The sequence below is a fragment of the Bombus affinis genome, chromosome 8 (genome assembly GCF_024516045.1).
Source record: "Bombus affinis isolate iyBomAffi1 chromosome 8, iyBomAffi1.2, whole genome shotgun sequence".
Taxonomy (NCBI): Eukaryota; Metazoa; Arthropoda; class Insecta; order Hymenoptera; family Apidae; genus Bombus; species Bombus affinis.
In genome coordinates, this window is record NC_066351.1 from 16209821 (window position 1) to 16349936 (window position 140116).

At 42.5% G+C, this 140116-nt stretch overlaps 12 protein-coding genes and 5 long non-coding RNA genes across 45 annotated transcripts in view; 7 read left to right on the plus strand and 10 right to left on the minus strand.

The window, feature by feature from the left end:
• Nucleotides 1-2468: 2468 nt before the first annotated feature.
• LOC126919728 (actin-binding LIM protein 2) lies at nucleotides 2469-33752 on the plus strand. Of its 13 annotated transcripts, XM_050729279.1 has the most exons (16): nucleotides 9132-9611; nucleotides 19691-19851; nucleotides 20246-20411; nucleotides 21193-21430; nucleotides 21814-22132; nucleotides 23306-23377; nucleotides 24010-24196; nucleotides 24362-24621; nucleotides 24701-24962; nucleotides 25043-25129; nucleotides 26425-26529; nucleotides 27605-27702; nucleotides 27925-27994; nucleotides 28814-28854; nucleotides 30171-30374; nucleotides 30614-33752. In XM_050729279.1, the coding sequence occupies exons 1-16, from the start codon at nucleotides 9521-9523 to the stop codon at nucleotides 30725-30727; spliced, it is 2475 nt and encodes an 824-aa protein (XP_050585236.1). In that variant the 5' UTR covers nucleotides 9132-9520; the 3' UTR covers nucleotides 30728-33752. The 13 variants fall into 13 exon arrangements, 12 of the variants coding, with proteins under 12 accessions (XP_050585229.1, XP_050585236.1, XP_050585223.1 ...); XM_050729272.1 differs by lacking the exons at nucleotides 9132-9611; nucleotides 27605-27702 and adding an exon at nucleotides 2469-2678 and having other exon boundaries at nucleotides 26425-26525; nucleotides 28814-28896; XM_050729266.1 differs by lacking the exon at nucleotides 27605-27702 and having other exon boundaries at nucleotides 26425-26525; nucleotides 28814-28896.
• On the minus strand, nucleotides 11368-15907 carry LOC126919797 (uncharacterized). Of its 2 annotated transcripts, XR_007711760.1 has the most exons (3): nucleotides 14516-15899; nucleotides 12127-13346; nucleotides 11368-12052 (listed from the first exon to the last, which is right to left on the minus strand). It is a non-coding gene; the product is annotated as an uncharacterized LOC126919797 (long non-coding RNA). The 2 variants fall into 2 exon arrangements; XR_007711759.1 differs by having other exon boundaries at nucleotides 12046-13346; nucleotides 14516-15907.
• LOC126919799 (uncharacterized) lies at nucleotides 19318-19693 on the minus strand. The gene is made up of 2 exons (XR_007711762.1): nucleotides 19549-19693; nucleotides 19318-19476 (listed from the first exon to the last, which is right to left on the minus strand). It is a non-coding gene; the product is annotated as an uncharacterized LOC126919799 (long non-coding RNA).
• Nucleotides 32757-37827, minus strand: LOC126919791 (26S proteasome non-ATPase regulatory subunit 2-like). Its single transcript, XM_050729395.1, has 13 exons — nucleotides 36970-37827; nucleotides 36677-36853; nucleotides 36418-36604; nucleotides 36046-36345; nucleotides 35887-35969; nucleotides 35573-35808; nucleotides 35376-35514; nucleotides 35180-35300; nucleotides 34885-35087; nucleotides 34726-34816; nucleotides 34372-34659; nucleotides 34099-34293; nucleotides 32757-34013 (listed from the first exon to the last, which is right to left on the minus strand). Exons 1-13 carry the CDS (start codon nucleotides 37308-37310, stop codon nucleotides 33804-33806), a joined length of 2571 nt encoding a protein of 856 aa, XP_050585352.1. The 5' UTR covers nucleotides 37311-37827; the 3' UTR covers nucleotides 32757-33803.
• On the plus strand, nucleotides 34485-35116 carry LOC126919801 (uncharacterized). Its single transcript, XR_007711764.1, has 2 exons — nucleotides 34485-34851; nucleotides 34934-35116. It is a non-coding gene; the product is annotated as an uncharacterized LOC126919801 (long non-coding RNA).
• A 2280-nt stretch (nucleotides 37828-40107) lies between the features above and the next one.
• LOC126919741 (facilitated trehalose transporter Tret1-like) lies at nucleotides 40108-62755 on the minus strand. Its single transcript, XM_050729304.1, has 7 exons — nucleotides 62571-62755; nucleotides 56589-57048; nucleotides 46057-46246; nucleotides 45625-45796; nucleotides 45267-45539; nucleotides 43804-44112; nucleotides 40108-41482 (listed from the first exon to the last, which is right to left on the minus strand). The coding sequence occupies exons 2-7, from the start codon at nucleotides 56824-56826 to the stop codon at nucleotides 41057-41059; spliced, it is 1608 nt and encodes a 535-aa protein (XP_050585261.1). The 5' UTR covers nucleotides 56827-57048; nucleotides 62571-62755; the 3' UTR covers nucleotides 40108-41056.
• A 5684-nt stretch (nucleotides 62756-68439) lies between these two features.
• On the minus strand, nucleotides 68440-73010 carry LOC126919751 (facilitated trehalose transporter Tret1-like). The gene is made up of 6 exons (XM_050729330.1): nucleotides 72563-73010; nucleotides 72317-72483; nucleotides 70897-71426; nucleotides 70504-70809; nucleotides 70053-70255; nucleotides 68440-69936 (listed from the first exon to the last, which is right to left on the minus strand). The coding sequence occupies exons 2-6, from the start codon at nucleotides 72396-72398 to the stop codon at nucleotides 69624-69626; spliced, it is 1434 nt and encodes a 477-aa protein (XP_050585287.1). The 5' UTR covers nucleotides 72399-72483; nucleotides 72563-73010; the 3' UTR covers nucleotides 68440-69623.
• Nucleotides 73011-77532: 4522 nt separating this feature from the next.
• On the minus strand, nucleotides 77533-89153 carry LOC126919764 (protein Star-like). Of its 2 annotated transcripts, none has more exons than XM_050729351.1 (6): nucleotides 88108-89153; nucleotides 82930-83121; nucleotides 81020-81233; nucleotides 80185-80349; nucleotides 79882-80073; nucleotides 77533-79736 (listed from the first exon to the last, which is right to left on the minus strand). In XM_050729351.1, the coding sequence occupies exons 1-6, from the start codon at nucleotides 88179-88181 to the stop codon at nucleotides 79551-79553; spliced, it is 1023 nt and encodes a 340-aa protein (XP_050585308.1). In that variant the 5' UTR covers nucleotides 88182-89153; the 3' UTR covers nucleotides 77533-79550. The 2 variants fall into 2 exon arrangements, with proteins under 2 accessions (XP_050585308.1, XP_050585309.1); XM_050729352.1 differs by lacking the exon at nucleotides 88108-89153 and adding an exon at nucleotides 83972-84095.
• Nucleotides 89154-92206: 3053 nt separating this feature from the next.
• Nucleotides 92207-114604, plus strand: LOC126919754 (serine/threonine-protein kinase 32A). 3 transcript variants are annotated; one of them, XM_050729335.1, is made up of 11 exons: nucleotides 92207-95228; nucleotides 99928-100372; nucleotides 100437-101019; nucleotides 102157-102212; nucleotides 103241-103409; nucleotides 103837-104034; nucleotides 109804-109893; nucleotides 110078-110244; nucleotides 110595-110875; nucleotides 112340-112552; nucleotides 113370-114604. In XM_050729335.1, exons 3-11 carry the CDS (start codon nucleotides 100971-100973, stop codon nucleotides 113533-113535), a joined length of 1389 nt encoding a protein of 462 aa, XP_050585292.1. In that variant the 5' UTR covers nucleotides 92207-95228; nucleotides 99928-100372; nucleotides 100437-100970; the 3' UTR covers nucleotides 113536-114604. The 3 variants fall into 3 exon arrangements, with proteins under 3 accessions (XP_050585292.1, XP_050585291.1, XP_050585293.1); XM_050729334.1 differs by having other exon boundaries at nucleotides 99928-101019; XM_050729336.1 differs by lacking the exon at nucleotides 99928-100372.
• A 1128-nt stretch (nucleotides 114605-115732) lies between these two features.
• LOC126919755 (methenyltetrahydrofolate synthase domain-containing protein) lies at nucleotides 115733-119150 on the minus strand. Its single transcript, XM_050729337.1, has 5 exons — nucleotides 118512-119150; nucleotides 117881-118266; nucleotides 117449-117795; nucleotides 117141-117372; nucleotides 115733-117054 (listed from the first exon to the last, which is right to left on the minus strand). The coding sequence occupies exons 1-5, from the start codon at nucleotides 118528-118530 to the stop codon at nucleotides 116665-116667; spliced, it is 1374 nt and encodes a 457-aa protein (XP_050585294.1). The 5' UTR covers nucleotides 118531-119150; the 3' UTR covers nucleotides 115733-116664.
• Nucleotides 119151-119340: 190 nt separating this feature from the next.
• On the plus strand, nucleotides 119341-121716 carry LOC126919761 (isocitrate dehydrogenase [NAD] subunit beta, mitochondrial). Its single transcript, XM_050729348.1, has 6 exons — nucleotides 119341-119499; nucleotides 119979-120038; nucleotides 120107-120316; nucleotides 120403-120794; nucleotides 120880-121069; nucleotides 121151-121716. The coding sequence occupies exons 1-6, from the start codon at nucleotides 119458-119460 to the stop codon at nucleotides 121379-121381; spliced, it is 1125 nt and encodes a 374-aa protein (XP_050585305.1). The 5' UTR covers nucleotides 119341-119457; the 3' UTR covers nucleotides 121382-121716.
• Nucleotides 121717-122015: 299 nt separating this feature from the next.
• LOC126919774 (vesicle transport protein SEC20) lies at nucleotides 122016-123509 on the plus strand. Of its 2 annotated transcripts, XM_050729370.1 has the most exons (4): nucleotides 122016-122137; nucleotides 122446-122601; nucleotides 122719-122890; nucleotides 122969-123509. In XM_050729370.1, the coding sequence occupies exons 1-4, from the start codon at nucleotides 122057-122059 to the stop codon at nucleotides 123154-123156; spliced, it is 597 nt and encodes a 198-aa protein (XP_050585327.1). In that variant the 5' UTR covers nucleotides 122016-122056; the 3' UTR covers nucleotides 123157-123509. The 2 variants fall into 2 exon arrangements, with proteins under 2 accessions (XP_050585327.1, XP_050585326.1); XM_050729369.1 differs by having other exon boundaries at nucleotides 122446-122890.
• Nucleotides 122383-126093, minus strand: LOC126919771 (hippocalcin-like protein 4). 9 transcript variants are annotated; one of them, XM_050729360.1, is made up of 6 exons: nucleotides 125912-126090; nucleotides 124416-124568; nucleotides 123837-124206; nucleotides 123567-123765; nucleotides 123372-123473; nucleotides 122383-122790 (listed from the first exon to the last, which is right to left on the minus strand). In XM_050729360.1, exons 1-5 carry the CDS (start codon nucleotides 125964-125966, stop codon nucleotides 123426-123428), a joined length of 825 nt encoding a protein of 274 aa, XP_050585317.1. In that variant the 5' UTR covers nucleotides 125967-126090; the 3' UTR covers nucleotides 122383-122790; nucleotides 123372-123425. The 9 variants fall into 9 exon arrangements, with proteins under 9 accessions (XP_050585317.1, XP_050585316.1, XP_050585324.1 ...); XM_050729359.1 differs by having other exon boundaries at nucleotides 122383-122530; nucleotides 122614-123473; nucleotides 125912-126089; XM_050729367.1 differs by lacking the exon at nucleotides 122383-122790 and having other exon boundaries at nucleotides 122874-123473; nucleotides 124002-124206; nucleotides 125912-126093.
• A 9-nt stretch (nucleotides 126094-126102) lies between these two features.
• LOC126919795 (uncharacterized) lies at nucleotides 126103-127795 on the plus strand. The gene is made up of 3 exons (XR_007711757.1): nucleotides 126103-126313; nucleotides 126668-126963; nucleotides 127072-127795. It is a non-coding gene; the product is annotated as an uncharacterized LOC126919795 (long non-coding RNA).
• On the minus strand, nucleotides 126770-134108 carry LOC126919718 (phosphoinositide 3-kinase regulatory subunit 4). 4 transcript variants are annotated; one of them, XM_050729238.1, is made up of 18 exons: nucleotides 133940-134108; nucleotides 133504-133684; nucleotides 133277-133420; nucleotides 132871-133025; nucleotides 132601-132791; nucleotides 131767-132506; nucleotides 131387-131695; nucleotides 130912-131295; nucleotides 130506-130829; nucleotides 130112-130441; nucleotides 129887-130037; nucleotides 129656-129769; nucleotides 129391-129583; nucleotides 129160-129325; nucleotides 128810-129080; nucleotides 128391-128721; nucleotides 128136-128298; nucleotides 126770-127364 (listed from the first exon to the last, which is right to left on the minus strand). In XM_050729238.1, the coding sequence occupies exons 1-18, from the start codon at nucleotides 134029-134031 to the stop codon at nucleotides 127134-127136; spliced, it is 4470 nt and encodes a 1489-aa protein (XP_050585195.1). In that variant the 5' UTR covers nucleotides 134032-134108; the 3' UTR covers nucleotides 126770-127133. The 4 variants fall into 4 exon arrangements, with proteins under 4 accessions (XP_050585195.1, XP_050585191.1, XP_050585194.1 ...); XM_050729234.1 differs by lacking the exon at nucleotides 126770-127364 and having other exon boundaries at nucleotides 127431-128298; nucleotides 133940-134107; XM_050729237.1 differs by lacking the exons at nucleotides 126770-127364; nucleotides 133277-133420; nucleotides 133504-133684 and having other exon boundaries at nucleotides 127431-128298; nucleotides 133940-134087.
• A 4189-nt stretch (nucleotides 134109-138297) lies between these two features.
• LOC126919804 (uncharacterized) lies at nucleotides 138298-139602 on the plus strand. Its single transcript, XR_007711767.1, has 2 exons — nucleotides 138298-138656; nucleotides 139121-139602. It is a non-coding gene; the product is annotated as an uncharacterized LOC126919804 (long non-coding RNA).
• LOC126919763 (E3 ubiquitin-protein ligase BRE1A-like) overlaps nucleotides 139396-140116 on the minus strand; it is a 2913-nt gene continuing 2192 nt past the window's right edge. The window contains exons 3-6 of the mRNA XM_050729350.1: nucleotide 140116; nucleotides 139870-140039; nucleotides 139647-139781; nucleotides 139396-139577 (exon numbers count right to left, since the gene is read on the minus strand). The exon at nucleotide 140116 is cut by the window's right edge and continues 237 nt beyond it. Coding sequence (XP_050585307.1) covers nucleotides 139529-139577; nucleotides 139647-139781; nucleotides 139870-140039; nucleotide 140116 — 355 coding nt within the window. The 3' untranslated portion in view covers nucleotides 139396-139528. The remainder of the gene's footprint in view (nucleotides 139578-139646; nucleotides 139782-139869; nucleotides 140040-140115) is intronic.

The window sequence follows — 140116 nt, forward strand, 5'->3', positions numbered from 1 at the left end:
ATCGTTTGCGAAGCATAGTAAATGTGGCATCCATTTCGTATCAGTTCGAATTATCGATTATTAATCGCCTATGGCGTCTGTGATGTGAACCCCTATTCTTTCAGTCCCGTGACCGGCCAATAATTTATACAAAAGGAAACCAAAGCGATCTCAAATAAATGTATTAAAAAACCATTAATTTACAATAACAGAACAAATTATAGTAAGATAAAGCAATAATAGAGTCCAAAGTCTGTCTCAAAGGACGCTAATGTGAATTATCGATAATTTTAACTACAGAAATATAGTCAAGAATAAATGTATAATAAACCAATAAGACCCAAATTCTGGCTCAAAGACCGGTAATATAAGCTATCGTTGATCGTAACCTGTCAAATACGCAATCAACGATGAAAGTAAAAGAAGATTTCGGATACTACTTAATTTTACAAAAATTATAATCAATAAACGGTTAAATACGAACGTACTATTTGTATGAAGCAGATAGAAGTGTAGAAATGTTGATAAAGTCGAAATGAAAGTAGTAATAAGGACAGGGTAACGCTCGACGAGACGAATTTTCGCTCCAGTACGTCACCCCGCGGCACGTTTCTCCTCGAATCTATGACTTTCCAATATTTCGCACCAATAGGAACGCTCGATTCGACGTGACGATATATTGCGCCAATAGAAACGCACAATTTCATTTGACAATATTCTGCACCAATAGGCACGCCAAATTTGACTTTGACAATATTCTGCGCCAATAGGTACGCTCGATTTGACTTCGCTATACATTGCGCAAATAGGAGCGCACAATTTTCGTATATACAAGCGCACGCAAACTTAGTTTGTTCAAACAGTGAAATTGATGAAATTGAGAAATAGGAAACATATTTAAGACAATGTTCAGTAACGATTAGGAATAAGATTATGTTCTTAATGAAAAGCTTTTATGTGTTACACGAGTAAAGTTGTTATTATTACATAAAATATGGTATTTGGAAAATCTGGAGAATTGTTCTATCCTGCTTTATAAGTGCCTTTAAGACATTAATGATTAAAGACAAATGTAATCCTTAAAAATTGTTAATAATTAATAGTTTAGAATAGTCCTGGAGAATCGATAGCGAAACTGTCATAAAAAGAGAAATTTTTTAAATTGAAAATAATTTATCATTGTTTACTTTGCTGTTAATTGATGTTTAGGTCATAAAATTTGTATTTTATAATACCAGAGAGGAATTTCTACTATTGCCTTATACGTGTAATCGTTTAAAAATATAGTAAACGATTAGTTTCTGTTTCTTAGGCAACTTATAACTAGCTTCATTATTGCATGATTTCGTCATTCTTATGCTTGTCTATCTTGGATAGAATAGTAGATCTGAACTTTTCCATAGAATTGTACAATTAAATAGGTTCTCGTAGCATGAAACTCAATACGTTCTTGTCTATATCAACGTGTAACCAAACAGGGCAGATCACTGATTTTATAGGTTCTTGTACATACTAATGTCAATTGAACTCAGCACTTGACCGCATGGTGCAGCACCTGTACCGTGAAACAACTAGATCTACGGGCGTAAGCATTCTCATTTCCTTTCTGATGGAAGCATTAGAAAGAGAAAAATCGAAAATCAATAATTTTTTATTGTTGACGATATCGTCATTATCGACAACGGTAATGTTTAACATCTATATAAATTTCTACGGTTTTTAAAGCTTACGTTATTACATGCCGATATCGAATATTCCACGGGAGTTACAAAATATTAAGCTATATTTTCAAATAAAGATATAGACCACAGTCGAATAATATCAATCTATATTTAAATAAATAATTGTATCCTATAGCATATTACAAAATTGTAGTCTAACCGTATATCCCATTCAAATTCATTTGAAATTCAATCACCGACATTATCCCATTATATTTGCAAAAATGCAAATGGTATTCGTGTATTAATGAATTATTTATCCCGCGTAATACGTAACAATAAATTTATAACGTCGTTCGAACATTATGATGTCAATTAAGAACACGTTAAATATATGTACTTACTACATCGAAATTGTGAACTGTAGCGAAATAGATCGAGATTATGCAGGAAATCGTTCGACTTGACCATTTACTGGCGATGAAATACGATCCAATAAGCTGCTAATTCATAATTTCACAAATACAGAAAGCACGATATAAACAGAAACGTTGCTCTTGTTTGGCGCCATTTTGCAAAAACATACGAATAAAATTTCCATCTACGATAGCATAATATAGGCTTGCTTTATTTTGTTGTTCCACCTCAATTTATTAACGACTTTCTTAGAAATACATCGAATAGGATAACTACGACCAAAGGGACAATAAAATATCGCTGAATTTATCAGTAGACGAAACGTTAGAAAAATTTTCCCAAAATTTGTCCGACACGTATAGCTAGGAGATTGGAATCGTAGATACGGTAGTGAAGACGATGGACGCGCCTGCGCATTGTCGCGCTCGCTTGCCACTACAATGTCGGACGTCGAGCGTTCGGTAGTAAGACGGTCTCTTGCGTTTTTCGCGATTTCCTAAGTGAAATTTCGCGGCCGTGTCGTTTTTATTCGTAACCGATATTATAATATGATCGTGTAACCGATCGTTTACGACGAACCGCCGTTAAAAGCATCGTAGCTTGTGCCAGTCGGAAAGATGGGTGAGTAAAAGGCGGAAACCAAGTGGTGAATGCCGGCTAGCTTTTCTCTCTCTCCGCGGCTTCGCTATTCTCGGCGAACGTGTGTGCGTGGCTCGTGTGCTTCCCATTGCCAAAGAGTTGGAAACCGTGTGTGTGCGGGGTACGCCCCTGTATCGTGCGGTTTCCTTTTGATTTTCACGGTCTTTTCCTCGTGATGAAGACGTCGAATGTTTTCTGAAAGGATCGTACTCTAAACTTACTCGGGGGGCTATAAATAGGTGGATCCATCGGTTTGACGTTTCCTAGGGTGAGCCCCCCCCTCCGACATTTGTACCTCCACCGACTGTTTCTCCTGTTCATTTTGTTTTCCCGCTATTTGAGAGTGACCTGCATTCTCGAGTGATGCTGGTTCGTATCCGATCTTCACCTAGGGTTGCCACCTTTACAACGATTTTCACGGGACAGCCCATTTCTCTTTTCTCCTAGTCACACTTTTTTCCACGAGCTTCATTGATTTAACAGAGGCAGAAAAACAAAGTAACGCATCGCGTGCCATTCAGCCTTTTCAACGTGCCATAACTGTTGCGTAATCCCGCGCGTTTAGAATACAAATGTTAATTTCTGCAATTCCCGGTCTCTTCAACGTCAAATATACATGAGAGTTTCTCGCAAAATACATAGGAATTATTTCAAGGAAATAGTCTACAACGTCGTTGGTTCGCATAAGACTTTTCAAGCTGTCCTCGCGAACCTAGTATATATATATAATAGGCAAATCGAGATTGTTTCTTTCCAAACGACATAAAAGCATTCTTTTCGTTGATCGCCTGAAGCGTAAAATATGGACTCGAGTCGAATTCTGTCCGTAGTCCGTGTGCGTGTAGCAGCTATTGCAGGACAGAATCTGAGGACGCCACGCTCGTAAATTTGCTCACGCAATTATGCGTTCTACCCACGCAACCGTACCTCGCACGATGTGCCGTGTGTGCGCTTCAATGCCTATGCAACGTCGAGAGGAGTAGCGACGTACTGCAACGCGAATTTCACCAGCTACGGTACCGCATTCTGCGACAAAGGCTACGCTACTGCCCATTATTTTTTCTCGTCTTTCATTTTATTTCGATGCTACTCTATTCAGTTTCGCTTTCTCGATATATTTAAATACACCGATTTCAATTTATTCCATCGTCTACTACGTAAACGGGTCAACGAGGAGGGAGGCTTATCGTTCGTTAAACATCGAATTGAATATCAATCCTGTACATACGAGGCAAATATAGCGGCGCGCTTAATGAATCGTCCCGCTTTTTCTAAAGTAATATGTAGCGTGGCGTCGTGCGCGTCCATTGCCTTTAAATATTGACTTCCCTCGAGTATAATCGCCATATTATCTATGCCGCAGGAAATTACACTCGCCATTAACGTGCTTAAATTTTGTCACATACTTGGGATATTTGGACGTCGTTACATAGCTATCTTTATCGCTTACTATATATCCTACGTATAGCACATCGTCGAGAATATAATTAGAGCGTATAATTAGAAATAATTCACGTTCAGATCGATCTTCGTATAGAACGACTTAGGTCGATCACCCTGAATTAGTTGGCCCTTTCCGCAGAAATCGAGCTACGTTTCGTCTCGCGCAAGCCCCCTTTTCGCGCCTATTCCAACCAAGTTTTAAATAATACGCCGATCGGCGAGTAGTATTGATTTTTCTTCTCTTTCGCGTCCCTTGTATATTGACATACATTTGGTACAAGGGTCCTATCCGTGGAGAATGTCGTTAACTCCGTTGCCGGCTTTCAGTGAAACTGCAAGCGCTGCAGATCGATACCACCCGCCCCCTCGTGCCCGATTCACGCTGCGCCACTAACCGGAAGGGACAATCCCGTCGAGTGAAATGCATCGAAATTGGCGTGGTCGTGCGCCCTTTTTAACGCAAGCAGTACACGCTGTGCATACGGCGGATCTTGCACGAACGACGACTGAAAATTCAGATGAATGCGTCAGAACCGTGCCACGTGGAATCTTATCGCGGGGCCGTAATAAACGGTAAATAATCGACGAGGAAGTGGTTAAACGCGAACAAGTTGATCGAAACTACGGAATAAAGCCGTTCTTATACCGAGATTACGTTCTTGTTGAGAAACCTGATTCGAAAATAGAGCAAGTATGGCTGCAACAATGTTTCTATCCGAAGAAAGAGACAGATGTTTGCTGCTGCGGTTACGCGAGTTACGTGTCTGGTGCGTTCGACGGAATCTAATTTATACAGGCTGACCCAATTTTAGCGATTCCTATAAATCCTGCAGATAGTTTAGGAATTGCGAATAAAAGGAAAGCAACGTTTTAGGAAATGCCAGTATTTCGCCAGGCTTTGTTCTCAGCTTCTAACAGAAAGTCGGAGATTCAAAAAGATTTCATCTACCTCGGATAAAGGTCATTCACCCAAACTCTCGGTCCTTTTTCTCCAATACCTACGAATCGATATTCTACCTCTACCTCTAGTCGTATTCTGGAAAGGTTACTGCTAGATGGAGGTCCTTCGAGGAAGTCACCGGAGTGGATGTAACGTAACTCCTTGATTACACAAGCTGTGGATTGCGACGAAATATTGTTTATTATCCCATAAGCAGATATGGTTACGTCTGAATATTAATTCGTCACGTTCGTCTGCGATTCTCTCTGTTGCCCACGGGCAAGTGGTAGGAAAAAATACGTCCTCTTTTTCTACAAGCATCTCTAGATGCTATATTAAAATTTCGGGCTAATTTCCTAGAGTATATATTTCCGCTTTATCGAGAAGTCGCTAATAACCGTTGCAAGCTACTGGAATCTCCGACACGAGCAAAATCGATGTTAAATGTCAGGGCACACGGCCGAGACTCGCTGGAAGCAACCGTTGAAAAAGCAGGAGAAAGCAGGAGTGTATACGTCGAAGCGAGAACAAACGAAAGTTGTCTTCCGAAGCTCGATTCTCTACTCTCGCCGCATCGATCGATTAAAGTATATCGATTAAAATATATAATCGATCGATTAAAATATATAAATTCGAGATACGTGTATTCCGATAGAAACGTATTTTTAAGCTTACTGCTTGATCAACCGGTCGATTACAAAATTACGAGAATGACACGCAGATTGCGAACGAATCGAGAAAAATAGTTTATCGCGTGTGAACGAGTACGAACCAGTTGGCACGAGATGCGAATGCTGTTCGGTTTGCGGAGGGTTAACGCGTATCAAATTCGCGAAACACAGAAAGAAAATCACACGAGTCTCTGACTCGCTCGCTACTTAATTGTCTTATCATGGAAACAAGTTGAGCGTGACAAAATGGTAACGCACGAAGGACTTAAGTCTTCTTAAACGGATTGACGTTTTCTGTGTACGTAAGTACACTCTTCTATACGATCTTCTCACGCGTTGTTTAGCGTTATAGCATTATAAAGTCGATGAGATAACGGAGACGTTATTGAGTAGAGATTTCCGACGTCTCGCATTTTCGCAAAGATAAGTGCACGCGCGATAACGTATCGAACGACGATCAGAGTTACGAGTGGAAAAAATGATGGCGGAGTAAGGACGGACCGGTCGTCGGAAGCGCGGCCTTTCGATAACGACTGCGCACCAGGTAAGAAAGGAGGTTTAAAAAGCCGCTACGCGACTCGGTCACGCAGGTATCGACACTCGACGCGCATCACGCTCTGCCGTCTTATTTTTCTCTCTCGTTTCGCGTTTCTTCGATTCGTTGCACGATACCAGCCGTCACGCATTCCTGATCCGCGCCCTGATCGATCACGCCCCGCTCATCTTTCATCCATGCGCTTCGTTCTTTCTCTCTCTTTTTACTCTATTAACAGAATCGTTGTACATTCAAATCTTTTCTCTCCTCGCGAAAATTCCTTAGATTTGTCTTTACATTATAGTTATATGTATATTGTTACACATATTACAGATTCATAGACGATTCGGAAGACGATAGAGAGAATTTTCTAAGCGTAGTTTGAAATTCACGGTATATGAATATAGACAGGTAGTCTCTTCCCACTTTTCATAATGGTCCTTGTTACGTCCGGTGACTCTTTGCATAAACCAGAATCCATCCCTTGGTCAAGACTGCAACTAGCTTTGCAAATAGAATTAATCCACAATAATCCTAAGGAACCGTCATAAAATTAACCACTTTTACTTTATCAATGCCTCTAAGTGCTATAAAACATCTTCGAGTCGAGACGTTCCTTAGGGTTATTGTTCAATCGGATAAAAAATGGGAAAAGCAGGTTTTTGGGCTAACCAACACCCTTCGATAGTTTTCCTCCGCGACAGCATCGTCATCGAACTTTATTGGATTTTCATCTTTTGGCCAGTCACTATCTCGATTGGTTTTCCGTTCATCGATCAGTCATCATCTTAACTTGTTACTTACGCTTCGCTGAGAATACATCTAGACGCACCACGCGTAACGACTTATATCTACGAGGTTGTTAGAATAAACCGTATATTTTAATCCGTTAACTAAGCGTTATCATCAGCTCAACCACCGCTATTATCCTAACCGAAATAGGAGATCGACCGAATCGTGGCGTCGATTATCGCTTCTTCGCGATCGCGTTTCCCCGCGAAACGATCGAACAGTCTCGTTGCATCGAGACACCCTGTATTTATGTATCGCTCTATAAATGAATGTACAGTGTACACACGTGGCGCGTGCGGGAACGTACACAGGTGTTCGATGACTATAATCAAGCATCGAAAGCTGTTTCAGTTTACAAGCGAAACGTACTTTATCGTCAAAGTACCGAACCTTTTCTTTCATGACTAATCCCTTAATTTTAATCGTTTGAACGATCGACGAACGTAGTGCGTCGATCGTCGTCGAATATAGAAAAATCGAAAAAGACATTTAACAGGTATATGTACATCTAAATCCTATATATTTCCAATTGCCATTGCGTAAATTTTATATTTGATCGCAAGGTATTTATTAATAACGTGTATACGTGCCTGTAACGCATACCAGTACTATCTGAAAGCAGATAAGCCCTGGTCGGTATAGAATTTCCTCTTGTTGCATATATATCTGGTAATGTAATAACACGGTCGCGTAATTGATTTCGAGATAAAACACGGTCGTATCGTGCGCGAGCTATGGCCAACTATTCGGATCTCGTTTTCATCCTTGATCGAGTTTCTTCTCCAAAATGGAGATCCATCGACCGAAAGATTAAAAATTGGGCCTATCAAAGCGACCGAACTTCGTTGATCTTAACGAACTATCGAGAATCTTGAGACAAATTTATCGTCTGACAATGAATATTTGTCGTGTATGGCAGTTGATTGCCGATGGTTGTAATTGCACGTACAAGTTTCTGCTTGTTTCTCGGTAAAGAAGGGTAAATAGAAATTTATGCAAGCTCTCTTGCGTGTTCGTTCGTTGGTCCTCGACCTAATGACACCGCTCTCCGCGCCGCCTGTATAGTTACCATACGTGACTCGATGCTGCAAATAGTACCGAGAAACGTGAATGAGAACTGCAAAGTAAGATTATCATATTTTCCAGTCCTACCGTTAATTATTTCAAGAGGACGCGACGCTGGTTATTATTCCGCTGCTATTCCAGCACGTAAGATTTCTTTTCCGTGATACGCCGCGTACCTTGATGACCCTCGCTTGTAGACATCGCGTAGACTCGTTGCTTCTTCGGCGGTCGAAAAGCCGATTAGGATTGTCACGCTCTTTTTAAGCATTTGATCACAATGTCGTCGTAATCGTATCCGTTATCCTCGTTTACCCCTTAAACGCGATAATTGCCCACCCGTACAAAGAGCTATGGCAAGTTATTTTAAGGAAAAAATGAAATAGAGACGCGCGATGCAAGATACTGCGGTTTTGAAATAACCCGGGAGGTATCGCCCGATTAAATATACCTGCACGCTGACTGGAAACAGCTCGCGTTCCATTAATAAGCCTTCCATTGCAAATAATCTGCGCTTTGGAGCTCGCGGATGATTTTACATTTCGTACCTCCGCCGCTATGCGATATCGAAAGCTATTTCGTAGCATCTACGAAGATATGTATACGTAGATGTTTAAAATTTAAGGCAATACGAACAGAGGCATCCGATCGTCCGTTAAAAGCGATCTTTGCTTTTAAATCATTTTCTTAGAAACGCATCGACAGGCGAGGAAGACAAGAAATATGGAAACACCACTGAATTACATAACAGTCGCCGAGTTTCGTCGGTCTCCGAGCAAAGACTTCCATTTACGGCTGGACGCACGAATTAATCGGTGAGATCGACGCGTCGATACACAGGTATTTTCGGCGTGGATCGAGGAGCCGAGATCGTCGATGTGCACGCGTGCAATCACGGCGGAGGGACGGCCGTGAAAAGTAAACGTCAGTGTTGCCGCAGTCGGTTGACGATCGGAACTCGACGCACGAATCTCAGCGCCTCCGGTCTCGATCGCTCTCCGCCGCAGCCGCTCTCGTCAGTCAGTCGGCGATCGGCGCTCGTGCTGTTGGTTTCGTACGCTTCGGTGACTGCGAATCTGCTACATCGATCGCGATCGCTACCCGTCGTACGCGCGTTCGTGCGAATCTTTCAAAGTGTCGCCGAGTGTCTCGAAATTGTAAATTTTTCGTTCGAAGGTTCTGTCCCGCCTTGTACTCGTTACTTCCTTTTCCCCCTCGGGGTGATCGTATCGAGGAGTTTGATAGATTCTTCGTTGCTTCCAATCGTGATACGGATCGATTATCTTATCGCAGCCCGACCAGAGACGAGAAGAGGAGAAGGTGTAGATCGCCTTGTGGGATTATCGCGAATATTACGCGATCATCGCGAGCAACCGATATAATGAAGTCGAAGACGAGCGAGAATTTTATTGCGAGTGAAAGTAACGGGGTCAAGAGGGAGCAGCAATTGAAGCAGAAACAACTCAAGAGTGGTAAGAGGTTGTTTTCGCATCGAATAAAACCTGCAACCCGAGACAATCACGCTTGAAAATGACGCCGAGTTATATTTAACGGTACGAAAAACCGCGTACTGTGGGTGTTTGGAATCAAGCCGTTTTGCCTTCGCGATCCTCCGGTTGTATCGAGCAGCGGTGTTCTTCCGCTCTGATTAAATTGAAAAGATCGAAAACGTTACTCACTCCCACTCCCTATCCCGATATTATTCCGCATATATTTACGTTGGTACAAGCAAATATAATGTTCTCGCAAGAAAACTTTCGTGAGCGTTGACTCGGTTTCTGCCTTACGGTCTAACTCCAGAGTTGAGCAAAGGGACTTTGAATTTCTCGTTAATCGATCAATCACGATAGGCAGATGTAATTGCGTCGATTCGCAAAATCGCACGTAACGCTCGACCACCGTGTGACATCATCCGCGACTCTTAGATAACGCCGAGGAGGTTTTGTTTTTGATGGAAAATGTTCAAATTTGAAATCAGCGACGACTGGATACTAGACCCGATAGCGACTGCACGATTAGATAAGGCGACGAATAGCCAAGTGGAACAGTCGCCGATGTTGGAAAAGAATGGAAAGCGATAATGGCCACTCGTATAATCGACGTTTTCCTTCGAGTTTGCTCGCTGACACGCGAAAAGTTCATCGGTACGGTCCCTTTCTTTCCGCCGTTTCCTCGAACGGCTCGTCACGATTTTCTCCCCCCGATGTTCGTGACGTGACCAGCAAAAAGAACGTGACTGTTCAGACACGATCGATGCATCTTTAAGCAGAGAACGCCGATGAAAAGCCCCGAGAAAGGAGTAACAACTTTCTCGCTACTCGCACGAAGATGAATAATCCCATGTTTCGAGATTTTTTCCTTCCTTCGAAATTCATCTAGCGAATTTTAATATTCCTTCGCGTTAGTTTTGCATCGACTCGTCAAACGTTCTCTCGTTAAAAATGTTAACCTAAGATAGGTTCCCATGTGCACGGTGTTTCCCACGTGTGAAGCGCGGTTCGATATCATCTAGCGCGTAATTGTTTCTCATTGATTAGAAATTAATGGAAATCAGAGAAAGACGAGAAAGCTGCACCACGTGACTCCTTCGCATCGTGGCTAGTAATTATCGCGATATCGTTTCGCTAATCGCTCGGCAACGCCTCGATGAAAGTTAAGTGGCCGTTGTATACAGGCCACTTTGTAATTCAATTCTTCGTGCATTTGTTTCTCGTGGGCTACCGCCCGATCATGTTCGATACATTATTAAATAGTTGTAACACACAGCCACGATGCGGTTAATTGCACACAAAAGATGCATCGCATCCTGTTGCATAAGCAACGAATGATTACGGTGTTTCGCTTCGCGATGCGTTCTTTTAATTACTTCAGGTTACAGCGAACGTGCTTCGACGTCGGTATGCTGCTACTACGTTTCTTTGTCCTTTTGGTAGCGTGATTTTCAAAAAGCGTTTAATCCTCTGCTTGTATCTGTCGGATATTTCAAAACTGGATATTGATGATAACGCTTTGGACTATTATCGAATCGTAACGAATGATTTAGTGGCGCATGCTTGGTTCTGTTTGATAGGCTGTGCAAAAATACCGATAACCGTAGAACGAGCATTTAAAAGGCTTTGATAAGGTGGAATCGCCGCGACCGAATCTTAGTCTGTACGTAATCGTAGTAACGGTTGGAAAATACCGCAGTTATACGGACCAAGAAATTCGTAAGTCGAATCTTTCTAATAACTCTTCGATGTTTTGGTATGGAACGCCAACGGTGTGGTGCTACGTTCGTCTATAACTCGTGCCGTTTGATAGCTTCGACGAGCTGAATGTTCGACGAAAATTTGCAAGTTCGTTTCTGTTACTCGAAAACGATGCGTAATTATCCATTAGATACGTTCGATCGTTGGTCGATTCGTGTGTGACCCAGAGTGCATTAGGAGAAAGAGCCGGCCACTTAGGGGTCGTCGTGTTTGACCCCACTTTACGACATCCTATTTAGACCACTTATGAATCATATTAACATACCGAAGTGGAGAGGAACGTACGTGGAACGGGTTACGCTCTGGATGATGGATTGCCATTACGAGCTGAATCGTGCGACATCGTGGAGCGAGCGAAACCGGTTTCCTCCTGCGTCAAGGGAAAAAAATCCGCACGGTTTTCAGCGGTTTCGTCGATCACAGTAACGTTATCTAACATCGTAGAACTGGCAGTAGAATTGGCAGCGTGAAACGAATCGAACGTAGAACGGACGCTGCTGAGTTCAAAGTTCCTTTTTCTCCGGACGCGTACATCCGTGGCCTTAGGGGATCGATCGATTTCCTCGAGACCAGAGAACAACCAGGGCACTCGTCTTACTTCGTTTCATTATTGCTGCGACCCGCTTTAAGGGACGAATCAAGGGGTGAAAGGCGGTAAAGTCCTGCGGTTTGTTTAAAGTAACCCTCGTTACAAAAATGGATACAAGAGAATTGATCGGCTGCCATTTATACGAACCTTCCTGTAGCCTTTATGTCGTCGTGCATCCCTTACAAGTACACGAACACCACCAACGCGCTCGCGCGTCTTAATGAGATTAAATAGATTCTAAACCAGTCCGTGTATTTATACCTCAACGGAGCAAGATTCGTTAAGGAGAACCGAGTATCACGTTGAACGACTAACGTAACGGAAATATAGCACACGAGCAGGTCTTTGACCCGCGGAATTAATAAACAAGGAATTTAGGATCGGGTTTTCGGTAACCTGGAAACACGGTTTCGCCCGACATCCCATTTAAACGAACTTATGAATCGTATTAACGCGATGAGGTGTACGTGGGACGACGCGCGTGTGGGTGAACCGCGCAATTGCGTAACTTTTCCTTTTTTCCAGATACGTGTTCCGTCGTTTCGAACACGTAATTATTTACGTCAATGAATTCCCATCGTACTAGAACGTTTAACGAACGAGTGTCCGAAAGAGTTCGGCGGTGAAGAACGAAGAAAAAGTCCGAGGCACGAGCGGTGTTTCGTAGGTGTCGTAGATCGTAGTTCCGCTCGATCGTCGTTCGTTAGAAATTCCGGCCTCCTCCTACGAACTCTTACCGGATTGCGCGCCACTAACGCGCTGGATTCCACGTCAGAAATGTCTGCGGGGACTATCGAGCATTGTTTCTACACGGCGCGTACAAATGGCACGCGCGTTCGCCATTGCAGAACGTCACGCGCGAAAAATAGTGACGGATCGAGGAAATGGATAAACGTGCTCCATTTTTGCCAAAGCGATCGTCGCTTTCGACCATTTCTCCTCCATCTTATCGTTGCTTATCGCCGCTTTGGCTTAGAATCGGAACGAGGTCGTCTGAGATTACTCGTAGACGGGATTTCTTGCTCGTGCGCTGGTATGCGTAGCTTGCGGTAGCTGGTCTATCCAATTATTCCAATCAATTGTTCTAATATTATAGCGTTTTGAAATATTTCTGCAAAGTATAAATGTATCGAGGTGGTCTTTTACGCGTATCTGACAGAGCATCGGCCTCGTTACTAACAGTCGATGCGAATGGTAAATAAGACCAAAGGCCTTCCATGATTCTCACGACGATATCACAATGATACCGTACAGTTTGTATTCGTCGTTCTTCCCGTCATTTCATTCTTCACGACCATCGTCGTGACTAACCGTAATCAGCCACTAATAGCTTCACGGCTACGATTGAGCGGACCTCCGTAGAAGTTCTGTAAAAATTACGAACAGAGTGTTAGTAAAAAATATTTTAGGATCGTTCTAAACCTGCTACGATTCAACGAGTAACAGCTATCGCGTGCTATAAGGTTAAATCAATGGATTCTACGGGGTTGCTATTCGCGCGATCTTGTGTCGGACTTCCTCCGACGAGTAGCTGTTAATTCTACACGAGCAGTCGATCGAAAGCTAGCGTAAATTTAAGGCGGCAGTGACGCGTGGTCGTGGAGGGTGTGCCGTTTCGACGGAGCAAACTCTGTTTATTCCATACAGAACACGCCTCGTATCGAAGTTTCTCGCTAACAATGAGTTTCATAGCGGACTCGCGGTATCGTATCGTATCGTATCGTATCGATGTGGAAATTGCAGCTTTGTTGCCAAATGGAACCAAACAGAGAATCTTCGTCTGTGAAACCGCGAATAATTTCTGGCGAAATTGTTCCTTGATTCTGTACACCGCCGCGTTTTAGCTATCAACGAGCAGAGCAGGTAGATGGAAATTGCTCGTCATCGAGCCCTCCTATAGACGGTTAAAATCGCTCGCGGAAAATACAGCCGCGTGAGAATTGCTTTTAACTCACGTGACAGCACGGTGACGTCAAATATACGAACGGCGAGTCGGCGTGATGTCATCGCGTATTTTTAAATTTGTCGCCGTGTGAACGTGGTAAACACGAATTTTTGACAATCGTACGTATTTTTGGATTTGCTTTATCGCGATCGATAAAAAGAGTGGAAAGAATTTTGGACAGGTGCGTTTGCAATTTCAATTATATTATATTAATGGCAGGAGTTACGTCCGAACGCTTATCTTATCTCGATTTTTCGATAAATGCTTCGATAAATACTTCGATAAATAAACGGTTCTGTCTGACTCGCGATTCGACCATATCGTTCCGTTCGAGTGTATCCATGATTTGGCGATTCAGCTCGGTGTCACCATGGCTAAACGAGGCTAAACGAGACGAGCGAGAAAGCTTGATTTATACATCCGGAAAACGAGACTGATCGTCTCGCCGCAGCGAAAAAACGTCACGTATCTCCTGACAAATCGACGCGTCTTCGATACACTCGGTACGATGTAATTATTTGGTTCGCGTATACGTACAGGCAGGTTCGGAAGTTTCTAAATTTAACTTGAAAAGCTATTTTGTACATTTACCACAAACACGCTCGTTAGCTTCCTAACGTTCCAAACTTTCCAAGTTTGCAAAATGTTACACGTTGCATTGCACGAGGTAACGGCAATAAACTATTCTTATCTTCGTACGTTCTACGTATTTCTACGCACGAAAATATAATTTCCTCGAGTCGTTATATCGTGTGAAAGCTCGCACCGACGCGACCAATTAAAATTGGACCTTCTATTCGTCTCCGATGGCCACCGAAATTCGGCGATCTCATCTTTGAATCATCTCGTATTTTCGTTCGGATGATGACATCGCCTTCGCCGTCGGTAGACACAGGAGTTTCGTACGTGAAATTTGCACACGAATCGCAGCCGCATTTTTTTCACGAAAGAAAAGAAACGCAAAAGTATCCATCGATCCATCGAGAAAGCGAATTACGAGTTGGTCCTGCCACGACCGCCAACTGTTCCACCATACTCGACGGAAATAAGATTGTTTGCATAACGATCGATCGACTCTGAACGACGAGATAAACCAGTCTTCCTTCTTTTCCGGTCGATGAATCTTAAGTTTTGTCGCAGTCTCGTTTCTTTTTCCTACGTAACAATATTCCAATTCGTAGATAGATGGAGATAATTGATGAACGCCGTGTACACGAAGAAAGACTGAATCATTGAATTAGTAGAACCGGATTCTCTCGTACACATGGGAAAGTTCTTCCATCGGTTCATCATCGAGGCTGTCACGCAAACCTCGAAGCTCTATATCCAGTCTAACCAAGATTAATCCTAGATTGGCATCCTTGCATCATAGAGTCGATTCCCCGTAATTTGAATCAAGTTATATACTCGATTGTCCTTGCCTTTGGTTTACTTAGCTATGATTTATAATTTATCGTATAAACTATAAAATACGAATCAAAAGTAAATAAAGTCAAACATAAAGTATCGTGATTTAACAATAGGACCAATAGGAGAGCATTTCCAAGGTAAACCTTAGAGATCGCTCGGATTTACTGGATGTACGTTAATTGAATGGTCGTTGCGTTTCCCGAGGCGAGAAAGGAACGTTTCATTTCACCGCGAGGAAGCCGTGAACGACGGAGAAAAAGTTGCGGCGTGAGTCAGCCCGCCGCTCGGACTGGTCGTGTGACGATCGTACTGTTATTTCCTTTAACGCGTTTGCCGGTTCTACTAGCCGAGCAAAGAGGTACTTACTTACGTTCGTGGTTGTCTTCTCGCTAGTCATCGTCGTATACGGGGCTAGCAGCCGGACATTAAAAAGGAAAAAGGAAAGAGTCGATTGTTGCGTAACCAAGTATATCTCAAGTTGTACGTATATCTGTTATTCCAACCTTTGTCTTCCTCGATGACAACGCAGACACGGGGGATAGATCGCGTCGTTACACGAAGGGTGGCTAGTTTTAGCTTGTCCAAACATCGAGTCGGAGGGTCACGCCTTAGGAGAAACGTGGCGCTACGTTGAAATAAACTCGAGCAATTGGCACCACACGCAGGATGTTGGAAGGTGTAGCGTTATAAAGAAATTTATTTTTAGCTTGCTAGGAAACTTGGTATATATATTATTACTTTAAGAATACCGTAGGAAGCGCAGGAAAGATATCGCGGTACAGATAAAATAAAGTAATTAGAATTATACGAACGATAAAGCAGAGATACTACGATAATAGTTTATTCGTGATTCGTTCAACGTGGCACGTTTCTTTCAGACTCTATTCTCTTTGAACTTTGACTCTCGCTCCCAACTTGGACGATTCCCGCTGACACACGACGCGCGTGCGACTAGAAACACATTTAGCACTTGCTTTATGCGCGTTTCTTAAATCGCTCGTCGATCGTTTCCGATAGTCCGTCACAAGCGTTCTCTCAGTCTTGCTTCGTCCGTTCGAATTCCCATTCCTACGATACCGAGAACTGGAACAAACTGCTACTTATACCGAAGTCTCAAAACTCGACCCTGGACTCTGGAGAACGTGGTAATATACCGAAAACCTGGAAGTTTATATCGTCGAGGACGCGATACCACGTTAGAAACTGCTCGATCCAAACCACAAGGGAATGTAATAATACCTGAGAAACAGTAAGACTTGATTTACGGAGAACACTGTGTCCAAGGATGTCCTAGATTCGGTTTACAGCGGCAGATCGTAACATCTCGACACCTTACGACCTTGGCAAATTACTGGCGTCGATGGCGTCTAACTTTTTCCGGTTAATCTGCTCCGTGAGACCGCTTATAAGCTTTACGTAATCGAACCGTGCACATCCGAGTATTTACTCTCTAGGTCAGCACAGGTCATACCGAAATAAAAAATCTTGTCGAGTGGTACGAACGTAAGCGTATCGTTGCGCGATCAGCGATCCCCGTTCCCTTTTCTCCTTCCTTCCTTCCTTCCTTCCAAGAAAACTTTCTTCTTAATCGTTTTATCGAGAGGTTTCATCGGTCGAACGTTGTCTTGACGCACGGCCAAGTATCTGCCACGTCATTTAAACGTTAATTACGATCGACGCGAGGTACACAGTGATTGGTACGATCGCCGTTAAACAGCGTATCGAGCGAGCGTCCAATTAACGTAAAAACCGGGCGGCCGTGCGGTTTTTGCGTTACCAAGCACGTGGATAATTGAAAAGTAGACGCGAAACACACCGAAATGTCGATTAACCCAATGGAAAGCGGCAGACGTTGAAAATTATTGCGAAAGATCTTTGCATCGTGCTGGTTTTATCGTACGCAACGCAACGATTCGATCGCGAGACGACGGAATCGTTCTTTCGAACCGACAGAGTCTCGACGACCACAAATTCACGACCACGTTCGAGACTACACCTGGCCCGACCGCTTCCAACGCTGGCAAAAGAGTCAGACCTTCACCCGGATTCGATACGCGGCTCGCGTGTAAGCGTAAGCACTCTGACAAGTGCTCGAGCCGCCTTTTTCTTCGTCCCCCTCCATCTTTTTCGCTCTTTTTATTTTCGTTGTTCTCTCGCTTTTTTCTCCATTTTTTTCTCTTGCTCGTCGTGTCGCTTCGCAGACGGCACATTGACGCACGCGGTAAGCAGGCTTTGAGTCACGCTTTAGAAGTTGGACGACGAACGGATTACGCGTGTAACGCGCCATATTCGAGCGATACGTGCGTCGCGTGCCGATTGGGCCCAACTCCATCGAATAAGCCGACCCGTCAGGAACACGATCATCTTACGAGTTTCGTGAATCGATTATGCGCCAGTGTGCGCACGGGTGAAACAGCCGGTTAGCTTGACCGATCCGACTGAAAATTCACGAGAAACGCGGCAACTTACCTTTACAGATTACGACAGATCTATCCGCTAGTTTTTGAAATAATTAGAGGAGAAAGAGGCGGTAATCGTCCGTGTGGAGTTAGGCCGGTAGAAAGGTAAAAGAGAAATCGAGCTCGATCGCGGGAGATAAATGGAATTTCGAGATGCGCAAGATTTCGTTTGAAATTTTCATCGTTCTCACAGCTGTTCTCCATCGTTTGATTATTTGATCGTTGCGAATTGGCGATGCTCTGGCATAAATGTTGAAAAGACTGGTATCTAGAACGTTTGTATCGCGCAAGAATATCACTGCTATTACCATGATCCAATTAGAGAGCTGCCGTTCACAAACGATAAGAATCAAAAGCTGTTTTTAAAGAAACAGTCGATGCAACGAGAACGTTTCCGTTTCCTAGAAACAAGTTACGGTAGAGGATGTAAAACCCACGAGCAGTTCCACTCCATTTGCTATTAATTGGCGTGACGGGTAAATTTCAGAGCTATCCGTTCGAGTCTGGACAAAGTGGTCGGACAAATTTCTTCGTAAAGAACGCGACTATTATCCGAACAGAAATGGATAAAACGAAGGAGTACTCGTTTGTGCGCGACTTTTCTCCCCGACGAGTGAAAGACCGACAGTCGTAGATAAAAGTTCGGGCTGGGAAGAGATTTCCTTTCTCCTCGCGAAAACAATGCGTTGAAGAAATTAACGGTCGACGATAACGAGACCAGTTCGCTCGAGATCGGTTGGGAGGACGATCGTTGCACGTGGCGCGAGCTCGTTATCTATGGTTATGGTGTTCATCGAACTAAGATCGATAAATTAAGTTGGCGGCTCAACGTTAACCCTAATAAACGCGGTCACAGAACAACACCCGTATCACCCTTCGCGGCATTTCGCGATCGCGATAAAAATACCAGGCAATCGGCCTGTCAGACATCAACCCGTTAGTCATTTCGCGCGATTAATCATCCGACGTTGAATGCAGAAACGAACGAACGTAGAAATAGTTTGTTTTTAATTTGCTGGATTTATAGCGTACACCCTGATTATCGCGGAAAATAGTTCTACTATCGTTCCAGCATACAACGAGTTACGTACTGTTTGAGTTCCTAGAACTCGGTTGTTTTGTACACGCAATACGGGCCTTTTTCTCTTTCACCGTCGTCGATCGAGTCTTAAAGTATTGGTTGCGAATAAAGAGCGATTCTAGAAATGCAAGTGGAGATTCGAATGCGCGATGCTACGTACAAAGATCGAATCTCGTACGTGAGAATTCTTTAAGAGTGCTGCAGCATGATGGGAAAGAGTCGGAGTTGTTGGAGAATTGTCAGAACGTCGTCGAACGGGCGTCGTGCGAACAGGAACTTCGTAGTCGCATAGTGAACGCTAGCAAAGAAAATTTCATTTGGTCCATCTGTTGCGAATTCTCGACTAACTGGCGGTCAGTGAGGTTGCGACTGATCGGTTGACATCGCGAACCTTGAACGAGATTTAAGGCTCAAGGTGGAGGTAAATTAAAGATGCGGAGTAGTATTATGTTCAGTTAATTTATTCGCACTGTATGATATAACGCGAAGAGTATGACGATCCTTTCGATCTTACGATTGTGTAGCCTCGTGGCCGCATATCGTCTGGTATCGCTGATTGACGCGGGATGTTTACTTTAGAGCGGACCCATCGGACACTTAGGCTGTTAATTAACCTATCGATGAGGTCCTCGTCGTAAGGTTTAAAACTTGACAGATAGGAAATTCGCACTTACTCAAGAGAGGCAGGTGTGCTGTCCGAGTTCAAACGGACGTCCACTCGAAATCGCGAACACTATCCACCGATGCTGCTACACCTTAAACGATTCGTTGTATCCTGTATCTCGTATAAAATCGCGCCGTTCTTTTTCATTACAGGTAAAACGTTCTGTCAGTCCTGCAAGAAGAAGTGCAGCGGGGAGGTGCTACGAGTGCAGGACAAGTATTTCCACATAGGGTGTTTCAAGTGTGCTCAGTGCAACGCGAGCTTGGCACAGGGTGGCTTTTTCGCGCGCGAGGGCTCTTACTACTGCACGAAGGTACTGGAACGTACGAATAAGAAACCAAGGCGACGATAAGAATGACGTAGAAAGCGAGAGGACCGCGATTATATAGAGCGCGTAACTCGAGACGCGATAAATAGACTCGTTTGCTTTTCTTCTTGTTTCTCGTAGTTTTGCCTCGAAATATTTGACAGAGAACAAAAGGACGAAACAGTCGCGGTATATCGCGTTACAGAACGTTGCAGAAATTCCCAATAAAATCTCCGCGTAAGATTCGCTAAAAGCTGTTCGTTCGTTCGGAGTATTTATCTTGGCGAATACGCAAATAAAGCATCGCGTCCGGTGCGACGACGAATTTCACGGGCTGCCTGCGCGATACGATGTCTGGTGAATAGTCGGTAACGGACTTGCGGGTTTGTTAATTTTTCAGGATTACAGAGAACGCTGGGGGACAAAGTGCGCAGGTTGCGGAGAATACGTGGAGGGCGACGTGGTTACCGCGGGGGACAAGCACGCCTTCCATCCGAATTGTTTCCATTGCCAGCGGTGTAGGCAACCGTTACTCGGCCAAGGGACCAAGGTGTCCCTCGTTCAAGGTGAGCTTCCTTCCAGGATCAGCGAAACGGTCGTACCTCGTAAGGAGTGCGAGGTTCGAGTTCGTTGCTATTCGATCGGCGCAATTGGAGTACCGGTAAACCTGTTAAAGCAAATTACCACTTAGGTGTATATCGTCATCGAACGAGGCTACGCTCGCGTGGCCTTGTAACGATTACGCGGCGAACGCTTAAAAATATGCGTGCGTCGAAACGAGCGTATCGCGAGTTAAACTTGCCCCGTTTCGCTTCTCCCCATTGTTTTCCCGTGCAAATATTTATGCGCATCTTTTACCATTGCTTTATCGATCTGGCTGGACGAGGATGCCGATAAAGCTGCGTATTTTTAGAGCGCTAGTTCCACAAATACACGCACGAAGCTTCGATTCTCTGTTTCTCTTTCCGACCTTTCAACTCCGCCGATTAGAAGCACATAGAGCGCGTTCAGAGAAAATTGGCCCTCGAAAGGACACGAAGAAACGCCTTGATCGATCGTAACGATGAACGGCGACCAAGTACGGTCGGTTATTTATACGCGAAAATACGTAAATCGAACGACCAAACGGGCCACGAATGCTTCTTCTCCGCGAGTTGACGTTACGCCGCGTTGTTTGTACGCGTACAAACGATGAATCAGCCGCGAAGATACGGCGTGCGTGATCGTTGATTCGTGTTCGTTTCTCGAATAAAAGACAATAGAGCGTATGCGTCAGCGAGTCGGTCGTTCGCGGTCAGATCGTCGACCGGATCTGTCCAATCTCGACTAACCGAGCGTTATCTATAGGTCAAGCTCTGTGTCATCGATGCGTCGGTATCCCGGTTCGAGAAGCCTCGACGCCGGTCGGCAATAGCTCCGCTACCAGAGGATCCGGAGACGGGCCCTCCGACCCCGGTGCCTGCGCTGGTTGCGGAAACCAATTACGAGAAGGTCAAGCTTTGGTCGCTCTCGATCGACAGTGGCACGTATGGTGCTTCAAGTGTCACACCTGTGACACCGTGCTTCACGGAGAATACATGGGAAAGTGAGTGGGAAAATTGGTTATCCGTTTCTCATCCCTCGAACATCTACTTTACATTCCATATCTCCGATTTGGTATTCTACGATGACTTTGATCGTATCGAGAGATTTCTAATCGGAGATCGTAGAGCTTGTAAACTTTTCATCGAATAAATAGGTGTAGTTTATATATATATATAAACACAACTAAGTGAAAAAGAAACTAGAGAAAGCACGATTTAGAAAAGAGCTCGAGCAGCGTTGAAATTTCGCTGGTTTTTGATAGCCAGAGCAAATTGCCGTGCATTAATATTTACCTAATGCGCGAGATTAGGATCGGAGAAAGCCAAGATCGTCCGCCAAACACAGATACCGGTACCAACGAAACTCCTCCACTTTGATTAACAGAGATGGAGTGCCTTACTGCGAGAAGGATTATCAGAAGCAGTTCGGCGTGAAATGCGCCTACTGCAACCGTTACATCAGCGGAAAGGTGTTACAGGCCGGAGACAATCACCACTTTCATCCGACCTGTGCTCGTTGCACCAAGTGCGGCGATCCTTTCGGCGATGGAGAGGAAATGTATTTGCAGGGTGCAGCCATATGGCATCCCCGTTGCGGTCCGGGTCCTAGCGGTCCGAACGGTATCGTGAATGGTCACGGCGAAGCTCACACGCCACAGCATCGAGAGTCAGAACGGATTTCCAGCAGCGCTTCGGAGATGCAGGTAAGACCGCGAGAATCCAAGGGATCGAAGAAGTGAAAAGTTGAAGACCGTCGGCCGTATCGCTATTTTCATCGAGATGACGATCGCTTTCGATCGATCGTTAAGAAAATAGGATCGAGGTTTCCGAAATTTTTACTTTATCGTAACCGCGAACCGTTAAATTGGAACTGGCGAGAACTGTATATTGTTTCTGTAAAATATTGTATCATACGTGTATATTCGTTGTTACTGCGTATTCGTTTGTGTATAGATGGTGGTCGGTCCGTTTGTTTCGTCATTTTATCGTTGTTCGTCTTGATCACTGAGCAGCGATTGTTTTGCCATTCATTTTTCATGGAATCATTCACGCGTCATTGAACTTGGTAGAAGAAGCGCACACCATTAGCATTTTCCGTGCGGATGTAATATCTAACGCCGCCCGCTTCTATACGTTACGTTATAACGCCGTGATCAATCGCCGCATATAACATTCATTTCGAACGTCGACATTCGTAATTGCACGTCGCTGTCTACGTTCGCCAATTGCATTTTTTTCTCCTTCAGTTGCATCGTACACCGTTGAACGACCTAAATCGTGTCCGTGCGCATACTTGAATTTTGAAGTTCGCTATATCCGATTGTAGAAGAGACAAAAAAGTAACCAAAAGAGAGGAGGAAGTATGTTGCCTTCGAGCCGGTTCTGGCCCGAAAAAACATGAAACACGAAGTTCAGCTTGCATCGTGCTTATATTTGGACTGTTGTACAACACGTATTTCATGCGAAACGCTCTTTGCTGCTCGGTTAATTTTTCTGTTCGATATACACAGCCACTTAGAGTAGATCATTCTAGTACCTAAAGTAATCTACCTTTTTTTACTCGTAACCAGCTTTGTGTATAGCTTCGTTTCCATTTTATTCGACGATATATATACGTATTACGTGGCTTTTAACATGCATTTGTTTCTTAACATGTCGTAATTTTGCCGCACGCTTCGATGTCCCAACTTTTATATACACACATATGTGTGTGTGTGTATATATATATATATATATATATACACACACACACATATATATATACGTACATACATCACAGTTTACCACATGATTTTTTATCTTTTTTATTATTTTTCATTTTTATTATTGCTTTCTTAATTGTTGTTTCCTTTTTTTGGCACGGTCATTGTGTATAGTTTTCATTGCGGTCACGCACGCCAAGCCTGAACGGATCACTCTGCAGCCCTTACAGCAGCCTCAGTCGCAAGGTATGCCATGTATCTCCTAGCCTAGCACACAAGTACTCTCTCAAGAGACACCTTCGATTACTTAATAAATACTACTTTAAAACGGTTCGTAGATGTCCGCGATTTTATTCTGTAACGGTTAGTTTCGTTAAGGGTTTGAAACCTTTCTTCGCTGGTGGTGGATGGTGTGTAGCGCCCTCCAAAATGTTCCATTACTCGGTCATCTTTTTTACTTTAAAACGATCTTGAGTAACTACGATACAACATTGGATGAACCTTCGAACGGCAATGCATAATTTCCAACTAACCTTGTATCGCTCCTCTGCCCAGCCTTCGAACGATATTAGAGTGTCTTGAATATAACGGGGCTTCTAGTCAACAGAGATACTACGTTTCATCATAAACCTTTCAAGATGACGTCATTATGTCAATTTATTCGCAAATCCTCGACGAAGCTGGCGTATGCGATCGTACAAGGTTTTTTAGTGGTATTCCTAGCAGCGGGTTATCTTGAGAGAGAATCGAAGCGCGGTTGAGTTTTTATCTTCATTTGCCGAGTAAATAGCTAAAAATTAGCCGTATGAGAGACGCTTTACGATCCATCGAACAGAGAGAACGAGTTTAGCCGTGATAATATACGTTAATTGCCTCAGTATTACCCTGCGCGAACTGGCAGTCCTGGACTGATATTGCGAGAGTACGGACGTGGTCCATCCGAAGACGTGTCTAGGATTTATACTTATTCGTACTTGACCGAAACGCCGAGCCAAGGATACTTGAGACGTCCGATACAGCCGTACGACAAACCACCGACTAGCCCACACTTTCATAGACCTAGCTGTAAGTACCTACGTTTCTTTCTCTTAAGATCGAATGTAACGAAATTCTACCGCGAACGAGAAAAAGAAAGGACAATCGATTCTCTGGCGCAGCGTAGCGAAATATAGAAATTGGATCGTGGACGATATACACGCGTCGCTAAAACGTGTCATCGTTTTATTTCAGCGTCACGTTCGATAAGAAGCAGTGGCGGACGCAGCAGCCGATCTGGAATGCGTGCTCTGGTCGATGCTCTCAGCGAGACCAGGCCCAAGTCACCGGCCAGTCAAGTAGATAATGACGAGCCAATAGAGCTAGCGCATTATCCGGACGCCATGAAACCTCCTCCTGGAACCAAGCCGCCGATCGAAAGAGACGATTTCCCTGCCCCGCCTTATCCCTATACAGATCCTGAGAGACGTAGACGATGGTCTGACACTTACAAGGTATTACCGCGAATGCCGCTTACTTTGTGAGCTTTCTACGTATTTTATTCTCGATTCGACGTTTCATCCACGATTTCAGGGTGTACCTGCATCGGATGACGAGGACGAGGTGGACAACAAGACGTATATAAAAGAGGTGGAGGAGAAGCTAAAGAAAGAACAGGACGAGCTAAGCAAAATCGACACTGGAATAGCCAAGGTGTTCTTGCAAGATCGTGAAAAGGATCGGGAAAATTTGAGACACAAGGCCGCGAACGTCGATCCAAGAAACGCATCGAGAACTCCATCGGCTGCCAGAGAACCGACATACAGATTGCGATACGAGAGTCCGGTTGGCGCTTGTAAGTTATCGCGATTCACTTTTTAGCCTCTCTGTCTATCCCGGTGCTCGTACTTAAATTGTATAAATGTTTTCGCGTAGCGCCATCGAGAAATATAGATCACGCTCGACCGTGGGAAGACGACGATGGTTTCAGTTACAGATCGAGCGTAGGACCCAGCTATAACGGTAAGCTTCTCTCAGATTCATATCGAATCTGGTCGTCGTTAAATATTTATATATATATATACATATATATCTCATGATCGTTTCATTAACATTAAGTGATAATCTCATCTCATACATGTCCACACGTTCGCACATAACACTAACATTTACCACTCTACCGTTTGATGCAACATCGGCTCGTTAGATTTCGAGGCGATAGCGGGGGTGGGGCCAGCGAAAAAAGATCGTTCCTTTGGTATCACTAAAAAAGAAAGAAGGATAGAAAGATATAGAATAAAATAAAAAAAATAAAAAAAATAAAAAATTTTCTCTATCGTTGATCGCAACGTAGCAACGTGCGAATCTTGCAGTGGGAAGGGATAATGATGTTCGATTAACGAACGATAACACGCAGTACGTGTAAACTACTTGAGCAGGAGTTTATAAGTTAAGTGGCATAGCACCAAATACCACAGCACACACTGGGCGTCCATTAACGTGACAGGTGATGTATTTATTCCGCTTCTGCATGTGGTCGGCATATTACCTTCGATGTGCTTGCCTCTTCTTATCTCTCTCGATTATCTCTGCATACGCCAATTCGAGTAACGGAAATAGTGTGCGTGGAAAGTTCATCCTCTTTCAAGTAGCGTAATATCGATTCCCATTATTTCATACGTGATCATTCACCGATGTTTACATCTACGTATACCATAACCTAGTCAATATTTTTGCTATTCCTCCCATCCCCCTTCTGGCATGGTAATATCTATTACAGATTCCACTCTTGGCAACTTCATTCATTCATACACAAACACATATCGCTCCAAACTTCATTCTCTCTCTCTCTCTCTCTCTTTCTCATACCTTTTTGGAATGTTTTTTCTTTTTTTTCTTTTTTTTTTTTTAATTACTACACAATGTTGGAAGATAATCGTAATATACGCTCAGTACGCTATTGTACATTTTTAATATCGTGCTATATATATATATATATATATGTACGTATATTTGCGTGTACATATTTTCGTTTGGTCGCATGAAAGTTGTATCTCTTCAGCATTGCATTACTTTGTATCGCTTTGCGTACAGGAAAAGGAATATTATCGTTACAGTACGTATACTTTTCGATAGTAGGCTGACGTATTTTTGCGAGATATTTTAGCCCGGTCGAACTGGCAATATCTTCCAATGTTGGGACATACAAAGAAAAGTCGATAGGATTTATCGCTATCTATGTTAGCCAACACCGCTACCTGTATCATCGTGTCTCTATTTGTGTTTTTGTGTTTGTGTTGTGTTTGCGTGGGCGGCAGTTGGGAGGTCATCGGCACGTTCCCCGGCTCCCAGAAACTATCCACCCCTTGGTACTCAACGCGCCTTCACTCTTCCAAACGCCGCTAGGCACTATCATTCGGTGAGTCCGAGAACTTTCCAATTTACCTACCGTTGATCTCAAGTCAAGTCCAAAATTAGCGTACACCGTAAAGAAAGGAACGGAGATTCTCTTTCTCTCGTCTGACAACGTGGCAGTGTACTGCGAGCGAATTTCATTGGTCTGAGAATCGTTTTTTCAGCGAATCGTGAAAAGGGAAAAAGAAAAAAAAAGAAAAACGTACGAGACTTCTTAAGAGCAGCCGTCGTGTAAGAAAGATCGAGAGAAAAACGCTTTCGACCGACGCGATGATTCGTTGACTTGTCTTCACGGGAGGCATGCTTTTTGTTCTCTTAAGCTTATTTGGAGAAGCATACGTTGATCGTACTTAAACACATAGGTGCTGGCTTCTTCGTACATACGTATTATATATTTTGTGTGCGTATGTGTGTATATATATATATATATGTATACACACGTACGTACATATATATTTATATATACATATTCTTTTTAATCTTTTTTCGTTGTACACACACGTACGTGATACCTTGCACAGTATTGAACGAGAAATAACGCTTGTGCACTTTGAACATCGGGTACGTTCCCCACCATCTTGCCGTGGAGATACGATATAAACAGGTCGACAAAACTTGAAATTAAAACTCGAACGAAGAGGGTACTACTTATCTTTACACAGTAGTAAGATTTCTTTACTTTTTTCTCTCTCTCTCTCTCTCTCTCTTTTTTCTCTTTCACCTTCGACGATTTTCTTTTCTATGCCTCCCCTTAAAAGGAAGATCGTCAAAGATAAACTTCGATCCTCTTGTTCGTGAAGCGAGATAAAACGTATATAAGATAACAGAGTAGAGTGAAATCCCTCGATGATTCAATCTTGTACACGAGCGGAACAGCGAGACAACCTTTGTAATTATTTTAATTATACACAGGATGTGTGTTTTTCTCACTTTCTTCTCCATTTTTTTTTCTTTTTATTTTTCTTCCCCCCTTAATGAAACGTATTTTTTGGCGAACGTTGGGCATTCGTATGGGAATGAACGATTCCATTATTCCCGTTGACACTAATCAGTAATACTGTCGATTGACTGATTTGAAACCAGTTGTGAGCTCCCTTCGGCACATCCCGAAGCCAGGGTACGGTCTGGCACCGCGAAGTCACACCTTCTCCTCGACCGGCGGTTCTGTATCTGCTCTCCCTGTAAGTCTTGCACCGCGTCACAATCGACGACCAAACAAAAAATCTTCTTGCACCGTTGTTGCTGATATTTACAAAATAATAAAGAATGAAAAAAAAAAATAAAAATATATATATATATGCTGTAGAGATAATGATACACGTTTTAATTATCGTATCCGTTGATTAAATCACGGATCCCTGCGCCTCGGTTGTTTCTAAGATTTACGCTTTTCTGTCGTCTAGGGTGATTATTCGTTCAGTGGGATGGGAGACAAGACGCACAGCACTGATTTCTCGTCTGGCAAATCAGATAGTGAGTAAACCCAGAAAGGAAACCAATCACACATAACACATACGCAAACACACGCGCGCACACACACACGCGCGCACACACACACACACACGGTTATCTTGCAGTTCTCTTTTTCGAAAGTACAATCAAACTTTTCAGTTTGTACATGCTTTTTTTTAAATTTTTCATTTTTACTTCTTCTTTCTTTTAATTCACGAGTAGGAAAAGCTCGTGAGAATGACTATTTTGTTCTCGATTATTCTACCTGATTATACGGCTTTAATATCTGAGCATGCTTTACTAATGCATCATTGCTCTATCATAGACACTATCTCTTCTTTTTTCTATCTTGATTTAATCATTACGCCTGAGTATCACGATTCGAACGGTACGATTCCGTGTTAGATTAAAGATTGCATAATAAGATTTGTTTGATCCATTAACCAGAGGAGTTTATAGTGTGCCCAAATGACAGTACCTCCTATTCGCCAATAACGTGACTTAACGACACGATAACTCTTTGATCATTGACAGCTGGTATATCGTGTAGCTTAGAGACTGAATTCAAATCATATGTATAATATAATCATCGAACATTCGCTTATAGTTATTTGATCGAATCGATCGTATTCCCGATCGCATTCCTTGAAAGTTCAACTGGTTTCGTTAACCCGTTGACGTAACGTTATCTCTTACGTTTTCCAGTTTTCTTTTTCCATCCATATGGAATACGATCGATCGTTCGATCGATAGAAAGAAAAGATTGTACTTAACATATCGAAATGGTTTGTGCAATATGGTTTGACATGGTTTTCTTTCCCATTTTTCCCCCAATTTTAGTATCGACAGGCAGCATCACGGATGTGGATCGACGGGCATTGGTATGTACCACAGCCCCATACTACTCCCGGCGAATTAGCATGGTTTGTAGCTTGTTTTGCATATGAATTATATTTAACAGCATATTGCCACAGCCGCGCATTAATCGTAACATTAAACACTTTCGTGAGTTCTCGAGACACGGATGGTTTGCGTAGAACTGAGAAATCGAGCGTCGGCAAAATCGTTCGACTAGACCGATCGGATTAGACGTATTTGTACATAACGAGCACTGCCGGTTTGTTGATAATATATGTATAATATAACGTTTGTACATACTAGATTGTACATTGATCGACGCATGCACATGCTGTATATTTGCTGCGATATTCTTTTTTTAATCGATCCTTTTTTTTTGCATCTTTTTGTACAAGTTTTTTTTCTCGCCTTGGCATATTTGAAGTTTGCATTTGATTTCGTATCTTGCGAAAGAATCGGACACGATCGCGAGATTTTAGCTGAACGTTCGCAATGTCTTAGTATAGACCGAAGGTTGAATCGGCTTGCTCATTCTTTAGACCGATAGATTCATGACATATACGTAGTTCGTTATTTTCTTTTATTATTTCCTTACGATAACACGATGTGAGTTTCGTGTGCGATGATCGTGATCCTCGAACGCGTGTACGAGTTTCGAAAATAGATGAAATCTCGAATAACGCTAACGAGACTGACGCGTAGTTGCGCTGTTCTCGCGATTTGACTGCATATTCTGCATCCATGGCATAATTTGTGCGTACGTGACGGAAAACGGAACTATACGCCTAAACTGAAATTAACGTGCACGAGTTTGTGCGTGTGTGGCGCGTGACCCTATTGCTTTCTTGTCTTTCTGGTTTGTCGAAAGTATTTAAAAAAGTAAAAGAATAAATCGTGCAACAATTGTATCGACTAGTTTAATGTACATGCACGCAACGATTTCCTATCGAAAAGCAACGAATCGAAGGATTAATCCGTAAAATGCCAGTTCCTATCGTTCGTTTCAGTCTAACTATGTGGTCATAGTTCTGTGGTCTGTCCCGTGTTAAGTTGTGTCGAATCAGTCATTAACAAACGCGGTGTTTCGCCAACTTTTTTCTTGCTGCGATATATCGACTCTTGTAAGAAGAGATGAAAGATTCTCGCAAATTTTTCAGAACGTGTACATTTCTCTCTCTCTTTTTTCTTTCTTTTTTTTTTTTACCGTATCGATTCAAGCAGAAAATCAAAATTGAAATTTCATGCGAGAAGCTTTTGAACGGCTGCACCGCTATTAACGCTCATCACACGTCATAATGAATCGCGTTACAACGAAATTAACGATCGAATGGTGCTTCAGAATGATGGTGGAATGCTGCCATCGTCTACCACGTATACAGGTGGCCTAGGTTCAGTAGTCGGAAGTCACGGGGGCCATCACGTAAGGAGATCACTGCCAGATATGGGAACAGCGCCGTCCGAACCGCCGAAACTCTACCCTTACCACTTGCTTGTCATCACCAACTACAGGCTGCCCGCTGACGTGGATCGTTGCAATCTCGAAGTGAGTTATTAAAACGTTTGATTATAACGAGTCTAGAACACGTAGAATTCATTTAGGACGCTAGAATAACGTTTGAATTTTTATTTTGTAAAAGACTAAAGTAATAGGACCTAGAGAAATTGGTCGATGAATGGATGAAATGATCGAAACTGACGAAGCAATTATCGAGTAAATAAAAAATTTCTCATCCGGCACGAACAGAGATGATTATCTTACTGATGTTTAATTGTGTTTTCCAGCGGCACCTTTCCGACGCGGAATTCGAGGCAGTTCTTCAATTTACTCGTGCCGAGTTCTATAGACTACCGCAATGGCGTCGTAACGAAATCAAAAGACGAGCCCGGCTGTTTTAACCGGCAACAACCACGCTACGTGTTCTACTTATTACCTTCATCGTGTCACGACTGTGTTATCGTGTTATAGAGTGTACATTCCTTCAGCGTGATAGGTGTATAACGAGAGAGAAGAAAATGAGGAACACATGTTCGGGGAACCAACGATCCGTACTGGTCTTCGATCACGAACACCGATATCAAATCATCGTCATCGTCGTGGATGAAAACTGTTCGAGAGAATCTCGATCGTACGCTCGTACACTCACAAAGAAACGTATAGATGCATACACACGCGTATAAACATGCGTTCGACGTTCACACGATGGCGCAAACTCATAGACACAAAGGAGCGCACTGCAATTCGATGTCAATTTTGTTCTCTCAGCAACGAATCCACAGGCAGCTTGACTCTAATCATTGACAAACTACTTCATCACCCTGTGACTTCGGTGCTTCTTTCGGGACAATCTTCGCTGTTCATAAGAATAAGGGAGAAAAATATGTTTATCCGTTTCTGTGCTTAACAAAAAGGACCTCCGCCGTACATATAAAAGTCGAAGACGAAACGGAGAACGGAAACAAGTTGAAACCTTCAAACGCTTGGTCCGGCATTATTAACGAAGGAAGGTCGTACATCGACTACTGCTAATCGATGATCGTTTCAAAGGGAACGATTTGAGAAAGAGGGAGCTGTCATCCTGTATCTAACATGTACACTTTCATGACCATGAATTTCACGGTTTGAAAAGTGAAAACGGTAGATGGGTAATAATTTTAGCGAAGTAGCTGAATATAAGGGTGACAAACATCGTCCGAGGTTTTATCATTTAACAGGAACATCGTCTCGTAACTTAGAGTTTTTCCCACGAATGTCGACGTATAAAATAGCGCGGCGGGAAGATGTGCAAGATTTAAAGCGAATAAAAACCAGAGAAATGGTAACACTATGTAGCTGACATACATACGTTGTTGTAAATAAACGAATGAACCAGAAAGGATGAAAGAAGCAACGGAAGTACGAGGAAGTGTATATATATATACATACATGTATATATATGTATATATATATATATATACGTTCACATACGTATATACACCATTTTGAGAATTCGCTTGAATCACAGAACACATTTACTATTTGCAAAAGGTTATAACACAAACGCGCTGCCTGCTATCATAGGAGCTATCACTATTATTATTATTATTATTATTATTATTATTAATTTTTAACTATTATTATTATTATATTTTACTATAAGCAAGATGAAAAATTTAAGATACATGTAAGTAAATAGGAAGTTCAGCTTGCCGGATGACGTAATTATCAACGTATTTAAATATTACCGTCAATTTTGCATGTTGTTTCGCTATTTCAACACATGCGTGCAGACGACGTATCTGTTGGCAAACTACTATACATAGGTATAAGATTTTCCTTAACTCGATTTCCCTTGACTCGTATCGACGATACACGAAAAAGTGTTCTGCAGTGCGGGCGATTAAAGATATATATCGCGAACGTATCTATGTGTATTTGGATAAACGAAAATTATGGAGGAACAGGAAGATAAAAAAAGGGGGGGGGAAATAACATTTATCACAGCCAGTTGTTCTACCTTATGCGAGTACGTCAAGCGGCAAGCTGAAGACGCGAAAGAAAAGGTGTGCGTACGTTGAAATGCAACTGTTAAATTTGATCCAACGGGATACAAATTTTTGTACGATTTCGTGGAGCGTAAAGTATATCAGAACCGATCGCAACTTTACGACGTAATGAAAAACGTAAGAAAAAAAAAGAAAAAAGAAATAACGATGAGGGGGTGCGTTTTCGATCTGGCGGGAAAAACATACACGCGGGAATGTGCGTCCTTTGAACGAGCTGAAAATTACATTTTATTCTACATTTCGCCTCGTCCTAAGTCATACGTGCCTATATATATATAAAAATCGGTGGAGATTTCTGAACACGCGAAGTCGTGAGAGAGCGCTTTCGATAAAGTACGCGTCGCGTACGTTCGTGAAATTTCTTGCAGTTTTTTTCTCACGGCTTCGTTACGAGAAGATGGGAACGTGCTCCATGATCTTGTGCAATACGACTTTGCGAACTCACCGGACGAAGAGGAAAAAAAAAAACAAAAAATTTAAGGGGAAAAGTAACCATGTACTCTGCGTGAAAGAATCATTTGTGTGTATATTTAGCAGAGCAAACGAAAAGGGACAGGAACAGAGAGTTCTCTTATCCGCGTGATATCGTTTCTCGTTTTCTAGTTGTCCGCTTTTGTACACACTTTCAGAACCAATAAACTGCAATATTCCTCTTTCATTTGCAATATTTTATCAAAAGAAGCCAAATTTCGATCGTTACTCGAGGTTACTTTCGTTTCTTTCGTCGATCGTGCATCGTTTTTTACGTTTTTTCATCTCGTTTTCTTTCCTACGTCTCGCTTCTCTTTAATTTCATTCTGTTTTTTCGTCCTATTGCGTTTTTCCGGCTCGTTTTTAATCGAACAAGAGTCATACGTTAATGATATATTTTAATTTAGTGACCGCTGTCAGATCATGGTGCACCGTGTCGTATATTACCGTGCAATGCGAACCAATGTATATTTCTGTTGTATAGAGCACATTGCTTCCGCTAGTCCCTCAAATTAAATGAACGCAAACCTACACCTAGTATTCACGCGTCTCTTCGCATTCTTATCGATGCATTCAACGACGCGATCGAACCTTTGCTCGTATCACTTGCGTACTTTCCACGTCTCGTCGTTGTCAAAGTGATGCGTTACAAACATGCGTGGTATCGATCCGTTATTGTACAAGATTTTCTTCGAACGATTCTTTTTTCTCGAAAATTTTACTCCTACTTTTTATTAAAAACAGCATGGAAAATTATACGTTACGATATATCATATAAACGATTCGTCGTTCGCACTTTGGTTCCTAGTAATTTCTTCGCCTTACATAATACACTTCTGTCGATCGTATTTCTTATTACTATCTCATGAAATAAATAAATCACTTGTCCCAGCGTTGCCTTTCGCAATCTGCCGTGTTCTTTTATTATCCACTATCTTCTATTATTGCAGCGGAAAATCTAAGAAACGTTCGATTTCTCTCGAAGAATAACGAAGCCCTCCAAAACGCTGGACAACGCCTCGTACTCGTCTAGAGCAAGTTCTGCTCTTTCTCCGGAGGAAAGCAACGTTGGTGTCGTGTGAACGTATCCACCAGAGATGGATTTGGGATTGCCAGCTTTGCCCACGATGTCTACAGCTTTTCCAACCCTCACAGACACCGGTAGACTCTGATCAAAATACAATCCGATCGGTCTCAAATATTCCCGTAGCGTTAAATTATCTTTGCCTACGAGAAAAATGGTCGGTACATACCTGCAAATTTTCGTCCAAGGTAACCAACCATCTAGGTTCCATTGCAAGCGCCAGACAGTACATCAAATAATGTGATTTCGATAGGATCAGATTTTGACAATCGAGAAACGCCACCAGGACTACCAGTAATCCAGCTAAGGCGACCTTGTCCAACACCTTGGAAGCGTATCGCAAAGGAGATATAGACAACGTACCCTGATAAACAATTTTTTATTTAGTAAACCAATCGTTCATCGATTAAGATCGACGCAATTTATAATCGTCGTTTTTTACTTTGCCAAGATGGACCAAGCCTTGGGAAATTCGAACGAGGAATAGGTGCGTGGGGTTCTTCGCGTGGTAACAGGCTAGTTGCCTCAGCATAGTGGCGAGACGCGCGTTATTCGTCCCAGCACCGACAAGACCGAGAGCAAAGATCGCATTGTTAGCTACGTCAGAATCGTTGTCGTGGCTGTATTTGTTCAGTACATCCAAGACTGACAAGTCTGGATTTGACAAAAAGGATAAACCTAGAGCGAGTGGCATTGCGCGTCTCGCAGCTGTGGGACCGTATCTTCCTATCTGAAGAACAATCGTTCGTGCAAACAGACTGATCACTTTTATTCGTGTTTAAGGACTTTTTATCACCTGCCCGAAGATCCTCGAGTCCTCTTTTCCCTCTCCTAATCCAACGGCAGCGACACCCAACGTAGCTATGGCCTGCGTCGATCCAATATCGCTGAAGAGTACGCAAGAAATTGTAGAAAAGTGGCGGTAGATATTAACGATAGATAAATGTGCGATTACTTTGATTCTGCGTGCTTCTCTTCTAATTTCTCTTTTGTTCTCTTCTCAGAAAATTCGACGATTTGAGACCGCTGATCGCAGCAGCAGCTCGTAGGACTGTTAACCGGGGTGACGGGAACGCCTTCACCGTTCGCCGGTTCCGAACAAATTCGTAATAGTCCTTGAACGATCAATACGTCTCCTGTACCGGCATATGCACACACCTGAGACCAATGAAATATTTTCGAATGCTGATGATTATAATATTTATTCGGTATTGTATCATAGAGCATTTTGACAAAGGAGAAAGCATTGCCTCCAGCATAGTCTGTGCAGCAAGCTTGTAAGGATCGGGTAAGACTTCAAGCGCAGCTGAAGGCGCGTCTATGATGTCGCGGCAACCCATGTAGATCATACCCAGCGCCAGCGGTAGAAATCTACAAAAACAAGGTCAAACGAACCCTCCTGCATAGTCGTGAAACGTATTTGATAGATATACTTTTGTCTTTAACCTGGAATAGGTACTAGACAGCTTTTGAGGTGTAAGCTCTATCAATCTCTGCAGAAGTGTCGACGAGGCTTCAGCGTCGGCAGAGCCAACGTTTATCAAACCTATCGCGATCGCTCCGAGAGACACAATTTCCATGGTACCTAAAAATTGTTCATTCGCAAAATATCACGTACTGGGAGCTAATCATCGTAAACGTACTTGCTTCGTCTACCAATACTCCGGTTAAAAGTTCCGTAACATCGGACCTCTGCGAGCCAGCGTAGGCCAAACCCAGTCCTAAAACTGCTCCGATTCTCAGTGTAACGTTTTCGGAATACACGTAGTCGCTGAGGAGCGCCAACGCCGGATCGCATTCGTTGCGAACACCACAGTTGACCAAACCTATCGCGAGTAAAGCGCCTGCTTTGATGTTGTGATCGTTGGTGTAGAGATATCTGCGAAATAAGCGTATCTCAGTCCGCGGGCGTTTGTCTATAAATCATAGTTGCATTACGATAAGAGACGCGATTCACTTGTCGATCGGTACCAGACCACCGTCTACGTCCCACATGTGTATCAGTCCCAAAGAAGCGGTTGCCGAGAGCATTCCGTGCTCCTGTCAAACGGTTTTCTTCGATTTAAGCTGTTTAGAAAGTTTCTATTTCAAGAATCTCTGATATTTATACGAAAACCTTATTTTTATAAACCCAGCAATCGGCGGTGTTCGCCATCAGTTTGTCCTGACCGAATCCAGCGTGAACGAAACCGGAAACGAACGTAGCTGCTAGGTTGGCCCTGGCTGAGTCGTATTCCGCTCGTCTCACGGTATTAGTTTCTAACCAGGTTTTATAAATGTCATCCGGGTGTTTGGGTTCCAGAATGTCGAGTTCCCTCGCGAGCAAATGGTAATGATTATTGACGTGACTGTTGCTTAAGATAGCTTCGATATCCTTGGCATCGCCTCCCTCGTAATCCTTCTTTAATGGATTCTCCTGAAGAGCGATAAATTATGCGAATGGAAAATAGAATCTCGCGAATAACTCGTGTAGAATCCGACGAATTACCCTTTGTCTTACGAGTATGAATGACAATTGTTTTCGCATTAAATCGTCAGGGCAGGTGGTGAGACATTTGTGCACAAGATCCGAGTCTGCCAATTGAAGGGCTACTAACATTGCTTTGCAATATTCTTGGAATCGTAGATAATGGTCGACCACGGTCTGCAATATTTGTCTTCTTTCGATATCCTCGCTGACCGTTCGAAAGACGTTAAAAAACGGGATAAAGTTGCTTAAATTTTAGTTGTCGTTTCAGAAAATTCACCTGTAGACCGCACAACTCTCCAGATACCGACAAACCCTCTCAAAATTCGTATTATCCAAACTTTCGTTTAAAAAGTTCAATTGATCGATCTCCAAACATAGATCGCATCCAGGTATTTCGGCGTTGTGCTTCATGTCGAATTTTATGATACCGTTTACCAAAGGAGTAAGCTGTGTTCTACCATAAAGAGAAGGAAACAAACAGATAAAAGATTCCATTTCATTTCTTATAATCCGTTCATTTTGTATATCGTCGCCATAAATATTATCACATTTCTTCGTATCTAAAAATACCTGATACGTTCCTCGTCCTTTACAGGAGCGTTCGTCCACTCGTCTACAATTTCAGCTTCGAGCTGTCTGACGTATTCGTGACCCCACTCGCCAGGGTTCGTCACTTCACCATCGGTGCAATATCGCAGACATTCTTTGGAACCAGGCGCGGCTCCAGCCATCGATAATACGCTCAATACTTCCGCGAATTGCCGTTTCACGTCCCTCCTTCGAATCTTTTTATGCGCGTTCTTCATATCATTGTACGAGTTTTTCAAATACTTGAGAGGTTTTGGTACGGAAGTCATCGATGTTGTCGAGGTTTGCATCAACAATCGAAGTTGACTCAGGGATATCAACATCGCATCTTCGTCTTTCCCCTCGAATTTTAATTAAAAATCGGGATCGATGTGACACCGAAGGTTTGAGTTAGGTAACGATCGGATTTGAATTTGAAATTGTTTTAGCAGCTAACGTTTTATGTAATGTAATCGCATGCGTATCTATGACAGTTATTAGGTTAAGAAAGTGAATTGCATATAGCGTTATTATTACCATCAATACGTCGACCAACTGGTACAGCTCTTCTTGCAAGCGTGCGTCTTCCTCGTTCTAACAAATGTTTCCTTGATTAGAAATGAATGAAAAACTTGGTATTTTTTTCTTTTTTTTTTTTTTTTTTTTTATTAATATGATTACCATTTCTGACTCCTTTCGCGGGCCGAGTTTAGCCATCGTTGCAGTTTGCAAGATCTCAGTGAATCGTTCTCAACGGAAAATTATTTTTTACATCGACGAGATTCGTGAAAATATTTGACGACGCTTTCTCGACTCTTCGTGTAACAGATTCGATTCTCTTTTTTTTCGCTTGTCAGTTACACGGAGCGATCAAAGCCCCGCGAACCTCTCGAATTTCAATCTTTGCGTCTGACACAAACAGACTCGTACTACTAAAACAGTGGAAAAGATGGGATACAAGGTTGAGGTACAAGAAAGAAAGGAAGGAAGAAAAAGATTTCACCTGTTACTTACTTAACGAGTAATATTTTAAAGTTATAATTTATTTAGTTGTAACAAAAGTATCGTAATTACACTATACGTTTAATGCGTAACAATACGTACATACGTACATATATGTACATATATACAGTTGCGTAGGATATTTATATATATAATGTATATATATATACATATATATACAGTATCGTCGATAAGAAGTTCCTAAACTTGATTTCCTTTGTACCCTGATTATTCGTTTGAACGTTATCACATTCTCTCGTTGCTTCGCACACGATACTCCACGTGATCATCATACTCTATTTTAAAAATCTACTTTGCTGACAATCGCGTGGAAAATCGTTATCGCTCGATCTGTCTAATCGCTTCGAAGGCCTCGCGAACAATGCGCGTACTTTAATCATTTTTTTTTTTCCTCCGTGAACAGTACAATTTCCTCTAAACATGACGTTACTTAAATTAAAAAACAAAGATAATAACACGTTCTGCGAGCGCTTCTCTTCTCGATCCAAGTGGAAATTCCATACACCGGGTAATTCGAACGTCACTTGGCCGCGGTTCTTTTTTTCCTGCCATATTCTTTTGTTTCTTAATCGAGTTTTTAAATTACTTTTTACACGCGCGTACAATCGGGTCATCTTAAGCATATCTTAGGAAAAGTCTTATTGCTCTTTGAAATAGAGGAACATTTCAGGAATGATTCTACAACGTCTAGCTCCGTTTTCACGATCGGAACGAAGAACAAACGCATCGGAAGTCATTGTTGCGTACAGATTAAAATTAGTTTCTATCAATGACGACGATTTCGCATCCTCGAGAAGTTTACCATGGACGATATGTTTCGTCCCATACTCGGACGATTCTGACCTCGATGAAATCCGATCGAGGCGCTCGATTTTTCATCGCGATGAAAATGTACGCAACGACCGACTTCGATCGTCGATCGTTGTACACGCGGTCCGTTACTCATTCTCCCTTCGTTATTTTCAGTATCTTTCTTTTCCTTTGTTTCTATAACGCGCACGCATCGACGAATAACCGCGTTTCGTCTGCGCGAATACCTTGCCCCTATTACACATCGCGTTATGATGCCAATAATTTTTCCTCTCTTTTCATTTTTCGATCTTTCCGCGCGTATCGTTCGATAGGTGCATCGTGCTAGGCTCGACGAATCGTTTTCTATCTGAAAGATGCGTCAAGCTCGATTAACCGCTACTCGTCGATATGTCTCGTTTCTCCGACCGTATATCTTAAGTGTCGCGACCTTCTTAGAACAGTATATATTTGGTAAATCTTTAAGGCTATCGCGTAAATGCAAATACAATTGTCGTTCCTGATCGTTAAGAAAAAAAAAAAAAAGAAGAGTGTTGCGCACACGCGTATCGCCGATGCGTGAAGGATATCTCATCGAGGAAAATTCTTGCAATCCGAAATGAACGATTCAACGGAACCGGTGTTAATTGGAGTGAGGTATAAGTAAGTACATCCGTTGCTAGATCGCACGAACAACAGAAAACGAACTCTATCGATACTTGAATAGAAAAAGTTGCGTTACGACTTACGATAGAAAAAATTATTAATATCGCAGAAGGAATCCTCGCGAAATGCCGTTTATAACCAAGGAGAGAAATTCGTCGAAGAAAGAAACGAAATACTAAAGGAAGAATGATCTCTGAACGCCACCGCGCGAAAAAAAAGGAAGAAACAGGAAATGTGTGCGCTAGCGTTAAAACGTGTCATCGATTTCGCTCGGTTTTGCCCGCTGCTACGCAAACACGTTGTCGGTTGGTTTCTTGGTCACAGAAATTATGCATTGGCCTTCCTAAGAACGGGACGAGAGGTGTCCAAAGTATAGCGCGATAATTTCAAGAAATAATTTTCCGTAGAATAATCTTCTCTCGAGTTTCGTCGTTGTATTTAAAAGTCTACTCTTAATTACAAGAATAAAGATGACGAGAAACAAGCGGGAACGCGGGTCTCCACGAACATTCCAACAATCGCGTACAAAATAGGAATGTGCTCTCTCCCTATCTGATCGTCCATTACAATAAGATTCGTTTCTCTAATTAATCTCCTTACATCGTCCCTAAACGCAATTAACGCGTCCCGCTCGTGGAAACTTCACGACTCAGTGGTGAGTCATTTTCTTTTCTTTTTTTTTTTTTTTTTTTTCTTTCAGTTTTACTTCGCCTGACGCGCACGAGCACACCACTCGTCTCGGATAAAGATCGATCGTATTCGCGGAATTCCCGCGTACAAAACGATCGTCCAAGACTCTTTTTCTCGTCTCTCCGCCATCTTTTTCGCGATTCTACGGAACACCTACGCGATCGAAAACGGAATACATATCGGTGCGATCGTTTGACGGTCGGTGTAGCGGATCTCGTTCTCGCGTCTATACGTATCTAGCGGGGCGTTGAGTTATTAAATATTATGATACTTGGAAGGATGGGATAAAATCTTACGTACAAAGGAAACGACGCGTACGTTAAACGGCTAAGGCTTGTCAAAAAATAAATACATTCATTAACTACTATCGCGCGTACGAGGCGAGAAACGCGCAGTAGGCGAGTACCGTTCATTAGCTGAGCTGTTCGTTTTTTTCGTTCCTCGGAACATGGAAAAAGTAGACGTTATTCGTTCTATCGTATCGTATCGACATCTCTACCTTGTTTACGTATCGTTTGAACAGATTATAGAATGAAATAGGACACTCGTTCGAATCTCTGTCGCGTTTCCCTTGTCGTTCTTTACGATCGATAACAATTATATCGCATCGAATGCGCGCCGACGTCTTATCGCATACGCGTATACCTAAGACCTAAAAATCACAAGCGTTGTCGTTCCGGTCCGTTCCTACGATTCTAACGATAAAAAAGGACAACGGTATCCAATCGTCACGCGTCGCGAGCATGCAGAATCGCGATCCATGGTCTTTGGCAGTATAAAGGCGCGCTTAACGTATATACGTAGTATATAGAAATAGGAAGAGCAAGAACCGTTCGACGGATACGATTGGTCCGATACGCGAACGAAGGTGAAATCGAACCTCGAGATCGTTCTCGAGTCACCCGATACCGCAATACTGTTTTCACTTTTTACTCGAGCTTCCGAACTCGGGTATCTCCGAATGGTTGTTGCCGCCCAACACGTCTTGAATCTCTTGCAGACTCTTTCCCTTCGTCTCCGGTAGTATCAGCACCGTGAACAGCACGCTCACCACACAGAATACGGCAAAAATCCAGAACAAGGCGAATTGGCCGAATACATCCTGTAGATTGCTAGCGAACTTGGTGATGAAGAAAGAGACCAACCAGCACACGCACACGGTGATTCCGGAAGCCTTCGATTTCACGTTCGATGCGAACATCTCACCCATCACGGTCCACGGCAGAGGACCCCAGCCTATGCAATATACCGCGATGAAGATGACCAGCGACACGATAGGAAGCCACGATATGGCGCTAACGTCCGAATGTGAAACATCTTGCAGGTACATGTACAGACCCAGGGCGATCTAGAAATCAAACACACGTGGCTGTAAATAGGAAAATAAATTTGTTGGAACGACGCGAAGGTACGACGATGTTTTCCGAGATACGCGTGTCAAATTAGGTGCCGGGATATTTGGCAAGAAAGATACTCGGCGCGGCGATGATCCGCTCGCTTCGAATAAACTTCGACTGTAATTGTTTGGACGGCACGCGTCCGACGATGCTCGCAAGGCGGGAAAAACAATCGACGATCGGCCGATCGATGTATCAAAAGACTAGCGCTGTCGGTAATTAACCGCATTCCAGACGTTTCCGGACGCGTCTCGTGTCTCGATATACCTCGATCAACTTCTCTTTCTCGTCGTTTTCTCTTACCTTCGTCGTCCGTTCACCGTTATTACGAAATTCAGAAAACAGCGTTGCGGCTGGCGAAGCAACGATCGATCCAGCGTACGCGTGCACGTAACGAGGCATTGACATTGATCGCGGCCGCGGATCGGTGCAACAATCTACGGCTATGGATAATTAACTGCTCGACCTCACGATTCCAGATGCGTGAAGTCATCGGAACAACCGACGATTTCCGTGTCGACGCGTCGCTTCTTTCTGTTTACGGAAATTTTCTTGCAGGCACGCGTTGCGAACATTACGGTAAACGAGAAGTAAGCGTAATTTTATTAATTAATCAATTCGAACGATTAATACCTATATCCGTATAGTCCAAGGTTCGGCGAGTCGTCCGACGTTGGAAACGAACGTTCGTTCCGTTAAAAAAGAAGCGATCAAGGATTCATTGGCCGTGATAAATCAATAGGATGTCGAGAACGCGTAGAAGCGTGAGAAAAGCCTCGATAAACGCGCATGAAAAACCACTTGTACCGCGTTATAAAAAATTCAGTCGTGGATTCCAAAAATCCGGCGGACATTCATCGTCGAGAGCGATTTTGTTATTGGAGCGCGTCGAATATATTTTCGATGATAGAAGATAATCGAAAAGAGCTATTGCCTTTGTTTCGTATAAAAATTGGATGGAGAATCGAGCGACGAAGGTGGATCACTGGGGCGACCGGTGAAGAAAAGAGCGAACGAAGGTCGTGCGTTCGCGTTGCACCGTTGCGATGGAATGCGACGCGCATCAGAAGTACATCTACACGCGATCGCGAGGTTACATAAATCGATTTGAATAGGCGTCGCAAGGCCGCGATCGATTCGTTGCCGCTATTTTGCAATACCTGCGAAACGTACGCGATGGACAGTGGATCAAGGCCACGGAAAGGCGCATTCTCTCTCTCTCTCGCTTTTGTTTCGACGATTCCGAATTTTTCAAATCGTGATTCAAAACGATGGAGATCCGTAGATACGTTCTGGTTGTTTATGCAGTTTGTCGATGTTACTAATTAAGCGATAATGTAATTTTAAAGGAGCTGTCAATCTATCGTGGAAACAATGGGACTTGTCGTTGAGACGAGAGATAAGACTGATTAGATATGCCGTCTCTCTCGCGCGAAGAACAATAGTTTCGACTTGCCAGAGATGTAGATGGTCCGCGTGACATTGGAACTTTTCCAAACGAATCACGATCTTTGAACGTTTCGGAGTGAAATCGCTGTCAATCGTTGTCATCGTACCGGAGAAGTCGATGAAACGCCAGCCAAATTCTAACCGCGAATCTCCGCGGCATCGCTGATATTCCAGGTGGAATAGTGGGAACCACGGCGCAGGTACTTACGAAATACCGCGAAAATTGCACGTCACGTAACTCGATTAGGTAACTGATCGAAAAACGTGGTTATGTGACCGTCGAAACGCATCGTCACCGACGAGTTGTTTTATAATCGAGGTGGCCACGGAGCGAAAGCGTTATGCTGCCTGGAATGACGATCGATCGCGTTTCGTACGTTTTGAACGATCGCGGAATAATTTGTTCGCCATTAACCGATGCTTCCAAGCGTAAAAGTAGCCTTTACGAAATATCGTTACGACACCGGAGGGTACGAGACCTGGTTAGTGTCCGGAGAATCGTACGCTCTCGCTCGCAGCTGTCGTTTGATTCCACGTGCGCGCGTTATCGAGCACAATTGGTAGAAGCGTTGCAATTTTATATTTCCACGTCGCGAGGACTAACATCTCGATCGCCTTGTTTTCCGATAAACACGATTCACGCGGTAACATCATAAAGAGATACATCGATCAAGAAATTATGGCGAAAGCAATACGATAACGCGATAGCAAGGGACCGATAGTACGTTCTTCGTGCGGTAGAATCGTTACTTCCGTAGAGTAACTAGAACGTAACGCGATAAACTTAAACGATAAACATGGATTTTAGAAATATTTCACTTACCAAGGAGACAGTCTCGCCAACGCCGGAGGTAATGAGCAGCATTCTCCTACCAAGTCTGTCAACGATCACCGGCGTAACCCCGGAAGCAACCACCTGCACGCTACCGACGATCAGAGTCGATATGGAGTCAGGTAGCGCACTGTGCGCAGCCCCGAAGATGGATCCCATATAGAAGAGGACCACGTTGATGCCACTGCATTGTTGGAACGTCACGAGCAAGCACGTATATATCAAAGCTTTAAGGTTCGCCTTCACGTTGAATAAATCGCTGATTTTCGCTTCGGACTTGAACGCTTCGTCGATGGCAACCTAAATACCAAACAAACAGATTACGATCGACGATCTATTTATTCGAACCATATCGCTAACGCCAACGTTAGTTGCTTTTCGAAAATCGAAAAATCGAATCATCTTTCATCGATAAATCGAAGAAAAATTTGTATTCGGGGCTTGATAAACAAGTTGAGCGCAACTTGTCGCAACGAACGTGAAAAAGTTGAACGAAAACGATGGGAGAAGAGATCGAAGAAACGATGGATGACGTAAAAAAAATATCGGTTCGGCGACCTACCGATCGATTTAATCTATTATAAAATTCATCGAATTTTAATAACGCGGCCGCAAAGATCGAAAGATCGAACGTCGATAGGCGTAACGATCGCGTTGCTGCGGCACGTGACGCGTTAGTCAGCCGACTACGCGATAGGGCATACTCGGTAGCGTATAGAGGGGCACGTCGGAGGTTGCAAGAACGCTGTCATCATCGACGGATCAAGGAACGACCTTACCCCCGGCCTCGTTAAGCAAACGTTAGCCGAACGCCGCACCGATACCATGTTGCGGCGCTCGCTCGCGCTTTACCGCGCGATCGGTCTTATCGTGGCGCTCCTCTTATCGACTCTCGCTCTCCGCATCGATTTTTGGTAAAATTCCTGTATTTATGCGAGACCTTGTTATCAATCGTTCCGATTCTTATTCTTTCGTCGTATAAAACTCTGTTTATATTTATAGTTTGCTAGTTGCTCGTTGCTTCTATAAACGATACCGTTTATAACGTTGTTCATTCGTATCTATCGCTGCACTTTGCCGTTATGCACTTCGGTGTTGCATATCGCGTATCAACGTTCCTGCGTTATCGGCCCGTTCAATTCGGATTACGATTATTCCTAACGCAATCGTCTGGTTCCTTTAACGCGCCGGAAACGATCTCGAGGCCTCGTTCGATTTCGTCTCGCGTAACGACGGCCATCTTCGTCGGTGTTACGACATTCGGGCACGTGCTTCGTATGTACGAGCTTGTCTCGCGATCAACGTGACCTTTCCGACGCGTGCAGCCGGAAATTGTTCTAGTCTCAAAAGCACACGGAAATAGCGAGAACCTCGCGGAAATAGAATTCAACGGACGACGATCGTTTCTGAACTACTCTCGGGTCGTATCTTTTAATTATTTTTCCATTACATACCTGCATCTCGTCGGCTTCCTTTTGCACGCTAGCGGGAGACTTGCATCGTAACCAGGCCAAAGCATTTATCGCCTCTTGTCTCTTGCCGATCTTCAGCAAATGGTACGGCGATTCGGGCATCATGAAGAAACAAGCGACGAATATCACGGGTATAATGCCGCAGAGTATGGCAAACACCAGATACGAGACGAACGGCCCGATGCAGTACGCATACAGAAGACCGAAGCTGACGAACAGTTGCAAGAAGGATCCTAGAGCTCCTCTGACGGACGTCTACGTAATTGCAAACAGAACGGAATATCGATTAAACGCGTTATAACGAAGGACTCGGATTCGAACGAGCGGATGAGACGTTTACCTCGGCGATTTCGCCGCAGTACATAGGAACGACCGTGAAAGCGAACGACAAGGCCGAACCGAGAATTATTCGCGCGGCGTACAGTTGATAGACGACGGCAGCCGATGCGATTAGGATCCAACCGATCAGAAATGGTATCACACTGAGCAGCAGCGTCATCTTCCTACCGTATCTGCGAACCGATTAGATCAGATTAGACGAACCGTCTTGCGTTTACGTCTTGTATTTACAATGGTGTGTGAATTTCGTGCGTCGAGTGTCTATACGCGCGACAATTCTGGCGAAAGACGTTCGAAGCTCGTTCAGCCACGTGGTCAAGGCTTCGAGTTGAAAGCCTTGGCCAAGTTTAACGTTCTTTAGAACGTGCTAGGTCTGTCGATCAGTACACGCGATAATAGATAATACGATTGTTCCATAGAAATAGCTATATACTTTTCCGCTAAATATCCAGCTATGAAACTGCCAATCACCGCACCAACGGAGACCAACGAGCCGATCCAAGAGTTCTCATCCGGGGTGATTTTTCTGCCGAGAGGATTGTCATCCAAGCTACCCTGTAGCTTAGGTAATATCGGACTGGTCCATCCTAACAAAGCACCGGCTGCAACGCAGCACAAATTTGCTGAAATCATAACGTTCGTTGTTATTAATCTCTTCGTCCATCTGGTGCAACGGCCTCTGCGCAAGAAAATCACACGACATATTCGAAAACGGTATAGACGATTAGTTAGTCTAGTTTGACGCGATCCAAGATGTACGATCAACGAGGCTAAACGATAACGAACGATCTCCTTCGAGTATATATTTTCCACATGCGCGATAGTCACGGTTAAGTTACGTCTGTCGGCGGAACGACCGCTGGTCACGTTTGTCTCTCGCGTTTCTCGATTCCCGTCGCGATCCGTGCGCATAATCGGTGCGCGACATCGGAGACCAGAACGACCGATCTTCCGAATAGATTTACGTAAGGGAGAAAGGGACGGAGATGAGGCGATGCAAACGACTTTTCGTTTGATCGCGAACAATTTGCTAACGGCGGCATCGATAACGCGTTCAAAAAATATACGAACGACGGATAAACTCTGATCGGAGAATGTTTTCGTGCCCGCCCACTTCAAATTCACTTGGAATCGCTTGTTAAACGTCTTTTACAAAACGAGAAAAAAAAAAGATCGCTCTGTAGTTTGTCAACGCGAGACAAGAGGATAGCCGTTAAATCGATACGCGATAGCAAGGTGATTTTAACGCCGGATCCATCTATTACGTCAATTATCGTTCGTACTATCGCTTTCGATTATCTGCTCGTCTTCGACGCTTTCCGTGTCTGACCCTTCCACCCCATCGCCACCATCATCGCTCTCAGTTGTTTCTCTTCTCGTTATTTTCCTCGATCTTTTCCCAATCCCTCTTCTCTCCTCTGACGTTCGACGCGAGAAGTTCGATCGTTGATACGCGAAATCGAATATCTCTGATCGTACAACGGTCGATCACTGGAGTAGCGAACCGATAAGAAAGAATCGAATCGCGAACGCGGGTGCATTTTGCGCCTGACTCTCTGTCCTCGTTGCAAAGATGATATCATCGAGGATAACATAAATCAGGAATGTTTTGTCACGTTATGCGCGTTCGAAAGCGTCCGATGTCTAACGCAATAGTAAACTTTACTACTTACGTACACGGCCTAGCTTAAACCTACGCTTATTGACGTAATTAGAACGTTTGATTCGTCCGCTATGGGATCTTGGTACTTTCGAAGATAAAGCTTTAAGTCTTCGATAAGACAATTGGACGCTCTTGTTAGCGAATAACAGCGAGCATTTTCATAGCCAAAATGTAATGCGACAGCTTGTATCTTGCCGCCTGCTGTTCCGCCGAAACGCGGTTACGAGGATCGGTAGTTCGAGGTTTCGCACGATCGGTAATTTCAAAGACAACGCTCGAGAATCTCGGCACACCTGTCCATATAAAGATACGAGAACCTGACGTTCAGTGGAGCACGGTGTTCTTGAATCGAAGAAATTAGATGGAATCGAACGAGACTACGGTAAAGCAGGTTGATTAATCGAATTAGACTGGTTAAGGTAATCGGCGGATGAATAGTTTAAGTCTTTATCCAGCGAAACGCTCCGAAGCTGCTGTAAAATCTCGATTAAGCGGGACTGGTCGATTATGTTAAAAGGAATCCAAGGTAGCAAAAGACTGTCGTCGAAACGACGCGGATACTCTGCGCGTTATCGCGCGTAATTGAAATGGACATCGAACGTTAGAATGTCGGAACGTCGGAATATCGCCGGTAAAACGAAACAAGATAACTTTTTCTAGGAAATCGAGGAAAATGTCAAACTAGACAGAGTTACGCGTTTACGTTCGAATTTACGTAACGAAAGGGGTGGATAGAAGTGGAAAATAAGCTACGGGTAGCGTAATAAACTTTCGAACGGCATGGTATTGCGAAGTGGCGATCGAAGGTAAGGAACGAAGGAGTCCGAGTACGCGACGAAACGACGCGTTAAACGTTGTAGCCGAGAGCAATGCAACAGGTTTACATAATCGCCGCGGAATCGCTCTTATATCATCCGATCGCGTGCGACATTGCAACGCGAAATAAAAATAACCAGGCGTGTTCCTCGCGGCGAACGGTCGCGTTGGTCGTCGCGTGAAAAATCTCTCGTCGGGATATCGATATCGGACATCGTCAACTTGTTTGTTCGCTACTAGGTCTGCATTCTTGGATCTCTAATAATCAAAAAACGAGATAATCGATGTTTGCGTTCTTCTTGCGTAAAGTATCCGCCGTTCTTCTGTCAAAGCATCGAAGATATCGTTGTTTATTCGAAAACGCGTGGAAGGAAAGGACACGACTCGAACACGATCGATTGTTCGAAGGGGATAAACGTGGAAAGGAAGAAAGCGTCGTCGATCAGCGAATTACCGCGATCTCGTTGATCGTCGTAAATCGTTTTAGACATCGTGTAAACGAATCGATTAATTTCTTCCGTTCTACGGCCGCGAGAAGACAAAGATACTTCACCGTTGAAACGTTTAATTACCATAATATCGCGAGCGGAGACGATATTCTGCCGGAAGCGGCGTTCGGATCGACGGGGATTATCGTATCAACGAGTCCGTCGAATCTCATATTTTAATAAAAATAATTAACGGTACGATCGGATATTCTGCGACGCGTTTCCTTCGTCGATATTCGTCGTAAAAGGAAAGCGAAAAGAAATTCGATTCTTTCGATCGATCGCGAACAAATTTATCGATTACTTGATTTGAACAGATGTCTGGCCAATTGGCCTGCCTGCCAATTACCATTGCCATCCGCGACGAAACAACTTGTTCTATCGACTTCTTTAAACGACGATGACTTAATCGAAACGCTCTGTCAAACATTTCGATCGTCATTGAAAGGTGAAAAAATAGTTTTCGTCGGCGATTACGAAAGAGAAAGAAATCGATTCGTTTGTTTTCGATCGTCGCGATTCGCCGTCTATCGTAGTTCGTCTATTTCCCTCGAATCTGAATTTTTCAACCGATAAACTTGACAGAAACGATATCATCTATGTACATAATGGTGACAAGCTGTTATTAATGTGGTAAATCTTTCGTTTGTTGCTACGTGATAAATCTGCGCTCTGGCAAACATAGATATCGATTCAGATACTCGTATATAGACACAATCATGTTCCACCACTGTATACGTTAAATTGATACAGTGCCACAGATTATAGTAAATTGTCGCGCACTTGAAAATCTTTATCGTTCTTCCCTAATCGCTATATCGTACGAATGATTCGCGACTGGCAATTCGAAATGGCTGAATTTCGATTTCCCATGGTTTTTTCGTTTCTCGTCTCTCGACTCTTCGATCGAACCGAAATGACGTCGACGATACGTCGCGAGCCATTTATCGTCGCTCTTCTTGTCCAGGGACAAGAAGGCCGCTATCAGCGACAGCGAAGAAACGATGGTCGTTGGTGCGCGATTTATCGATAACGAAGCTCCTAGGGGCGACTAGAAACTACGTCGTTGTAAATTTATGCGATTAGACAAGAGCGGAGTCGTGATTACCGTTGAATGGCAAAACAGTAGCCAGCGCTAAAGAAAAACAGAAGCGGAAGGGGTGTTGGAACATAGGAAATTTTCAAGTCGATAAGAATTCTCATGAACTTGAGAACGTTGCGTTATCAAGTTGTACGATATGCTTCGATCGAGTATTCGACGACGAAAGAAACCGTTTTTTTCCTTGCTTCGAAGAGGGTTGGAAATACCTATGCGTCGAGTTGTCACGCGTATCAATTACAGCTAGATAATACGTAAGTTAACTTTGTCAACTCCTATGTCGTAAAAAAAGATAAAATAATGGCGGTTATTAGTCGGAACGATAGCGGTAACGTCACCGCTACTCCAACAAACTCTCTATCACGAAACTTGCAAATTCAGCGATGTTTTTACTGTTTCTTCGCTTCATTTTGCATATGCAATTAAGCGTGTTTACAAATTGCGCAAACGCGTATTTCCATTCATTTTTCCGCGATAAAATTCTAGAACCTTCGAGGGATTTTTTTCGGATTCGAAGCTCTTAGTCGTCTAAACAGAGATGGTATTAATTAAACAGCCGTGAAGCTAACGTTTTCAAACATTCGCCAACGCATCGTCGGCTTGAAACGCCACGCACAATTCACATCGCGAATAACTCGGTGGGTGTCGATCGACGAATCATCCGGCTTCCATCGTGGCACGGTCGCAGGAAACGGAATTTTCGTTCTTCGCCCGATACTCTCTCCCTCCCTGTGATGCCCTATTACCTTCGTAATTCTATGTATACGTTAATTTTTTACTCCTAGATTACTAGGACGAAGCGAACGCGAATAAATATCGTACGTCTCGCGTGAAAATCGGATTACCGTTGGCGATAATAATTATTATAACAGTTGTTGCTATAGAAAGTTCTGAACGTCGATCGCGGAAAAACAGGAAATCGTCTCGATAGCGGCATTAGAAAGTTGATCGTTTCTCGGGTGAGAGTCTCTGATTGTCGCGTATTTTTAATTAAAAAAACAGTCGCGATAATGAACGGGTAGAAAGCAAGAAAGTACGGAGCAGTGATCGTAACCAACCGGTACCTTTAATAACGACGAGACGGAACGCGGTAAACTCTCATTCGTGAATAAGCAAGATCGTCGAATAAATGGAAAATACGAGCAATTTAAATTGCCAATCGTTCGTCAAAGATATTTACGAATAAGCGAAAGTTACGAGAAATTGCTTAGGCGCCACGTTGTTTCCATATCGTTGGAATACGTCATCGATGGGCGGATCCGTGTAGACTCGGCGTTTTCGCGCAACTGGATTAAAACGCGAAACGCGAGATTATCGTAGATTTATCGTCGTCGGCCTTATTATTCGATTCTTTTCGTTCTTCGATCTTGCGCGATCTTTTCCCTACGAAAATAGCACGGGAAAACGTAAATATTTTTGTTCGCGGAGGCTCGATCGGACTAGTGCGAATTCAACGCACTATCGATATGGTATCGAACGATGTCTGACCAGCCTCCCTCGACGCGGTGCTCTTTCGTCGCGATAACGCGCGAATCTTTCGCAAATTATCTAAATCCACTACGATATTGACTTTTCACCTTTCGCCGACGTTCGTCTTCATCCTCGCTCGCGATTAAACAGATAACGCTATCGATGAATTTACACGAAGATTCGAGGGCAAAATCGGAATTCCGTTTATTCTCGTTTATTATTTATACCGCGCGATAGAGGATAACCGCGATCGACGAGGCTCAAGATCGAAGATCAAGCGAAAACTACTATCTAGTGGCTACATTGGATTTATCGTGTTATCAGTTCCAGGTAATAACGAGAGAATCACGACTACCAGAAATATAGTTATCGTAGCTGTGTTTTTTCGTTCGAAAAGTATTATTCGTTGAAATTTCGCCGGAGCTCGAAGTCCAGCTCGACCTATTATTCGAATCGGTACGATATCTTTGCGTAGCATCGATGCGTTTTAAGATTGCAATTGTATTTTAAGGCGATATATGGCAATTGGACGAACGGCGTATGTTTGCGAACGGAACGTCTCGTTCGATGGATCGTTCGACGATCTCGACGTACGGTGTCGACACTCGATCGAGAAAACGTTCGTAGCGTGGAGCTGTTCCGTTTTCCGATGAACATTCGTGATCTTTGACACTAAGAAGATGTCGCTACTCGAATGTTTAACAATAACGAGAGATGAGAATTTATAAGGTAAGGAGGAAATTGTTGGAATACACGTGGCACGATACACCATACGATTCTGATCGAGTAAGATTTGTCACGTCGAACGGACAATTGGCATCGTCGAGGGAGCAAGCTTCAAGTCGCGTGACACAGACGGGTAAAGTAGGTAAATACCGTATCGAAAGTGACCGGGCGTACGATTCCACGATGCGTTGTCCTTTGCAAGCTTTTTTTCGCGATTCCTTCGACCGAAACTGCGCACGATTTCCGTAAAGTTAACGATTCGAACGCGGCAAATTTGGGAAATATGGGGCGAATCGAAGCCGATCCGGAGAACTTGGACAAACTCGCCAGAGTTTACAGATCGATCCTCCGAACGAAGCTCGATGCAACTTCGATGCAAGTTCTATTCGGTAGCGATGATTTGCCGCTTTTGTTGCAACCTTCGAGAAATAGTAAATCGTAATTATTCGTAACGCTCTAGAGATAATCGATCTCTATTTTTTCGAACGCTAATAAGGGTGAACTAGCAGACTATGTATACCAATAAGCAGAATCGTATTTATTACGATGAACGATTACGCAAGCAAGTACGCTTTTTTAACCAGACCACTATCTGTCTATAATTACGTCTTTATCGAGCCAACCGACACTATCGTTATTTTTAACGAATCGTCGCGGTAGCTCGTCGTACATCTGGCATCGATCCTGTACGATCGACCGGTAGTTACTAGTTGGACAAAGCGCAAATACCGTAGTCGACCGATCGATTTTTTGTTTTCGCGCTCTCAACTAATCTTCGATAATCAATGCATTATCTTGAAATCCGTTATGTAAAACTCTCCGTTCGGATAAGATAAAAGCACGTGGGCAGGGACGAGGAAAAAGGTTTTTAGAGCTTAGCCGTCGCGATCGAACGATTTTATTCGACGCGAAAAATCGTTTCGCTCGATGCAGAGACGCGACCATCGCGCCGGACAAATTTTCCGAGCGCATACATCGGCGCGTAAATCTTTGCAGAAGTCGGTAAAAATTACTTTAACGATCGCCTCGTCTTTCGCGCGGATTACGAAATGAAATTTAACGACTTGGTCGAAACGAACGAAGGACGCGCGTCTCGTTTCCTCGAGATAAACGCGAGCCACGACCGTCGACCACGCCGCAGGAGAGTCTCGACTTCTCGAATTTTCCACGGTTTTGCCGCAACGCGTGCCCGTTACGACGATGCGTAAAGCGAGAAGAACGAACGGTTTTTCTCAACACGTTGTAAGACTTACGTCTCTACCTATGTAGAAGGAAAATGGATAAACTCGCTCGCGGATGATCAAAATCGGACAATGCGAGCGGACAAACCTTCGTAGGTCAATATCCACGCGTGGAAAACGGCCGTTCGTCACCGTTTAAATCCAGTTTTAACTGAAAAGTTTCCAGCGATATTCGAGCGGGCAAAGATTTACGTGGAAATTTATCTTTGAAATATTCGGGACGTTTGACTCTTATACGCGAACGAGATAGTCGATACGTATGGTATAGGAGGGGGCGAACCTTTTACGAGATTTATATCGGTAGTACGATCGACGCGAGGGAACGTGATCGAGAATACGGTCGAACGAAATGCGAAGAGTGTCGCGTGCAGGACAATGGGTTTACGTGGGAGCAACAGTCGCGAGGAGAGGTTCGTGTCCTCGAACGGCAGCGAATATCAAACGATTCGCATCCGGCGTCCGTCCAAATTGAATCACGCCCGGTGAAGATTTCAATCAACTCGAACTACATCCTCGTTAGTCACAACATCGTAACAATTCGGTCATCCGACACGTAAAACCTCGAAACAAATCGCGCCGTCTCGAAACGTTTAGCCTCTTTCGTCCGATACTTTTGTCCGTGATTTTTCGAGCTTTCTCAAACGCGAGAAGAGCTTTGTCCGAGATAGCTACCGTCGTTCCAACGGTATTACACGCCCTAACGCGATCTCTCGTCTTTGACAAATTTGCGGCGAAAATCGTTCGAAAATTACGTGGAAAGAAACTTTAAGCTCTCCGCGTAACTCTAACTCGCGATTACTCTAGATTCGGCTTTCCGTTGCGATCGTTTCGAGCTCTCGACAACTTTGCAGGTTCGATCGCGAGACGAAACCGAACGTTGCACCAGTTACATATTCGTTTCCTTGAGAGAAGAATCCGTTCGAGATACGAACGCCAAATCGCGCGTGTATATTCGTCGACTTGACGCGCGAATCGATACTGCGCGTTTCTCTTCCACTTTGTTCCAACTTTGAACCAGCGCCGACTTTGCCGCGTTCCCTCTCTTTCTTCCAGTTTCGTTTCTTTCGTTTATCGCGCCACGCTATTTCCTTCGCGCCTGTCACCTACGAGAACCGCGTTAAAGATAAACGGCGTTATTTTCAGTCACGGCATACCGATTTTCTTCCTTGACACTCGTACGGTCCTATTCGACGTCTTGTTTTCTCGATCTGTTCTCTTTTTCTTTTTTCTTTCTTTTTCGTCGCATAAGCGATTACATTTCGATATATTTAGAAAGTCTCTAAATATACCGAGAGAAAGGCGAGGAGGAACGCGAAAGAGAAACGAAAAACTATGGATACTAATAGTTGTTATTTCTCGTTCGAGTCTCCATCGTCGAACGTTTGTCCGACTTTACATCGCTCGTTACGAGAGGCGGGTGGAATTCGTCGATTCAAAGTGCAATGAAAGAAGGAGGGCGTGTAGGATGAATCACGGGAATGGAGATTATTTCGAGCGAACGTTTTCCGCTCGAACGCACGAAAACGGTACGATATTCGTTGGACAGCGTGCACTATCCGAATACGTATGTCCACGATGAGTTTATAGAAACGCGAGAAATGATCCGTGAAACGCGTGGATGCCACCGTTATCTCATTTTCAACGGTCCGATCCACGTAACTCGACGGCGAAATCTATTGCTCGCTAAAGCATCGACCATGCGATTTAGAGAGAATCTTTACCGCCGCCTACGCGCGTCATCGCAGTCGGCGAGAAAACGAAGCGTTGGGAAATCGATATTTTACTTTATAATTACGTATAGCTCGATGGCGACTCGGATCGTAGCGGCAAACGTTTAAACAAATATCGCCGATCGTTGATAAACGCGAACTCGCAGAGTCTCTTAATACTCTCGTAAATTTGGACTCTTGTCCAACGATGTACGCGTCGTTTCAAACGGAAGCAAAATTGATATTTCCTTAGCTATCTGGTATAACGTACACCGGATTATTTGATACGAGCTTCTTCCAAAGGAATGGAACTCTAGAATTTTCAATTCTCAACGTTTGCGGCGTGCGTGCGGTAAAGTATCGTTCGTTTTAATGGAGAAAAATTCGACGAGTAACCGTCCTCTAGACTCCACTCTTTAATAGCTACCACGGCGGTAACGATAATACGAATCTTTCAAAAAGACACACACGCACGCGAGGAAGAACATATCCGTAGCATGACGTCGCGTGTTCTTGCGACAAAGTTGGCGCGCACGCGTTTCCAGCCAATATCGCTTTAAAACGCACGCGACCAGCGAAAACGCGCTCTCGTCCGATCGTCTGTTTACATCGCTTCCTTGTTTTGCGCACGAACACGTAAATTTACTTTTGTTTGTCCGCCGATATGCATAATGCGCTATACTTTGCGCGATCGTTTTGCTCGAACGTCAGCGATTAAGTAAGAAAATCGTTCGCTCGTTACGCTGTTATTTCGTTTCGGCTATTCGAGAATTACGGCAATCGCGATTATCGAGCGAGCAATCGAGAATCGTTTAGATAACGTTTTTGTCACCTGTACGTGAAATATTTCCAAAGAAAATTTCGTCCGTTTCGATATTCTTCCTCGCGCGTAATACCGTGTGTCACCGTGGTATCGCGGTATAGCATGGTAATAAGTCAATTAGGATTCAATTCGGACGTTCGACGTTACGACGGTGAAACGCTCGGGAACGAGCTAGATAACGACTAATTTCATAAAGTAACCGTCGCTTCGATTCTACCGAACGAAGATCGCGATTCTTCCTCTTCTTGACATCGCCACGAATCACCGCGAAACTTTTGTTCCTCTCGAAAGCGTTGTACGATCAAAGGCGGATCGATTAACAGTTAACAGAGAGTTACACGTAGAATCGATTTTTCATAGCAGTTCGTTAGTGGAATCGATGTCCGTTGAATTTATCTAATCCGTATCTTGGAAATCTTACGTCGTACAGGTATTATCGACGTTCGACGGACTCGTTGGTTCGGTAAATTTCTCTCCGTGACGTCGAATTTACCGAATAAACTTTTCCACGAGTACGTAAAATTCTACTGAACGACACGATACGATACGTTACCTCGCCGCTTTCAAACTTTAAACCGTAAATAGCGCGTTTCGTTGGTTGAAAAATTCGAGCGACCTTTGAAAATATCGAGCTTTCGCGATGCTCGCATCAGATAATTACAGATAATCGTTAAGCCGCCTATCGATAAAAGGTTTCACAAACGCGTTCCATCGAACGATTTTCGAAAGAGAATTCGACGATCCCTTAACGGTGGCGCGTCGTGCGAAAACGAAACGCTCGCCAACGGAAAACGTGGCCAACGACACGCGGCTCCGGGGTCGCTAAACTCGAGCCGACGGTCGGCTTCTTGGTCGATCGGATGCGACGATTCCCCGATAATCCCGAGAGAGTGCCGCGTTTAGCCATTGAGAAAAAGGGTTGAAACTTACCGGCTGCAGCGGCCAGGTATTGAAGCAACGTGGAGCCCTTCTCCGTCATTTCTGCGGCAGGACACTGGTCGTGGTCACCGATCGTACGATACTTGGGTAAGCTACCACCAAACTTTATGGGATATTTTCCAGGGGTGGGTGAATAGTACACCGCCGAAGTGCAACTCGTTGGTACAGGGCTATAGGCATACTCTTTATAGCGCCCCTCTATTTCCTCCTGGACGTGGGTGGGGGCCATTTCTCTCTCCTTTTCCGTTTCTCCCTCTCTCCTTGCGCGTCGCTTCAGCCCGTTACTGTCTCTCTCGCGTACACGGCTCCGTTCGATAAGCCCCGCTCCACCTCCTCTCCCTTCCCTCGTGCTTCCTCCTTCCTGCGAAACGAGCTTCGTCGGTTCGTCCTACTCTCGCACGCTTCTCGATTCTCCCTCCAGCTAGCGACGACCAGCAGTCTCCTTCTCCGGCTGAAATTGCAACAAACCGTATACCGTGAGTTTTCGACCCTGCGGCCAGCTACGGATCGTGCCAAGGTCGCGCGATCATCGATCGATACGGTCGACCGACGGGGTTGAAACGCCAACGGGCGCCAAGCGGCGCCGATCGTTTCTTTTTTTCACCGCCACGGACGGTCGTGCTGCCATTCGCGCGATTATCAAGCGCGTTAAACAGCCTGTACGAGAGTCTATGGTTCTGGATCGGACGATTACTTCATCCACGTTTCCCGTTTCCGAGCTTTCAAGCTCGTAAAGCCGCGTGCTTTCAACGTTAACGTTAGCGTCGCGAGACGCAAGGTCAGTGTCGAGCAACCTGCGATGGCCCGACACGATTCGTTTCCCGCCCGACCGAATTAACGATCGTCCTACGCGTTGTCGCTTACGTTCCATCGCCTCGTCGATCGTTACGTTATATTATATAATTATAATTACGGAACATTTTTTTTCTTCGCGCTCGTTATCGTCTACGAACGTCGAGCGTATCTCGTCGATCTACGCAGCTGTTCGAGAGAAATTTTATCATTGGGAAGAAACCAGCTCGCTCGCGTAAGAAAAAGAGCCGAGATTGAGCGTGTTTTTCGATCGTTCGATATAAAATCGCGAGATATAAAGGCGAGAAAATCATTTTCGTTTCGCTCTTTCGCAGGATAGCCCACCGATCTTCGGTTTTCCTAAGTGTCCTGTATCTTCGTGTCTTTCTTTACCATTTCGATAGAAATTTTTGTAAGCAAATCTAAAAAAATGTTCCGATAGACGCGTAAAAAAGAAGTGCCGTCATCGAGAAATCTTCGCTCGTCCTTCTCTGTATATCGCTGTCCGACGATCGCGATTGTTCTCCGTATCTGCATTATCTAACGTATCGCATTTTTCTTCGGGTTTCGAAACGTCGTGTCGCGATCGAACGAATATGTCTGTGGCGTAATGGCCGCGAATTAAGTCGGTGAGAAGCGGCGGTTAAAAAGACTTTACCCTTCGCCTGTTACGCGCCCTTAGCATCGGCGCAAAAAATCAATACCAAATCGGACTGGTCGCGCTACTGGCGTGCACGTGTACCACGGCAGCTGCACTCGTGCGAAAGGGTTGGACGCGAAGGGTGCTAACGGGGATGGAAATGCGAATGCCTGTCACGAACAGAAGGAGACGATCGAATTCGAGTCGCGCTGCTGCCTGTACGCTAACGTACAAACGCGAATAGAAGCACGTTGAACGATCGTCTTTACGTACGAGTATTAAATAAATAACCGCGCGTTCCTTCATATCGTTTATACGATCTTTCGACGTCGATGACCACAATTTGAGTTACGTCAATGATCGCAATTCGCGGGATATCGAACTCTATTTTGTCTTTGACCGACGTTTACACTCGCCGACGAACAAGCCGAGTTCGAGACGGCCGCGTGTCTTTGCTACTTTTGCGCCCTACGCGTCTATCCACGCGCGTTTGAGTTTCATTCATACTCGCAATGATCGTTCCGCTCGTCGATTTTCATTCATGCGCTGCGCCAACACTCTGCGGCGTACTGCGGCGATTTCCCTAGTACGCCAAGCACGTTACATTCGTCTCGCGTACGAGCTTTTCTCGTACTCGTGCCGGTCGTTACGATCGCTCCACGAGATCGAAGGAAAATCGAGGCGAGATGCCGTGCGTTACCGCGTGCAACGCTCGCGGTGTAAGGTTTGAAAAAAAAAAGAAAGCGTACAGAACGGCGTTCTGACGATAGTTCGTTTTAAAAACGAGGCGAGTTCCATCCGATCGATAAAGATAAAGAAGGAAAGTCGCGATCAAACGAGCAGGGTCTCCTGTGCTCGTGCGTTCGGAACCTGGGGCCGAGTTAATTGATTTCTAGAATCTCGGGATTACCGAAGGTTGCATCGATCAAAGCTCTCGCAACGAGAAGGATGTTGCAAGAGCCGGAAGCGTTTTTTCGTTAAAAATCCGCTCCGTTAGTTCCTATCCCGACAAAGAGTCGAGAGAAACGAAGATTTTATTATAAAATCTGAAGCAAGTTCTCTAAAAGAAGAAAAAGCTTTTAATAGATTCGTGAAAAGTTGGACGAATAGATCGCGTGTTTTTCACGAATCTTCCTTTACCCGTATCTCGTAGAATCCAAACAGAAACTCGTTCCATTCTTTAAATATCGCCACTAGTGCTTTGTCGCGTATTACGCGTAGCCTGAAAATTTTGTAAAATTGTTCATACATACGTACACATACGTATTGATAAATGTTTAGAATATAAGCGCGGAACACGTAACATACGTAACGTTGTACGTTACACGCAGAACGTAACGATAAGGAGTACGCGAAACGCGTGTCCTCTTCGTTCGAATGCCGGCGCGCGACTGCCGCAATTCGGAAATCCCCTCCAATTCGACGCCTCTAAGCAGACGCGTCGCTGCGTTCTCGGTTTTCGCGTCGTTCAATCAATTTTCAGTTACGCGAAATCGTATTAAGCAACGACATCGACGTTGATACCATCTGCTCGTTAAATAAACATTCTACCGGTATTTGCAACGCATATGGAATGCCAAAACGTTACATAATTTATTTCTTTTTCTTAATCATTTTTTAGACGACGATGTCTTAATTACGCGATAATCGGACGAAGAAACAACACTGGCATAACGTACAACTACAACGACACTTGGAGCGTCGGTAGTAAAATCGAGTATCGTATATTTACACGACAGGCGCGTCTCTCGAAGAAAAGGTACGTAGCGGTACTCGACGGCAAACTCTCCAACGGTTTCTGTCCCGTGGCTCGCTACGAAAAGACCCCATCCAAACGGACGAATAGTCTTTTTCTTAACAGTCCCTATGCGTACCAGTCACCTACTACGGGAAGAAACTGGAAATCTTAGGTACTAGCAACTTTCTCTCGAGGGGTGGTCAGCGTCCCTTTTCAACCACCGACTCAAAACTTAGCCAAGTAACAGCAACGTCCGTTTCCCTCGCTATCCGAACCAACGCTTTCCTCAACGAATCCGATGATTTCGTATCCTTAGACACACCCGATCATAGTTTTCCTAAGCAGCATCATCGCGACGGAAAGCGAGCGGTGCGACGCTGTCCGAATCGTTCGTTGCTAGTTGGCCGTAATAACCGATCCGAGTCGAACTCGTAACCGCGAACCGATAATAGTAATCGCGCGTTCTGCGCACGAGTGTATACCGAGAATATATGTTAATAAATATTTATCGTTAAACATATTCGAGCTATTCTTCCGCACCTATCACGCCCATCGTCTCTGGTAGATACGCGATTAGATCGTTTGTTTTCATTCTTTTCCGTTTTCTCATTTCTTATACGCCTACTCGCGATACGTATAACGCTTCGCGAGCAAACATAACTGTAATAACATCGATGGTGTTTACAAGAATACGGGTGACGCGTTTCGTACAAGTATTTTCGATATCGATCGATCTCTATCTCGGGGAGTGTTCCTGTCCTTTCGCGTGTATTTGTTTAAATACCTTCAACGACAAACGTTTTTCGACTCGCGATACTACTTTTAATTCAAAATATTCGTTCAAAGATAATTCAACGTCGATTATCGAACGTTATCAAAGTGCTGCGAGTGCTCGAAAAAGAGCAATTAAAAGCTCTTGGTTAATTTCCAAATCTCCGCTATCGTTTCCACCACTTCTACCATCCGCGGTATCTATCTCGTTCCAAGAAGTTTTTTCAGCGTTACGCGACTACCATCGCGATACCACTTAAATGGAAATGCAAAAGAAAATCGCGAATTATGTTCGAGAGATTATCTACAACTCGAGAACCACTTATTTGTCACGGCCATTATCTGCTACCGAAAAAATGTTATCGGCCGATAAGATGGAGAGTAAACCGCGTACGAGAAGCCGCGTGAAAGAAGAATTCGTGGGTGGAATATTTGGTCAACGTTTGATGACGAAATCGGGCCCCTGCTCCACCCTCGAATTCGCGTACGCGAATCGTTAGCTCGGATCGATGAATCGCGTATCCTACGACCGGAATGACTGCCGAAACTTGCATCGTCCACTCTCGCGGATAGAGGTGAAAAAAAAAAAAAAAGTAACGATTTGTTGGCGGAAAGTTGCACCAATGACTGCGCTAATGGCAAAAAACCCGATATGTTCTATTTTTTCTCGACCCCGTATTTCCTATCTTCTTTCGTTTATTTGCAGCCGATATTGAACCGTTTCGCGAAGATGAAGCTTCCACGGAAGGTAATCGAGGATCACTTTTTACGAATTTGGTTATCTACCATCGTACGTGTTCGAGTACTTATTTAGCCTTAAAACACAAGCGTGTCGTTAAATACGCGTATTACCGACCGATCAAAGATTCGTTCGTTGCCGTTGCTGTAGATCGAATTCGAGGCTCGAAGCAACGAAGGGAAATCTTTGACTCTTGATTTTCATTCGACTCGGCGAACGTCGTCGACGGTTCGTACGTCGAAATCGGCGGATCGTTGGGTGACGCAAACTTCTAGACATAGGTGCGGTATTGTTGAAAAAGCGAACAGCGACTCTGGCAATTCTACGACCACGTTGATCAAAGTAAGAGGTAATCGCGCCGACGCCAGGGACGAGGCACGTCGTCGATCCTTGATCGTCGTACCGCGCGATCTATTTCGTTCGGTAGTCGTTACGTTATCGGAAACTACGTGACTAATTACGAATCGATTCGAGGAAGACGATGCCCGAAGCCGATCGGTGCCATAATTCCGACGTTTCGCGATCCGCTACGTTTCCGTTGGTTTATCGTTCGTGCCTTTCGTTTGTATAGGTGTGTCGATAGTAGGCGGTACGATCGAACGACGATATAGACACGCGGGGAAAAGAAAGAAGTAATTACTCCGAGTAATCGGCATGTATGTTCGCAGGGTTCAACGGTTGCGATTCTCTTTACAAACGATCGCGGGTTTCTACGAATATCAGGCACTGCTCGGAAATGAGATTCTCGTACGGTGGAATAAAATCGAGAACGTCGATTATACGTCGATCTGAAACTCACTTGGACACGGAGGAACGCAAAGCAACAAGTTTTCCCTCAAAGTCCTCGTACCGACGATCGTCGAATCGCCAGAACCTTTGTTTCGCAACCTTTTGTCGCTCGATCGTGAACTCTCGGAGAATGCGACGGGTAAAAACGTCCTTCGAGGATCGTTCGTGCTCGATTTCGGGGACGCCGATGGGATTAGAGTTATCGGTTCCGGTAGATTTCCCGGCGACTGGAAAGTCCATCTTTCGTTGGATCCAGGCTCGTCCAGAAATCGATAAATCTTCCACCTTCGAGTCTCCCACCGTCGCTACGTATTTCTACGTGGAGAGAAGAAACATAACGCGGCGATAGTCGTGGATGATGGACTCGATCTGGTCGCCCGTCGGCCAAGAACGATCTCCACCGAAATTCGGGAAAAGAATTCGGGAAAGGAAGATACGACGCGAGAAAAGGAGGGACGCGAGTCCAGCGCGAAACGAGAGAAAACGAAAGAGCTATCCACTTACCGGCAAGCTGCGCGCACTTTGTCAAAATGATATTTTCTTTAAGAAACACCTGTAATATAACCACTCGATAATCGTTATATAACGAACTCGAACCGTTCTTTATCCGAGAATGTGTACCATCGGACACACACACACGGATAAACGTGAAAGTGCTTTAGTATGCGCCCGTTTCTCCGCTCAAGAGTCCGCGGATAATAGCCGTCTCTGTGGTTGACCCTCGATAACGCGACGATCACCGCTTCGACTGAGCGTAGATCGAGAATTAAACGCTAATTAACGTCTCGTCGTTCGGCTAATCCGCCCCACTCAAAAAGGTAAATATGGCACGAAGACGGTTTCGACGGTCTAAAATAGGACAGGATGATCCATTTGGCGAGATCGCTTCTTGCGTCATGTATTTTTAATTACGCATGCACGAAGAAATTTCGATACACAACAGAAGCGGAATACATACCGGCGTTGAATCTCGTGACACGGCGCGTCTTCTCTCGTTGCAATCGGTATTTTACGTATGCGCGTCGAGAGACGCAATCCTTGAAACATCGGTAGAATTTCGTTTTGCAATTCGTTTAAACGGTATCGCGCGTGTCGCAGCAGAAGCTTATTTGTAGCTGTATTATTTAAAAAGAAAAAAGAAGGGAACGAAGGATAGATCGAACGTGTTTTCTTTGATAAAAATAAAGTCTAGTTATCGCCTGCGCGTATCCCACGCAGCTTCCTCTCTGCAACGTCGTAAATTCGTCGTGAAATTCGACGCCGTACAACGACCATTTAATCCACGTGCGATCGCCGATATCTTGCCTCGCACTGTATCGTCGATATTCAACCATTTTCGTCATTGTCATCTTAAAGTATAACAGAATCGCGAGGAAACGTAATCTTATCGATAATTGCATCGAGTTTCGACCTCGATCCAAAACCAATTTCGGCGAAGGAGTAAACGAACGAGCGTACGAAACGGCTGGCAGATTGTAATCATCTCGAATCGAAATCATTAAACGCGAACCACGCGTGTTGACGCGAATCCTGTCGATCAACAACAACTAGGAAAACAAAATCGTCGTATCGATCGTGGTAGATGAATCGGGCGTTTTGTTTTGAAATTAATCGATTAATTCGTGTCGACCACTCGTAACGAGCGATTTTCGACGAGGCATTTTAATCAAATTCACGCGATATCGTTGTTTAAATTTGTAAAACGACTCGCGCTACGAATTTCTTTGTACAAATAAGCGAGATAACATTGTCCGCGGATAAAATCGGTTGCGTACGATCGATCGCGTCGATCGTATCATCAACGTGTCAACGACGAAGACGATGCATAATCGAGCTTCGACGAAGACCGTCGTTCGTTCTACGTGATTCGCTTCATCGCGACAACTGCGAGTTTCCTTCAAACGCAAACCTATCGCGCGAATCTACGGCTTATCTGCGCTAAAGTCGTCGAATACCCGTCCAATATCATAATTTCGTTGAAACACGTGGTTCTTTAAAACTTCGACGATATTAGATTTGGAATAGGTTTTGCTAGGTTTCGGAATACGTTCGAGCGTTTCGATAGCCATATAACGCGAACTTGAAACAAAAAGGATCGAACTCGGTGGCAATTATATAATCCGATCTACGGATCGAGAAACGTTGAAAACTGTAGGAAAAGGCGGGCGCTTACGAACATCGATCGATACGCGAACCTTGCCCCGTAATCGGCCAAGTTACGCGAATGGTAAAAGCGACGCGACGCGACGCCGATGAATCGTCCGTCGCCGACTTGCCGTACTCCGTTTACTCTTCGTCCTTGCTCGTGACGTCGCTAGAGTCCCTCGTACGACGATCGATCGGCTATATTCAGCCGCTAAACGATTTAAGAAATTTTTCCTATCGTTCGACGAGAGACTCGTGCCAGGGATTACGTTGGCCAGCCAAGTGCCGACAAGCTCGCACGATCGCGAAACGATAAACGCAGATTCGACGATACGTCGATCCGTCGAACGTCGAACGTCGAAATTCGAGTCGATTTCTTGCGTTTCTTTAACGTCGACAGCGTCTGGTTCATCGATTAACGTTGCCGAACGAAAGAGTTGCCAACGATTAAAGCTCCTGCCATCTTCGGGCCTTTTTCGAATAATCATAGAGGCTATGACTCTCGTGATAGGATGGGCGAACGAGAGGATCGCGTTTTCCGACCGCTGCGTCCAGCTGCAGACACGTCGGACAACGCGGCTTCGTGAACGTTGACTCGACGGCAACGAGCTTCGATACCGCCTTCCTTATCCTCTTTATATTCATGAAAATTTGTTCTTTGGGAAGAAATAACGCGCGACGATGAGACGACAAAAGCACCGTCAGAGGGGTGAATAAATTAGAAGGGAATTAAGCGAAGTTATAACGAGACTGTGAACTCGAGAGTATAATAGGACAGGTAGACAAAGTTCCGTGGATCCTGCTGCATATTAAACGATATATTCACCGAGCAGCCAGTATCTGTATCAGCCAGTTTTCGACTCTTCCAAAATTTTAATCCTACTTTCTATCCAATCCATAACTTCCTAAACTTGCATTTTCATAATTATTCTCGCTTTTCGTTAAACGCTCCGTACGTTATAAATCGCTTAACACCGATCGGAGCGAAACGATAATTTACTCGCTAAACGACGTTAAACGTTTTTCGGTAACACGCTCGACGAGCTAATTGAACGCATTTCGCGTACTCTCGGCTCGTAAATTGGTTTCGTTTCCGCGTATTCGAAAAATATTTCGAAAAATTAATAGGTCTCGGATTTCACGGTCGGATGGTAACCGTTGGCACGCCGCTTACGGCGGGCAGCGATATAGGACGATAGATCGAAAAGTTTCTGCGACAGAATTTGCATAACTTCTCCGTTGACCTTCTCGCGAACGCAACTTTCCCGTTGCCGCGAATATCCGCCGCCCTGCCGTCCTCCGAACTAGGATACAGCGTAATAAGCTTCCATACGAGCGACAAGGTTCGCTCGACGTTGCGGGAAACACGTGAATTTCGATGATTAACAGTTACCTCGTATCTAGCGAAGAATGTCGGATCGATACGATATTGCTTTTTTAGTCCTTCGAGTACTTTGGCGTCGAGTGTCGATAAATCGACGATTCGATCGCGATAAAAAATGAGGCTGAAAAGATTGTAACAACAACTGCGAAGTAACAAAGTGCGAGCTGATTCGAACGAGGAAAATAAAACTACGCGAGTAGCAAGTGGCAGTAGCTGTTATCGCGGGAATCGACGTATCTCGTCTCCCTTCCCCTCCGACGAAGTTTCGTCGAATTCTTTCTTTCGTTGCATCCAGAAAGCTCCTTTGCTCGTCCAAAAGAGACGAGAATCTTCGAATTACTCGAACGAACAACATCCGAAAATTGCGTCCGCTCTTTTTAACCAGAAACCGTTATATCGCGAATCGCGAAGATTGAAATTGACTTTTTTCCTTCTGCCTTCGCGTAGCCACTTTTATCGAGGCGGATACCTACGCGTCTACGTGCGTTTACAACGCGAACGGTGCCCTCGACCGTTTCAGAACCGCGATACCTCGAAATTTACCTCGAAAATACACGCGTATTTTCTTGCGACCGCGTTTTTTCATTCCCGTTTTTTTTAGTTCGAATCGACGATTACTCCATTAGCGTTCGTCTTGGACGAGACTTTTTGCTTCGACGAAGAGCGTAATAAGGAAGATACCGGAGGACGACGGAAAAAGCCGTTTAATTTAAAAAATAAAGTCTTTTAAAGAGGTACAGCCTTTTCTTAACGACGTATCACGGTTTGCGTTCCATGTAATATTAATCTGGCTCGATGGAATATTTCGCGAATAATTTAAAGATCGCCGCGTTACTCGAGAAGCTCGAAACTTTAGAATCGAGAATATTTACGCGCAAGCGAGAATACTTATTCCCTGGAAAGGAAATTACCTCTACAACGAATTAAGAATTCCATTCGCAAACCGTGGTCCAAAGCAATCTGTGAAAAATCCGCCGAAAGCCCCGATCGATCGAACACGTGCAAAACGCTTGACCCGAAAATTTCGTCGCGCGAAACTCTCGATGCTTCTCGAGTACGTGTACTCGATCACGTACAATTCCACGGAGGTACCTCATACCTCTGTATACCCGTTCGATTCGCATCACGAAATTTCGCGGCAGCTCGATCCTGAATTCAAATCTAATACGAACTCGATCGAAAGTTAGTCCAAAGCTAAGCCAAAGGTAATCTAAAGCCAGCCCGATGCGAAACATACTTACAATTAGGTTACACGGGCGGTTACGGAGAAGGACGATGATCTGCTACGCGGTATCGAGCCGAATGTTGCTCGTTTTTCGACACGCGCAAGCTCGATCGTCGCTACGTATATAAGCCGCGGCCAACGAATCCGCATGTGCGAAAATCGTCACGTTGCGTGGAAAGTTTCTTCCTTGCCTGGTCTATCTTCATTGGCAACGATCCTCGAACGAAGGTAGACTCGTGACCGCGCATGGCAATCGAGGTAGGTTGATCTTTTCGGGGATTCCTTTGAAAGGAACAAAGAGGAGAGGAAAGAACGAAGGCAAAGGAAGCGAAGAAGAGCAAAGCGAAAGTAAGGGAAACCCAGGTACCGGGTACCTGAGTCACTCGGGGACTCCTTCGATTCGGTAATGCTCTCTAAAACCCTACTAGACGTTACGGGACTGGTTTTGACAAGCAACGTTTCCCGCGACTGACGTTACGCCATCGAAACTATCCCGGATTTCTTCAAGGATTCTCGTCGAAAGGTGCTACGTCAGACACACGTAGTACATAACGGCGTTGCTTCGTATTTATCGGAATAAAATACCAAAATCAGAACGCGGCAACGAAACGAGTCAAAGTCCGGTAGGGATTTTTTAATCGATCGATCGAAGGTACTTTGTCGCGGCGATGCTTCAACGATAAATACGTACGTGGAACGTAGCATGGAACAGAAGCGGAGAACATTTAGGAACATCGTTAAGGTTGCGCATCGGGACGCCTCGTAGCTGAAACAGCCTGACAACGCGTAAAGCGCGGAGCGGAAAATTTCTCGATGATACGCTTTCTCTAGGAAACCGAAACTAGTTTTAGTTTTTAGGCGCGATCGGTAGTCGGTGTACGCGGTGACGTAGACCACCTGTCACCGCCGATTCCGATAACGATAACCGGCGATCGGCCACATTCTTCGTTTACGTTTTCGTTGGAAAATTTCGATCGTTCGCCGATTACGTGGCCGTGCGAATCGTAACTTTTGCGAGACTCGACGCTTATCCGTAGACCGTGGATCGTGCAACGTTCGATACGTTTCGCGTTTTTATCGCGTGAAACGAATAATCGTGCGAATAGGTGCTAAAAATCGTAAAATTGGCAGCGCGAGCTACATCTCACGATCGAGGAACACGAAGCGTGAACAGCGTTTCTCGACTTTTCGTCGTGACTCTGATCGCTTGGAATATTTACACAGACACGGAGGCAATTGCACGGACTAACGGGACGATTGTCGAGTACCTGACGTCATTATCCAACTTTCTCGAGTACCACGAACAACCTTGGTGCGAAAGAAAAGTGGCGGCTGTTCGATTCGTCGAAATAAAGTTACGTCATACTCGTTTTCAAATTTCTTTTACCGTCGTTATCCGTACATCTAGCCGTGATTGCGTTTTAATGACACCGAAAATTACTCGATTTAACGATCGCTGTATGAAAATATTCGCGAGCATATTTTCGCGTTTGTTTATTTTGATTACGTCGGTTGGCGGCGATTAACTCGCGATTATCCTTTTCCCGTTTTCCGCGACGGAAGGAAGACCGACGAATACGAGGAAAAGCAACGATTACAAAGGATTACAATAGCGTGAATACGAGTTTAATATTTTCGCTTTATTGTACGCAGCGTGATTATCTTCTTACATTTTTAATATTATAAATCTTCTTCTACGCGAGAAGGTAAAAAAGTCGAAAAAGTCACCGAATCGTGACGTCGAGTTTGATTTTTATAACGAACACCTCTGTTCTACGGCCATGAGAGTGACGCGGTGTTACGATCGTGTCAGAAAATCGTGTCGTAAAGGAGGAAAAAGGAGGAATGGGAGAGAGAGAAACAAACGCTGTAAAGAATTACGCGTCGATCGTTCGATTACCAGACTAGACGATAGCCTCGCAGCAGTTATCGTGGTTATCGGCACGAGACACTCGTCCCGCGGTCGCCGTATCCATATCCTCGAGAAATCGAGGAAAATGTAAAATAAAAGACGATAGCTCGAGATACGTGGAACGACTGGCGATGCAACGGCGAATCTTTCCATTGTGAACGTCATCCAGATAATCGTCCACTCGCGATAATGATGTCGGGCGTGGGCACGTTGCACGACCGCGGGATCGACATTACGAAATTGAACGACCGAAAAACGAGAAACTCGGTGTTGCTCTTTGTCGCCGGGGTCACAGCGAATCGTCGCGATTGATTTGCCCGAACGAAAATAAATTTCTTACGAGAAAAACGATCGAATACGAATCGACGATACGCTTTCATACGGGCGATAAATACAGGGACGTGATAAAAATTGCAAGAGGCAAAGCGTCGATGGTTGGGAGAGGCGACGGCGGAGCTGTTTCGAACGTCGGCAATTCGATCGAATAAAAATTACGGTTGTACAACGGAGAAACAGCGTCGCGTTGGCCGACGGCATATTCGATCGGTCGCGTTTTCTACCGCAACGTCCACGTTCGTTTCGCGCGAAAGCATCTCGAGCATTTGGTCGCGTTTCTTACAATAGCAGCGCGCGATCGGTCGATAAAACGAAATAATTGAATCGATCGGATCCGTCCTGTTCGTGATTTTGTCGAAAAAATAATAACAAATCGATTTTAGGCCACGGTCGTGCGCGATCGATAAACGAGATCGACGATGATACGACGACGCGATCCGATCGGCGTTTGAAAGCGATGGAAACACGATTCGAACGCTTCGAACGGATGAATGTACGAAAAGGTTGGAAATATTTTTTTAACGTTGAGATCGATAACGATTATCGATATCGCTTTCAGGCGATAGCTTTCATCTGTTGAACCGATTTGTCCACGGTAGGGCCACCTTGAAGTTCGTCGTGGATCTGTTGGTAGGTTTTCCCCTTGGTTTCCGGGACCAAGACGTGCGTAAACGCCGTGGCGCAAGCCATCACCACGGCGAAGATCCAGAACGTCATGTCGGTACCCAACTCCTTGTTCATCATCGGGAACGTCTTTGTTACGATGAACACCAACAACCAGTTTAACATGACGGCGACACTGGAGGCGACTGCTTTTGTTTCAGCGGCGAACAGCTCGCCCATCAACATCCATGGTACCGGGCCCAATCTAAAAATAACAGATCCACTTCATCGGACCGATATTCGTTGCGAGATTTCTCCCACTCCTTCTCCAACGACGATGTTTAAAAGTCTTTCGTCGATACTAATTAGAAATCGACTTACCCGATGGAGAAGGCGACCATGAAGACGATCAAGGAGGCTAACGGCAACCAGCCTAGCGAGCTGACGTCGTTTCCGCCGTCTTTCTGTTGGAAGTAATATCCAAGCGCGATCAGGCTGACCGACATAATGCTGGTGGAAATCATGAGCAGCGGCTTCCTTCCTGCTCTATCCACGATCAACGCCGCCACACCTGACATTACCAACTGCGCATAGAACAACGTTTACACCGTCGACGTCTCTCGCGAACGGATCGCTTCGTTGATTCGCGGCTGGAACGCGATTACGGCAATCTCTCGCGGGAAACTGGAATCGGATCTCGTCGGACAACCGGATTGACGCGACGAAAACCTTTCTTCTCCGTTCGTTGCAAGTCCCGAGAACCGTATTTACAGTTTCCGAAGAGTCGTACGATACGAAGATCGATCGAAGAAATACGCGAAAGCGAACAAACCTGAACTAACGCGACGAGAATGGACGCCAGTTCCGGCGCCATCGAGCTTCCGGATGCCTCGAAGATCATCACCGTGTAGAAGATGACGGCGTTTACACCGGAAGCCTGCTGAAAGAACATCATACCGAAGGAAGCGATCATAGCCTTCTTGTTAACCGGGTCTTTCGCCATGTCGGACAGGCTGGGCTTTTTGCCCGCGCTGGCCTCTGCTTCCTTTTGCATCTCGTTCAGTTCCTGTTTGGGATCGTAGTCCTCTCCCCTGAGTACCGACATCGCCGACATGGCTTCTTGCTTTCTGTTTTGATTCTAAAAGTATCGACGGACCGTCGGTCAAAATCGACGTCTCAACGTCGGCCGTAAAAGCTGCAAAGATAGAAATTCCTCGTTACTAACCACCAACCAGACGGGAGATTCGGGCATCCAATAGAAGGTAGTCAAGAAGAAAACGACGATGAGAGCGCACACGAGGGCTAACATGGTGTAGTTGAGAACGCTTCCGAGGATAAACGCGACAAAAATTCCAACGGTGAGAAACAGCTGAAATAGCGCGCCCAGCGTTCCTCTGGTCGAGACTTCGGAGATTTCGGAGATGTACGTCGGTCCGAGGACGCATCCCGCACCAACGGCGATACCGACCAAAAATCTGGCGATGTAAAGAAGCTTTACTTCGGTCGCGACAAGGATGATACCCCAGGAGAGCAAGAACGGAACGGATAGCAGAAGAAGAGACTTTTTTCGTCCCATTTTGTCCGCCATCGATCCCGAACCTAGAGCACCAGCGATGGCTCCCAGTGCGAGTAGAGAGCTGATCCAAGAACCTTGTTCCTTGGTGATGACGAGCCACGAATCGGCTGCGTACAGCTGTGGAAGCACCGGCGAGGTCCATGCCAGAGCCGTGCCCACGCCGACTACCAGTATGCATGCTAGAAAATAAGTTTTCAAAAAATTATTCAAAACCGTCTGACCGATTTTTACTTGAAACCTTTATTTCGCCCACCTAACGCTCGTCGATCGATCTCACAGTTTACATAACTACGCGGTTATCTGCCGATAATTGCACGTTCTACCGACACTCGTGTATTACACTTAAATTCAATTATAAAATTGCGTCACATCGAGGGATGATGAGGCACGACCAGATAACGTCGAGTAGTTGCCAGAAAATTCGTATCGCGAATATGTCGCGAATACGAAGGAGGCGACTCGTACGTGTAAAATAAAATACGGTAATAATCGATCGACCTTACGACGGGCATCGGACATCGAAGAAACGCATCCGTTCCGACCGGACGATTTTCGGGATATCTTCGAGTCGCGAATCGCTGACTCCGCGGAACGGTAACTCCGTTGTCTCGTCCATCGGTTCCAACGTGAACGTGTGTTTTTCCACTCTACGTTTTATCAGTATCGCGTCATTTTTTCCACGGGCGTACACAATCGATTTTAAAGTAAGTTAGTTCGAAGCAAACAGAAATCGAAGGTAAATGGAACGATAAAAACGCGCACAGCTTTGGAATCTCGAAACTTTTTAACGGAAAGTTTCGAAACGGTCAAAAGGAATAGTTAACGCGTACGTTACTATTTTATATTTTATATTTTATGATAAATAGATAAAAACTAGCTTCGTTAATTAGATCGACGCTCCGACGAGACTGTCAGTCTGCCTTATCAACTACCCTGCTCTCGTTCCATCGAAACGTCTAGCATCTCGATAAACTCCGAGTTACGACGAGCATAACGAAGCTGCGAGAAATTGCAAAAGAAGAAGAAAACGGAAAAGGTTAACGTGGATTGGCCGTTTCCGTGGAAATACCGGAAATAGAAGCGAGGTACTGCCACAGCTTCCTGCTCTCCTGGCGGACGGCCGCGTCGTTAATCATTCCCGTGCCTTCCATTTCCTTGGAATTAGCGTTCCCCTGGTCGATCGGTGAATCTGCACTCGAAGAACGCCACGTACCACCACCAGACCGAGACGATTTACTGAAAAATCAGCGATTCGACGATTGAGCGGCCGTTCGACCGTATCGAATCGTAATCGGTGACGAGCTTCTTCCTTTACCTCCTTCTCTTTCTCTCGATTCTTTATTTTTCCCTCTCTGCCGCGAGAAAATTCGAATCCTTCGACGCGGAAAACGAGCACCGTTTATCGATGTTGGAGTCGACGCGACGAACACTTTAGGTAAACCGCATATTTCGGATAGAGCGGAGACGATCGAGTGAAACCGAATGATCCCGGTGACAGCAAGGGGCCAGCATATATCGCACCCGCCACTATCTGTCCATCCGTTATTATCACTAGTCTCGCTTATTATCGCTTATAATCAAAGGAAAAAAAAGAGTCGTAGAAATCACGACGACGTATCGATGTTTACAAGAAATCGGAGCGTTAGGACGGGTTACGTTCGTTGATTTGGAAGAACTGAAATTTCTGTCGGAAAAAGGACAAAGGACTTGTAATCTCGACGAATTGAAATCGCTTTCTTATACGCTGATTTTTTTTTTTTTTTTTTTTTGCGCTTCTCGCTTAATTTCGCTAGTACCTTCCATACGTTGAATTTTCAGAGAAACGTCGTGCGAGGCGCCGTCCCATTATACGTAAAATATTGCGAGCAGCTGTTTCGAAACGTCGATCGTTGACGAGCAACGTCTATTTAGGTATAAGGGTTACGAACGGTATGGTACCGTTTATGGAAACTTTTGCTTGGATTCATTGGAAACACGACGTTGGATCGATGGATTATACTATTGTGCCGTTGGTTAACTAGCATACGATGTAATTCGCAATTTCATTTGCATTCCATGAACAAACGTGTACGCAGACGGTTTATCGCTACGTACAGAGCGAATTCGACTCTGAGTTTGACTAGGGGATTCCAATTAAATCCCGATTTAACTAAAAGCGTACGATTCGAAAAACATACAACATTAGCCGAATGATAATTACCGATGCAGCGGCACGTTGCTCATCCGTATCTGTTCGTATCGATCGTGATCAAAGCGACGATCGTTTCGATCGCATCGCACAACATGTTTGTCATTTTCGTCCTTCTCGTACTCTTGATTCGAAAGAAATGCGCGCACTCGCGTTATCGTACTTTTCATATCGTTTGTAAAATATAAAATAAAACATAAACTAAAAAAACCCTCTACGGTTATCTTTCTCTTTTTACAACAAACAGGCGATTCTTCCTTCTTTGATCGATAAAATCACGTTTCTTTTCATCGATCGTTAAAATATCAAACATAATTATCCTGTCGTTTAAATCGCCGCCTTTCTATAAGCTCGCGCTTAATTTCCATTAATCCGAGTAAATCGGTCGGTAAACAATTTTTAAACGCGCCTCTTCGATCGATTCCTTTAAAATCCTCTTGGATCAACGTTATCTCTCGATCGTGTTTCGAATCGTCGTCGATCTAATCGCGATTCGACCATCGACGGAAATTTTAGTTTCTTCCATCGTGTTTCTCGCAACTTTTCCCCTGCCTCTTATTTTCCCGAACGTTCCCAATCTTTTCGCGATTAACGTTAAGACCGTGCCAAACCGAAACTCAAATCTTCGCCGGTGGAATCTCGATTTTCAAATTATTTCGAAATATATCGTCATGGCCGATATTCGAAACAACTTTTTCCTATACATATAGCCGTCTTTAACTTTATAGCTCGGCTTTGATTTTCAACTTACGAACCAATTTACGTTCAACGATTCTTCTTATACATTTTTCTGCCGTAAACATTTTTTCAATAACGACACCTATATCTGCTAGCCCCTACATCGACGATGATCTCAAAATTAAGTTTAAATAACGATCTTAAAATTTTCTAATCAGGAAACAAAGAACGGCTGTAAGAATTTTAGTCCATTGACGCGTTTAAACGAACGAGTAGAAAAACGTTAAACGACCCATCCGCGATGTTCTTATGCCGAGAGGAACTCTGAAAATAGAAAGTCTAAAGAGTTAGTTGTCGCGAAAATCTGAACATTCAGCCTGGACATAATTGCGGCGAGATTCGAAACGAAAAGGTAGGCGATGACGATCACCCGAGGCGGAACCTCGGCCTGGCCACAACTTGACCGTTACGCGTAGGGATTATAATTCTGACGAACGGTGTGCGCGCAGCCCTCGTTATTCGGCAATTATAAATTGGTTCGCCGGCACGTGTACCAACGACGAACGATACGTTATCTCCGTAGATCGAGGTTGGTCGAACAACCGCAGGAATTTAATTATTCGAACGAAGCTCGTCAACGTGGACGTGCTCCGCTTCCGGATACCGATGGAAATTAACGGGAAGACGTAATTCTCGGGACCGTTTTACGATAAAGTTCGTTTCGAAGAATGAAACCGATTATATCCGAGAGAAGCAGAAACGGTCAAAGTAAATTATTCCGTGGATGTTTCATCGATGATAAAACGGCGCGTAAACGTTAAGCGTAAACCCGGTATCGATATTCGAGAACACCGTTCTAATCGAAATATAATTGGAGCGTTATAATCGTCCCAAACGCGAACAAAGGCAATTAAATGGATCGATTTATCAGGCGGTTCGATTTGATTTCGTCGGTTAGAACGTGCTTACTTCACCGTCGTATTACCGTTATCGGCTTCTCACAGTGCTCGTAAATCGTAAATCAAGAACCTACGTCGCACATTGGCTTGGAATCATCGCCATTACTCCATATTTATTCCCTTTTCTCGAGCGGATCTGCAAAAAAAAAAAAAAAAAAAATGAAACAAATAAATGGAAGCGAAGCAAATAAGAAGGTGCGAAAAATAAGACGCTTCGATGTAATTAGAGAACTCTGGCCGTCTAGCGACGAACGAGGAAATCGGTAGCGAACGGTGAAGTCGCGAGTGATATACGATATAAATCAAACGGTTGACAATGAAACTTTATCTTAATTCGTTTGGAATTCGTTAAAAGAATAGGGAAGGAGCACCGTCGATAAATCTCGGTTTGATCCCAAATGATAACAAACACTTGCGCGCGCCGTTTGCAATCTTTATCTCGGCGATGATACGGCCGAAGAAAAGAAAAGAAACTACCGAAGGCAAACTTTCCAAGATAAACCGACAACTTATCAGCGACATCAGATTTTCCCTCCGTGATTAAACGTCCAACCATGATCTTGCTTTAAACTATGATATACGGTGGTCGCTACGATCTAGTCACGATCTAAATTAAAGCACCCTACAGCGACGTCGATCGATCAACCGACAGAGCCGCATCGGTCTTCTCTAGCGTAGAATCGAGCCGAGGATAAGATCGAAGACTCGCGAATTTATTTTTATCCTTTGTAACGTCGACTGCGGAGCTTTTCTCGTCTGTGATTCGTTTGATCGTTTATTACCAAAGCTATATACGTATCCTACTAATATACGCGTAAATAAAGTGCTTTTAAACGTACGCTGTTATACGGAAATTCGGAAATCGAAGATCGCGTCTACCGAGCCTTTAAACGATTTTCAAGCGGAACGAACCGCGGTAACCGCTACCGTTAAGTTCACCTTCGCCGGATCTCACCTTGCCGCATTAAAAGACCGTAAAAACTGCTTTCCGATTTCGGTTCGATCGGATCGTTCGGTCGTTCTCGTTACGACATTTTCGTCGGAAAATTTCCATCGAAGCGCGATAAAGCTTGGCAATAAAGTAATTAGATGGCAACACCCTCGAGAAAAGTACTCGGGTATCGATTAAATTTGCGATCAATCGCGAACGTCCAACCACGAAATACGTTCGCAATACGAATCAAATTTTCCTCGTTATCGCTGACGCGTCTTGCTTGCCGCGAGTCGTTATTTGTTTACGTCGATTTATTATTTTCAATTTTATGGAGAAGCGGCGGAATGATCGATCCCGGCAGAACGTAACAGCTTTCCATCTCGCAGTTCATGTTCGCTAACTCGGAATTTATTGCGAACGAACGACTGGCCAGTTTTTATTGCCTTGTTGCACGCTTCCAGGGAAAACCGTGTTATTTCGTGGGCTGACCCACTTGCCGGTGATCGATTCGGATCGCGTGCCGCAACGAGGTAACGAAAAATCAAAATGAGAAGTAGCGCGTGGTCTGGCGAAAAGTTAATTAATTAAAACGTAGGAAAGGCAACGAGGACGATGTCGGCGAGATAGAACCTCTTCCGTTCCACGTTTTCTACGTGGCTAATGAAAAAGAATTATACGACTGAATGACACGACCCGAGCTGACCCGGATCATGCCGCATCCGACGGTAATTTTCTCCGCTTCTGTCGCGAGAGGCAACGTATAAAATTGTGCGACGATCCACCACGTAGATAAATGTATAATAATACGGTGAGTGATAAGGAAATTTTAACGAAACAACCGGCAAAACGCCTTTTCCCTCTGACAGGTATTTCGTCAGGGTGACGGATCGCTGCAGCATTCCACGTTTTCCAGGAAATTTCTCGCAACGAGAACTTCTCTTCCCGAAATTTCTTCCCGAAATCTTGTTTGCGCGTCAACTTGGACGAAGAGAAATCCTGTTTTTTTTTTTGCTTTTCTCCCAACGATTATAAATCGTTCATAAAGCACACGGAGGACTATCGTTAAAGAAGTTTGCGACGAATCGAAATCGTTTCTTCGGTGAAAAAGAAATTCATCTTCCACTACCTTTCAAGCGTACGTACGAGAATTGCGAACCGTAGAAATATTCTTCTTCGTAGAACGCTCGAGGCGACCATGAAAACGCGGTGCGGTAGAAGGCGTATTAAAAATACGATCTGCGCGATTTGTCGCTAAATTGCCATGTTTTCTCCGATGTATTTGTCGCGTGCGATAGAAGCTCGATACTCGAACGTGCAAAGAGTACGATACGAGCGGTATCTCTGTTAACGTTACTTTGGCGGTTCGCTACTTTGCTATTAGAACGGTCCTTGTAAACTTTTCCCACGGAAGACAAAGAAGCGAGAATTTGCGTGGTTCTAGCCATAGAATGGAGCAATTAGCGCCGTCTATCGAATGAAATTTTCCACGAGTAACGGAGGAGGGGTAAGAAGCTTAACGAAGACCGTCGTTTTCCAAAATTACTAATTTTATTTTAAAAAACAAAAATACACTTTTCTTCATTAGAATATAAAAAAACACGAATTTCCAAAATATCTACGTGTATTCTTCTCCGAAAGAATCGGTTCTTTCGGAAGGAAATAACACGCGTTACAAACATCCTGTTCTCGGGGTGCTTTCGAGGTGAGAAAAAAGAAAACAGCTGAGGAGGACGCATCGTTCGGCTGGACGATCAAGGAGGCGATGGTTGGCAGACCTCTGATAACGTAAGTACAAACGAGCGAAATCCGTACGAGTGCGTACATGTGTTGGATAATTGCAAGCGCAGCTCGTAATTTTCGACCAGACTGATAGCGACGGGTCGTAGGTCGTAAGGCGTATTATCGCGTACCGTCTAAAGTCGTTAAATATCGGACCGACTGTCGTATCTGGTCGAATACAAGCCAAACATTGAGAACGAACGTTCCGTCGAAATAGGAACGATTCGTTTCCCTCGATCGAAACCGTCGGACGAGACGCTGGTCAAAAATAAATTGCCATTTGCTCAACATCGGTGGCCATGGCCGGACTACCGATAAACCCTGCCAAGTTTATCGCGAGAACAGCGTAATTAAGTATCGGGCACCCTGCAATCGGGTATCTTTTCGCTTAAAGCGCCACGCTGGACGCGTTCGTACCGCCGGATTTCCTCTGCTCTTACGGTGGTCTTCGCAAGAAGCGTAAGAAATCGTTTCAACTCGAAGAACGTTCCTATCTAGGTGGGTAATTTTTTCGTTTCTCGGAACGACGGCAAACTTCTCGAGACACGCGAAGGTCTTTCGTACAAAATGACAAAAGGTGGCCAACGACCGTATCCGTATCCTAAGAGAAAATAGAACAAAAGCGATCGCTTGCTCGTGGGTCGGAGAATAAGCCGTAGGCCAAGAACGGTAAGGACCATCGTGAAAAATCAATAAAGAAAGCGAGCAGATGGCAATTTTGAGCTCGAATATGATTGGTGTCGAGTAACTTGGAAACTCCCGCCCCCGCTGCCGCCCTACAATAAAGAACCTACTTTATCCTGGTCGTAAAAGCAACGACTGCTGGGATCCTACGAGAGACTCGATAAAGGGGCACGATACAGCCCTTGGTAAGGAGCAGAGGACAACCAGTTTATCGTATCCTGGTATAGCTTAGTTAAGTATCGACTTACGTGCTAATAAGGCCCGTGGTGTAGGTAATCGAATCCATTATCACTGTGACAGCGCTCGTTAAATCGCGAGTAACGATCGTTTTTGGTGGGTACTAGGTCGCGATACTGTCGATCTTTGACAAAATAAAGTCTACGTTATTCGTAAAACGCGCCAATATCGTAAAACGTCCTGATCCGACACTGGCTCGACGTTAGATTAAAACGAATCTACGCTAAAATACGAAAATACGAAACTAAATACACTCGTTTCTCTCGATTCTTTTCCTTCGTTCGCCGTACGAGCTTGTTCGCGCCAAAAACGACGATCGATCGTCGAATCGTACGTCGGAAGGAGGTTGTTCGACGCCGGAGACTCTGGTCGATCAGCGTCCTTGCGGATAACTATACCTCGGGGACGTAACTCTCGACTCAGTCTTTGTCGCGGAAAAAAAAAAAAAAAGATAAACGAAGAAGAAGAAACGGCTGGTCTATTCGTCGATACTAGACGCGTATCGATGTATTCGAACGGACGAAAACGAAAAATCTTGGCCATTCTACGATCCGATACGCACACGCGCGGTAAGAAACATATTTTTATAGAAAATAAAAGGTACGTTCGACGACGGAGTTCGCGTCCCCTTCTTCGCTTCGACGACGAAGTCGGAATCGTTTCGACGACCCAGATTTCGTTCGATCGTTGAAGGAAAGTCACGAACGCCGTTCCGCGAACAATATTTCATTCGCTCGAAAGAAAGATATTTCTCATCGCTGTTGGGGCTCGTGTTTGTTTAAAAACGCACGAAGGAACGTAGAACGATGCTGTGTCGGTGGAAAGCAAGCCTAGTCAAGCAAGTTCAAATCTTAAGCAACGCGTTGTACAAGAAGATCAAGTTCCCAGTGTCGGTCGTGTACATCAGCTTGTATCGTCTGCTAGTCATCTTATCGATCAGGTTTTTCGTCTCGGTTTCGCTATGGTGAGGACTCCAACGAATAGACACTACGGATATCCTGGTCGTCTCCCAGGGGATCGTATCCAGAACCTGCACAAACGCGATCAGCGTGAAAAGAAAATATTTTCTTTGGACGGTAACGATCCACGCTGGACGATGGAAAGGTCAAGGAACAGGACGAAATATCATAAAACGTATTGAATACGGAATTTGAGAAATCGCTAACGATAGTTACCTGACTGTCTTGCGCATCCGGACTATCTAGACTCAGGTAATCCAAGGTAGTGGCACTGTACGCCAATAAAACGCTGTACAAAGGGAAGCATTTCAATCTCGTAGTGGGGAAACCCTCGTCCGACGACACGAGGCTATTCGGCCCTTCGCCCAACTTGGTAACTTGAACCTCGGATTCTTGATGATAGGTAATCTGAAATTCGAACGAGCTCGCATAGAGATAAAAGCGTCGTTATAGGTAGAGATAATTAGCGCGATTTATCCGAATCGATGGAGCATTCGAACGTTTCGAATATACGCTCACTTCTTTGGTATCCTTGTCGGTACTGAGGCAAGCGTGAAGAACTCTGGTCTTTGGATTTCTGGTGCCTCTGTGCGCCTCGAAGAAGCTTCTGGGATCAGTCAGGATCAGAACGCCTCTCCAACTTAAGTTACGTTCCAACCAGCCCGTACTGGAAATGGCACCTATCTGTAAAAGGAAATAATTCGTATAATTCTTAAATAAATCTCGCGATAAGATATTATCTACGTATCCGAATTCTAGACAGGCGATCTTTTCTCCACCTACTCCTTTCTCCGACTACCGTCGCGCGTGCTTACGACTTTCAGAGTGAAAATTCTAATAAAAATACTTCAGACGTAAGACGTTGGTAAAAATGAAAGAAATTAATAAAGCCGCGTTCGAATACTTTTCAGGCTCTTTTATCGTCACAACGATCATAAAGCATCGAACGCGCGCACAGCCAACTGCTTCTTGCCCTCTCCTTGTTAGCGGTAGTTCTATTCGGCGGAAATTCAATTAGTCGTCGAGTGCTCTGACTGAAATTTCGACTCGATAAATATAGTCCCGTTTAAATATACACGCTACTTAAATATTGTGCTAGTTAGCCGAGTGTCGAATCGAAATATCGCGTTAAAATAATTAAAAAGTAGACGAGACCGCCTGAATTCCTCGCTGCCTTGTATAATAAGATAATAAGACGTCTACGAGACGAAGCTCGACGAGGGAAACAAATTTTCCTACTTTTACTGATATTTGCTGCTTATTAAAACTAGGGAGGAAATCAACCTTGGAGATAAATTAGCCGACGGCACTCGTAACCGTCGTCGCCCAAACGAACGAGAAGATCTCTCCTTACCCTGCTGATGTACTCCACGTACACGCCCTCGCGTTTTCCCTCGGTCAGACCCGCCACGTACCTCTCCTCCGTGGTTTGAGTGGCGTTCGACGGATCCTGCTGCGTGGTTGGCTTCAATTGAACCTCTCTGATGTACGCCACCAATTCAGGATTGTCCATCGAGACGCTGTTCAACACGTAGTCCCTGGTCATGTTGGCGTCGAACGCCTGCCTCCTGCAACGAAACGTCCGCTTTAACCTAAGTACACATCGACGGCCGAGCTCTTATTAAGCCCGGCATGTACACACACGTGGTTGATGAACCGTTTCTCGTTTAGGCCGCGTGTATGTACTATTGACGGACGTTCGAACGCCTCTGCGAATCCGTCGATACCCGTCTGTTTATCGGGGGAAGCGACGGTACGGCTGTCGAAGCTTGAAAATCAAAGTCTTCGAACAATTGGTCGAACGTATCGTTCGATTCTTGCGCGGAAGTCGAGGGCACAAGCTTCGGTTCGTACGTGTCAGATTTAGCGTAAAATCCGATTTGCTGGAACTCGAAGATCCGACGATGAATCGCGATTTGCACGGGCTACGTTGTTCGCGTCATCCGCATCTATCTTTATTTTACCGTTGTTACGTTCCGTCGTTGCATCGAGTCAACGATAAAACGATAAAACGACCCGAGTATACCTAGATGATCGCCAAGAATGCGAGCTCTTTGATATGCAAATATTTTCGAGTACGACGCAGGTACGTAATTCGTGGACGCTCGAGATTAAAATTCAAACGAGCACGGCGAATTAATTACGTTGATTAATTAATAACGTTTGATATTAATAGCGATCCTGTTCGAAGTAAACGTCGAACGTTCTTTCTTTGAAAGACTCGTGTCGAGCAGCCTTTGGTCACGAGGGTCCGAGGGAAAGGATAATCGTCTCGAGTGACCTAGTAATTAACTTCGTTTAACAATCGTATTTCTTTAACGCAACCGAGAACGTGCTCTTTGTAGATGTCGAGAGATAAGGGACTAGCTGTTTCGTGCGTCTCGAACGATATCGACTACTCGCCAGCTATCAAAGCTATTTCCATGCTTTTTTCTATCTACTCTGGCATTTACACGCTAATATTACTTTTTATATCGAAAACGATGCAACGTCGTCAAAGCGAAACGACGTAATTAATCGAATCTCACTCGAAGGCAAACAACTTATACGTCGCGCTTGTAAAGTATATTTTTTTCTTTCTTTTTTCTTTTTTTCTTTTTTGCCTGCGAGACGAATCGCGTCATAAAAGTATAAATTACGAGCCAAATTACACGAATAGCTCGTCGATCGGCGTTAATAACAGTTGAAACGATCTTTATCAATTATCCGGATTACCCGTGTTTTGTCGCTCGAATCTCGATGAAAGCTTGCGATCAAATATTTAACTTTGTACGATAAACGAGCTCGAAAAATGGCCAGACGACCGGTCGGTTTCGCGATCGACCAACACGCATGCGTAATTGTGGTAGACATCAATCGAAATCAGCGATACGGTTCGCAATTTGTCGTTCGTTTTTCCCTGATTGCCATAAATTGACACGTGGATTACCGTACATTTCGACGAACGGGATACAGAACGTTGAAAGAGAAAGAGAGAGAGGGAGAGAGAGAGAGGGAGAGTAAGAAAAAGGGATACTAAACATTCTCGTTGGACTAACGGGGATGGTGACGATAGCTTCAGAAGCATCGGAGTTTTCTATTTTACGGTGTTGTAAAATTTGTACGCAAGTATATGTACGCTTTTAAATTTTGACGATCAACTTTCGTATTTCTTAAACGTATTAAACGGAGGGATAAACGAAACTAAAGGATTGGCAGAAAACGAGCAACGATCGGACATACTCTTTTCCTCCTGTTTTTAGCTTCGTGTACGAAGAAACTTACCTCAAGGCCGCGGCCTCGCTCCAGACGAGGAGCAAGGACATGGCAGTGGAAAAAGCGGCAAGAAACGCCAAGCAGGAGGCCACTCTTCTCCACCAGCTTTTCTTGTAGTTTGCTATCGTGCTCCCTGACAGAGTCGATCCCGTGGGTGGCTGTAGAACACCGGTGACTGGGGGCATCCCTGTAGGAGCCATTCTGCAACCATAAGACCGTTTACCCTCGATGCTCGATTATGTCGTACGGTGACGCAAAGAAAAAAAGCTCGAGAAAGGATAAAAATGCGCTTACGAACGATCGTTTGCTAGAATATATTCTCGAATCGTACTTTCGATCGACGAAGGTACGTTTAATCGGAAAAATCGAGTCGGTTGAGAGGAAGGGTTCGCGCGAACGTTCCCTACGTGCTGATAATTCAACGTCGTAAACCGTGCTATGATTCGCTGCTTATTTCGTACCTAGGGAGAAGGATGATTCGTCGAATCGTACGCGTGACGGTTCGTAAAAATTTTACGTCCCTTTAAATTCTACGAGAGTTTACCGTCGTAAACGACTGTGCCGTAGATCCCGCGGCGTCGACCTTTCGATTTGTCGTTTCGTATCTACGAAAGAACGACTGGAGGAAGCTTCGATTTCACTCGAACTTCGCCAAGCCTCTATTTAAGAGTACCGTTCGAAGTTCGTTTGCCGTTTTCTTTCGAGACATACCTTCGCTCTCTTTATCGTTCCAACGATACGTCCAAGGATGCAGCGAAGGAAGAGATACGACGAAAAGAAGGAAATAGCAAATAGAAAATAGAAGATGCGGAGGCGAAGAAAGACCGGAGGAAAGGATAACCTTTCGACGAAGTCTCTCGACACGCTCTATCGATCTAGTCTACAGAGCCACTTGGGAACCACTTGCAACGAGTCGATTCCGTCGCACGCGTGCTGCCTTACGTTAGTTTGGACCGCGATACGATCGTCGCGTGCACGAGGCTTCGTTGCAATTTGACTTAATGCCGCGTTTAAATTCACCGGAGAACCAGCTGCTTGCATAGGTACGTACCTCGCGGCGCTGTAATAACCAGATAACGGGCACGAGATCCTGTTGCAATTCGAATTCGAAAGGGAACTCGATCCGAACGCGAGGAAAGGACGAGGACTAACCGGGGAGAAGGTAAGATTCTCGAAGAGTTAACTCATTCGCCGCGTTATATCCGTGGTAAGCAAAGTATTCCGTCTTTCTATAATTCCACCTATCACTGTGTAACGTCAAGCTCGACGATTTTAAAATGAGAATCGTTTTTAAGAGTGGACGATTCTACCCGAGTGTACTCTTACGGAAATCGTTGCGTCCGTCGGACGAGTAAATTCGAAGTAAATTTACCCTGCAAGCGTAGTACGATATATCTACGTCTCGAGTACAATCGTCGTACAGCTTCGTTTCTTTCATTCTCCGTCGCGGCGACGTTTGTCGACGAGCGTCGTTGCTTGACGTTTCACGCGATGCACCGTGCCTCGAATGATTATTAAACGCAAGACGTACCCAGTCGACGCGCGCCATAGTCGTAAATATAATCCGAAGAATCGTCCCGCTGCATAAAACTACGATCGATGGGCAATCGCATTTACCGACTACGCACGAGCGTACATGATCGACGCGGACGTGGGACGAAAGAACAAACCGGACGATCTACACGGAGGATATTCGTCTACACGGAAGTGAAATCGACTTTTTCGATCGAGATTCGAGACGATCCGGTTTGTGATGTCATCCGTGTTACGCTCACCGTGCGAATAGCTAAACTTTCACACGATGCCGTAACGCAACCGCATCTTAGCTGATGCAACCATCTTTCCCTTGCAACGTGGCCCCGTTTCTCCATCGATCCAGGTGATATCGCGATATAATATCGTTATGACTTTGACATAAGGCGCTATAGAGTCGTTGTAACTGCGAGAAAATGTGCGATTCGTTCGCATTTCCGTCGGCGAAGCTCACGACGGACGAGCCTTTGGCCATTGAACACGAAGAAAAGTAAAAATTCTAAGATCATCGTCCAAGAAACTAACGATTTTAGTCCTCGCTCGCGATCTCGTTACGAATTTTTTTGCCGATGAAAATCTCACGCGTCGTTGTGCAAAGATTTGTACGGAGAGATTTATCGAGGGAATTTGATCTACCCGTCGGAACGATCAACGAAGACCCAGAAATCCGAAGGGACGACAGCAACGATACGCTTGGTTATCGGTTGCCATTTCTTCCTAGCGACGTTCCGTTCCTTCGTGACAGATTACGTGTCTCTTTACTCCATTCAGACTTCGCTTCGGAAATTTTCTTCTCGTCTCTTCGAGCGAAAGCAGCGAGGAAAGGACGACCGTCGGTCGAAGCAAGCCTCCTTACGCGGAAGGATGTTAACGCGGAAACGGTGTTACCTCGCGTTGCAAAATGAAAGAGACTAATGGGGGGAAAGTAAGTTGCGAGTAGCGACGAACGTTTCCTATTGTTTGAACGAACTGGAAAGTCGTCCTAGGCAATGTTATTCGACCAGAACGCGGAACAAACTGAATTTTTAAATCTGTTATTTTAGAAGGAAGTTCGTCTTGGAAGACTACGGAACTCTACCGAATATTACAAAAGTTCCGTTCCTTCCACCGCAGAAGACTTCCAACTACCAGACCGTCCATATTCCGACGATCGTGAAACAGAGGCGCAGACATCCGAGTAATCGTGCGCTTTCCAAGCGAGTTTCTGCAACTCCGGTAGCCACCGATCGGACCGAACTTTCGCGTATCTACCCACGCGCAAACCTTTGCATACGATATTCCGCCAGAAGAATACTAACCCTTCCGTATCTGCGAAAGCCACGTATTTCGATATTTGCGAGTAAACCTTGTTTCATACGAAAGACGATAGAAAGATATTTATTTTGATATTTACTCCGAATCTTTGGACAAGATGTCTCGCGCGACGTTTCATCGCGTATACGATTTGGTTCGATAGGATAAGACGAATCGATTCGAAGTAACTCGCGTCGCGTAAAACCACGCGCATTGTCGCGGCCTAATTTCCACAACGCGACGGTAGTTAACACGTCAGAGAGCGCTTTACGCGTTGAACGCTCCCTAAATTAAACGACCCAATTTTATTGCCCGAAGCTCGAGCGCCTTCCTTCGATTTTCGCACATTCCGTGCATCTTCGTTCTAGCGCTTAGGGCGGTGACGAAAGGTGCGAATGGACGGAATATAAAAGGTAGACAGATCGCGTGGAAAGTGCGTTTTCGACGGCAGCTTTATGCTTCGATCGTCGGATCGATCGGCCGGGCCGCGATCGTTACTCGCGACGGAGAGGTACAAGCAAATACGAGTACGTATCCAGGCCTGTTTGAACAGCGTTAGCAGAAACCCGAGTTGTTTCTGCCGTGATAGTCGTGTGGCAAAAAAAGAAGACGAAAATACCGTTTCAAAGAAGAATATCGTAAACGAGAACTGGAACGCAGTTAATCGCAGATAGAGTCTTTCGACGGAAGTGTCGTCGAAACGCGTGCAAAAGTCGACGCCCATTCGCGGAACTGACGCGATTGCGACGAAAATTGGAGCGGCGACATTTCGATTATCAACGCGTCGTGGAAAACTCAATTTTCCAAAGTATCGCGGTGATGTTGCGCGGCAAATTTGCCGAGCTCGATTCACCCGTACGAACGCGTGACCGTATTCGATCGCCGTTACGCGCACAATATCCGATCAGAGATGACGTTTTGCTACCGCGCTTTACAAACGCGATAATAACGATCGCGACGGTAATTTTATCAAGCCTGTTCGCACGTAAGTCAATCGTAAATGGGAATTTTGCGACTCGCGTAGATTCGCATTACGTAATCACAAATTACGTAGATTCGAATCATTACGCCTTGTGATCTTCGCAAAGATCGCGAGACGTATCAGACGACAAAGCGATAGCCGAAAATTTCGTGACGCGCGCTACGATAACGGAAAATGATAAATATCAAAGCTGAAACGATACGGAAAATTCACTTTAGCAGACCCTTTCGTATCGTACGTTATCGCTGGAGAGAGAAAAATGAAATTTATTCGAGCACGAAGAAGGCTCTATCCTACAACGAAGCAACTCCATCGGGAAGAAAACGTCGAACAACGACGATTATTTTTCCCATTTCCCCCTTTCTATTTGGCCGGCTCGTTTCCGATCGACTTTTTGCGCGTATTCCCCAATTCCTATGGATCGATGGCCGTCGAACCGAGTCACGAAATATTTACGAATTTCTTCACGAGGGGAGATATCGGGAAAACGAGGTTTCTTGCGATTTTGCCTGGGAACGGTATCGACGTAAGCTCCATTCATCGCGACCGGCGTAAACTCCATTTCACGGTTGTCCGCGTTCAAAATGCTAATGTCGCGTCGAAGATAGTAATAAATAGAAATTTGGAAATCGGACAGGCGCGTGTCTGAGGCAAAGCGCGTCGATTGAAAAACCCGTCGAAGGCGAAGACTACGGGGAACGTTTCTCATCCGGAGATTCCTGCTCGGTTGAAACGATTAGTTAAGCGCGACGCAGAGAGAAATAAAATCATGGTAGAAGGAACAAATTGGAAGGAAATTGTTCGCGTAAAGGGGAAAATCGTTTGAGAAGCACGGGAGTAAGAATCGGAATTTGCGAACTGAAAGATCTCGTTGTAAATATTCGAGCGAAAACTTTCAGCTTGAAAAGAAGAAAGGATAAGATAAGAGAAAAGCGGCTTATTATCGTTGATAATTGTAATAAAGAGATATTTGTGCGAGTAAACGATACATCGATATGGTACATCGATAGGTTGGTAAAGGAAGGACGTAACAGAGCTTGTTTACTCGAAAGGAAGTACAGCGCGTAGCGAACGAAACAAAAGCACGAAAAAACAACGTCGACGTCAGTGAAAACGCGGCTTTCTACGATATCGCTCGTCTCCGTTCCAGTCTCTGAATCGTGCGTATAACGCGCATAAACCGAAAACAACTGTCTCAAAGTTAGTGTGGAAACGCGAACTGGTCGACGAAGCATCGGAGCGATTTAATATCGAGCGTAAACGAACGTAGATCGTAGACGAAAGGCGAGAGACAAAGAGCCGAGACGCGCGCATCGTCGACAAGTTTCTCCAACTCTGCGAAATTTCCTGCAGTTAGCCGATGTATGTAAACTACGTACTTGGCTTTCACGGGTTCCATGCCGGTCCAGAATAATTCGCCTGGCGGAAAGGAAGATTCAACGGCGTACAACATTCACGTGGCTCGTGTCTCGCATGCCGTCCGTGACGTGACCGTCGCCCGGAAGACATCGACCAGGCTGTATCACCAGGCCGACCTCCTGCACATCCTCCTCCGTCGATGCCCGAGCGTCTCGCCAACACCGCACTCGGCCCCACGGATTACGTTTTTCTTCGCACAAGATTCGCACGTTGAAACGATCGTCGATAAAAGCGAGTAGCAGCGTCTGCTCGTTTCGCCACTCGTCCAGACTCTCTCTCTCTCTCTCTCTCTCTCTCTCTGTTTACAAACCGCCGGATTTTCTGACGCGCGGGGAAAAACGCGTCGACCGTGACTCTTCTTTTTCCCTTTCTCTCGCAAATCGATTCACCAAATTCTGAAATACCTTTCGCCGATCGTACTTGGAACGCGTCGTTTCACTCGTTCACCACATCGATCGTCGCGAAGGGAACTAACGTCTCGATCGGAATGGAAACCTCGTCGTTAGAAACCGGCCCTTACGAACGTTCCCCCTCGATCCTTGTACAGTCACGTAACTTTCTTCTACGTATATATGATATACGTATAGGCGAGCGTATCGACGAGCGTGCAGCGTCCGATCGACTCGCGGATTCGAGCAGCGTCGAGGTCGAAGGAGTCGCGGGAACAAAGAGAAACGGCGTTTTTAAGGCGGTGAAGAGAGCACGGGTCCGTAAGCGGAATCACCGAAGGAGACGCGGAGGAGCGCGCGTGTGTACGAAAGTTGATTAGCACTCGGTGTGCCGTAGAAGGGACGGGAAGCAACGAGCGTGTGTTGTCGTCGAATGTCGCACTGCAGAGCGGCACACGATCCACAGCCGTCCCTGTCGCTTCTTCCCTCCTTATTTTCCTTTCTTTCTTTCGTTCTCTTTCTCTCCTCGACTCTCTTTCCCCCCTGTTGCCTTTTACTCGGTCTCGCTCTCTTCCCCCTCCCCCTCGCGCTCTCTCTCTCTCTCTCTCTCTCTCACTCTCCCGTCGTCAATCCTCTCCCACTCGCGCGCGTTTCGCCGGCTGTGCGTCCCGATTCCCGGTGCAGACACACGACGACCACGACGACGATCACGACCACGACCACGACCACGACCACGACCACGACCACGACCACGACCGCGATGACGATCGGTCCGTTTCGTTGGCTAGTGGCTAGAGAAACTCGCCAAAAGCCGCGCGTCGCTTCTCTTCTGTCTTTTCTCGCGTTCTCCTCTTGAACAAACACGCGGCCGTCGCTGCGTGCGATCGACGAGGCACGACGATTCCTTTCGTTCGCACGGAGAAGGAAATGCAAGCGTATATGCCCGTCCCGTGGCGAGAGCCGACTGCCCTCCAGCACCTGGAACGGCTGACGGTAACCGGGTACAATGCCTCCTATATCGAGTGTCCTTCTTTAAACACCAGCCCGCCATCCGTGTCCTCCTCGTCTATCCCCTTCAATCTCGCCGTCCCTCTCGCTCGCTTTTACGAGGACATTCCGTGCTCTCCGCTCTCCTATTAACGACCAGGTAGAAGCCAGTGGTGCTCAATAATCCCATACGACGTTTCTCCTACGGTGTTCTTCGGTTCTATGTAAGTACGGTAGGTAAATACGTATCCGTTAGACCCGAGACTAAGCGTGTCTTTCCCTGTTCGCTGCCTTCTATCCGCACGGGGTAGCGACTACGGGGTACCCCCGTGTCGAAGGGTCACGCGGCTAGCCTCTACGCCGTTGGTCATCGCGTTCTACGCCTCGTTCCACGTACATGTCCGGTAGCGTTCTAAAGGCGTTATCGATCCTGCAACTCGTACTCGTAGCCGCCTTTGTGTTACACGCTCGACGGCCGCAATCCCGACCGTCGCGCCGACGAGAACGGTCGCTTGGTTTCTTGATCGATCGGATAGGAACGTGTCTCGTGGCTTTGCCAACGATCGTTAACGCTTTCGAGTAACGATAGAGAGACCTGGACAGGTATCGATTCGATGACAGCCGGTTCGATTCGCGTCCACGATTCGAGGCTCGAATCGTTCTTTGAAAGACGAAACCAAGTCCGAACGATCGAAGTTTCGACGAAAGATCGTTTCAATGGGATGGCGCGAGAGTAAGAGAGTTTCGGTTAATGGAAGGTTGAAACGGTTTTTCGTGATTTTCCTTGTATCTTTGACGTTGTAAGGAGAATACTATAGAGAAAGTAGGTCCACTTTGGGGTCGTAGGGTATGCGGAATATTAAGTTACTCCGATGGAACAGCAAGTTTGGCAACATTCGGCATTTTAGCTCGGCGTTTATTTTTTACGTTACAATGTCCCTTTTAAGAGTAACTTTTTTGGATAATATAACGGAAAGTTAACAGTTTTTTCGAAGAACGTTTCGTTCGGCGTACGTACGTCCGTGAATTCTCCTTGTACATTAAATAGCGAAGCTCCAAGACTAAATTTCGTTTTTTCAAGCAACGCTCGAAGGACTCTTTTGCTTTGCACCGTGCGATCTTCGTTTTGCAAATAAAGCTTCTGGGTAAACGAACGCGCTTCTCGAACATCCCGTAAAAGTACGTTTGCCCGCAGCTAGGCTTACGATTTAAATCGCCAGGAAGAAATACGCGTAGAAGGGCGCTTAAGAGACGGTATTTCTCGAGTCGAACGTGCCGAGAAATGGCTTCATTTGCGGATCGATTTGACCGAAACATCTTGCTGCGAGTCTCTGTTTCCACCGGACGGTGGATATCCGTACACGCCCGATCGCCGATGCATTCCGACTCGAAGCGTTTTTATCGAAGCGCGGCTGTACCTTTCGGACGGTATTTCGATAAAACCCATTTCTCACGAGTCGGAGACTATTCTAAATTAACCATCCCGGTTGATTGAACGGGAGAGGAACGGCCACCTTCACCGAGTTCCACTCGAGGCGTAACTGCAAAAATAAATGGGCCGCGCCGTAAATAATTTCTCGGCCGCAGACTCCTCTTTAAAATAGAAACCTTCTTCGGGTCCTTGCTGTGCAACACCGTCTTTTACACCGATGTACAGCACGTTTCAAAAGTTGCAACATTTTCTCGGAAAATGCCTCGATGGTCGATGTAAGATTCGGCGAAGAATAGGAAACTCTGCCGCTATTCGACAAAAAAGAAAATAGGAAAACAGAATTTGTACGAAAGTCCTAAAAGCTATCGTCTATTGAACGATGGCAAACCGGTGCGACGCGCAGGGCTCGCGGCTAATCCATGGAACACCTGGTAGCCCTAACGAAGAAACGTGTCTCTGGTGAAATCTGAAATTCTTCTACGTACGTTCGCTCATCGAATAACCGCGTACAACGGAAGGTTAAATAAAGATCTATCGCCTCGCAGAACCCATCTTCAACGCGTCCACTGCGTGCTTGTCGTTCCTAGTTGACACATAGCCCTTTCACCGTCTAGAATACGAATTAAAAGCTACGAACTTGGAAAGAAAGGATTTCACGACCTTTCGAATAAAAGTTTTATTTATTATTTATATGAAGATTACGCGTCAGCTTATCGGGATATCCGGAGAAGGAAGGAAAAAGCAGGCAGCCAGAGGTTAATCGCAAGAACAACATTTCGTGGAAATAACGGTTTAATCGTTGGCAGAGGTAGCCGGAGCACGATGTTCATCGAGGCACGACGAAAAGAGGGTGCGAATTATGCGCGCGAGCGTGCACGTCGAAGAGGAAAAGTCACGCGTTCCACAGCGTGAAAACAACGACCGATCGAAGCGAAAGGAAGAAACAACGTCGTCGAGTTATACGGTTCGAGCGTAGACGACCGCGTGGGCGCGTGCAAAACGCGAATTACTATTGACCGGACAGGACACGCGTGTGTACGTAACCGGAAGCGGCAACGGCAGCTGCGACAACAACGAGAAAGTTGGATGTCGGGTTTCGATACCTTTGACCAGATTCCCCGTTTCGACGAAACCGAACAGAAGCGAACCACGTCGTTGTTTCTTAGATGCTGTTTATCGTGGCGTGGAAACGCCTGGCTGATCTCAACACCGCTCCAACGTCGCTCAAGTTTCCATCGTCTTTTCCACGTCGTACGAGAAAGCGAAAAACCAAGTAGCGAGATCTCCGGACGAGACAATAGCCGCTGTGATAACGAGAGAAAAATATGGGCGTTGTTACGGCTTTCAGCGTCTTGACAACTCCTTCTCCCGACCACGGAACGAACAATGATATACGGTTGCGCTTTTATCCAGGCTTTTCCTTATTATCGAAAGAAAATATTTTACTTTATGACAGGAGAATATATAGCCTTAGCGACGACGCTGATATTAAAGATAATGATGAAAAAAAGCCTGAACTCGGATTAGCGTTCAACTTGAATATCGAATATTTCACACTCTGAGAGATAAGGTCGAAGGTAAAATTACTTTTTGTCGTTTATTAACGGCCAGAATTTTCTTTTTTTTTTTTTTTTCATCGGTATCTTGCTCTCTTTTCCTGTCCAGATAGGCGAACCTCGAACGTTACGCTGCGTCAGGTTAAAACGTACGCGAATGATATATCGCGACTGGAAAACGAGAGAGATTCGTTTCGATCGTTTATGACATTGAAATAAAAGCGACGAATAATCGTCGCCGTCGCGTTTGAAACGGAACAGTCCGATGAAAACCGAACGAAAGAGCCGCGTCGTTCCATCGTACGTAGTTCACCCTCGGTTCGATTTCGAGGATGCAGATGGGATCGAAGGAAGAATAGGGTCCGGTAAGAGAGTTCGATTCTTCGGTGAGTTATCCGACCTCGAGAGTTATTAAGACCGACGTCTTGCCGCTACGCGTTTCGAATTCTTATTCGGTTATTTGGATTTATAGCGATCTTCGGCGTTACTTTATTTTCGGTTCTATTCAATTTTTCAGTCACTCTCATTCTCAATGGATATTTCTGCGAGTTAGCGCGCTCGATGGAGGGAATATGATCGAAGTCTCACGAAAGAGGCCAAAGGAAGTATATAGCTGTGAATTAATGCAGCGGTGCTACCAATTGATGCAACGACGCTCAGGGCCGCAGCAGTATTTTACCATTTTCTTTATACACGTCGGACTCGCGAGTATCCGAGAACCTAAACTTTCCAACATACAGCTTTATATCGTATTAATTATTTATCGATTATCCTTTTAACACTAAGGAGGCGATAACACGCGCAATAACTATTGCACATCTTACAAGTAGGTTAGCGCGTAAAATCCTTAAGGACTTACCACTACGTTACTTTAGCTTATCGAAGAATTATATATCGACTCGAGCGTAAAAGTAGTACGGAGCACTTACCGGCAACCAGGTGCTATTCCGAGTTAAGCGTCGCTCGTTCAAATTTATAAAAGGACGAGGTGGCCACCGTTTGGCACTTTAGATCAAACTTTAGTTCCTACGTTTTTGATTTTTGCGAATAGCGAGATGCCGATAGCTGGCCTATGCCGTCCAACCGACTCGCGATCTACCATTCGCCTTTACGTTTCCTTTAAAATCGTTCCTGTATCCTATTTCCTGATTTATAGTGGACGTTGCCGAGATTTTCTTTCTTCTACAACGTAGCTGCGAGCACGAAATCCTACGGTGCCAGAATTGCCAGATACGGAACCCGATCTATTAGCGGTGGCAATTTCAGGAATGAAAAGCATCGCGTCTCGCCGAAGCACCGACATGAGGTTTTAGCGAATGCACGAATAAAAAGAGCGGAGAGATAAGAAGACGGAAACAAAATGAACAAAAGGACAGGTGAAAGCAGGAAGAAGAACGCCTGTTCGAACGAAAACGTACATCACAGAAATCTGGGAGTGGCAACTTCGAGTTGGCTAGAAATTTAGCTACGATCGGCGATGAGAAAATGAGGCACGATATACACGGCCGATAATCCATACCCGAGCCCCGACCTTATTCAACGAACGAAGAACGTTGCATCGAAATCGGCACGTTCCAAAGTCTATCGACGCCGCTGTTTGCTTAATTCGAGACTTCGCTACATCTCTTTCATCGGCGCTATCACTAAGAAAAGAACCGAGAGAAATTCGCATTAAACGTGAAACATGAATTCCAATGTTTTTCTGGCTATTAATATCCATCGCGGAGCTGAGGCCGATGGGTCTTTGGACTCATCTATCAAGTCCGCCAAGCAGAAACATATAGATTCGTTTAAAAAGACGGAAAGGTGACCCCGTAACGAGGGAATACCTGAATCCACGAAGGAATCGTTATCGACAAGCAGAAATCGTTATCTCTCACTCGCAAAAGACCCCGTTTTTCATCGAACAAAGCCGAACCTTATATAGGCTATCGTCTATATAAAACTATGATCTACTCTTGCCGAAGAGTCTGTAGCTCTCTCCCTCTCGGTATTCCTCGTTATATTTCTCGCGATACATCAAAGGACCCATTGAACAATCTCGCCAAATCACCCTTTCAATGTTCCCGTGCACACGACAATTTCCACCAATTTCCATCGATCAATTACCCACGAATTCTATCTACGATACCACGACTATACGGAGATGATACGCGCGAGAGGACGCGCCGTACCGCGCCGCCGAAACACGCACAGCACGCGCGAAACGCAGCCACGAAGGCGGCGTCTCGGCGCAGACGCCGCAGTAGATTCGCGTACTCGAGCGTCGTTCCCTTGAACCGTCTAGGAACATCGACACTCGTGCGGCGACCGCGACCGCGACCGCGACCGCGACCGCGATCGCCACCGTCACGATTTTACGCACCTTTGCGATTTTTTTACGCGCGGTTCCACCATCGATCGTTGCGTCGATCCCTCTCGTCGTCGTCGTCGTAGTTCGGGTCCCTGCTTGTCTACGATGATCGATCGCGCGCGACCTTCTCGCCAAGCAACCACGCTCGATCGTCAGCGCGCGATTTTCTACGCTGCCACGAAGAATCAGCCGCAAAAGTCGTCTTGTGCTCGCCATCGCTGACATCGTTCTTCCGGTTGCTCGTTTCGTTCGAGTCAGCCTCGGCAGCTGTCTCGGATGCCTCTTTGCTACGGAAAAAAAAGTTCTTCCGCAGGAAGATGTCGGTGAATCTGTTTCTCACGATTAAGAAGTCGTAAACGAATCAGTGAGTGAACGTTATTTCCATTTGTCTTCTGTTTCGCTTCGATCATAGAATTCGGGCATGCTGCTGGCAGAAACGAATGCCGTTGATGTTCGTAACGTGGTTCGGACGAAAGTCGTAAGGAAAGATAGATAGTCGATCGAACGAATACGCGTCGATAACGAATCAAGTTCAAAAGTTGATGCGAGAATCGCGCGATCAAAGTTCGAATCAACGTTGCGCGAGTTAGGTGATCGAGGGCGGTCGATTATCCATGGAATCCGATTAGATGTATTTGTTTTAGCAAATCTATTCGATCGGAATCGGAGCATTTTAGCTCGTGGATACGTGTCGTTTCTATCGCCATTCTATTCGCCGGTTGAATCATTCCGCTCGATCATTCCGTCGCGTCTCGAACAAACTCGACAACGTTGCGATTCAGGTATCGAAAATTCTTTCATTTTGTGTTTTCGCGTTTCCTATCGTCTTAAATTTACGTTCGCCGAACGGTTCGTTTAGCAACAACTTGCTGAGAAAACAGGATCGATCCACGTTCGTATCGATTCCCTTCTTCCTTGTCGAACTTGACCGATCGATATCGTCCCGTCGTTCCTCGCCAATATATTTACACGATATTATCATAATATTATCGCGCAGATAATTACGCGCTATTCGAATGTTTTCATTATGTTTTCATTATTACATCGCGTTATTACGCGTTGTCTCGTTTACGACGTAACATCGTTCCGTATTTGGCGTATCATGGCGCATCCAGGTGGATGCAAAGGGAAAGGATATTAGCGGCGAAACGAGGTTCGCGCGATACTTCATAAAAAATACTCGCTAACGTATTTTCCAGGGAATGAGACGAGTTAACCGTTCAATGGCATTAAAGAGCATCTTGGTTCTTTTTGTATCGCGCGATAAAACGAGGAACGGCACGAAGACCGGTCGAAGAAAGAAAAGAAAGACGTATACGAGTCGGAGATTTTACGTCGGTATGAACGTAAATAACCGTCGTTGCTTTAATAGCAGCACGTAGGAAAAAAGGTTCGAACGAACGTATATCTCGCATTCGTCGCATAAAAAGGGACACGCACGAACGCGCAACCATGCGAAAAGAAGGAAAGCGGAAAAAACAGAAAATCTAGACACCGCGAAATAAAAACGAATCGGCAACAATTTCTTTTTTCCACGTCGGCCACGATGTTTTCGACGTGCAGGATTTTCAAAAATCTCGCCCGTTCGAGAAGGTGTACGAGCTAGAAAAAAATTCCATTCTATATCGCGTACTAATAGTCCTAATAATACTAATAATTCCGTACTGTATTGCGAGTGGACGAACGAAAATAAATTAATTACTCCGCTGATGGAACGAAACGCGATAATTGCGAGTAATATTCGACATTTCGAAAGAATAGAACGATCGCGTGCAATTGGAAACGCGGAACGATAACCGTTATAAATAACGCGATCGAGGCAGTAACGATCGCATTAAATAACAACGAATCGGTGACCAGATCGGGAATAAAACGATATACCTATTACTCTGAGAGGACGAACGTCGAAAAAGAAAAAGATTCGCCTGAAAACGTTGTCACAGGATTCTCGGATCGTGGGTGAAAACCGCGAGTACAGACGGTAGTCGGTTAGAAGGGTAAATTACAGAAAAGAGAAAATAGTACGTAACTATGTGGTGCCATTCTTTGTTTAACTATGCTTCCAGGCTACGATCGTTTCTCGGTATTTGTACGGCTATTTTTAGAAAGAGGAGGACGAAAACTACGAAAATTCGAAAAGACGAGTACCGCGCTTCGCGAGATGAAATTGATTTTGCTGGCTTCCGAGCCCGGCGAAGCTCGAAAGTGACTGTAACTTGGAAACGGGGTCAGACCTAACCCTCTTTTTTCGCCGTCTGTTTGTCTTGAGGTCGCTTTTCGAACGATATGCACCGAGCACGGTACGCGATCGTCGGCATTAGCACGACCAACGTCGCGTTCGTTAGCCGTACGAACAAATTGCCAGTCTGCGCTTCCGGTGCCGCGAGATTCGTTCGTCCCGCTTACGACACGCGCTTCCTTCGGCTGCCTCTTTCGCCCTCTGTTCGTTTTCCTTTGCTTCTGATTCGCGAGAATGCGAAGGGTAGCGAGAAAATGTTGCTTCGCAAGAACGCGTTTAGATAGCCGCGCGAAGATAGCGTCGAAGTTTTTTACGAGACACCACGAGAGAGGGTCGTTGATCGTCGGTCGATTAGATCAACGCCGGTATCTCTTCGAATCAGGAAAAAGTCGACGTGCATGTAGAAAATACGTAATTGAAACAAACCCGTATCCATGCGTATTTTACCAACGATCTGTTATATACTAAAAAATTTCCGTGACGAATTAAATAGCTCCGATAGCTTCGATATTAATTGCCTGTATCTCGTCAAATCACGATCACATGCATTTATCGATCAACCGTAAACAACCAGAGCGTTTAATTAGATAATAGAACGGCATGGACGGTTACACGCGTTTTCACGTTGGTCTGTCTTCGTACCGCAACTTGCTCGCGGAATATATCGGAAACAGGCGGGACAAAGGGTAAAACTAGGACGATCGTGAATTGACAACTGCCGTTTACGTTCCGCGATATCCTGTAAATTATCGAGCCGTCGGACATTTCGTCGACGCTCGTAATAATCCTGTGCCAGAAATAACGCGGCAATTGATCAGAGAACGCGAGTTTTATGAAGAAACAAAGTCTTTACGAAGAAAAGAGTACGTGCATCGTGCTTATATGTAATTCAAGAAAAATATAGCTCGATCGCTTTCACGTGCGATTCGCGGTAGATTTCCTTCGTTCGAAAGATTATATTTTCAAAATTTTTGCGAATGTCCGTTCTATTCATACGCGAAACGTTACGCGGGTCTCGTGTCGTGAAACGTCTTGTCGAGTAAAAGGACTCGTTCGACATCGTCCAACGACAAGATCTACGAAACACGGTGGTCGTCCGAAGAAAAGTTCGCGATAAGAAATCATAACGTTGGTGCTTTTCCCCCGTTCCATCAATCTCCGGTTTATTACGATCTCGAGGAGACACGTTTCGCCGTCGAGGAAACGATGAAAGAGAAAAAGAATAACGTACATGCGCGTCGCATGTCGAAGGACCGTAATATACCGTGGTCAATAAATTTTTATTTGCCGGAACAATGAACAACGAATCTGAAGCACGAAAGGAACAAACTCGTTGTGGAACGAAAGGACGAAAGGAATTGCATCGATTCGACGTGTCATAACGTCGGAAACCGTGACGGTGTTTCGTGGTTACATCGATTTCTTCCTAAAGGAATAGATTGCTCGAAGTTGTAAACGTTGCTGTCGAAAATCGTCGTATAAATCGATGATTCAACGGAGATCTTCTTTTCTTCGTGTATTTAGCGACGCCCTTAGATCAGTTCCATCAAAATTGGCAGAATAATTGGACCCTGGAATAGAAAAGCAGAGGGAAATATACGAAAAGTCGAAGAAGAAAACGGCGTAAGCGACGGGGTAAATCGACTGGAAATCAAAGTTTTCGATAATTGGCCAATTATCAAAAATTTCGATCGACCAAAGCGAGGATACTTGGATCGTTTTCTCGGCGAGAAAGAAATAATTAGCACAAAGATGCTGCGATTCTTCCGTTGAATCGAAGGAGAAGAAGGGCAACAAAAAAACGTTAAAAGGATACGAGAAAGGGATGATTTTTGCGGTAGGGGAAAGTTACGTACGAGTCGAAAGTTACAGCTTCTGCGAATCAGTGGCAGAACTGCGTCAGCCGATGTCGGAACAAAGCATTCGTCGTATCAAAGGTACTATCTATTATCTCGAGCGTTTCGTTTCGATACTGTTACTAAACAACATGTAAACTGTAACTTTGTGCTAAGAAACGTTGGCCGACAATTTCTATGCGAACAAAGACTGTGATCCAATTTAGGATGGGATCCGAGTTAGGGAACTTTCCCCTATGCCCTTGGAAATCTCCCTTTGAATTTCATGATACACGGAACTTCCGCTAGTCTGTTGTTTCGCTGCCACGAGACACAAAGAAGAGAAGAAACAGTAGTTTGTCAAACGAAAATTAAGGGAGTATGCAAATTATATATACTCGTCCTTTCGTCCCGTTCGTCCCTTTCGTTCCGATCGAACCGAGTAATCGCGTTTACGATGCTTCTTCTTTTTACTAGAAAATTCGGAAAAATTGTGCCAGCTTCTACCTAAAACATAACCAAGGATATTCGTCTCGTTCGTTCGTCCACTATACCGCGATAAAAACGACGCGAATCAATGAGATTTTCCAAAAGCAGCGCGTTTCAACCGCCAGAAAGGCGGAAAATTCTCGTTGTTTGTAAAATTTTGTCCGTATTACGAGATTTCGCGATCCTTTACTCGCAGGGGATTTCTCTCGAAGCAGCATGATTCGTTCGCTTATTTTCCAAGCATCAAAGGGTCGTAATAAACGAAATTCAGCTCCCGAATTCTCGTTGCTTTTAAGCACGATCGTCTTTTCTCGCGATCGCACGCTTTATTCGTCGGTCGTTACGAAAAAGCAGGCTGTAATTGGCGAAAAAGTCCCGGGGAACTATAATTCGAACGATTCGCGATTTTCATTCTGCGAATCCGCAAATTACCGATTACTTGGCCGATTAACCGGTTTCTACGGAATCATTCCCACCGATAAATGTCTACGCGCTTGCAGGCCATCATCCACACGAGCCATCGACCGTCATCACGGAACAGCCGTCGCGCTTCCGTCGCTTGTTATTCGGTGAATTAACGGCAGGTCACCGTTGATTAATCCACGAATCGGCGCGGCAATAATTAACGCCACGGCCTTTATCGCTTGGATCGGTCGATCGATCGCCCAAGATCTGCGCGATTTCTCGACAAATCCCGTCGAGACCACCAACCAGAAATTGCGAAATCTTGAACGGAAAGCCCTAAGTGGAGGCAGTTAGCGATAAAAGGGTCGAAAGACGTATTAGAAGGGACGAGGACGAAACGGTGACAGACGAATCAAAGCGGAGGCAGTGGAAGGGCGCGAAAGCGAGGGAAGTAGGGTTCGAAAATCGAGCAAGAAGTTTCGCAAAGTGTCTAAACTCGGCGAAATTGGACGTAAAGCGACGACGAACCGGGAGAGACAGGTAACGGGATAGGAAGTTTGAGAAGCGACGTTGAAAGGGTCGTCAAAGCGGTGACGTATTCCAGCGACGTGGCAGTATCCGACGAACTCGAGGAGAAGAGGAGAGCGGGAAGGAACAAAAGGCGAACGTCGAAAAGCGACGATATCGAATCGAAGGAAAAGCGCAACGATAGTGAAAAAAAAGTAAACAGCCCTGTGCGGGGGAGTGAAAGCCGTGAAAGCCGAGTGGAAGAAACAAGGTGACGAGTTAAGAGCAACGAAAGAATCTCGACGGAGAGAAACGACCTTCGGGCTAGAGATCTAATAACAGGGAGACAGTAGGCTGGAGGGAATACGAAGAAAAGGAAACAAGATTAAGTGGTTGGGGCAACGAAACGACGACAAGGGGGCGGTGGCAGAGGCGGAGGAGCGAATAAAGACAAGAAATCGACGGTGGAAAAAAGAAGACGTTCGATCAAATGAATAACCGAGCCGTGAGTGGGTGGAAGCATGAGAATTCTAAGTGGATGTCTTTTCTCGGCCCGATCAAAGTATCCGGCTACACGTTACACAGGCCACCGGCACTCGCGTCACGTATCCAGATCCACTGAGGGGCAAAAATGGGTGCCAACCAGTCGACACGGAACGAGCCTACTCCTGGCGAAGAAGGTAAGTCTTTAACGTTTTTCCGTCGAACGTGAGTTTATCGTTAACTACGGAGCGAAAAATCGCCAACGTAACGGATAAAAGTCGAATATTTATCGAGATACTACTTGCAGAATTCGCGATATCGTTTTCGATCGACGTTTCCGATTCCGATTCCGCCAGGGCAGAGAGTTAACGAAACTGTTACGTTCGATCAAATTGATTTGGATTAAATCGTTAAACTTTGCCGGTGGATCGCCGTACGTCGAGAAATCTCTCCTTCGTTCGATTTGATATTCGTAATAACCGTTATATCGTCGCGCTTGCCACGCTTCGCAACGAACGGAAACCACGCAGTCGTGTGACACGCACACACGGGCAAGATGTGAGCGAAAAAGGCAACTTGCTCTGGGAGCAAGGTCTCCGGAGAGTGATAGAAATGTCGGAAAATAGACTTTGTCTTTGTGTTTTAATTAGTGAAATTAAAAAAAAGAAATCACGCTAGATTCGCGAGTTTAACACGAAACAGCCCCGTTAAAGAACAGTTTTATTAAAACCACCGCTTGCGTTTTAAGCTTCTTGACGGGTGGCTTTTAAAATCACTGTGAACGAATTTTCAAAGACGACTGCCTCCGCGGATCTAATTAACGGAACTAGGAAAACGAAGAAAGTCGTTTTGCCATCAAAAGCGATACGCTAATCGCGTCTGGTACGTCGGATGTCGACGATCTGCTTAGCATTCAGGCATTCGATCGTTGGCGTGTCGACGACGCAGAACGTTGAAAGTCGTTCAAATTTCTCCCGTCACCGGATATTTAGCCGGGAAACGACAGATGACAGGATACGCCGACGCGATTTTAGGAGGAGAACCGCCTGGTCGCTACGTCAACGACTATAAACTTCCTGTGACGGTTTTTCGCCTAGTTTACACAGCCACCGCAAGTTCCGGTGCGCGTGTGCGCAACTTTTCGCTCGATCGGTCCTTTGTGAACAACATCGCTTTGTACTACGACGCTCTACGTACGTTGTAAACGTTCGATACGATTCGCCGGTTCTATCGATGAAACGAGATTTCGTGAAACCGTTTTGTTCGTTCCTTTTTCTTCGAGCACAGGATACGGTGGTCTTTTATTATTAATTCTATGCCGTTTCTCGTTTCAGTGAACTTCGATCACTTTCAGATCCTACGAGCCATCGGGAAAGGAAGCTTCGGAAAGGTACGAGAGACGAACATAGCTCCGACTAAAGTTATCGGCACGCCTCTAGCACGACGGGTTCGTTCCTTTTCTTCCGAATCGCGAAAGAATCCGTGTTTGTTCACGGACCATCCGTAATTCCGAAATCATTCCGTCGAATAATCGAATTAACGCAGAGGTAACAACACCGGATAATAACACCGCGTTGATACCTGCATCGGTTACCGAGCTCATATCGGATTAATATACATCGTTCAACTTGTATCGTTATTTGAAATTCGACCGTTTAAATTTCAATGTACGTATTGAAATTTTCACGCTGAAATTTGCCAAACGAAAATGTTTCGATGCGAATAAATTTTCGTTAAAAATGTTATACCTGTGCGTACACGCGTAAATCGAACCCGATCGCTGGAAAAATACAATGCACTTGATCCGCGGACGAGATAACGCTGTTCCCCTCCACCCAGGCTATCTTATATCCATGCCAATTATACAGTAAAATTCTATTCATCTGAATTCCATTTGTCGGAGAAAAATTTCGATTAACGCTCGATTATGCGAACGAACCTCTGCCGACCGAATCGCAAGTTTGGATAAGTAAATTCGTTCTTCGAACGAGAAATCATGGATGATAACGCGTTACACGAATCAATCGTCTCCGACAGATTTAGATAAATAGAGTCGTGGCGCAACTGCCTGTAAACGTCTCTTCCTCTCATAATTTATCGTCACTTAGATCCACCATGTACCACGATACGTTTGTCATCGAATCGCGTTACGATGAATCGGCATTGCAAACTGCACCTACTTCCGTGTTTCCCTATCGACCGCGATATTTCGCCCGCGAGAAGAAAGAAACGTCGTCGTAATTCGTTTTCAACTGCAACAAAATTTCCACCCTCCGTTGATGTCGCTTCTCTCTCTCCTAAAAATATCCACCCTATCGCAATTAACGCGCGCTTTATCGTCTAACGCAACGATCGGCCGGAAGCGGCCTCGTAATTCACCGCTCATCCGGCAACGGGCAATTAATTATTCCTTAATAGGTGTGCATAGTGCAGAAACGAGATCGTACTGGAAACATGTACGCGATGAAGTACGTGCACAAGGGTGAGTGCGCGATGCGGGGTGCGTTGAAGAATGTCGCGCGAGAAGTGGAGATCCTCTCGCAGCTGGAACACCCCTGTTTGGTGAACCTGTGGTTCAGCTTTCAAGGTAAGCCGATCGTCTATCCGTCTCTCGAATACCGCGAACGTCCTTCTATCGTTGATATCGATTTTCTCACGGCGAACGGTGGTACTAACCGCATTAGGCGAACTAACTCGATCGACGATCTTTCCGCTTGTTTCGCGCTTGTTTTCCTTGCTTCCGCTATTAACCACGAAATTCCGCTATTAACCAGAAAATCACGGTTAAGAGGAGGCAAGTACGACCGATTAAGAGGATAATTTATGGAGGTCTCCGAGTTTCTTTCGTCGTGTCGTTTTATCGAGATTGAATTTTCCCCTCGTCGATTATATCATCTCTTACGTAGACGACAATCGGGCTAAAAAAAAATCTGTCACGAATAATCGCTCCGATAAACGTTAATTGGCGTAAAAAGGAAGATGAAAGAGGAAACTCGCTCTTTTCTCTGTTGCAGACGAGGAAGACTTGTTCATGGTCTCGGATTTACTGCTTGGCGGCGATCTCAGGTATCACATCCAGCAAGAGGTCGTCTTCTCCGAGCAAAGCATAGTGCTTTTCGTTGCCGAGATCGCTCTGGCCCTCGATTATTTGCAGAGTCACAAAATCGTACATCGCGACATAAAACCCGATAACATTCTGTTGGACGAAGAAGGTACGTGGCAGCCGTCGTATAAAAGACGTAGCCGGGTACCAGGTTTCCTTTGCACGAATCTCGACGAACCGACGGATCGCCTCTCTGTTCCGTACACCTGCCGTTGGCCGCGCCAAATAATTCAGCAATTCGCTGCGGGATCTTTCGCTTCTTGAAAGAGAGAATCTCGCGTAGAGTCGCGAGAAACGTTGAACGCAGGAACCAACGAACCGAGTCAACGTCGATTTTCGAGAGAAAAATCTCGTCGAGAGGCCGACTATCTCGCTTCCCTCCTTCTTCGCAGGAATCGCGGCAATTTGTAAAATAGGAACGATATCGTTTCCACGCTTTAATCCCCTTTTAACAACGGACAATTTAAAAATTGCCGGCAACCCGGGAACAGTTTAATAGGACGTCGATCGCTTTTAAGGGAAATTTCACAGAGTGCTGTAATTCTACCTAGGTCACCGAATTAGGACCACTCAAAACTTCCAACGTTCCTCGATTTTTTTAATAAAATTGAAAGGTGCGAGCGAACGCTATACACGCAAGGGCAAAGTTTATTAATTACTCGAGCCGTAATACGTACGTACAATATTCGCATCTGCGTTGAACCTTGAACCACCCAGATCGAATCGAAGCGAGTCGTGACCGAATTTAATCGATTTCAAGCACGCAAAAGTCCATTCTTTTCTTTCCGATCAAGTCGATAGCGAATGTTGGTCGTTCACCGGGTAAATTACACGGAATTCCGAAACTATCGTATTATCGACTGACGTAGGGTTTATTGTTAAAACGACGGCCACGCCCGCAAACCGATCAAATCACGTTCCCGAGATAACACGAATTACGTTATGCTCGTTCTACTTCTACAGACTACAAATACGTTGCTCTGTGTGCAAATTCCCCGATACGTACTTAAACCGCGACCAACGGGCTTTCTACCGATTTAACGTGTCCACGGGCTATTAACCGACGAGGAATTATTGCGCAACGCGGGATATACGATATCAAGAGACTAAAGAATTTAGCACGTAATCGAAAATTAGGATGTATCGTTGGTATTCCTTAACTCTCCTAATGATCGCGAGCACGAAACCGACATAAACGAAGAAAGATAACGTTTTATTTACGTTCGTTTTATTACGTCGTTGAAATATAAATTCGCGATCGTACCAACGAAATTATGTACTCGACTCGAGATCTGTCGCGTAATTTTTTAAAATACCTCTAATCTTTATTTCCAGTCTGGACAAGACTTTGCGGTATTATCTCCGTTTGTTCGTCTTTCCATTGTTCTCGGTATTCGTTTCGGTAAAGCAAAGCTTCGGTACGTGCAAGTTTCTCTAACACGTACTAATGAAAAGTATAAGAAAACTAGGGACACCGTTCATTTCCAGAAGAAAGAAGAAAGAAGAAAGAATAGATAAGAACAGGGATAGAACTCGATAGCGAGAAAGTTAAGAGCTTACAACGGTAAACAGCGTCGGCGCCGGCAAACTTTGTATATTAGCGTAGTGGAAAATGGCCCGTCCGACGATCCAATTTGTCGCTCGAAATAATTAGATGATCGACCACTCGAATGACTTTGTCGTTCACCGAGGTGTCCAATATCCTTAGAAGCTTCCGCGTATACAACTACGGACGGTGTTTCATCATCGTCGGAATACGCTTTGCGAAACGAATTCGTCGCGTCGACGAACGATAAAAGGCAAACAATTACACGAATCACACGGGATCAACTCCATCGATCTACTCGCTATTAAGACCGCTAGATTTACTTACGATCGCCGGGCTTGCGACGAAAATGTCGACACTCGGATATCCGAGCGTATACGCCGCGTTCGTTCCGCGCCTTTGTTCAAAGACAAGAACGTATAACTGCAAAACAGAGCCAAACAACGATTCCTGGCTCTCTTCTCTTTTTCGTTGCATTTGCGTTTAATTTTTGAAACTCCTCGAGAGCGAAAATCGTCGAACGATTTCGAATAAAGACACGCGAGCGATAACCAGGATGAACATTTCCTGGATCCTGGAAGATCCATCCAAAAGCCCAGAAAAGAGCGTAAATTTGCCTTAAGACTGCCACGTCCCTCGAACGGGATACAAGTTACGTTTCGTACGAAGCGAAAAGCGAAATAAAGGGGCAAAACGCGGCAATTACAAGCGGTAAACGCGGAAACATAGCCACTCTCTTTTCAAATAAATGCCATCGAAAAGAAAGGGAAGAAGGACGGATTAAGCGAAAAGAATTTGCTACGCTCGAAACGCGGCACCGTGCTTCTTTTTAATTAGCGACATTTAACGCCACGCGTTCGTTGAATATATTCAACGTCGAGTTACCTAAAACGCTGACGATCGGTATTCGAAATTCCGTAAATCAAGTCGCAGCATCGTAAGCGAACGTACGCTTCGTTTGCTCGTCAACCGAACCGTTTACGCTTAATTTCCACGTTCATCGATGACAAATGCATCGTTCGAACAATCCGTATGTTCGATCGAAGTAAATCGCGAACACGATTCCGCGGCTGAATTTTCGTCGAATTTAGAGAAATTCACGTGGAAGAAAAACGTAGCTATAGAAAACGTGCCTGTATACGTCGCCTCTTAGTTGCAAAGAAAACTCGTTTAAAAAGGTCATTCCTTTAAAATGGACGAGATAAACGAAAGTCGAGGAACGATTACCTAATGTTTATTGGTACTTAAATTTTCTTCTACAGAGGCGACCATCTTCTAGCATTATTAACGACTATTTAGAAGGGGAAAATTCCATTCTTAAATTCTCTACTACAGCATTCTTTTCCCCAATTACAGCGTTTTCTACGAGCATCCTTGAAACATGCTAAGGCTGACAAATTACTGTGGAATAAAGACGAAGCTTAGAACTTACATATTGAAATCCGAATGATATTTGCCCTTAAAAGCGACGTTGAAGATGATTCGGATTTTAGACAATACCTATGGCTTCGTCTCGGAGATGTTACAGATAAACACAAAGCACCTTGTTAGTTGACTCACCTCGAAGTTCTTCGATCGCAACAAACACCCTTTCGTGCGATGATTTCAATGGAAACATAAATCCGTGATATTCCACGCTGAGTGAAAGAACCAGCCTCTGTGTTTTGATATTTCGTCGTCGACCGACATGGCACCGACCCGCGGTACAAAAATCAATAGCATTTACCTCTATAACGCCGCGTGATAATGTTCGACTCGACGACTAATTTATCGTCGATGATTCGGAATTGCGTTTCGTCGTGTTTTGGAATTTCAGCTTCGATGGAAGAGCGCGATTTGAAATGAAAAGTCTGCGACCAAGCTTCGCCGAACGAATTTCTTTCGAACTTGGGGCAACTTTGACGTATCTTTAACGATGAATCGTATGATAAAATAACGGAACGAATATCGCGATCGTTTCGCGTTAAAACCTTCGATTCTCCGACAACGATGCAACAGCGCTAAATAATTTTAAGAAGAATATCGCATTACCAAGCTTCTATCGTCTTGCTTCGACGAGTATCACGCGGTTTTCAAATTCGATGACGATTCTTTGCACCAAGTTGGCGAATCGCCGATCCTTCGCGAAAATTCATCTTTTTGTTAAACCGTCGATCGATATTTCTTCTTTGAAACGATAAGGAAAGAGAGGGGGGTCGAACGAGTTGGATGAAACTCGAAAATCAAAGTTTAAAAGCGGTTCGTGAAAGAGGGAAACGATCGCGGGATTCTAATAAAGTCTGGAAAGAAGTTGCTCGCACGAAGGTTCGTTTAACCTCGTGGTTACCAAACAAAATATATTTCACGTCTAAATGAACGTTCAGTAGCTTATTCCCCTTTCGGTAGACAGACGATGTACAAAAGCAAAGAAACTAATTAAAATCGTCGTTCCGTTAATACCAATCCGCCGATGCTATTCGAAACTCCGAACAACTCGTCGGGGTCTGTTCAATTTCGGATACAACGTCGATATCGTATGCGCTAAAGTTAAACAATCGATGAATAGATCTTCGATCAGTTGGCGTTTGTCCATCGAGTTTCGTTAGAAACCCGTTGGATTCCCGAGCGAGACACGACGATGGAGAACCGCTTCTGATTTCTCAGCAAAGGTCAAAGAACGCCTACAATAGAGAACCGCGTTATATTCCGGTGACGTAGCAGGCCGCAGATCCGGTCATTTTCCTCTCTTTCTCCCTCTTTCTCTCTGTCTATTAGTCGCGACCACGGACAGGCTGACTCAGCTCGTAAATAATTTTACGCTTTCCATTCGACCCCCGAGGCCATGCGCTTCTGAAATTTTACCTTTCACCCTTTGACCATCCGGTACGGCGCGGGAAAAACAGCTCTGGAACTATCGCGAGAACCCAACTACCCACGTCCCGGTAAAGGTTCGAAAGACGGACGATTCGATTTAACGAAGTTCAATTTTGTCACGGCAGGTTTCCTCGTTTACCGGGCAAATTTTCTTCTCCATTACGAAGCAACCCTGTGACTCGGTTTTTCAGGCATCTATCTATCTAAGAATAATCTACGTTAACGGAAAAAGAGAATCTACCCACTTACCTAAGCTTTTCGCCACGAACCGGCACTCGAAAAATACCGTAAAAGAATTTTCAAAGCTGCGAATCCTTCGCCTATAATTTAGTATTAAATATTAAATATTAAATAACGTATGCGTTTTATCGTGATCGAAAGAAATTGTATTTGAAAGTTTGAAGGGATCGTTTCTTCGTTGTTGGCATACCTAGATTTATTATTCAAAGGTGAGGCCAGAAGAACTAAGCGTACGATGGCGTCGAGTTGAAAACGACTGGTCCAAGGACACTCGTATTCACCGTAGAAGGGTAACCCTAATTTCCTGCTGCATTTATCCGACAGCTGTTTGTGCCTCGGAATTGCTTCTGCATCATTTAAAATTACCGGGGCCGGCTGTCGACCCGGCTCGCGTTTCATCTCACTCGCGCCATTCCCGCCCCTATTGTTCGTGAAAACGTGCTCTACGCGCGAAGCGCGTTATCCCGCTGCCTTTTAACTCTTTCATCGATGAATGACTGCGCCGGTGAACCAGGCTGTTAAAAATTCTCCGTAGATCGCGTTTCGTTCGTTCGCGTAAACGCGAAATTCATCTTCGCCTGTTCCTCTCAGCGATTTCTTTAATTTTCTAAAACCACCAAATCGATTCTTAATTGTAACGTACGATCGTTCGCGTTAACGTTTAAGACAGGGAAAAAGATAAAAGGTAAATTCGAAATTGGCAAGATGGTAAGAAAGAGGAATTTGAGAAAAGGAAGGAATGGGAGTGAACGAAAGGAAGAGAAACGAATAGAAAGGTGTCGTTCGTGTGCCGGGCTGTTAAAAATAGGCTGTTAAAAAACGGTCTCGACCGTCTCCTACGCTTTGAACGATATTTTACACATGTTTACTCTGAAACTTCATATTTCTTCTCGTAGGTGGTAAAACACGAAACTCGGGTAACGTAATAATTCCAGGCGTAAAAGGCTTCGAGATATTCGACCCTCCAAGCTGGTCCGAGTCACGCATATGGCATCGTTCGCGTCAGATGTCATACGACAGATAACGAACGATCGCTAACGATCACCGGCTCGCCGATTAATCAAATTCGTGCTATTATTGCTCGGCTAATTCGAAGGACTAAAAAGGAGAATGGTAAAATCGACCGGGAAAAGAAAGACGACAAAGTAATGGCGCCACGAGGCTGTATCGAACGTTGCTCGGTTGTCCGGTCTCTGTTAAACGTACATGGTGCGATTATAGGTTTATTGTTCTGCTTAGGACACGCGCACGTGACGGACTTCAACATCGCAACGGTATTGGAGGATGGAGAATTGGCTACGTCGATGTCGGGAACAAAACCGTATATAGGTATGAATCGATTATACGTATTCCGATCGATGAATCGATTCGGTTAATCAAACGTAGTAAAACGCGACGATAAATAATTCGTGCCGAACTCTATGAACTACGAACGACCAACATAATCATCTTTCTATCGTCGTTATCTCCGTGTCACTTGGATAATATTTCTTCGAACGTTACTCCGAGACAGCTCCGGAAATTTACATGTGTTCCTGCGAGGAATACGGCGTTCTTGGCTACGGTTTTGCCGTAGACTGGTGGAGCCTGGGAATTCTCGCTTGGGAAACTCTCGCAGGAGAACGTCCTTACCCTCTCTGCTCCACTACGACACACAGAGAGGCTTTGCAAATCCTGCAGGTAAAATTGCCGATTAAATCTTTCGTTCTCTCTACCTCGTCTTTTAATATCCGTTTTTTAACACCGCGAAACATCATTTTCCCGTGGTGTTCTTCTCTTCTAAAATTTATACATACGCGAAATAAATCGTATTTTCGACACTTTTCCGTAAACATCGCCTCGTCATGAAAGAATTAAACGTCTGTCAGATTAAAAGTATCGAAACTATTCGTATTGCTTTAAAAACAAACACGTTTGCGGAAACGAATACGTTCGAAATAAATTCAAAGAAAAAACTTGGAACGTTGTTCCGTTGTACGTTAATATTCGAGTACATGCGCATACGTTGAAACGAAAGGAACGTTCTTCAGAAAGAAAGACCGACACCCGTTGACTGGAGCTCGGCGATCTGCGAGCTTATGAACAGACTGTTAGTCGTGGCACCAGGCGCGCGAGTATCGACGCTCAAGGAGCTGAAGCAAGTGAACGCGATGAGGGAACTCGACTTCGACAAAGTGTTGAACAAGCAGATCAAACCGTCGTTCACGCCGCCGAAAGATCACCTGAACTGCGATCCGACGTTCGAACTGGAGGAGATGATCATCGAGACGAAGCCGTTGCACAAGAAGAAGAAGCGTCTGGCGAAACAAAGGTAAGCGTATCGCGAAGAAGAAGAGGTTGATCGTCGGATTCTAGCCGATGTCGCGCGATCATGCCCCTCGCTGAAAGGAAATTAACTTCAAGAAGTTACCGCGTTCCGATATTCGTCTTTTTTTATTGGAAATCGAGCATTTTCAGAGCAGATCCCTCGCGATAATATTTATTTCGGTAATGGTAACAACGGTTCTCGCGCAACTCTATTAGAACGGTATTAACGCCTCGTAGTAACGTTACCAATGATAGTGATAGTGGTAATCGAAATAATAATCCTTCATAACCACATCGATCGTTCGCAAATCCATTTCCAGTTTCACTCTAAAATCTCTTCTCCGGTTGTAATTACTATTGTAATTCGCTGTATTCTTAAATTCGATCCACGTTATCGTATCGGCTCGTTCTCCATTCGATCGAATTAATTATTATCCCACGGTTTCGATCGTATCGTTACGAGCAATACGACGCAGCGATTCCCGAACAAAAATATTTTACCGAAGCGAGATCGAACCGGTCCGAAACTGAAACGGTAGCGCGAACGCGTTTCTCCATTTACCGTCGACCGTTACGTTTATTTACAACCCGCGATTTTCCCAGTGTTGTTCGACGCGCGGTAATCCAAACAGCGATTCGAAGCGATAAAAAATTATTTTTTAGTCGCTTTTGGCCAATATGCTTACTTATCTTTACAACTGTGTCGAATTTGTCAAAAATAACTGACCGTACGCGTTCACACGTGTGTCGGTGAGTGCCAGATTTCCGGTTTCCGGTCACGGTCCGATTGCGCGGTCCAATAAACACGCGTATTGGCCGAAAGTGTAACGTATACGAATAAAATAATACATAGCAATACGTAACGATATATAACAAGACGCGATAGCGAGCGATAGAGAGCAGTTACCTTGCCCCTGTGCGCTGTGCTCCCAACTTACGCACAGTACGTACTTTACTGTACAAAATTCACGATACGCTGGATGATTCGTATTGTCATTTATCGAAACAGGCAGAAACATTAAACGCAATATGCTATCTCTTTCGTAGATAAATGATATTTCATTTAATAATCTATGAGGATTTAGAAGTTTAAGTAAATTAAAAATCAAGTAACAGGAAACGAGCAAAGAATTATTCTTTATTAGCTAGAATCGCCGTTTGTACCACGATGCGTCGTGACAATGGTGAAAAAATCTGTTTCCGAAAAATCTGAACCGATTGACGATAAACTCATAATCGGACGGATCCGAACAAGTTGGATCTCGCTGAAGCAAAGTATTTTTCCCAATGATCGTTGCTGGGACGGGATCGAACGAATGAGATAACATTTAGTTCGAGCGAACCGAGAACGGACCGATATATTATAATAACGCATTTAGCTTTAGCGTTCGATCGCGTTGACGACTTGACTTTCCAGTTGACAAACGGACCAGCAGAGTGCTTGTGATTTCTGACATTTGGTGCACAGATCCCTGAAAGTCGATCATCTCCCCGAGGACACGGCGATCGGGCTCGCGGAAGGCGCCGGACCGAGCGTCGATTTCAGACGATTGGCATTCATCCCAGAGTACCGAGTGTATAATCGGGAACGCGAGATGGAGAGGCAGGAGAGGGAAAGGAAGGAGAAACAGTGGGAGGAAGATTTGAACACTGCCATGAAGGGTGCCGAAGAGAGACTGAAGTGAGTTAAGCCGCTCGTCTAATTACCGCTCTACTCCGTCGCGATTGTCGTTTCTTTTTACTCTCCTAAGAGACGAAGGATGGAGGTAATTCTGAGGTAGTTAGGAGAGAATTTAATAAGAGGGATAAATGGGGTTTTGCGATCGAAGACGATGGCTCGTATAAGCCGCGGAGAGAAATAATCGCGTAGCAGAAAGATGAATTCTAACGTACACGTGGACGAGTTTAATTTTCGTTTATCGATTGAAATGGAAAAGAATGCGAGATTAGGTGGAAAGATATCATTACTTTTCCACGTTCGCTTCGTAATACGATAAGAAAGACTAACAGCGAATAATTCGTTGCGAAATTCTGCTTTTTTATAGCCTCGAGTTTTATAGTTTCGCTATGCGTCGATGAAGAGAATGATGCATTTTGAATTAGTCACCGAGCTAATCAGGGTACGATGTTACCGAATAAACGATCGATGCTTCTGGCAATCTTTGCAAATTTAAAGTCCACATAGGAGGAATTCCATCGATCGAAAGCAGCCTATGCCTGCCTGTACCTCGAAAGTTTCGATTTCGCTTTCTACGATACATTTGGAACATAGCCAGCTGCGAAAGGAACGAAGCTTCCTGGTGTACAAAGCTCGAACCGATATGCTTTTCAATTTCGCGACACAAAAGCTGCTTGCCCATTGTTTTTAGAATTGCAAGAATCGTAACTTGGAAATCTGAAAAATTGTTCCTCTTATTCGAGAAAAATTAAGCGACGCTCCTTTCGCCGTGTTGACATTTGTAATTATTCGAAGGACAACTTTCATTTGATAATTATAGGACGAAACAACAGCCGGTACATCGAACCGGAAACCGACTGAGCGTCTCTACAACCAGCGTTAAGACACGCATAAACGCATCCCCTAGGCAAGGAAGACGCGCCAGCACCGCAACATCGTCGGATATCGACTACATCGATGCGAGTCCTGAACATTCCACGTCGTAAATTTCTCCTGAACAATCTGTTGCGCAGGAAAAATAAACGCCGACGCGTATTCTCGGGAAGAACATTCTGAAACAAAGTGATCGCCGTTGGAAATCGGTACCTGATTTCTAGCGTATCGAAGAATTTGAAAAGTTCTCGATCGTGGTAAATCGATCTAGTCGTCCGAACGATGGATTTCTTCGGTTTGATGACCGGTTAGAAAGTAACGCGATAATCGATAAGAGTAAGATGATCGCAGATCCAACTTTCTCTCGTCTTTTCCCTTCGTTTTAATCTTCGTAGAAGAAATGATATACTCGAAGTTTATGAAAAAAATATAGAAAAGAATTAGAAAAAAATCAACGTTTCTCTACAGATAAGATTTCTTTATCGGAAAAGATTAACTCGTACCTCGAACGATTGATCTCACGCCTCTTCTTCGTCTCTCATAAGGAAAAGCGTATCGTTTATTTTTGTAAAGAACGAAAGAAGAAACACTCCCGACCAAAAGTAAAGCCTTTCAAGGACCATTTTGCCAAACCGAAAACTTAGCGCAAAGATATAACAAGTTACTGGGGACATGGTCTTTCTTTTTCCTCGAACTCACCTTTCCTTGGAAAGGGAAAAATTTCGAGCAAACGCACGGTCCAAGAAATACTCGGAACAATCTTCGTACGACTCGCACCTCGTTTTAATCCCTAGTTTCTAGCTACGTGCTGTTTAACTTCCCTCTTAGAAAAGTTACGGAAGTTCGTGTAGTCTCGATTCTCATAAATTTTATAACGTTAAACGAAGTTAACATTGTAAGGTCGTAGCGATATACATACGAAGACTCGTATCGTTCGAATGCTGTAGCAAATTACGGTTAACGTTACGAGAATCGCGCGTTCTTTCTCGATTCGTATCCTTGTCCGATGATACATACCTGCCACCATTTCGCGTATACCTCGTGTCTTGTATAATAACAGATCAACGATCGCTCCTCTGATAATCAACCGACGAACACCAAGAACAATGTAATTTTATAAATAGTCGTTAAGAAAGAATCCTACGCTGTAACGTGAAATTAAACGATGATCAAACGATCGAACCACTCGAATCTTGTCTATCCCTGTTTTCTCGGCATGATGTATCGATTGTACAATCGCGACCAGCAAAAATATTTTTCTCTTTGTGGAACGATCAAATGAGGAAATACGATCGCTTCTCTTGGTTCACGATCTCTCATCGCACATGGTACACGTTTGAAAAATGAATCGACCATAAGGAAAAATAAAGTGTGCATTACGTCGTGAGGTTCTCGACGCTGTTGGTAATTGGTATTTGACAGAAAGAAAGAATTCTCAATGGACATTCGATATTAAAGTAGAGCACGACCACCGAAGCGAGGAGTGTCGAATAATCGATAAAAGCAGCACCGTTCCGCGGAAAGGAAGAGAGCGAAAAGTGAAACAACAAAGCTAGTTTTTCCACTTTCCGTTTCCGACGAAAGAGGCCTTTAGTCTACGACCAGTTTAAACAATGAGAAAAGCTGTGTTGTATAAATGCGAAAAGAACGAATCGAGTTCTCAATTTGTAGCGTTCAAATAAAAATAAGATCTTAAGAACGTTTATAGGAAAATAACGATAAGGAAATATTGATACTGATAAATGTCGTGATCATAAGGGACAAACAATTACGTTTACTTGACATGGTATTATGGGAAATACAGCGATAGAATAGGTAAAAGTAAAGTACGTGTTATCGGGACGAGATCGAAGGAAAAATTACAAAGCAAACATTAATCGAGATTAATTTGATTCGAGAGTGGAAAATTTTTATCGACGGTACGAACAGACTTCTTTTTTTTTTCCAATCGATGGATAAGATGAAAATTCTGTAGAGTCGTCACAATCGGCAAAATAAGTTCGCATTTTCTATTTATTTTTTACATGTCTTTCCCGATAGTCGCAAACCATTAGATTTGATATTAAAAAACGGGACAGATGAAATAAAGAAAAGCGAAATTTCGTCATTTTCTTGTTATTAAAAAATTTAATTTATTTATTATCCAATAAGAACTTCAAAAGAAAAAGAAAAGTTTGACTAGCAGATTTTTTGTATCATATAACTACGAGATAATCGTATAAAAAAAATCTCTGCTTCCCTTTCCATCTATTTGCGTACTAATGATTTCTATAAAAGCATCAGTAATAAAAGAATTATTAATAACGCTGGTAAAAATAATAATTGCCTATATGTATTTGTATCCTAAGTATAATTAATCATATCTGTTAATATCACAAAAATATTGCCATTTTCTCGGCTACCACACTCACGTTATTGTTATCACAACTACCTCTCTTCATTATCCAATTTTTGGCAAAGCATATGCCTACAACGTACAGCAATATGAAAATATTCTTTCAGAAAAATAGAGTATCTAATAAATACATAAACAAAATGTATTGGCTTTACTTTCGTATGCCTCGCATGTTACCCACAAATTAGCTAAACTATATTTGTCAGTCTGTAATGTCAGATAAGCGTTATCAAGCGCTAGATATGCATCTTACATGATTGTTTATCTTCGTGTAATATGTTTTGCAAGAAAACGTTTAAATCCGCTATCTTTAGCGTTAAATATCTTTTGTATGGTCACGGTAAATGTAATTCGAATTATTAATTATTAATGATTATCATAAGCTTATCGATAAAAATAATACACATGCAATTTTTATCAAGAAGTAGTTCACGTGTATAAATGGAATACACATTTCAGATTTGGATTCAGTTGAGCGAATCTAGCTCAACTTCCGAACGAACCACTGATTTTCGTATGAATTTTTATCCAATGCAAACTATCAAAAATAGTCTGTTATAAATTAAATATCTTAACGATAATTATATATACTTAATTTGTTATATACAACGCGTACGATTATTTTGCACTTATTATGTATAGAAAATACATTATAAATTATTTATAAAGCTTTGTACACTTTGAACTTATAGTCAACCATCTATTTACGAAGTTAGCAGTCGCTGATAGAGCAAACGAGTTTATAAAAAAATATGCGTCGAATGCCGATAGAGATTGTACAATTACTTGGAGTAGTAAGTATTATTCTAAGTAACTGTACATTTTCTAAAATGTATTCAACCGTTTTCTAAACCGAAGTCACGTCCGTGACTTCGATTCTAGATATTGGTTTAGCGGGTTCTACCACTATAAAATCGTTCACATTTCCGCTAGATTTCATCCCGATACATAGCTGTTGTAAATTTGCCATTATTGAATCAACCTGTATCGGTTGTTCCGATAAACTATTATTCTTTCTAAGTTTATTGAAGTGGAGATAACAAATCCCGCGATATCCTAGCCAGGTTATTTCATTTGGTTTTATACCACGCTCCGATAATGCATTTTTCAAATCACGTATTCTGGCGCCATATGAAATATTTGACAATTTCAAGGAAAATTCAACCTGAGATTTAGACTTCAGTCTTAGATTTTTACGACGTTGCTGCATATTCTTATCGTTTCTTTCCACTTTCGCCTAGAATATTGCAATAAATATGTATGATATATGTATAATTTATTAATTAAATATATATGTATACATCGATTACAAATATTTCTTACTTCTGCAACATCGGAAAATACATTATCGTCCCCTGATTTGATCTTATTGAATGCACGTTTTTTAGGAGAACGTGGTTTTACTTGTTCCCCTCTTTCTTCATTAACGTCTTTACCACTTGACGCAGCTTTTTTTGTTTTGGAACGTCTCTTATTTTTTATGTAATGAGAACGATAAGACTTTTGTATTTCTATGTCCGAATCCTCCTCCTTCAGAGTTACTATTTTGCCTTCTCTAAAAAAAAACACAGCAATTTAGCATATTTACGCGGTAAACATATCATGTATCAATTACATCTTTCGACGCGTACTTTTCATCCATTTCTTTCAATTGTTGTAATACCGGCATAGATTTAATTCTTCTTTCGCTAAGCATATGCCACATAATACAACTGGGCTTCTTTAACTTTGGATTTACTATTATTGTTTGAGTAGGTGTAACGATTATATCGACAGGTACATCGTATTCTTTAAATATTTCAGGTGGAAGACTATCAAAGACTTGACAGTCGTGCACAGTTGTAATAACTATAGTATCCTGTGTGACTGCGCCCATCCTCATCATCATAGCAAATTCTAAATCTGCGAATCCTTTGCCTTTACCAAGTCTGTATCCATCGTGGCTCACACACACTGATCCCAATATCACAAGGTCTATCTGACGATAAATAAGGATAATGTATAAAATAATGAAAGCAGATCAAACTAATAACAAATTTCTGTTACAATAATAAATCATATACCTTTATTTTAGAATCTACGCCAAGTGGTTTACCAGCTTCCGTCAAGCCATGAATTTTTGATAATGTCCTCAATTCACTTTTCGAGGAACCAGCGATTGGTGTAACATGAAGAAACAAACCGGTTCTCAGTCTGGGAATTGGAACTAACATTTCCTTATTAGCTTCTAATGCTAAGAATCTTACAGGTTCTTGGGGTTTGTCCGGATTTATCTTTATAATTTTTGCCTCTTTGAAAATTTCCAAATCTGCCAAGCGCTGTGCTGCTTCGGCAGCACCTTTGAAATTCGGTATACGATCATAGACAGTAAGAGGAAAATTGACTAAATCGTTCTTCATCAAATAATCCCATACTTTTTGACGAAAACTATGCTTAGTCACTTCTGGTGCTATAAAATATCGCATTAATGATTTTTACAACATTACGCATATTCATTCTTACTACTATTTCTCTAGAAGTTAAGACTAACAATTCATGAATTCAAAGCAAAATTTATTATTATTTATGACTCAAATTAATGTGTCATAAATTCCTATTTCTAAAATCATTTAATGTTGTTACTAATATGATGAAATTAAAACATATATATGTATAATAAATAAATATTTATAATACATCAAAAGAATTACTCACGCAATTGTTCTTCAGTCATTTTCGTAAAATATTTTTTATGAACATTCACCGAATATCGATTGTAAATTATAGTAACACTTTTTTTTTTATAAAAACCTATATTACAAAAATAGATTATATGATTTATCCGCAGTCCCTTTTATTCTTGTATCTATTTCTATGGAAAATCATGTCGGCAAACTTGTCATAATGAAATCCACCAGAATATTTTTGTACGTATGAAATTTCAACCTCGTCGAAAAATTTCATCGATATACATTTCAACAAACGAATCTTATATAATTTTGTGAAACAGCGAAACAGGTTATCGTATTTGACATTTCCGATTACAGGGAAGAGAACAGATACAGCTGATATAACTACACAAACATGTCAAGCACGAAACATTGGACTATCGTGAAGAAAGAATATTTATGCTTATCTGTCCTATTATACAATGCACACAAAAAATTTGTGCACGATACATGAGTTGATAATTCCATTAACATATTGCCTTAGTGAAAATGTTGAGTCCAGTAAGTTTATAAAATAAACAAACCAATGTAGAATATATAAGCAAACTAGAGAAATTCTTTAAAATTACTAGCATTATCCATTAAGTTTAATATTCATGAGACGTTTATTACATACACTTGTACTGCGATAAAACACGAATTAAAACGATTTCAAATGGCAGGGTCGTACACACAACACATACATTGTACTTCTTGGGCACCATTCATAAATTGCTTAATATTAACTTAATATTAATATTTTCAATGAAAAATCGAAATATATAAATTGTATTTTTTTAATAATCTTGTTGTACAGTATAATTAAAAATACATTTATATATCTTTTGTTTTGTTTTTCATTAAATTTCCATAATAATTTTCTAATTTGATACATTACTGGCGCATGACGATAAGAGTAAAATAGACTAGACAACTAGGGTCCATCGTGAAAAATGGCTCTACTCGCGAGGAACATCTGCAAAGTATTTTCACAGGTAATGTAGACGTTCGATTAAACTATGACGTTTTCTCCTTTTACAAGATCAATGACATTTTATAATATTACAACTATATCAAAATATCGTTGAATATTGTCCATTCATTTAATTAGTTACCAATGACTATTGCAAGGACATCTCATACAAAATACATAACTTCTCTCAAAGATACCTGAAGATATTCTTTAATGGTAAATACAATTTGAAAAACTAAATAAGTAACTTGTAGATGGAAAATATTAAGATAAATGGACTAGTTCGAAATTCAATTCACGAAGTCGGCTAAATGATTCACTTTAATAACCGTGTTATTTAATCATTACGCTCACGTCTATATTGTTATAAATATAACTTCTCAATGAAATATGTGTACCTTAATTACACGGAGATAACAAATTTTGTTTGCATCATTAAATTATATTCATTTGACTTTGTTTATACCTTTTATTGATTACAGCATAAAATATTATTTACAGACTGCTCAAAAAGGAGCTGTCAGATGTTTGCATGTAGGAACAGTACATCGACAAGAATCTGTATGTATTAAATAACCTTTCAAAAATGTTTATCGTATGTATACAATATTAATAATCTTTTCTTTTAGGCAGTTGAACAGGAGGGAAAGGTAAAATGCACGCTTATACCAGGAGACGGTGTAGGGCCAGAATTAGTAGTGTCCGTTCAAAGTGTTTTCAAAGCTGCGAATGTGCCAGTTGAATTTGAACCTTATTTTCTCTCAGAAGTAAATCCAACTCTAAGTGCACCCCTTGAACAAGTATCCAATAGTATTGCAAGAAATCGAGTATGCCTGAAGGTAGTTTTATATTTGATACATTAATTAAAATATTAGTAATTAATAGCAACAGAGATATAGGTTTTAATATCAATTATGTTTCGCAGGGTATTTTAGCAACACCGGATCATTCTATGACTGGGGAACTTCAAACGTTGAACATGAAATTACGTAAAAGTTTAGATTTATACTCAAATGTTGTACATGTAAAATCTTTACCTGGTGTTACATGCCGGCATAAGAATGTAGATTGTATTATTATTAGAGAACAAACAGAAGGAGAATATTCTGCATTAGAACATGAGTCTGTAAAGGGAGTAGTGGAGTGTTTAAAAATAGTAACTGCAGTTAAAAGCCAAAGGATTGCAAAATTTGCATTTGATTATGCAGTGAAACATAATCGTAAGAAAGTCACTTGCGTCCACAAAGCCAATATCATGAAGCTTGGTGATGGTCTTTTCTTAAAATCATGCCAAGAAATTGCTAAGATGTATCCTAGGTAATTATAAATATCTTTCACTTCATTATCATTCGTCAAATTATCATTAACACTTATAATTGTCATATGTTCAATGCAACTTTAGAATTACATTTGAAACAATGATTGTGGATAATTGTACAATGCAAATGGTATCTAATCCACATCAGTTTGATGTAATGGTATTACCAAATTTATATGGTAATATCTTGGACAATGTGGCATCTGGACTGGTCGGTGGTGCCGGGGTGGTTGCAGGTGCTAGTTATAGTCCCGAGTGTGTTGTCTTTGAGCCGGTAAGGTCATGGGTATAACATGTAGAAATGATTAAATTTAAGAAAAATTGAAGGTATTGTGAAATTTGATTCATTATGCAGGGTGCAAGACACACATATTCAGAAGCCGTTGGTAAAAACGTTGCAAATCCTACTGCTATGCTTTTGTGCGCTGTTAAACTTCTGCGCCATGTGAATTTAAAACGTTATAGTGAACAAATTAAGGATGCATTAAATCGTGTTTTAAATGATGGAAAAGTATTAACAAAGGATTTGGGCGGACAAAGTTCTACAACAGATTTTACAACTGCTGTAATAAACTGCCTTCGTTAATTTTTAATCTATATTAAATTTGAAAAGACCTATGTAAAATAGAATCACACACAATAGGGGCATTGTGCTCATTTCATGTTGTCAGAAATATTTAATATAACAATGTTAAATTGCATATTATTATCTCATCGCAAATTTTATGTAACTTAACTGCTTTGGATATAAGTTAGGATCTTCTTTAGAAAGGATTGTATGTTATAAATAGAAAAGTATAATATTTTTGTGTCGACGTTATATTTATAACTGAGACTGTGTTTATGACCAGGCAATGCCAGTTGTATGATAATAGTGTAATACTCAAATTGTACATTAATAAATTATACTACCTTATATTACTTTTATGCATTTTAGCCTTATTATGTAGCTATATATAGCCTTATCATGTATCTTTATTTGCATTACTTTATGCAGGTAAGATATAGGAATTTATAATATTGCGCACGTAGAAGAAACAAAGGTTAATGTTTACAAATTAATTCTGGTAATACTAAGATCGTCATAGTTAAGTACATTAAGCCCATATAAAGTCTTTTGAGTAAAAGATTTTACACTAAAAAATGGCCCATGTATGAAATTTTCATTTTTCGTTCATATGTTAATCAGTATTAAAGTCACGTTTCTTTTTTATATATAGTAAGAGTCACATAAAGGAACTGTCAAAAAACACGTGCCTCGATGGACACCGAGCACCATGCAATAGAATTTATTCGTCAAGATATCGTAAAAAATCATCTTCAAGTTACAGCTGTAATACAAGTAAATATTATTTAAAACAAAAGCTTTTTGTAGTAGTCACAGCATAACCTTATTTGTAATATCATAACATCAGATAATATCAATGAAATATATGTATATCTATAACATTGACTAATTCGTAGTAATTATGTTTATGTTTGTAATTACCATCAAATTAATTCATAATATAATTCATTGATACAAATTCTTACTAACAATAACATAACGCTAACAATAACATTATTTGAGGTTAAATAAAAGGCTGGTTATAGCTATATTTTTATTGTAATTTAATTAAGAAAATTCATTGATTAATATGAATTTTTCAGGATATCCAACAATGTATTGGCCCTTTGGAATTACTTAATAAATTAAACGCAGAAGGCAGAGCAAATATAGCAGCTTTAAAGTCATCTATAGATAAATTAATATCATTAGCAGAGAGAGAATCCTCAGAGAAAAAGAAAGTAGAATTACTGGCAGAGGTAGATACTTACAGGCAGCAACTCAATACTTCTTTAGCTGCGTTTCGTAAAGCCAATGTTGTTAGCGTATGTGTGATAGATAAGCTGGCTAAAAAAGAACTGCTCTCCATGTCCAAGGAGCAGCAAGAAATGCTTTCCATGCCTGAAGAGGAGCAGGCTGCTATTCGTAGGAGGCACGACAAGCGAAATCTAGCAAATACGTCGAGTCAACTTTCTGACAAACTTTTAAGTATATCTAGACATTTAGCCGAAACGACTCAGAAAAGCGCGGATACATTGGATACACTGAGTATGTGATTTATTTCTTTCAATGTATTTTAAGTATTAAGATATAATTTTTAATTCATATTACTTTAAACCTCTTTAGTAATATCATCGGACAAAGTTACCACTACCAAAGACGAATTAGAACATCAACAACAAGTTATAGTTCAATCTGGAAAACTTTTAGGCAAATATGGTAGAAGGGAAGTTACCGATAAAGCTTTAGTAACATTGGCATTTGCATTTTTCCTTGCCTGCGTTTTTTACATTTTACAGAAAAGAATATTTTGAAAGCACAAACTATTGTACATAGGAAAGTGAAGATATATATCTTTCATGGGGAAAGAGAAAAATTATCTCTTCTGAAGTATCGTTGAATTATTAATAACTTCATGTATAATTACGTATAACGTTGTTATCCAACTTTTGGGGAAGCTGTGTTTGTAATTGTACTATTTTATCATGCAAATAAGAATATTTATAAAACAGGAAACTTTTCAAGCTACCTTTTTTTTTAGGATTAGCGTAACTTAAAAATTTCAATGTATACATATATGTCATCACCAAAACTGATTAAATATTGCCAGCTGTTTTTGAATTACACTATCCTGTAATGAAAATATATTATAAAAGTTTGAAACCAATATTTCTGTGATACGTTTTATGAAACTAAACAATGAACATTATATAGTTGACTGTACATTTTTACAAATACTCATAAATTCTTCCTGAGATATAACTCCATCCTTATCAACATCCATCTTTTCGAAAACTTTGTCCACGTGTCTGTTTGCCATCCGTTGAATAATCTGTCCGTTATGTAGCATCTCATAAATTGCGGACATTATAACTAGCATTTCCTTTCTTGTGATATAACCGTCTCCGTTTAAGTCATAAAATCTAATTGGAGGTAAAAGTAGAAAGTAGCGTTAAATGTGTCGTAAACTATATTAATCCGACTGAATGATCACCTGAAAATCCAGGAGAGTTTTTGATCTATATCACCGTTAATAATTAAAGCAACTTCATTAAGGAGATCCGCGAAGCTAACGATACCATCCCTATCCTTATCAAAAGCGTTAAAAACGATTTGCGCGTATTTCGCCGGGTCTCCTAACGGAAATAATTTTGCGTACGCTGGTTTCAGATCGTTCGTGGTTACGGCCCCTTTCGGACAATGCTGTTTAAAGACTCGATACAGCTTTCGTATCTCATCCTTCGAAAATCCCGTTTGGTACGTTAAATAAGAGAGCCGTTCCGGAAATATGTACAGCGGTTGTTTCTCATCGTCTTGCATGTTCTCTACGAAAACGCAGTGAGGTTGAACACTCGTCGAAGTTTCTAAAAGTATTGAAAATACTCTTATACGATAATTTTTCTACTCTGTTAGAATTGTGATCGGTATTCTAGTATCAAAGTGTCAACGAGGTAACGAGGTGCCGCGATGTAATCAATCGAAGTATTTTCTATATGTAAATTTACGTCGAGAAATTTTATTGAAACTTTATATTGCACTTCTTTATCGTATGTCCAAATGTTCAATGACATACCAGTTATCTTTCGGATACTCCTCTTCATCTTCTTGAAGCTCCGTTGCATTTTTAACGAGAGGCTTATACGATCTCTAATCTGCTCGATACTCTTATTATCAATATTGAGACTATTAGACATTATCGTGATACGAATATGGTCGTTAAAAATTTCTAGGATAGAAAAAATGTTTGCAATGAGGAAAAAGAGATTTCTTTATTTCAGAATGAAGATAGATGTATTACTTGGCCTATTAAATCTTTAATAACTTCCATATCAACCACAGAGATACTTGAAAGGAAGGAAAAATTGCCCGATTAATGAAATTCACGAGAAAATCAAAATGCAGAAGCTTTCTCGATCAGAAGTGAAACAGAACTGACGCACATAGTGCAACTGAGTTAGAGGAGTTGGTTCGAGGAAACTGCTGTTCAAAATATTTACACAATTTGGCATATCAATAGCTCTAAACCTAATAAATGAATCGCGAATTCTTCGAACATTGCGTTAAAAATAATTCTTAACCATTAATAGTCGCACTGACTATATCGCCGGATTATATTATCGTAGAAATTCAAAAGTGCAGATTACGACAATGATACTCCAGGATTCGAACTCGAAATAATAACATCTATCTCCTATCGTAAACGCAACAAAACGTAATTCATTTACGAAAAATGATGTGTACATTGGATCATCGAACACATCCTATTTCTCTCTCGAATGTCTTATTATAGAAGCTATTTATTCGTGTATATTCAAGCGCGTATTACGCGCGAAATACTAATGAACGAACATGCATAAAATACCACTCTTATTCCACTCAACATTCACGTTTTATGATTCATCTATTCGTATCGAAAGGTATATTCTATTTCTTATCCGCGAAGTAGAATCCTCTGAGAAGGAAACGCGCGGAAATGCGGAATAGACGCATAATTTATCGTTCGCGTAAAAAATTAAGCGCAGTTAATTTATCAAAATACAATTGACGTAATCAGATACGATTCACCGTGACCCGTATTCGTTTATCGTTTGTTCTAATTTAGAAAATCGGTAACAAGCGCGAAAGTTGAATCAGACTCGTTCGGAGACGAGGAAATCGTTCGAGGATCGCGAATTTCTTAGCGCAAAACTTGAGCGTACTTACTTTCTCTGCCAAATGCTATTAATAGATCGACAGCTTGGAAACCAGCTATTACGGTAATAGGAAATAGTAACGGCTAGTCATGGTGAACCTTAATAAGAACGATTACGTGCAACTCGGTTAAGTCAAAGAACTACGTATTCGCACGGTAATTTGCGATCTATCAGGGGCAACCGATGCACTTCAACTGCCACACGCGACTAAACTACCATTTCTTTATTGTATAGAATAATGATTATTATTTTTCTCGAATACATTAAAATTATTATAAGAATATGCACATAAATATATTAGCGCATTTATATCGATGTACTTATGCCATTGTACTTGTATCAATATTATATCAATATTGTACTTAAAAGCGTTAACCTTGACATAGGAGCACAGCAAATGTAGGACAGTTCACAATCAACGAAATTATCATCTGGTCCGTAATATAATCTCAGTACAGTTTCACGAACGAGTCAATGATAAGCTTATGATGTCTTCGTGGAATAATTGTACCTAATTAATAAGTTGGAACAAATAAATGAACGCAATAATAGATCAACTTTTAATGATCCTTTTATAATGGTAATTTAAATTGTATTTGCTGCGCATTGAGTATCTATAATTAAGTTGGTATTCCTTATACTATCGCGTATTTTATTGTGAAAGAATTTGTACACACGTAGAATACGAGAAAAGATGATACGAGCCGTGAATGCGAAATTTGTTGTAATTCACATCAAACAATAAGCAGACAGAGCCTTCTCCAAGTTCAATGCGACGGTAAGACGACGGTAATGTCGTTTGTATACGCAAATTCTATGGTGACTTGAACCAATCAGTCAAAAATAATATTTTCGATAAATCATGGCACGATAAGTATAGTCTTTACTTCGACATTTGCTTTCTCACACGAAAGGTTACAAAAGTTAGTAAAACAAAAATTTTGTTAAATTTGAAGACAGCTTTTTAAAGCAACAAATTTGGTCCAATTGCTTCGTTTGAAAAATAGGAAAAAAGAAAATCAAACGGAATTCGTCAATTTCTGTGGGCAGTAAAATATGACAGTAGAATTAGAAGTAAATGTATACGCGTTTACAAGTATACCATTCAATATATTTTTTTGCCGGGTGGTAGGATCGTGTTGGTCTATAAAACAGCGGCAAGCATCCAGCATCACTTCATTGCGAGAGTGTACTTCTTACCGCGAGTACAGCTCAAATTCTTTCGTAAGTCCGGAAAAAAAAGAAAAAAAGAAAAAAAGAAAAATGTAAATAGTTGGATATTGCGTAAAAACAAATTCTTGCCGGTTCAGTCAATTACGTTTGAGCAACGAAGAAAAGTTGAAGGAGGAAGTGTCGCTAATCAATTTGTTCAGAAAGTGTGAATTTCGAAAGTAAAAATACAAGACGACCGAATACACATTATACGTGGTAATTGTTTGTCATTTAACTTTTTAACATGAGAATCCATAACACCGATGCTATGCTCTCCATTAGTACGTTTTCGCGTATATGTTCACTCATTTATATTCTTTCCAGATATTCCGTTAGTTCTTAAAGCGAAGAATTTCGAAATAGCGCAAACAAAATGAAAATTTTGTTCATATTTTTATTGTTGATTGCCGCTGGGTCTGCAGCCCCTTGGGTTGAAATTCTTTTCGGTAAACAACCAGATTATGATTATCAACTACCACCGAGTTACAAGAATCAGCAATACAGACGGCGACAAGGGAAAGCAGGGAAGGAAAGATGGAAAGAAATTTGTAGGACGATAAATCCCAATCCTTACGCATTTCCGGGTCAAGTTCCCTATCCTTCTGCACCAGTTTGTCCTTGGTAAACAGATAAATTTGTTTAACGAAGGCATGAAGTATGAACGATTGAACTACATATACAAATCCATTAAAAATATGAATTTATTGTAACAATATATCAGGGAATACGAAGATATTCGCTGGTTATGAGTATTTCAGTCGGTATACAAGTTTACTATGTATAACCAATGACATGAAAGTACGCAGTCGTATATACCTGCCGATATAAATTATATATCAGGGGATTCTGTTAACGATACTTTTTTGTACATTAATCGTATGCGTTAGTACATTTTCCTTTGTATTATGTCCACATAATTAGTTATTGTTATCACGCTATCTAAAACTAAATGTCATTGATTTACCGTCTTTGTATATTACAGTACAACAAGCTCTCTTTCTCCTTTCTATTTTACGTAGAAAAATAAATCATTTATATTTCACAAGAATCATCGCTGTATTAAAGTAACTTAAATTTTACGTTCCATTTAAGAAATGCATTATGTATTATAATTATCACTATCGATGAGCTTATATACGTTATCTATATATTACATATTATGTACAAATAAAATCACAGTATTACCGTAGCACGCAAGTTCGGTCATAAAAATCTCGATGTCTGATCAAAATGTTTTCCCCGGAATAAAAATCTGTGATACATTAAAAAAATTTGTACAATGCGTGCAGCTTTGTAACGTGACACGATGAAATGGAAAACAATCATTTCCAAACTTGTATTAATCCATCTGTACTACCAGTAAGAATACACGTGTTAGACATAGCTACGGCGGAAATAGTGTCGTGATGTCCAGACGGTGGAGTTTCTGGACCTTGACCACCTTCTTCAGAATTTCTTGTTCTAATACTGCTTCCTCCTCCGGATGATGGAGTTGGACCACCTCCAGCTAAGACTTCTTGAACGACATTGGTTCCATCGATTAAACGTTGTCTGTAAAATGTGAAAATATATGTAAATCATATTCTATTAGTAATAATATGTAAACAATGTTATTTTAAACAAATTCTATTACAAATACTAACTCATATGCCAATGAATTTGGAGATGTGACATCATTAGCAGCAGGCAATGCAACATACGATTCGTTGGGTGTGTTCAAGTCCCAAAAACGCAATCTCATATCAGTACCACCAGCTAATAAGAAGCCTGAGCGATCGATACATCCAGAATACATTGCACATACACTATGACCACCTTGTGAGTGACTAAGTGGAGGTGCACTTGACGCCCAGAGAACCATTTGACGAAAATCAGTTTCGAGATTCCACATTGAAATTTCGTTGTTTCCTTGAACAGCCGAAATAATCCAGGAATGTTCTGTGGGATGAGTAATTACCTTCCTCACCCTTGCATCTAAAATCAATTAGATTTTATAAAGTTTGAGAATTATTTGATACAATACGTTTTATTCTATACGAATTTAAAACAATTGTAAATTTACTTGTAGGGTGTTTAATACTGGTTATTGGTAATTGAAACCGCAAGTCCCAGCAAGTATGTACGCCAGAACTTGTACCAAGGGTCAACCATTGTTGATAATTGTTTACACAAAATGAGGTAATTACTCCATGTTTTAGGTCATTTTCTAAACGCCATGTTGTACCAGGACACCTTAAATCCCACCCTACCAATGAACCATAAAGTGATGCATAAACAAGGACTGATTGTGAACCAGAGTCTAAATACTGTAAATCAACTGCACATCCTTCTTCCTAAATACAAAATAATTCAAGGTTCCAGTGTTAATTTATTTAAAAATCCGACAATATAAAGCAAGTAACGTATAATCACCTGAAGATCTAATTGTCTGGTACCGATAACGCTCATTTTACTAGAATTTGATTCGATTCGTAAAACAAATACAGTGCCTGATTGGCTAGCAGAACTTGCTAATGATTGTCCCTGATCGCATATAGCTAAGCCAACTAGAGGACCACCTCTATGCATGTAAGTTTGCCTAATGGAATTAAAATACAAGATACATTACACTTAGTCTGATAGTACATTACATAAAGATCTTACCTAGAACGATTAGCGATATTTCGACCTTCCATTCTACTTGCATCCCATATCTTTATGCATCCATCCGCAGAGCTACTGGCAAATAAACTAGTATCCGGTATAGAAGCTAGCCTATTTACTGCAGCTCTATGTTCATGAAGATGTGCAATCGGTACCCCTCTAGGTCTCCACCCACTTGGTAATAATCTTGAACCTTTTTTTAATCAAAAATAGTTGTAGTACCGATACTGCGCTTGAAAAATATATTTTTATAATTATTAATTACCAGCTTGCCATGCAATGTTATCAGCCCAATGCTGTGCTCTTAACGCTGCAGCATGTTGTTCTTGTTTTCTGTACGTTAGTTGTCTTACTTCTAATCTACAAGGTGCACACCTGTCTACAAAATTACATTAAATTTTCTGTATGTCTTGTAGCAAAAAGAAAAAAAAAATAAACAAATAAATAAATAATACTCTGACGTATTGACGTCAAAAGTATTTTTGAAAACACATACATTGAATATATGAACGTTCATGAAGAGAATGGTCATTTATACTATTCATGTCAGATAAACTATGTTGTGGTGATAAGTGGATATCCCCTCCGTGTAAACTTTGACTAGGACTTCCATTACTTCCTGTCATATCTGACATTTTAACAGTGTGCTATATTATAAAAAAGATTTACTATAATTCTATAAAAATTTAATTATGGACATAGATCATATGTTTCTAATTACCTGAACATTGTCTTGAGCTGCGAACATTGTACGCCATTCTTGATTCATTGTTGCATATGTGCCGACGCTATCTGATGTTCTACGATCTAATCGTTTAAATGGCGGAAGACCTAGATCACCTTTTGTATCAGGATATAATATTACTATGTGATGTCGTATCTTGTCCTTTATAGTATTTAATTCTAACTTTCCATCTATCGATTTAGCTGTACTTAGCTTCGCATCCATCGAATTTCTATACTTATTGATTTTCATTAAATGTGGTTTCATTATTAATAATTGGTCTTCAATAGTTTCAGTCATTGACTCCGAACTCAAACGTCTGAAAAGCTAAAAAGCATTGATTAGATTTCACGAAAATTGCAAAACATATTTACAAAGATCTTCAATTTACATTCCGTAATGAAGTACTCATTTCACTATATTGCGGTACTATTCCTGTTACTGCTTTAGCTCGAGCAGTTTGTCTTTGTTCAAGAACTTGAAATAGTTCCTCCACATCGTTGTATTTTACAAGGGAATCATAAACAATTCTTGGTATAGGAGATACCAAGGCTTCTAATAACAAAACTTCTTTTTCTATTTGAATTAATGGATGTTTTAAGTAGGGCTGTATTATCGATTGAACTTTGCACTGAACGTCTACTAAGTTAAGTGTTCTTGCCGCCGTAGATATGAAACCAACAGTCGCATGTCTTATCCATAAATTTGGATGCACCTACAAAGGAGTTTAAATTCCAAATATTGAATAGCAAAAATTGCAATGCTATAATTATTAGTATTGTTAAAACATAACTTACTAAAAAGACCATGGTTTCATATAAAAGTTGATAAAGAGCGGACTTGTGTAAGAGACCTAATTCTGTGAGAGTTGCCATTGCACTAATAGCCTTTGTGGTTACAAATTCCTCAGGATCTGCTAGTCCTTGTTGAAGAAGAGGCATAAGAATAGGACTGCTATGCCAACCAACATAAGCAGCGACACCAACAATACATTCGAAAAAGGAACCTCTTAACTCTTTGTCTTCCTTATCATTTAAAAATGTGATTACATGACTAAGCAAAATATCATTGGCCTTTTGTTTTCCAAAAAATACACATAATTTATTTATCCCACTTTCCATTAATGTTTGTTTTACTAAATTCTGAGGATCTGTTAATAACATGGACACAGATTGTTGCACCTAATAATTATATATATATATATGTATATATATATATATATTTTAATATATAGCATACATAAATATTGTTAAAAATAATTTTATTAATTACCATTTCGTGCAAAGTTTGAAGCTCACTGTCATAACTTGGTTTTGGACCTTCTTTGTTACCTAAGTTGGATAAATGAGCATTTTCTAAATAACGTAATGCAATGTGTGCTAAATGTGCAATATTTTCTGCATAAGCGGCTCTAACAATTACAGCTTCATCTTGTGTGATATGTGCTAAACCAGGTAAAATATATTCTGGAAAGATGTTCACATCTGATGGTGGAATTGATTTTACAAGATGCAAACATTTTGTCAAAGTATGTATTGCTGATACCCGTACACGTGGAGCAGGATCATGAACTAAATGAAACTGTACAATATATTAGATAAACTTTGTTAACAGTTATTGGAGTTTTATTCATTTCATATTAAAATACTTACGATATAAGGCAAAATTCGATCCAATATTGTTTCATCTGATGTGTTTTCAGCAAGTTCAAGTAATATTTCTAAACTTTGTAATTTAGATTGAGAATGATGTAAACCTCGTATGCATGAAGTAACGAGCTGAGTAATAATAACCAATCCTTCGACAGGTTCTGAAGATAAAACCTTTTTCTCGCTCTTTAAATCTATTTTTCGTCTTTGACTTTCAATTAATATAGTGTGCGAATGCTGATCTGTTTGACTGTTACAATTAGAGTTTTGAATTTGGACAGTTTTTGGATCACTTTGATTTAAATCGCTCTTGTCAAAACTTTGATCACTGTCAACTTCTATGATAGTATTATCCTCACTGTGACCAGAATCGTCCTTAGTTGACTCCACATTGTTTTCAAAATGGTTATTTTGTGTGACTTCTGCGTTTCTTATGTCACTCTTCATTTTTTCATTTTCCTCTGCCTTTAAAATATTAATGATATTACCAATATCTTTTTTAAGTCTATTAATTTTTTCATCAGGAGATAAAATTGGGGCAGCAGAAAAGATAAGCATATATGGTTGAAGAAATAAATAAAAATATTCTGGAAATACTGTTCCACGAGCTTGGGCTAAATAAATTTCAGCGCTTTTTCTATTTGCCGGGTTCCTATCCATCATAGATGCAAGAAGTTCACGTATTCCTGAATCTTCTATTGTATCCAAATGCTTGCTCACTGAATATTCATTGTTTCTATATGCTTAAGATATCACAATAATGAAATTCTTAAATATTTTATTGAAATAATATTATATATACAACTTGTATACGATCTTTATGTATATTAAGCTCACCTAATAGTTGAGAAAAGTCAAATGGTGGATGTCCTTCATTATATAATTCTGTTAATGCACAGCCTGCAGAAAAAATATCCATCATTGGATGTAAGTCACCTGTTTTTAGCTCTTGTTCTGATAATAATAATGTATTGCTTAATTCTGAAGATAGTGTTTTCACAAACCGTTCTGGAGCTATGTAACATGTCCTGAAATAGGCGAATGAATCATTATTTAAAACAATAATATAACAATGATTATCAAGGATTAAGCTATTTGATTGTGTACCTCCTCCTAGAGGTGTCAAAAAAGTATGAAAAATCAGCAGGATTATCTTCAGGTAGATAAGTCGGCTTAAAACTTGCAAAATCTGTGAGTAAAATCCAGTTCCAACTGGTTATCATAATGTTTTCTAGTTTTATGTCACCATGGCAGACTCCAAACTATAGTCAAATGAGAAGTAACATTTTAATTTTGTTGTTTAATGTTCTTTCAGGACAGGATTGCAGTTATGTTCACTGTTTGACACTGTGAAAAGCATTTTAACTTGTTGTTTTATCAGCTAAGGACTAATTTACAAGAAATGAGCAACTGAAATTCTTAAACATAGTTAATTGACATTTGATAATTATCTAATGTAATAGTTTCAAATAACATAACTCGTTCATTTAGAAAATTTTAGATATCATCTTACCTTATGAGCTTGATGTAAAGCATACAAAACTTGAAAGGTAATCCATTTTTTTTCTATGCTTGTTAAAAATGGTCTAGTACTAATTCTGTCATAAAGGGAATACTTTACATATTCCCTCATTATTGATCCTGATTTTTCTGTGAGCTTATATAAACACATATTTATTTATAATTATATGTTAATCTATAATATACGGTGCAACATAAATACTATTTAAAAATATTTACAATCATTCTTTGAAAAGGTAGGCAATTTACGGCAGATGCTAATTTAGACCTAATTTCCTCAAGTTTTTCTTTATAAGCAGAGAGTGGAAGTGTTGGATCATGAATAGCAAAAACTTTAACTACTATAAGACCCTCTTGGCTCCTGGCACGGGCGACTTTAAAAAATCTAGTACTTCCTAAGCTGTAGACACATAAAGATTAATTGCAAAAACCAACTGGGGATATATAAATATAATTTATATGTCATTTACATGATTCATCATTTACGTTCAATAATTCTGTCTTATACAAAATGCATAGAGATATATTATATTTCTTCTATTAAAAGATATTTCCAAGATTCTTTAATTTAGATTAAATATGTTATGAAAAGCTTCAACAGAATATAAGTTGGTGAAAAGTTAGTCATTATATAGCATTTGATTAAAATACTCACTTTACATCAAATAATAAATCACTATGATCCGTCAAATAATGTTCGACTGGAAATATTTGACTAGGCGCAATACCGACTAATTGATTTCCCATTTTGTATATCGATGTTTAGTTGAAATTGATATATTTGCAAGCAGCATCCATTTTGTGCCAACTTCAAGTACTACATTACATTACAATACAGCCATACATAACTTATATCTCAAAAATTTCCTAGATGCAACGCTCTAATTATCTCCAATTATTTCAATCAAAAATCCTATAATTAGACTTCTATTATATTTAAACGTTATAAACATTATATTTACTATAGATCACAAATGTTAAGAAATAGAAAATATGGTCGATTTATGATAATATCGACAATAATATTAGAATAAAACTTGCTGCTATATTCGCAGCAAAATATCTACATTATCAGTTGAGTATATTAAATTACTTATCCTCTTTAGTATTAAATAAATTCAATGGATTGTATCTTATTCGTATTACGGTTTCTTTATATTAGTATTCAACTATTAAAATAAATGTAATAATCAATACGTTTTTGTATCATACAAACTGTTGTAATGTTCTATCATTCTTGTATCACTTCCAACATTATCGATTTAACATAAAACATAGTCATAATATTGTCAGTGATGGGAACTAGAGCTGGATACATACATGGATACATATATTGAAAATTACTCGTTTTGAGAATCAAAATTAGAAGAATTTCAAAATGTAAATAAATCAAATAAGTATTTGTAATCTTTTCAAAGTAATTTTGTTCCTTATTATGTAGACTATGTACATAAGTACACACTTATCACAGTCCTCAAATAAAGTTATTTATGATTTCGTATTAGCATTTTCGAAACGCGAATGGTTCTTTGCGTTGTATTAGCTTATGCGCTATCACGGTTAATATATCATATTTAACATTTGTTTACTGTCTGGTGCCTGTTAAATATTTTGTACACAGATTCTTTAGAATGTTGAGATCATATTCCGGTTGCATACGGTTTCGCAATTATTATGTATCGTTATGCGTTAATTTTAACAATTTCTCCAACCCGAACAATTAAATAAGATCATTTAAATCGAATTTTAAAGTTAAAAAATCCAGGAAAATATTTTAAGCCACAACAAATAACAGAAAATTATGACTTAAATGAGGGCTATTAAATGCAGCATCTAATTTTCGGCTCTGTGACTAAAAATGCGCGCCAATATTTGATAGATGCGCGCGCCGATACAAACAACTTTCTGGCAACGCGAAAACATGTAAACCGGACAAAGAACTGCTGTTGTTTTAACCGGTAAAGAAGGGGAAAATATAAATGTAGGAAGATAAAAGGTAATTAAAAATTGTATTATGTACAGTTTACATCGTTCTTAATGATAAAAAAACATTAATTTCTGTTTATCGCAAGAAATAATCGAGAAAGAGATTTCATACTGTATAGAGAATATCCATAATACGTTGACAATAAGCGATTAAATTTACATAAGTAAATAAATTTCTTTAATCGTATATTTGTTCCACTTTTATCGTTGATAATCGTTGAACATAGCTGCGTCCACAAAGAGAGCAACTCCATGACAGTGTCTATTATCACCATACTGTCGATGGATAGCTCTCTTCATAGCGCGCGCCTTTTGTCGTTATCCGTCATTTAAATCACTTCCTTGTAGCACCTAAAACCCTAAGAGTTTTACATTTTATCAGCAATATTCTTTACATCTATAAAAATTTTGATTTTCATAAATTGTATTGTCCTTAACGATATAAAACATTTGAAATAATGCTTCTATTAGAAAAAGAAATTTGATTCACATAAGGCACTTATATCTTATACAATATTAAGCAAGAAAACGTTGAAAGACAGAAAGTTGTCGCCGTGGTGGAATATAACATGAGCATAGCAGCTTTGCTTGTTATCAAGGAGGTGCGAGTAACTTCTTCCTCTTTAGCGTTGCCACCTGATTGCGCGGTAAACATAACCTCCGTGCGTTAGCTCGTGCCATGAGTCGTTAACACTTCCTTTTCTTCTTCATTCCGATGCGTTTGCCGAACGTTCAAATCTAAAAATACATTAAACTGCAAATCAAGTTTCAATTAGGCAAACAGTTCAAAGATTACGATATAACCTAATGATAAATTTCAAGTAATAACAAAAAATACACGATACACAGGGTCGCACTCTAAATTGATCGATAATTCTATCAATCCGCGATAAGTTCGAATAATTCGTTGTTTCGATAACTGTTATCAGATATCACTTAGTTAAAAAATCAACCATGACTATTTTAGAGATATTCTATAATATAAAGAATCTTAAAGGAGCTAACAAACATCTAAAGATCGAGGCAAAACTATACATTTGCAAAATATACTTGAAATTGAAATTATCGTGAATTATCAGTATCCGTATAACTATACTGTAACAGTACGTTTGCTGTAATTAACGAATAATAACTAATTTCCAAATAAACTAAAATGAACAAACGCGTTAATTTTCCCAAGGTAGCACCATAGACTCAAAATCTTTATTTATTCAGTTGACATTTTTACTGATTCTGAGCAACTGCTTAAACAGACAAACATTTAATTATACCGTAGTTTAGTTGTATTTATATACTATATTTTTCTTTTATACCTTTTCTTATCATCTATATGATTTTCAGAGGGAAAACCATGATCATTAAATCAATCACATGCAATCACTAGGACGTTTATGATACCTTACCAAAGAGCGTCCGTATTCGTATAAACTTGATTACAATAATTAAAAAATTGATAATATAGAATAACATGGTAAATAGCTTAGCACGCAGCCTTCAACCGCGAAAATCTCATAATTATATCATAAGTCTTTAAGTTTGTATTACGTCACAACAAAATTTATGCCTTTCCTCGTTATTTCGTTGCACAAAGGAAAACTAGACAAAGTTGCATAATGAAACGTTCAGCATCTTCAATAATTGCTCAGGCACATATCATATTCTTTTTTTAAATATTCTTCTATCGCGTACCCGAAGAAGAATCAATAAAAACACACGTTTGTTAAATCTGACGACAAATATCGAATATCACCTTTGAGAGAAGCCAACGATTACACGTTATCAGTAGACGATGCGATAAAAGCGATAAAGAGTTGACTTGTACAGAGTACAGGTATTACCAAAAATCCTCAAGTAGAAGGATTTCGTCGCTCAATTTGCAAGCAACTTGTGTAATCTCGAAATACGATCAAATAAATTGAAATCTTTGATTACTTTCATTCTACACTTTATTCGAAATAATAAATTAACTGAACTTATTAACAGTTTTTCCTGGGAAGATCTTAATAAAGATTAGTTTCAACAAGATAAAAGAAGATGGAAATTAAGCAATACACTGATTCTCTTTATTCCATCGTAGTCTATTTACCAACTTTAATGAGTTTCGCGTTATCCTCTTATTTGCGCGCTTATTTGCGAAAAAGTATAGTTTTATTAACATGCCAACGTGTAAAATATTTGTATGCTTCGCACGAAGAAATTGAATATTAAAAACATCATTCTGAGATCTCTCTCGATTCCGATATTATAACCATCTAAACAAATACGAGGCACGTTTAACATCGTTATCGCAGTAATTGTAACAATATCATTATCAACGCCAATATGCCTTCTGACGTGTTCATCGATTAAAATTACTATTTCGGACAAATATTCATCCAGATTCCTCGATCAGATGTACGATCCATCTACGGCGTTATTTTCAATATTTTGCGAGAACACCGTCATCACGATGAAAATGCGAAATCTACGAACATTAACCGAGATATCGTAACAATGCGATATTTTCGCTTATCAAAAGATTTCTTCGATAGAAGAATGTCGCGAAACAAATATCTTGAATACCTGAGAAACAACGTTATCGGGGTCGTTGTAAAATGTTTCATTACCGATGCCCGTACGTTACATAATCATTAGTTCAAGCGCGAAACTGACGTCGTGTATTCTCTAGTAGCAATTATATCCCTGGAATTTACACATGAAAAGACCACGGCACGAAGAATTCCAGCTGTAGGTACTTGAGGTTGCAGGAACTTCAGCATCGATGGACACGAGCGCCTTCAACGAAATAAGACTTTTTCCCTTTTCTTTGAAATTCTTTATACAAACAGTCCTCAAACGTATTTACCAATTTCTATCGCATCTTTTTCATTTCTAATACAATGGCATTGAAGTAAACCACTTCCGATATCTTTACTCTACTTTGAGGCAAAGTTTGTGGTGGCTCAAAGACTTACCTGATCGGTACCCCTGAGTCCCAAAACCATGAACGATCACGCTAGACTTCCGCATGAACATACATTCCGCTCGCAGCTTCTTCTCGTTGCACGTCATCGTGCGAGGAAAACGTAGAGGAATAACGAAGCTGTGAAAGGGGCGCGCAACGAACCAACGGGACGGATAATATAATAACGAAAAAACAACTCTTTGCAGAACAAACGAACGAAGAGGTTCAAGAACGAGTGACGTGGATGTCTCTCCGGTGCCACTCATATACTCTACCAGCGCTGATCTGACGTCACGGGTATGCTTCTTATCAGGTAGAAGCGCCAACACCTGTAAGCTCGCACCTGTATGCTTGAGCTTAGCGTCGATGGGAACGCCCTGAACTGAATTTTCTTACGAAAGATATTTCTGCACCAGAGATGCTACAATCGATGTATTTACTTGTAAGATTTCTTAACACGAATCTCTATAAATATCTTCGTGGCAACACGCAGTCAATCATCAGTTAGGTTTTCAGAGAAAACTCGCTCAATTTTAGATTTGGATTCATAATTGGATTTGAGAATAGAGATTTCGTATAAAATATAGTTGATGGAATAGGATTTTTATTCAGAAGGTTAAAGAAAAGTATTAAAAGAGTTCCGCTTGAGCTAAAACCTTCCTTTTCTTGTGAAAGTTTCTACGAAGATATGGCAAAGATGGTACTATTACTTTGTTTCAACTATGTCATATCATTCGAAAGGAAAAGATATACTGCTACTTAGAAATAGTAGTGCATCAGTCTTATAGTTCCCTTTTCTCTTTAAGAAGCTTTCCTTTCATCCGATAATCGTAATCGAAAGAAAAACGACAAAGAAAAGCAAATAAAAGAATGGTTTTTAAACATCTCGTTTTTTTTAATTTTTAGGGAAAAGTATGAATCTTCCGATGTAGAATTGACGAACGATATCAATGGCAAGAGTTAACGCGTTTACAGTAGTTTAGAGCAAACACAGGTTTTATAAAAGGGGAAAAGGAGGAAGAATAATGAGAGATAGAAACGGAACCGTTGCTTCGACGATGTCACGCGCGTTTACGTGGTGCGTTGCACCTTATCTCGTGTCCTAGTTACATCATCGCACACAGTTTTGTAGTACTTACACAATTCCATTCGGGAGGAACTAACAAACGTCGATGATCGAATTATGATTCACCGGTGAAACCATTATACTTTATTTCATGATTTACAATCGTAATAAATACGTTGAGTTTCGCTCCGCTAAAGTTATCGAATGTTTTAGACTCTTAGAAGGCTATCGAAAGTTTTAAATTCTGATTAAACTGTAATGGCAGAACGGCTACCAATGGGAGGCAGTGGTTTGATTCTGAAAATAAAGATCTTCCTTAATACTTCTTTTAATACTTTTGTTTTCTCGTGTAGCGTTCTTAAATACCTGCAGGCTTCGTGAAAAATTTTTCTAACTTGCTCGTGCATCTGCTTATAGGTCGCAAGATCCTCAGCTTTGTCCTGTTGCACAGTGTCTAATCTAGCTTTCAACGCGAGGCATTCTTCTTGTAATAACTCCATCCTACATGGCATTAGGAATTGTTAAACATATCTATAATTTATATATATTTATATGCTTTGTTTGTTTTTATGTTGCTTTTAAAGCTTACTTGAGCCGCATTTGTTCAGCATTCGTTTCTTTGTCACTAGCCTTCGATAATTTCGGTAATTTCGTTTTATAGCCAGTGTCAATTTTAACAATCCCTATTCTTTCTGTCTCCAATTTTCGTATCTTTAATTCTAACTTTGCCGATTTATCTTTCTCATTGCGTAACGTGTTCTACATGCATATAATTCGCCTAATTAAAAATTCAAGCAACAGATAGAAGAAAAGCAATATAGCGTTGAAGACTCACA

Bases quoted from the DNA above. Each gene is read 5' to 3' on its own strand.
- LOC126919728 (XM_050729279.1), top strand. From the start codon at position 9,521: ATGAAGTCGAAGACGAGCGAGAATTTTATTGCGAGTGAAAGTAACGGG. The intron at 24,197-24,361 runs GTAAGTACCTAC...GTTTTATTTCAG, and splicing joins ACACTTTCATAGACCTAGCT to CGTCACGTTCGATAAGAAGC. The intron at 27,995-28,813 runs GTGAGTAAACCC...CCCCAATTTTAG, and splicing joins CTCGTCTGGCAAATCAGATA to TATCGACAGGCAGCATCACG.
- LOC126919791 (XM_050729395.1), bottom strand. From the start codon at position 37,310: ATGTTGATATCCCTGAGTCAACTTCGATTGTTGATGCAAACCTCGACA. The intron at 34,660-34,725 runs GTGATAAAAAGT...ATTGTTCTTCAG, and splicing joins ACTCGAGGATCTTCGGGCAG to ATAGGAAGATACGGTCCCAC. The intron at 34,294-34,371 runs GTAAAAAACGAC...ATTGTTTATCAG, and splicing joins GCTTGGTCCATCTTGGCAAA to GGTACGTTGTCTATATCTCC.
- LOC126919741 (XM_050729304.1), bottom strand. From the start codon at position 56,826: ATGGCCCCCACCCACGTCCAGGAGGAAATAGAGGGGCGCTATAAAGAG. The intron at 46,247-56,588 runs GTAAGTTTCAAC...TTATGATTTCAG, and splicing joins ATACCTGGCCGCTGCAGCCG to CAAATTTGTGCTGCGTTGCA. The intron at 45,540-45,624 runs GTAAACGTCTCA...GCAATTACGTAG, and splicing joins ACTGCGGCGAAATCGCCGAG to ACGTCCGTCAGAGGAGCTCT.
- LOC126919751 (XM_050729330.1), bottom strand. From the start codon at position 72,398: ATGGAAGGCACGGGAATGATTAACGACGCGGCCGTCCGCCAGGAGAGC. The intron at 70,810-70,896 runs GTTAGTAACGAG...CGATACTTTTAG, and splicing joins AATCTCCCGTCTGGTTGGTG to AATCAAAACAGAAAGCAAGA. The intron at 70,256-70,503 runs GTTTGTTCGCTT...TTCTATGCGCAG, and splicing joins TTCTCGTCGCGTTAGTTCAG to TTGGTAATGTCAGGTGTGGC.
- LOC126919764 (XM_050729351.1), bottom strand. From the start codon at position 88,181: ATGTTGTACGCCGTTGAATCTTCCTTTCCGCCAGGCGAATTATTCTGG. The intron at 81,234-82,929 runs GTAAGTTTCTTC...GTTTCGTTGCAG, and splicing joins AGCGAGGCCGCGGCCTTGAG to GAGGCAGGCGTTCGACGCCA. The intron at 80,350-81,019 runs GTAAGGAGAGAT...TTCCTTTTACAG, and splicing joins ACGTGGAGTACATCAGCAGG to ATAGGTGCCATTTCCAGTAC.
- LOC126919754 (XM_050729334.1), top strand. From the start codon at position 100,971: ATGGGTGCCAACCAGTCGACACGGAACGAGCCTACTCCTGGCGAAGAA. The intron at 103,410-103,836 runs GTAAGCCGATCG...TCTCTGTTGCAG, and splicing joins CCTGTGGTTCAGCTTTCAAG to ACGAGGAAGACTTGTTCATG. The intron at 112,553-113,369 runs GTGAGTTAAGCC...TGATAATTATAG, and splicing joins GGTGCCGAAGAGAGACTGAA to GACGAAACAACAGCCGGTAC.
- LOC126919755 (XM_050729337.1), bottom strand. The intron at 117,796-117,880 runs GTATATGATTTA...ATTTATCGTCAG, and splicing joins GCGTAGATTCTAAAATAAAG to ATAGACCTTGTGATATTGGG. The intron at 117,055-117,140 runs GTAAGAAATATT...GCAATATTCTAG, and splicing joins TATTTTCCGATGTTGCAGAA to GCGAAAGTGGAAAGAAACGA.
- LOC126919761 (XM_050729348.1), top strand. From the start codon at position 119,458: ATGGCTCTACTCGCGAGGAACATCTGCAAAGTATTTTCACAG. The intron at 119,500-119,978 runs GTAATGTAGACG...TATTATTTACAG, and splicing joins TCTGCAAAGTATTTTCACAG to ACTGCTCAAAAAGGAGCTGT. The intron at 120,795-120,879 runs GTAATTATAAAT...ATGCAACTTTAG, and splicing joins ATTGCTAAGATGTATCCTAG to AATTACATTTGAAACAATGA.
- LOC126919774 (XM_050729369.1), top strand. From the start codon at position 122,057: ATGGACACCGAGCACCATGCAATAGAATTTATTCGTCAAGATATCGTA. The intron at 122,138-122,445 runs GTAAATATTATT...TGAATTTTTCAG, and splicing joins AAGTTACAGCTGTAATACAA to GATATCCAACAATGTATTGG. The intron at 122,891-122,968 runs GTATGTGATTTA...AAACCTCTTTAG, and splicing joins GGATACATTGGATACACTGA to TAATATCATCGGACAAAGTT.
- LOC126919771 (XM_050729360.1), bottom strand. From the start codon at position 125,966: ATGATAATTTCGTTGATTGTGAACTGTCCTACATTTGCTGTGCTCCTA. The intron at 124,207-124,415 runs GTATGTCATTGA...CAATACTTTTAG, and splicing joins GAGTATCCGAAAGATAACTG to AAACTTCGACGAGTGTTCAA. The intron at 123,474-123,566 runs GTACAGTCAACT...TTTTCATTACAG, and splicing joins TTATGAGTATTTGTAAAAAT to GATAGTGTAATTCAAAAACA.
- LOC126919718 (XM_050729238.1), bottom strand. From the start codon at position 134,031: ATGGGAAATCAATTAGTCGGTATTGCGCCTAGTCAAATATTTCCAGTC. The intron at 132,792-132,870 runs GTACACAATCAA...CGCCTATTTCAG, and splicing joins TTTGACACCTCTAGGAGGAG to GACATGTTACATAGCTCCAG. The intron at 128,299-128,390 runs GTTAGTATTTGT...CACATTTTACAG, and splicing joins CCAAATTCATTGGCATATGA to ACAACGTTTAATCGATGGAA.